Consider the following 144,179-nt stretch of genomic DNA (forward strand, 5'->3'; position numbering starts at 1 on the left):
ATTTTAATTGAATTTTGTCCATTTTTCCATTAACTGCTTTTTAAAAAAATTTTTATTAGTGAAACACCATGAGGTACAGCTGTAGACTTACAATTTTTTGTGCTTGGGTTTCGATTATACAATGATCAAATACCCATCCCTCCACCAGTGCCCATTTTCCACCACCATGGATAATATCCCTCCCACCCCCATCCCCCCATCCCACCCTGCCTCTGTGGCAGGACATTCCCTTTTGTTCTCTCTCTCCTTTTGGGTGTTGTGATCTGCAAAAGAGGCATTGAGTGGCAATCATGTTTGGTTCATAGTCTACTTCAACATGCATCTCCCATCCTGGGAGGATCCTCCAAACACCCTTTATTTGGTGCTCCCTTCTCCATCTGAGCTGCTCTTTCCCCTAGAATGCCCGGCTGGCCTCTAAGCTATGGAGTAATCCTCCTGGTGCTGATCTCAGCTATTTTTGGGTATTAATCTCATAGGGACCCTGCTTTTGGGGTGCTAGAAACTAAGGGCAACTGAGTCAAGAAAGTAGATGCCCAGGAGTAAATATTATTCGAAGTCAATCAACTCCCATGTTACAAAGCATAATATTAACTGTCTTCCTGTGTCCATACAGAAAGGACATTGCTTTAAGGTAAACTATGCAAAAGACATAATTTACAATACAAGTTCACTGTCCTTAGAAGGATCTGACCTTAAAAGCTAACAGAATCTGATTAGGGAGAAAAGCTGATTAACTGGCTGGGGAGGAGAGCACAGAGAAGAGTTTACAGATAAACAGAGGAATGGGAGTCACTCGGGAGCACTGTGATGGGTGTAACCCGATAAACCTAAGCTCCCTGTGGCAATGTTATCCTACAGACACATTTACATTAGAAGAATCACCTTAGGTGCTTTTTGATTCTTAAAACCATTGATTCACCACAAATTAGAAATGAAGGAAACCATTCAATTCCAACCTAATCCAGAAGAAAAGTGACTGTTTTCCCACCCTCTGAGTTATCCATCCCCATGGCTCTTCTCTGTTCTGGACCAGGGGTTCAAAGATAGACAAAAGCTCTCATTTAAACAGAATAAAACAAATAGATGTAAGAGAGTTACTTCTTATCAGCTCAATCTGCAAATAAATATTGGGGAGAGGCAGAGAGAGAGTAGAGCAGGTAGGGTGCTTGCCTCACACACAGCTTCAACACACCCTATGGTCCCCCAAACACTACCAGGAGTGATCCCTGAGCTCCATCAAGCATTACACCCCCCACCCCCAGGAACAAATAGAATGTGGGGACAGAGAGCACCCTAGGAGGCATTTGCCTTGCATGGTTCTCGAGCACTGTCCCTCAGGGTCCTTGAGTGACCCTCAAACACAGAGCAGGAGTAGGCCCCCACAGCACCACCAAGGGTCCGAAGGATATTTCGGGGAGAAGGGAGTGAGGAGGGGAGGAACAGGTGAAAATCACATAAATTGGCATCACAGCCCAGGGTCCAAGATTAAGAGGCCAGGAAGTGGGACCAGGATTGGGGAATGGGGCGTGATGGGGGAATGGGAATAATGGGGACGAACCCCATTGGAAAAAAAACAAGGTCAGAAGGGTGTCATGGTCAGTAAAAGGCTGAGAAACACTGGGTCTGAGAGGGGCCCCCGGAACACGGGGCACTCCACAGGACTTTGTTTTTGCTCTCCTCCTCCCTCCAAAATGCCCTCGTACTCACTGTCACTGTCACTGTCCTCCCGTTGTTCATCGATTTGCTCAAGCAGGCCCAGTAACACTGTGAGACTTGTTACTATGTTTGGCATATTGAATATGTCACAGATAGCTTGCCAGGCTTTGCCGTGCGGGCGAGATGCTCTTGGTAGCTTGCCGGGCTCTCCGAGAGGGGCGGAGGAATCGAACCCGGGTCGACACGGTCGGCCCTCATACTCACATGTCCTTATTTTCTACCTGCTCTGAGGTTACCGTTACTCCTCGGCCAGGCTAATGGCAACCAGTCCCTTGATCTGAAGACACAGTCCACATTTAAATTCAGATCTTGGCCTCCCAGAAGGGTAAAGCAATCTTTCCCTTCCCCGGCCACGACAGGGGCTGTGTCCGCTGTTGGAGTTTTCCCATCTTCAGTTCACTGTATCACTGTCATGCGGTTTTTCATCCATTTACTCGAGCGGGCACCAGTAACCTCTCCATTCGTACCAGCCCTGAGATTTTAGCAGCCTCTCCTTACTCGTGTTTCCCAACGACTGCCGTATTGGAGGCTCTTTCAGGGCCAGGGGAATGAGACCCATTATTGTTACTGTTTTTGGCATATGGAATATGCCACGGCTAGCTTGCCAGGCTCTGCTGTGTGAGCAGGATACTCTCAGTAGCTTGGCGGGCTATCCGAAATATATATATGTATATATATATATATATATATATATGTGTGTGTGTGTGTGTGTGTGTGTGTGTATATATTTATATATATATATTTCCCTCTATGATTTGTTGCCTACTGTCTGAACCCATCAAATAAGGTGTGGTAACTATGTAAACTGGGTAGGAAGTGTCGTGGCCTCATGGTCCAGGAATATATTCACTCATGCGTGAGGCTCAGCCCGAGCATGTGGAAAGTGGTCTGGAATGTGGGGGCGGTTGGGTTGTGGAAGTCGGCTGCCAGGGCTGGGTCCCTTGAGGCAGGGAGGGCTCTCACCCGCCCCTTCTCTGGGGTGCCCCGATTGGAAACAGCCTGGTGCAGAGCCCAGTGACATGGTTATTGGGGCCTCATTTTACGCTCCCTTCTGGGAGAAGCAGCTGTGAGTTCTGGAGGGTGGCTGATGAGATTATCTGGTGCCAGCAGGGTGTGGCTTTGGGTGTGAACCCTGGGTTGCAGGAGACTGGAGGAAGCAGGCAGAGGATCTCTGCTCCCACATCCCAGTGAGCCCAGAGTCCAAAGTCACAAAATTCCGCATTACCTGGGTTCTGTGGGACTTCACTCATGTGAGAGGCTTGGCCCAAGCATGTGGAAAGCGGCCTGGAGTGTGGTGGCAGTTGGGTAGCGAAGGTCGGCTGCCGGGGCTGGGTCCCTTGGGGTGGGGAGGGCTCTCACCTGCCCCCCTCTGGGGTGCCCCAAGTGAAAACAGCCTGGCGCGGAGTTCTGTCTTCTGTTAAGACCTCAAAATTCAGAAGCCGCTCTCTAGGACCCACCAGGAGCAACTTCCACCTGGGCTGGCAGGGGAGCTGGGGCTGAGGGAATCCAAAAGACACCACGGAGCCCAGGCCAAGGACAGGACACTTTCTCCCTCTCTGGAGAAAGAGAAGGGCGGCAAGGGATTTCCTTCCAGATGTCTATCTGTGGTTCTGCGAGGAACCAAGAGCCAGCTGCTTTTCATCATCAAGTGAATACTTATCTTGTTAGGAACAAGGGAGGAAAAAAAGAACCGTCAGGGAGGTTTGTAAACCCATAAATCGTGCGGGGACCAGCAGTCATTTTGGACTTTATGTGAAGAGAAAATGCATCAGATGGATGTCAGTCCGTTAAAGAGCCGGGGCAGCACAGGGCCCCAGGAAGCTGGTGGTTCTCAGGGCCCCACTCTGCTCCACGGTACTTGCTAATTGCCCGGGTATTTCTGGCAGAGACAGAGTATCCTGAGGCGGCCTGTGAAAGGAGCTGAGGAGGCGCTCTCTTCTCCGGGGGTTTGCTCCAGCTCCGGAGACAAGACGTTATTTAAATGGCCGAGGCGTTATTTAAATCCAGCCCTTGAAAGGTGGCAGAAGGCAGCATCCAGGTTTCCTCGGTGAGTCAGGTCCTCACTGCAGCCCTATGCTAAGCTGCTTTTCACTTTAGGGAATTCTTCACATTGTAAAGCCAAAGAGGTGCCTAGGGGAGCAGCCCGGAGGTACTGAGAGCTTCCGGATACTAGGGATGATTAGGGTCGGTGCGTTTGCAGATTTTCTGCCCTGGGAAGCAACTCAAAGCAGGGGAAGGTGACAGGTGCTCCAGGGTCCAAGGATGACAGGGAAAAGGGGAATGAAATTAGGGGGTGGAGGAAAAATTCAACAAACACCTTACCTGAAAATGTTCTCCTCTCCTTCTCTCTCTCTCCTCTCTCTCCCTTCCTCTCTTTCTCTCTCCTTCTCTCTCCTCTCTTCTCTCTCTCCCTTCCTCTCTCTCTCACTTTCTCTCTCTCACTCTCTCTCTCTCTCTCTCTCTCTCTCTCTCTCTCTCTCTCTCTCTCTCCCACATACACACACACTCCCCCTCACCTATCTCTCATTTTTTCTTTTTTTTTTTGAGGGGGGGGCCCACACCTAGCGATGCTCAGAGCTTACTCCTGGTTACTCCTGGCTCTACACTCAAGAATCACTCCTAGTAGTGCTCAAGACCATATGGGATGTCCGTGGATCAAATCCTCTTAAGCAGCGTGCCAAGCAAGTAAGTGCTTTACTGGCTGTCCTATCTCTCCAGTCCCTTTACCTGAAAACTTTCATGGGCACTGTTTGCATTGTGATTCTGACTACCAAAATGACATCAGAGATTTTCTTAGTTTAGCAGAGGTTCCCAAACTTTTATGACTTACCACCTCTTTATCATTAAAGAAGAAAAAAAATTAGTGCCACCGAGTGTACATTTCTTAATGGAACAGAGAGATAGCACCCCCTAATTTCACCAAAGGCCATTACTACTCCCCTCTATCATTCCAGTGCCCCTTCCTCACCACCCCCCAGTTGGATGGGAAGGGGTGCTTGGTATCTTCCACTTTGGGTAACAGGCTTAACAGCTAATATATATATATATATATATATATATATATATATATATATATATATACATATATATTTATCTCCACAAATATCTCTAGAATGAGGCCTGTCTCTAGGTGATCATGAATATGAGTGCCTCTTCCTTGCTACCATAAACTGTCTCACCTGCAAGGGATGGTCCAGTTCTGATGTGAAAATAGGGTAATTTATGGGGGAAATGAAATCTAGGGACCAGAGAGATAGTACAGCAGGTAAGGCAGTTGCTTTGCATGTGCCAGCCCTGGTTCAATCTTTGGTTCCACCTCTGCTTTGAGCCTGTCCAGGGATGATCCCTGAGCATAGAGCCATGAGTATGCCCTGAGCACAGTCTTCTGTGACTCCCCATTACCCCCCTCCACACACACACACACACACACACACACACACACACACACACACAGAATTCATGAAGTCTAGCACCATACATCCAAGAACTGGAGCATGTGCTTAGCATGCAGGAGGCCTGGGTTAGATCATCAGTACCACACTGTGTTATCCTCGTACAGTAAATTAAGATGCTGACATAAATCCCAACTGCCTGCAGAACACATGGCCAAGCACAGAGAAGATGCTGATGGATAGCACGAACAGCCACTCATCTATACTGAGGCAGAGAGCAGAGGCAACTCACAGCCCTCTCTCCTCCCTCCCTCTCTCCTCCCTCTCTCCCTCCCTTTTTCTCTGCTCCCTCTCTCTCCTTCTCTTATCCCTCTCTCTCCTCCCCCTCTCTCTCCTCCCTCTCTCCTCTCCCTCTCTCTCCCTCTTTCCTCTCTTCCTTCCTCTCTCTACTCCTCTCTCTCTCTCTCTTTCTTTCTCGCTCTCGCTCTCTCTGTCTTTCTCATTTATTTTTCCTTAAGACTTAAGCTTTGGGGAGCCCAAAGTGAAAGGTGAAACTCTAGGCACAGGATCAACAGAGAAATTGTCTTCCCAACTGACATCTTATTGCTTCGTGGCATTCAGGAAAACACTCAAAAGATACATTTAGCTGCTGCCTGAGGCCTTATTTCGAGCCAGATCTTCTCATGAGGCAGCACTGGAGGAAAGCCCTGCCTCCGTGAGGCTAATCTTCTCCTTTGGTCCCTGAATTGCTGGCCATGGCAGACGAGGACCAGGTTACCTTGGCCCAGGGAAGGGGCAGACCCCCCTCCCCGTGCCCTCCTGGGGGGCTTCTGTGCCAGGCAGGCACCTCATGACAGGGCTGCGCTGAGACTGTGCTTATGTCAGAGGCTAAATCTGGTCTGGAGGATTTCAAAGTCTGCCAGGGATTTATTTCAGGCCTTCAGATGAAAGCATTCTAAAATACCCATCAGAGGGTGGCCCAAAGCCAAGGACAGAGACCGGGGGGAGGGAGGCAGATGCTGGAGGTGAGCCCGCCAGGGTGGGGCCTGCCACCGAGCAAGGATGACCCAAATGCAGAGCACGGTTACCAAGGAAGAGAGATCTGGGCGACACCTCAGGCTCCTCTCCTCCCATTCTAGGTCTTGCTGCTCCATCCCAGGCCTTTGCCAGTTCGTTCTGTCTGAGCCTCTCCTGGCCAGGAATCACTTCACTACTGGCAGAGACCTTTAAACGAGGGAACGAGCAGACCAAGGGCACCAAAGAGAAAATGTGACAGGGCCAGAGCTATCGCCCAGCATAGAAAGTGCCTACCTTGCGTGAGCTAACCTGCCCCCTGCACCACACATGGTTCCCTGAGCACTGCTGGGAGTGACCCTTGGGCACTGAACAGGAATAAGCCCCTCAACACCCCCTCCCCCCAAAAAAGAGGTGGGGGACTGGAGAGATGATACAGTGGGTATCACACAGCTGACCCAGTTTGGATCCCTGGCATCCTCTATGGACCTGTGAGCCCTGCGCACCACCAGGTAGGGGGCAAAACAAAGGAGACAGGTGGGCGGGCAGTGATAAAGGCCTGAAGTCTTTGATATTGGCTGTATTGTTGTCGAACAGATGCCATTGGGCTACACTAGCACGCGACAGGGACAAATGGAGACGTTACTGGCGCCCGCTCGGGCAAATCGACGACTAACGGGAAGTTAAGTGATTAAGTATTGTTGTTGTTTTGTTTTGTTCTGTTTTGCTTTTTGTTTTTTTGTTCTGTTTTATTTGGGGGCCACATTAGGCTGTGCTCAGGGGTCCCTGCTGGTTGTGCTGGAGGACCGTGTGGTGCAGGATCAAACCCAGGCCTCTCGCATACGAAGTCTGTGCCTCAGCTCACAGAACAAGCTTTTCAAATATCAAAATATCCTTTTGATATCTGACATATTTTAAATTATCTGAAGAATTATAATAAGAAAAGTCAGAACTTGGATTTTATTGGTTTTTTGTTTTGTTTTGTTTTGGCTTGGTTTTTGGTTTTGGGGTCATACCCAGAGGTGCTCAGGGAACTCTATGTGGTGCCAGGGCTGGAACCCAGGTCAGGAGCAGGCAAGCATCCTACCCCACTGTACTATCTCACTGACCCAAAAAAATAATTTTTGTTGTTCTTTTTGGGCCATACCCAGTGATACTCACCAATCACTTCTGGCTGTGCTCAGGGCACCAAATTCGATGCAGGGGACTGAACCCCAAGTTGGCCATGTGCAACAAACGCCCTACCTACTGTGCTATCTCTCCAACCCCTTTATTAGGCTTATTTTAAAGTTTTGTTTAAAGTTTGAATTGCGTAAGACATCAGGGAAACACCAAAACTGCCTTCTTAAAGACGTTAAATAAATAACTCTGACTTCAAAACAAATTTTTTAAATTTGTTTTTAAATTTCACGGTGGGTAGGGCGTTTGCCTTGCACATGGCCGACCCTGGTTTGATCCCCAGCATCCCATATGATCCCAAGAGCATCACCAGGAGTAATTCCTGAGTGCAGAGTCAAGAGTAACCCCTGCTCATCGCCAGGTGTGACCTTCCCCCCAAAAGTCAAATAAAATAAAATCATTTATTATAAAAAAAAACGAATTTGAACTATATGCACAGGATCCCTGTGTACCACTACAGGGAGACCCTTGGAGCACAGGGTCCCTGGTGCCCCTCTGTGGGTGGCTATCTGGGGAGTAGGGTGTGGGGGTCCGCATTGTGTTCATCTCCCTACCTGCACAGGAGGAAGGCTTGGCCTTTCACTCTGCCTCCAATCAGTGTCCAGCACATCCCAGCTACCTGTCGGTGAGCAATGAATGAATGGATATAGCAGGTTTCTCTGGCTGGCATCCACAAAAGCATTCATAGTTTGTAAGAGATTAATTTCCTTGTTTTTGAACAATTTTACTTTACTTTTTAGGTATTTTGGCCATAACTGATTGTGCTCAGAATTTACTCCTGGCTCTCTGCTCAGGGATCAATTCGTGCAAGGCAAGCGCCCAGCTGCTATACTGTCCCTCCAGCCCATCGTTCCTTTTCTTACCTCAATCATCTAATAATTGAAACTCTAATAGTCAAATTTTTATTTTGTTTTTGGGCTCTGGGATCGTCCTGGTTCTGTGCTCAAGGGACCAAATGTGGTGCCGGGGATTCGAACTGTATTAAGCTGTGTGCAAGGCAAACACCTCACCCCTATATTACCTCTCTGGTTGCAATCAAATTTTGACATCTATGTTCTTCTTTTTTTTTAAATTTTTATTAGTGAAACACCATGAGGTACAGTTGTAGACTTACAAATTTTTGTGCTTGGGTTTCAGTTATACAATGATCGAGTACCCATCCCTCCACCACCACTAATCCCAGTATCCCTCCCACCCCCCATTCCCCCCATCCCACCCTGCCTCTGTGGCAGGGCATTCCACCTTGTTCTCTCTCTCCTTTTGGGCGCTGTGGTTTGCAAAAGAGGAATTGAGTGGCAATCATGTTCGGTCTATAGTCTACTTTCAGCATGCTTCTCCCATCCTGGGCGGATCTTCCCAACACCCTTTATTTGCTGCTCCCTTCTCTATCTGAGCTGCCTTTACCCCTAGAGTGTGCAGCTGGCCTCCAAGCCAAGAGTAAACCTCCTGGTACTTATCTCAGCTATTCTTGGGTGTTATTTTCCTATTTTGTTACTTTATGTTCCCCAGATGAATGAAATCTTTCCATGTCTGTCCCTCTCTTTCTGACTCATTTCCCTTAGCATGATACTTTCCATGTAGTACCACTTGTATGTAAATTTCATTACTTCATCCTTTCTAACAGCTACATAGTACCCCATTGTGTTGACATCTATGTTCTTCTATGTTTTTTCTTTTCTCCTTTTGATACTCTAAGCAAAATTCAGTTCTTCTGGAATTTCCTCACATTCTCTTCCACATCTTCAAATCCTGTCTAGTTTTTGAGTCACATATTTTACAAATCCTCTCCTTTTTGATGTGGGTTTCTATGGAACAGGTCTTCAGTATTAAAAAAATTTAAAAATTCCCAGTCTGTTCCTTTTGTTACTGTTACTCTCATTTTGATAAATGAGGGTCACACATCCAGGCTGCTTTGAGCTGTGTCATCATAAACATTCTCAGAGCAGTGCTCACTCTGAGTCACTGTGGGGCCACCCACACACTTACCATGGGCTACACATCTTTTGTTTCATTTGTTTTTTGTTTTGGGGTCACACCTGGCTGCGCTCAGGGATTAATCCTGGCTCTGTGCTCAGGGATCACTCCTAGAGGGGCTCAGGGGACCATACGAGGTTCCAGGGATAAAACCCAGGTCAGATGCATGCAAGGTGATCACCCTACCTGCTGTACACCCTACCTATCTCTCCAGCCCCTGTTCCATTAGTGACAGTGTTCACACACACCTGGCATGTGGTTCCAGGAGACCCTGGTAGCAGTGTCACTGGGATCACACTGAATGTCGATTCGATGGTTCCATGAATCAGACTCATGGCCTTACTCTCGAAAGGTCAAGTTCTTTTGGCCATTGAGCCATTGCCCAGACTCCAGGCCTTTCCTCTCATTAATTTCAGGGTCGAGACACCCGCTACCCAAGAAAAGTCCAAAAACACTGGCTTAATTGATTTCCACAAATATTTTTAAAGGTCATTCTCAGAGATAGAAAAATGTATGTCTTGCTCATAAACATCCTCTCTGGATAGAAACAAAAAGTACAGTAGACACTACTGTTTTCTGTGGCAGAAGACAAACATTTCCATGGCAAACAAACAAAAAAGAGCTCTTTCATGTGTCCTCTCCTGAAACAGGGCAGATTTGTGCCCCGTGCCCCTGACCAGAACACCTCTGGCTGGAAACTCTGAAACGCTGTGGGTTTGACGAGCTGCCCTTAATTTCATACAGCATCATTGTGTGCTTCCAGGGAAACCCTGCTCCAATGTGGTCAATATTCCCCAGTAGTCTAATTGACTTGGAAACATCAGAATGGTCACTGGTCTATTCTTGCTCCAGCCTGAGACATAAAAAACAACCTGATTATGGGTTCCCCTTGGAAAGCTACAGAGGTGAGAAAGATCATTAGCTCTCCGAGAAGGGCGAGAGAGCGAGAGAGAGAGAGCGAGAGAGAGAGAGAGAGAGAGAGAGAGAGAGAGAGAGAGAGAGAGAGTACAAGGGTTAAGGCACTCTCTTGCCTTGCATCTGCAGACCTGGGTTCAATCCCCAGCCCTGCAAGTAACCCCTGAGTACAGAGCCAGGAGTAGCACCACTTCCCCACCAGCAATAATAATAAAATAATCATGGTAAAAGTGAAGGCAAAGCTCCATTCTACTATCTTTATTTTCAGGGTGTGCTATGTTAGCCACGGCAAAGCCTGGCAAGATCCCTATGACATATTCGATATGCCAAAAACAGCAACAGCAAGTCTCACAATTTGTTGTGAGATGTTACTGGTGCCCGCTCGAGCAAATCGATGAACAATGGGAGAATAGTGCTACAGTGCTACAGTGCTCTGTTAGCCTCTGGCAGAACTGGGTAAGGAGGATATTAGCAGGCACTGGAGACTGAACCGTGTATATGTGTGTGTGTGTGTGTGTGTGTGTGTGTGTGTGTGTTTGTGTGTGTGTTACTGAGACACTAGGGAATCATGCAATGCTAAGGATTGAACCCAGACCTCCTGCATGAAAAATCTGGACATTGACTCATTGAGCTATCGCCTCAATCCAAATTTTCTGTTTTAAAGCATGAAAAGCTACCCTTGCTTGTCTTTTGAAGACCTTCCCAGCAATTTTCAATTTCCTCAAAACAGTGCTGCAAACACACATGCAGGCGCTTGCTCTGCCCTTCTCCGTAGCCCTTGCTCCCTTGATGTTTGCACTTCCCCAGGGGAGTCAAAGCAGGAATGAGCCAAGATCCCATCCCCCTCTAGGACACAGGACCTCGGGTATTACTCAGAATTCCAAGGCATCCCTAGGCCCTTGACCCCAGCACCAAGATTCAGACTCAAATACCCAGCCCTGCAGGGAACTTCGGAGATCTGAATCAAGCATGCAATTTATTCCAAAAGTTTTACCTGCCCTGTAAGAAACAGGCTTTCATGCCCAGGGACCCTCATGATGGGATTAGTGACCTGAGAGAACTCTCCGCCATGTGACACAGCAAAGTGCCCATCTAGAGCTGGGAAGAGAGGCCTCCAGCCCTGTCACAATCGACTTGTACTGACATGCAGCCTCCAGAACTGTAAGAAAATTAATTTCTGTTATTTTAGCCAGTCTGTCTCTGATATTCTGCTCTGGCATCAGAACTGACTTCGTATCAGAGAATAGCTTCTTTTGTTCCAACCGTGAATATTCATATTTTCCTGTAATCCTTACAACGAACAACCCAGAAAGGCTCCTGCAATTATCCTTACTTTTTAGACAAAGAAAGGAGACTTCAGAAGGACTTAGTAACTTGTCCACAGTCGTACGGGCAATAGAAATTGGGGTTTGGTTTCCAGCCTGGATCTGTCTGACCCCAGAATCTGTGTTTCCTCTGCAGTAGATGCAATCACTTCACCAGGGCTCATCAGCTGTGGGGCGATGGGCAACCCCACCAAACATTTGCTGTCAGGAAGGAGGAGGAGGAGAAAGACATCCTCTCTGTTATCTTCTGTTTCACTCTCACCCCTTTCCTAAACCATGTGAAGTGCAAGCTTCCTCCTCCACTGTGGAAAACTCCAACCACAGCAGGATATAGCCAGCAAACATTTTTTTTTTTTAACAGGCAGGGCACCCAATGGCAGGAGAAGCCACAAAAAGAAGTAACTGAATAAGGACTCTGCTAGGGTTAGGAAAGACCTAACCCTAAGTCCTGGCCTGAGGTCGTAGTCTGAAATATAGAGCGAGATGTCCCCAGGAAGAGCCAACCTTTAAGCTTAATATATCTCTTACTGTGTTCATGCAAAATGACTAGGAATATTAGTAAGAAGTAAATTTACTAGAATTGTTTAAATGAATTACTAGCTAAGGGAAGGAGAAAACAATACGCCCTTGCATGGAATCTCGCCCTTAAGCAGATGTCCTACTAATCTAGAGTGCTGAACCCTCAATTGAGATTTTTCTCCTAGAGTTAATCTAGAAGAACTTCTCCTGAAGGAGAAGGGCCTTTACCTCTGTTGTTGTTATGATAATGTTCAACCACACCTATGTGTACCCCACCCCTCACAATTTCTACAAAAATATGTTGTGAGACTATAGGAAACGCCACTGCCATTGATCACCAACCAGCCTGCCAGCCCTGTTCCCTCCTTTCTCCATTGTGTCAGCCTGTCACCGAACGCATGCATCGTGCACCCACACTTTCAACTTACAGACGTTGCTTGTTCAGTTTTTCTCATCAATCACTGACTTTGGGGCATTGAAAGAGGTTGTGCTTGTAGTTTTTACAGGAGCTAGAAGAGCTGGTGCTGGTGATTATGTATGAGAGCTAGTTGTCTAAGCTAAGTTCAGAAAAAGTAATTTTGCATGTTTTTTTTTCCTTTATGATGAAACATGACCATAGTGTGTTTTATTAGCCAAGAATGTAACTAATAGCATTGGTGGAATAATGGTGAGCATAGCTGCCTTCCAAGAATGGAACTAATATTCTGTATTTGAAACTTTTATTTGGGGGTGCTGGGGTGGGGAACTCGACTCCCAGACCTCTGCTCTGGGAGAGAGAATTCTGTGTCTGTGCCTCATCCCCTGACACCTGCTGAGTTTGTCGCTCACACAGTAGCCTCCCCACACAGGCTGCACCAGGCCTGAGTCCCAACACTGAAAAATTAATTGGTCATTTCCAAGCACATGTGTCCCAGGGAGGAGGCAGGGGTGAACAGGCTGGTGATGGTCATGGACTTGGGAAAGCTCAATTTAACCAGACTTCTCAGGAGGTAAGACTGAGGGTATCAAAGCAAGTCCCATCCCACCCCTTTTTAGGAAGTCTCAACTGACACAGATACCTTCTCTCTGGCATCCCAGCCTCCCCTTTTCACTGGGATTCCCAACCCCATTCCACTGGGACTTCCTGTGTGCTGAGAGATCCATCCTGCTGAGTTTGGCAGGCCCACTGAGTCCGTACTCTCCCTACCTCTTCCCACAAGCAGTTCCCCCATGCCACACTTCTCAGGAATGGTTTTTGGGGTGCTTTTATTGTACAAAGAAGATAGGACCTGTCTGAGATATGTGTGGGTGTGTTTGGGGGTGGGGAGGTGTCTCAAATTCTAAAATTATATAAACCATGCCAAGCCAAATGGCCACCAAACGAAGAGTTGATTTCCTCATTCATAAAAACTTTTTTAGAATCAGTACAATATCCCATACAGAAGAATAAGGATGTCAATGTGTTCAATGGCCGGGAGTTGGCTCTGTGGGAGAGCATTTTCCTCACATGAGTGAGTCCCTGGATCTGATCCCCAGCACTGCAAAGTGGGAAAGGCAGCAACTAAAACTGTGTGACAATAACCCAAATTTTAGGCTTCTGTTTAACTATGAAAATATAACCCTGTGCGATTTAATCAGGTTCTGTATTTGCCATTAGATGGAACTAAAGCCACAATTAAAAACAATTACTTCTTCCACATTCATTTCTGTCTTTTTATTTTTTTAGTAATGATAGTAATGTGGTATTTACTGCATGCCAGGTACTAGTCAAAGTGCTTTACACAGAACCCTATCATTTAATTTCCATAACAAATCTAGAAGGTGCCATTCATTCATAAAAGCTGAAGTACAAAGAGGTCAAAATACACACACTCAAGGGTCAGAAGCCAGGATTCAAAGGAAGCAAACAAAAGCCAGAATCAAGACAACCAAACACTACTTCTTGCCATCTCTGGAGTGGGAATTGTTTTATAACATACATTCTGCATTTGTTAGGAAGGAGGATGGTGAAAGAATGTGTGTGCAAAGCATTGGAGCACACAGCACACAATGTGTGGCTTCTGGGTTTCTTTCCTGGCACCACTGGTATGGCCAGGTATAGCCGCCACCCCGACCAGCACTTGCACCAGAACAAAATGGGGGTGGGGAGGTGTCTCAAATTCTAAAATTATATAAACCATGCCAAGCCAAATGGCCACCAAATGAAGAGTTGATTTCCTCATTCATAAAAACTTTGTTAGAATCAGTACAATATCCCATACATGGAAAAGCGATCCCACATTAAACAACTCCAGATTTTCCTCAACTGTAAAATGAGAGGGGAATAAGTCTATGTTCTAGAGAAAAATACTATTCAACTGATTGCCAAGAGTTGAACAGTTGACATGAAAAGTCAATAAAGTATAGTATTATTTTTTCCAGTGGTGGTGGAGGGAAGGGTGGGGGCTGCACACAGGGGTTACTCCTGGCTCACGCCCATTGGGCTCGAGGTACCATATAGGATTCAGGAGATCAAACCCAGGTCAGCCACATGCAAGGGAAGCACCTTACCCACAATACTATTTCTCTGCCCCAGCATGATCATTTTAGACTAGGCCATCACCACTGACTAGTTTACACCATCTTAAAACTAGCATGTTCAATAAAGCAAATGTACTAATACTGTCTAGACAAATAAGAATAGAGATCCTTTAGTAAAAGACAAAAAAAGAGAATGAAGCTGCAGAGTTCATCCAGCAGATAATTGTCCAGGCAGCTCCCAACCTGAGTTTGGTTCCCAGCACTCCATATGGTCCCCTAAGTACTATCAGGAATGGTCTCTGAGTGTAGAGCCATGAATAAGCCTGAACACAGCCAAGGGTGGCCCAAATAAACAAAAAGCAATGAGGAAACAGTCATGGAATGCAAAAGGATCTGGATACATGCTTGATTCCCAAGAGCAGAAACCAAGTTATCCAAAGCTAAAATACTAATTGGATGCAATCCTGAATAATCAATACATGACAAAGAGAAGTAATCAATTAAATAGAAATTGTTCCCAAGCATGCCTACATCATGAGTGCAGGCTATGGGACTCCTGGGCCCCATTTAGCAGATGATCATAATCCGAAGGAACTAAATTCATATTTGGTGGCATTTCACAAAACAAAACAATACTTTAAGGTTTCAAAGAGGAAAAGAAAAAACAGATTCCACACCAAGAACTTTCTACTGCATGCAAGTTCCCTGCAAACTTTCATCCTCCTGATCTACTAGAAGACTTTAGCCCTTAATTCTTCCTCCCCATTTCTCTCTCTCTATAAAATTCAAATAACTTCTGAAATGAACTGATAACCTACAAGGATGGATTCCTACATCTGTCAAGAGCTATTTCTGAAACTAGTTCAAGCTTGGCTCTTTCAGCTCCAGTTGGAGAAAACACTTAACTCACTCCCCCAATCCCCAGCGTGCCAGACACTCTTAGGAACTTCCCAAGCCTGGCCTATTCAAACAAAGGCTACGATAATGTTCCTCTGGATGATTCCCCCCACAATCTATGCTGCAAAGACACAGAAATAGAAATTGAAGGAAAGCATAGAGGAGAGTAAGAAAGTAATATCCTAAGATAAAAGAAAATAAACCCATTGTGCCTAAAATTGATTAAAAATTTTCCAATAATTATATTGGAAAATAGGTAAAAAATCAAATAGCAGCAGAAAGTGATTTCATCCAAAGAGTAAGACTTTAGATTTTCGGCATCTTTTAAACATTACAGTTTGGAACATTGGAGAAATGCATTGAAACACCTCTTAAAGTGAAAACTTTAAAACCACAGTAACATCTACATCAGTGATTCCATAAATGATCCCAACTAATGGAGCTGTCCAAGGATTTCCTGGTTGTGGCTGAAAGATTGGGAAGAAGATAAATGAGAGGTCAGGATGGCAAACAGGGAGGTGAAGAAGGGAATCCTGCCTTAGTCAGCTCCACAGGGACAGGAGGCAGTGTCCAAGAGGACCTTTCTCCAAAGATATACTCATGAGAGCAAGTCAAGAGATCTATGCTAGAGAGGCTACCTGGGGTCTCGAGACCAGAATCAAGTACAGATTTGCATCTCAAATTGGAATTATCTACGAGTAAATCCATTATAAATTAATAATAATTATAAATCCATTATAAATCCATTATAAATTTTATATATAAATATAATTTATATATATTAAAAATATATAATATATATAAATATATATATAAATAAATATAAATATATAAATAAAAATTATAAATCCATTATAAATCCATTATAAATTAAAAATACCTTATCAAAAATGTTTTTCCACCTGCCCATCCAAAGCACCAAACATCTAGATTCTAACACAAAGCCTGTTGCAAAAGAAAGTAATCCAGGCCTCCTGGAATTTTCCTACTGAACTGAGAGTAAAAAGCAGAATGGCTGTATGGGTTCTCTCCACTACCACACACTGCAGAAAGCACCCTGTGCCTGAAGAATGAAGCACTGAAGTAAAATGAATTGCTAGCTGATGGGGATGCTATAGCAACATAACCATCAATTTCTCTTCTGATGAGCTAGAGAATAGATGGTAGGAGGCCCTAGGGCACTGGCCAAAAACAAAACAAAACAAAACAAGAATAAACTCAAAAGGACTACTTAGTGTTTCACACTAAGTTGAATGCTCATGAATTGGGAATCATAGAGACTTTGATCTTCATGGAACATGAAATACAGGATTCTTTCTTGCTTCCTATTCTCTAGACTTGGTGTTCTTTGTTTTTCGTTTGTTTTTCTATGTAACTCTCTTTATACTTGACTTCTTCTTTATGCCCTTTTCCTTAGTATGTGAGGTGTTTTCCTCGTTTAAGATTCTTTTTCCCTTTCATTTTTCTCTCAATCTTGAATTCCTAACACCACATCTGTGTCTCTTATTTCTTTTCAATTTTTTTTTTTTTTTTTTGCTTTGGGGCCATACCCAGGATCACTCCCATCAGGCATAGGGGACCGTATAGGGTACCAGGAATCAAATTTGGGTCAGCCACGTGCAAGGCATCCTGCCACTTTACTATCTCTCCAGCCTCAACTACTATTTTATCCAAGTCAGGTCTGGCTGATATTCATATTCAAAGACATCCCAGGTGACTGGAGTTTGTTGTCTTTCCACCACATCCTATGCAGCTTGGTCCTCAGGAACTATGTGTGCTGGGATCCAACTAGTATTGGCCATGCGCAAGGCAAGCTCCTTAACCCCTACACTATCTCTCTGGGCAACTTGGTTTTTCTCTGTTTTCCAAATGGTTAGCCAAAATAACTTGGCTATTGACATGCCCATGGGCATACACCATGCTCATCTGTAAAACTGGTTAATATTCCTCAGCATGTTGTACAACACCGGCTAAGCTACCTTTGAAGTTCTTGATAAAAAATAAGAATTCTTATGTTTTAATTCATATTGTAGACTGTTGTCTTCATAATTAATTTTGAGTACTTAGTTCTCGTAAAGTTTCTAGCTTCACTTCTACAGAACTTTTTCTAGAATAATAATAGGAAATGACAACCATAAAATGAGACTAATTGAATACACAGTTAACAAACTGTTCAAACTGTTCAAACTTTGAACAGCTGAAAGAAAATGAGCCAAAATTTAAGACTCTTTAATCCTGTGAGAAAGACTGTAATCAGATTCAAAGAATGAGTTAACATTATATATATATATAATATTTTTCCCCAATGGAGCTATGTATTTTATTGAAAATAACAAACTACAAAGAAAAATCTTTTCTTCTTTTACAAAAGTAATTTTTAAGAGGATGGTGAGGAATAGTACAGAGGTTAAGGTGTTTTCTTTGCATGCATCCAATTCCTTGTACCACATGGTCCCCTGAGCCAGGATTGGGTGTGTTAAAATGTTAAGTCTTGAAATAGGGCACTTCCCCATCAAAATGTAGGGTGAAGAAATTATCAGAAACACCCCCAAAGAAGACATCCAGATGGCCAATAGACATGTGGAAAAAATGCTCTGTATTTAATGCAAATAAAACAACAATAAGGTATGACCAGTAAGTCTGACACACATCACAAAGAATATAAAACAAGCAGTGCTGGAGGAAATGTGGCAAAAAAAGAACCCTCATCCACTGCTGGTGAGAATATCAACTGAGTCAGCCTCTTGAGAAAATAATATGACACTTCTCAAAAAACTAAGTGCATTTCCATATGACCTAGCAATTCTGCTTCTTGGTATCTACTCCAAGGGTCTCCCCAAACATTCAGAGATTACAGCACTATTCACTTCAGCACTATTCATAAGAGCCAAAAATCTAGAACAGCCCAAGTGACCAAGAACAGAAGATTTAATAAAGAAATGATGATATAGATATACAATGGAACACTCCTTGGCTATAAGAAAAGACAAAATTCTGTAATCTGTTGCCACATGAACAGAACTGGACAGTACGCCAAGTGAGGTTAGCAAGGAGTATCACAGATCTAGAATGACCTCTCTCATATGTGGGATACAGAGACATAGTAATGAAATAACAAAATGCCAAAAGGCAACAGAACCTAAAAACTGGTCTGTACAACTGAGCTTGGGGAAAACAGTAGGATGGGGAAGGGAACTGGGATCAGAGTGGGGGTAGGAAGTGCGCACTGGGGGAGGAAGTGGTGTATGAACATTGTACCTACAAAACCCTACCAGAAGCAATATTGTATATCATTGCATAAAATAAAAATTAACAAATAAAATAAGGGTTCTTGAACATTTGAATTAGACGTCACCAATACGTAAACTCAAAGCTCAGGAATTACGGAAGTGTAAAGAATTATCGTTCGTTAAAGAAACAAACTTTGTTAATGAGAGCTTTTGAATGGCAGTTTTGCTACCTGCAAACTAAATCTTTACTACAAAACTACCAACCTAAAACGCAACCAGAAGTCTAAAGAATTCTCTGGCTTATATGTAGCTATTACCAGGAAATTTTGATTTCATACAAACCTGCCTTTATTCTAAGTGCGGCTCAGTCATTAGTAAAAAGCACACACCTCAAACCAAGCAGCGAGCCCATATTTTTCCCCTAACACAGAAGGAGGCCTCTCTGAAGGCTTTTCCAAGCTGACCACTTAACAGTGGTCAAGCCAAAAATAACCTCTCGGGCTTTACTAGGCAAATTCAGCAGCACACAAAACCCCAGTCCTCAGAGGGCTGAACTGAGCTTCTTAGCCTCTTTCTGGAACCCCTTACCCACACTTGGCCCTCCCCCACCTCCTAATGAGAATGCTAATTAGGAGTCCAAATTTAAATGCCAAATAGGGAGGGCGATCTGGTCCTAGGCCAGGAACCCCATGACATCAACACTCGCCTCCTTCCTAGGGCCTCCGGAGAGCTGGGCCAGCAGGACAGATTGGCCCAAAGGGCAGTGTTTATTCGCAGCTGTCCCAGGGAAGATCTGTTTCACAAATCACAAACTCTGAAAAGGGAAAAGTAAAACAAAAACATGCCTTGGGCTCTTAGCGATGGAAGGAAGGAAAAGAAACCAGTATCTTACATACGTAATGGTGATTACCAGGGTGACTGGAAAGGCCAGGAGATTCCTCTCAAGATCAGTGTCTGGGTCCAGCCCAGAACGTTTCTTCCTGGTGCAAGGCGACTTCTTCAGTTACTAAGGCAACCCAAATTCCAAGTGCTTTTGCAACCCTAACAGAAACCATCTTTTGAAGCGCTTCTGTGAATCACATTGAATACTGATGATGCAAGCTCGAGAGATAGGTATTTTACAAACATTACCCCCTCCTCCCAAATAGGGGGCGGGCGGTGGCCACCGCTCTACCATAAAAACAAATGACTCGTTTTAGATTCTTCGGAATTCTGAGCTCACTTGGAATTCAGTTTTGGGGTGAGCTGGGGGGGGGGGGATCCTGGTTTTGTTTGTTTCCCCTCTGGATTCTCACGGCCTCGAGTCAGAACACGATTTACTTCTCAGACAGACCGATTTGCACGCGGAAGAGCTGGGGAAAGCGGTTTATTTGGTCTCGTTCTGCCCCCGAGAAGGGTGGGGGACCGGGATGCTTAGGGTTCGCCAAACTCCTAGCAAAACAGGGGGGTGGGGGATGGGAAACTGGACGAAGAGGAGAGAGACACGGACACGCAGACGCGGGAAGAGAAGGAAAAGTGCAGACGGCCTTCCTTATTAGGGCTCGGCGCACCTTGCTGGCCTGGCCCGCGTGGCGTGTCCGGCACACAGAAGCGGATCCAAAATGACATTTTAAATGCTCCGTCCGTCGCGAGCTTTTCTTGGCCGTCTCCCCGAGTCCTCGACCTCCTCCAGTCCCCGGAGGGTCGTTAGCAAGCTGAGAAGACCCCGCTCCCAAAGCAGCGCCTTCCAGTTGCTGGATGTGGGTTGCGGGATGCGGGGTGCGGGGCAAGGGGAGGGTGGGGGAGGAAGGATCACTCCCCTGGGCCCTGCCGATCGCAGTGACAGTCCCCTCCGGCGCCGGCCCGGGGTTGCACACACACTCCGGGAGCGGAGCGGGCTCACGTTGGGGCGCTCGTGCAGACACGCGCGGGGACCGACGCGCGCGCCCCCGACCCTAACGTTCGCCCAAGCACGGGGCCGAGCGGGGGGCACCCCCGGGGAGCGCACCCTTTCTCCTGACCCCCAGCGCCGCCATCTCCGGGCCGCCTTGCTCCCTCGGGTCACCAGGACGGGAGCCACTAGTCCGCCACGCGCGACCCGTGGGGGTGCGGGTTTCGAGTCCCCCCGGGGCTTCCTTACCTTCGTCTGGGAACAGCGGAGGCCCCCTATCAGCCCCCGGCCGGCCGACCTGACCCGCGGCCGCGGCCGCTGGCCCCCGACACGTCCCGCAGCGTTTCCCGAAGGACCAATCGGGAGCGGGGGGCTGGCCCGGGGGAGGGGGGCCCGAGGGCCCAGCGGGCACCCGGCCTAGACCTCGTAGAGTGGTTTCTATGGCAGCCAGGAGGGAGGGACGCGCGGGGACACCCCTGGCGGAGCCCGGCGCCGGGGAGGTCTGGCCCGAGCCCGAGCGAGAAGGGGACCCCGCAGCTCCTGGCGTCTCTCGCTCCTCTCCGAGCAGCTCCAGGCCGCGCTGATCCGAGGTTTTTCCCAGTCTAAGAAGACCGTCCCCACAGTAATCCTCCCTTCTCGGCGGCGTTTCCAAGCGTACCGTCCCGACAGCCGCCGGCACTGAGCCGGGAGGTCAGACTCTGCCAACACTGCCCTGGCCATTCGTGCCACCCGTGGTTCCTTGGGGGCGACCGGGCAGCGGACTCTTTGGTCCGCTGTCTGCGCTGCAGCTACCACCCTCGGGCTCATTTAGTAGGTGCCAAGTAGTCTCTCAGTTCATACTCTGGGAAACCGAGTCTCGGAACAGAGTGTGGAGCGGGAATGCGACTCCGAATCCTAAAGCACACGGGGTCACTGGGTGGAAGAGGAGGTCGAGATCAGAAGAGTCAGTTAACTGCATGAGAGACACATAGGCCATCCTGGACACAGCCACGCCCCGGGTCCTGCGTTGGATGCCCTGGAACTACTCTCTCCATCGCCTCATGCTTCTGGAGCCTGTATCAGAGACTGCCAGGGCAATGCTTGTGAAAACAAAGGTGCCACAGAGAAAAAATAACCCAAGATTTAAATCTTTTTATGACATAAAAGAGAAGCCCAGAGAGAATTCTCCCGACCCCTATTTGCCAGGCTTTTACAGAAGAACTTGATAAATATTTGATCAATACATCAAATATGATCAAAATATAATAGCCTTTTGTTACGTATTCTTGTGACCACTCTTTTTGTTAGAAAATAGGTTCTAACTGGTTCTGATAGGTTCTAATAGGTTCTGACTGGTTCAAGGTCAGTCACACAGCTGCCCTGGGTTGGTGCTGGGGCTGAATCCTGGACTCACTGCTTTGCTGCTTTTTCTTTTTGGGGGGAGGCACACTCAGGACTTAGTCCTGGTTCTGTGCTCAAGAATCACTCCTGGTGGTGTCAGGGGATTAGTTGCTGTGCCAAGAGGAACCAGGCCACTGCACGCAAGGCAAGCATCTTACCTGCTGTCCTATCTCTGCCAGATGATTCAAAGCGTAAAGAAACAAAAATTAAGAAACCTTGGACAGCTCCACTGACTGGCCATAAAAATTGGCAAGAAAGTATATAAATGTACCTGCAATGACTGCTTCTGTGGTTTGTTATCACCTTCCTATGTTGCATAAAGGTTCTCTGGGAGGAAAGTTGATCTTTAAAGGAAAGCCCTTCCCTTTGGCGGAGGTGGGGTGCAGTAACTATATACATCAATATCATAAGCTACTGTAGCCATGTTACCTAAACTATATAAAAAAAAAGGAAGCTCTCCTCAAAAGCAAGAAAATTTGTTTGGGTGAGTCACATCTACCAATGCTCAGGGATACTCTTGGCTCTACCCAGGAATTACATCTGGCGATGCGCAGGGGACCATAAGAGTTGCTGGGTATTGAACCCAGGTTGGTCACAAGCAAGGCAAACATCCTACCCACTGTACAATTGCTCTGACCCAGCAAGAGGATTTTACTATTGTATACTGTGGTGCCTTAAACAGAATTGTAGCACTGTAGCACTGCAGCACTGTCTTCCCGTTGTTCATCGATTTGCTCAAGCGGGCACCAGTAACGTCTCCATTGTGAGACTTGCTGTTACTGTTCTTGGCATATGGAATACACCATGGGGAGCTTGCCAGGCTCTGCTGTGCGGGCGGGATACTCTCCGTAGCTTGCCAGTCTCTCCAAGAGGGACAGAAGAATCGAACCCTTGTTGGATGTGTGCAAGGCAAATGCCCAACCCGCTGTGCTATCACTCTAAGCCCTAAACAGAATTAAAAAGGAAAAATAAAAAAGGCAATGAGGCAGGTTTAGGAGCAGAGTAGTGTGAGGGGAACTGGGGACATTGATGGTGGGGAAGGTACAGGGGTTGAAACATTGTATAACTGAAACCCAATCATAAACAACTTTGTAACTAACTCACTAGTTGATTAAAATAGAGGGAGTCTGGGGCTGTGAGATAGCACAGCGGGTAGGGCGTTTGCCTTGCACGCTGCCGACCCAGGTTCGATTCCCAGCATCCCATATGGTCCCCTGAGCACCGCCAAGAGTAACCCCTGTGCATCGCCGGGTGTGACCCAAAAAGCAAAAAAAAAAAAAAAAAAAAAAAAAAAAAAAAATGGAGTCTGGGCAATAGTACAGTGTGCAGGGCACTTGCTTTGCACGCGGCCCACCAGGGTTCAATCCCTTAACACCCCATATTGTATTCAGAGCTGCCAGGAGTGATCTCTGAGTGCAGAACCAGGAGTAAGGCCTGATAACTGAGTGTGGCCCCTTAACCAAAAATAAAGGCTAAAGCTATAGTGAAGGGAGTGGGGCTCTTGCCTTGCACGCACACAACTTGGATTCTATGCCCAATACAACATATGGGTCCCCAAGCCCTTACAGGGGTGATCTCTCTAAATAGTCTCAGAAATCCCTGCACACTAGCTGGAGTGACACCCCCCCAAATTTCATTTTTAAAATAGTGCATGGGGGTCAAAGAGGTAGTACAGAAGGTAGGGCACTTGCCTTGTATGTGACCAACCCAGGTTTGATTCCCCAAATGTCTATGGTCCCCTGTGCCATTCAGGAGTAACTCCTGACTGCAGAGAAAGGAGTACCCCCTAAACATTGTCAGGTGTAGCTCAAAAACTAAAATAATGTATGCCATCATCTCTTTTTCTCTAAAGCAATAAATACAGGAAATCAGAAAGAGTACAGGATCATACTATTTCTTGTGCTCTCGCCTTGTACCAGTCAACCCTGGTTCAATGTTCAGCATTGCATACAGTCCCCTGAGCACTGACAAGAGTGATCCCTGAGCAGAGAAGTAGCAGGAAGTCCTGAGCACTACCAGCTGTGGCTCCCCAAAATATACTTTATGTTCTTGGTTATTAGAATCCTTAGGATTCCCTGAGTAATCCTGGGCTGTATCCTTACATTAGCGCTTTTCTGAGTTGTTCTAATGTATCATGAAACCTAAGTGGGGTGTGAATCCCTAATTTGTAGCTCGCTAGGGTGATCATATGTGCCATATATGCCGAGGACCTATTTTGGAGCTGGCATTTGTCATAGGGCAGTCTTACGATACTGACAACTTGTGGAAACCAGGCAGTAACCGAGTGGTAATACTTAGCACTTCTGCTAGTGTTGGGAGAAAAAAAAAAAAATGCTGTTCTATTCTATTATGACCTAGTACACTTGGGATTCTGGTGAGAGTATCAACACTCCACCCAGTTGTCACTTTATAGACCTAGCTAAAAATTCTAGAAGGGACAAAATACCTTGTTGACTAATTGAAACATGTTTCAATTTTTTTTTTTTGGAGTAGTTCTGTATCATTACCTGCAACACTGAATACAACAGCAGCGCTTACCACCATACTATTTCTCCCACACCCTCAATAGCTGTTTTGTCACATGCAAATTGCTTCGCAAACCACCAAGTGTCAGTCAATATAAGGGTTGTCACAGTGGGTTCCTATGCTACAAATTTGCTTGCATTCAAAACACTAGCCTGCATACCATTTCAGGAAAGTGAAATGAACTACATTTACCCTTCAATCCTGTCTTGACAGACCATGTTAAAAAAAAAAATCAAATAATTTAACCCTCTTATATAAAGTGCCATTTGCTCCTGATCCTTACTTTCCTTTAAGTTATTTAGAACTTGGAAGATTGCAATAAAAAATAAACCTTGTTTCATTCTTTGGCTTAAGAATGAACAGCCTGAGCAATTTCAGCAAAGTTCATTTTAAACTTAAAAACACTGTCATGGCAGATCAATGCAGGACTTACAACTTACTACAACAAACTTACAACTCAGCAATGACAGTCAAAGGTAAACCAAAAATCCAGATGGCCTTCTCCTGACTTCAATTAAAAAAAAAAATTAGGCTACAAAGCCTAAATATATTCAAGAGCTAAACAGATTTGGAAATGCACATTTACTTTTTGGTCCCAAAAACACACTCTCGAGCCGGAGCAATAGCACAGCGGGTAAGGGCATTTGCCTTGCACGCGGCCGACCCAGGTTCGATTCCCAGCATCCCATATGGTCCCCCGAGCACCGCCAGGAGTAATTCCTGAGTGCAGAGCCAGGAGGGACCCCTGTGCATCGCCGGGTGTGACCCAAAAAGAAAAAAAAAAAAACACTCTCCTGGTAACCAGAGAGATAATATGGGGGTCAAGGTGACTGCTTTGCATCCTCAGCACAACAATCTCCAGAAGTGACTCCTAAGCAGAGAGCCAGGAGAATAGGACCTGAGCACTGCCAGGAGAGGCCTTCCCCGCCCCTTGTTCTGAAAAATCTGTCTTCTCCAATTGTGGTAAGCAATTTTTCTTCAGTTGTATTTCATAACTGTGGTACCTTTTATCATCAGGATTACCCAAGAGAGGGTTCATATAACCTTTGGCAGGACACACAGGGAATGCCTCCACCACTGAGTGGCATCTTGGACCTGAGTTTTTTTTTACCTTTACATTTAACACATTAATATGTAGACAACCCTTTAAAAGAGGCTGTAATAAAACAATTCCCAATGGATAATGTACCTCAACATGTAAGAACTACAAATTATCAGCCACCTTTCTCCTTTATCTTGAACTCACTTCTGAATATGGTAGACACATACTGAGTTTTCCTGACTCAACTCTTATCAGTCACGTTAATCACCACAGATTCATAAAGACCCATGAGAAAAAACTTTCACATTAAAAATTAAAAAAAGAGTCGAGAACACATAATTTTAAAGTTTACTTTAAAAATGTAAATATCTCCCAATATTTAACAGGTAAAGAAAATAGCATATTGGATCATTTTGTGGTTATATTTTATTTTCCAAGTAATACTGATTAAAAATATTTACACACCTACTTTTAAGTCCACAGTTTAGCACTCTTATTTGTATGGCTTTAAAAGTTATAGCACAAGATCTTTACATTAAGGACTGGAGGGAGGGGGATTCATTCAAAACAAAGCCTGATATATTACATACATTTTTCTGTACTTTTAAATACATTAATTTTTAAATGACGCTTATTTTTTTTCATCTGGTGGTAAAAATACTAGTGCAACTTTTCATCAAAATAAAGTTTACCACAGATATAAATGAATTTTTCCAATTGAAACTGGCCTTTCAGCTGCCCTTAAATGAAATTCTCAACCTAACAAGTGAAAAAAGGACTGGTAATTGTCATTATAAGCAAAAATATAAAGTACTATAGTATCATCTACATTACTCCTTAGAAGTACTATAGCATCATCTACACTGCTTCTTAGAACACAAACTTTGAAAGAACCAGAGATGCTTTATAGTAGTTTAGTTTTGAAAGGCACATGGGTGTGGTTTTTTTTCTTTTCTGACATTCTAGAAATTTGCCACTACCACCGCTCTGTTTCAGTTGCAGAGATGACATCTGTGACTATTAAGGTAGACAAGAATGTAGTTCAAACTAAAGAAAGCCAAAGCCAAAATTTAACTGCACAGGAACAATGTACTTTTCTTCATGCAACCTCGTGTTTCCTATATATTCAATTTTCCTAACATGCATTAGAATACATCTTTGTATTCTAATGATTTTGTTTGATTTTACAATATGGAAAAAAAAAAAAAACTAGAGGAAGGGCATGACCTGGAGGGGAAGAGAAGGGAGAACCCTTACCACAATGAAAACAGATGTTCGTACCCAACTATCTAATAAGAATATAATCCACTTACGTTTCCAGAAATAAACATCTCAAAGCTTTCCCCTTCAATTATGGGGGTAAAATCCCTCCTCTGTGGCATTAATGAGGGTGGGGTAAGAATCAGTTTGTTTCAATAGAAACAGTTCAGTACAACAGGAAAAGAATTAACTTTGGTCCACTTGTCAGCATAAAGACAGTCACACTGCCTAACAGTTCAAAAACCCAACATACATGTAAAAATATAGTCATGTGTCATTTCAGTCTAAAACTGGTATAGGTGTTCTGTTTTCATTCCCTGCCTTTTCAGCTTCGGAATCCACTGGTGATCTGGTCACTACACGATCAGCATCCTCGTGATCTTCCCTGACAATTTCAGCAGCATCTACTTGGCTAGCTTCTCTCTCCTCTTCCTGGTTCATGATTTCCGGGGCCACCTGATCCAAGTCTGCTTCCAGAAGCTCAGTTTGTATTTCCATTGGCATCTGATTTACCCGTTCAACATGGAGCTCCTCCACATGTACTTCAGTACCTTCTTCAGTCTGAATTCGACCTACTTCCAAATAACTCACCTGTACCTGCTCTGGAAGCTCGCTCATGTGTGAATCATGCACTTGGCCGTCCTGCAGCAGATCTGGATGGACCTGTTCTACAGTCACTTGCGCCGAGTCCACCTGCACCTGAAGCAACGGCAACACATGGACCTTCCCGACTTGTTCTATAATAGTCATTGACGTCACAGGCTCAGTCTGCACACGGGTTTCTACTGAAAGAACTTCTTCTGTTACTAGCCGCTCTGAAATATTGTGAGTATCACTGAGATGCCTACTTAATTCATTTCCTTGCATAAACCACAAGTCACATAAAGTACAATGGTTGGGTTTATCTCCAGTGTGTATCACCAAGTGATCTTTGAACTGGTCCCAGCTGTTGAACACACTGTTACAGACCTGAAACAATCAAACATAAAATGTGACACATTCTCGGGGAAGACATTTTTCTAAAAAAAACAAAACAAAACAAAACAAAAAAACTACAAGTTCACAATATTTTCAGAAAATCTGGTTCAAGTCACTTCATGATTTTGTTTTTGGGCCACAAACAGCAGTGCTCAAGGGTCACTCCTGGCAGGACAGGAGGGAACCAGATCTGGAGCCAGGGATCAAACCTGGGTCAGTGATGGCAACACCTTGGTCGTCTGTATTATTTCTTCTTTTAGCTGATGAGCTAATAAGTACATTTTGGGAAACATTTTAGCACTTTAGCAATTTCAATGAAGAAACACACATTCAAGGCTTGAATAACAGTATAGTAGGTAGGGCACCACATATGGTCCTCAGAGCCCAGTCAGTAACGATCCCTGAGCACAAAGTCAAGAGTAAGCCCTCGGCACCACCAGGTGTGGGCCAAAACTGGGGGAAAAAAGAAAAATATTCTACAAATATTAGTATTATCAACATTTAGAACCAACCATATTTTGCAGGAGAAAGACACACTAATTACAGAAGTCGACTACAGCTGACCTGCTAGTCTCTGCAAAATGAAGTGAGCCTGAATTTTTATAATCTATGGTAAAGAATAATCATAGTATCAGGTCAGCTATGTAGCTCATAATATCTCATAAGATATTGTCATCTTCTTGATTAGGCTAAAAAGGTATAATCTCCCTTATAAAATTAAGATGGTGCTGTTCTTTACTCACATTTCTTTCAAAGCAGTGTGCTCTGTACCTCTGCTCTTGACTGTTACCCTTCACTTCTGATGATCTGGGGACACAGACTCCTTTGCTAAGAACAAAACACACCTGGCAATACATACCTGACATTCATAAAGCTTCTTTCTTCCCTTTTTAGCCCCCACTCCAGTTTGGCATGCCGTCAGGTGACATTTGAGAGTGCTATTTCTAGCAAACCGTTCATGACAATTTGGACATTCAAATGGTTTTTCACCTATTAAAATAGGAAAAAGAAAAATTATTGAAAGTAGTAAAACCCCACAGTTTTTTTCTAGTTGCACCTTTTCTAGGGGTGGGGTTGAACCACTCCACTCCTGGTGATGTTCAGGGGCTATTCCTCTTAGTTTTATTTCAAGGGTTAATCCTGGCAGTAGTGCCAGGAAAGATGTAACCCCAGTACCACCTCTTGATCAGCATTTATATTTCAAGTGATTTCAGCACATTAAAAAAAAAAAAGCCTTTTGAGCTTTCAGTGATTTTACCTGTGCTTTCACTAATAAAATTTAGATCCAGAGTTCAGTTTCTTGCTTTAACATTTTGTGAAAGAAATTATCCATCTTCCCTTTAAGAATTAAGATGAATTTATATCACTCTACTCATTTCACAATTTTTGAGTACTTATTATGTGTCAGACCATGTACCAGATTAAGACATGTCCTAGACTGTTTCTGAAGATTTTTTTTTTAATCAGAGATTAAAGTATTTCATAAAGGGGGAATAATGAGAATAAGACCTGTTGGAGATGAGGGCAATGGGAAATGTACTGCAGCAGTACAAATGGGAAAAACGGTTAATTCCACCATGAACTCAATGAGCGGTTAACAGCTTATTCTAGGCAAAGGCAGAAAGGTATAAAACAGCTTGGTGAGATGGAAGGAGAGAGGAATTAGTAATGACTCCCAGATTACAGACTTAGAATATCAGCCAGAGTAAAGAACACAGAAATCTACTAAGTTTGACTTGGGGTGTGCTGGAAAAATTTATTGATTGCATTTCACGTCTGTTAAGTTTGCAGTTTCCGAGCCAAGTGGGAAGAGAGGGTAGACAGATGTATAAATAAATCCAGAGACCTATGGTCAAAGTGATATAGAGATTCAAGTTACTTTTGGGTAGTAAAACATTTGATGTGAATGAAATCTCTCAGGATGCTATGTAAGTTAGCAGAAACAATGGAAACACAGGAGTTAAAACAACAGGTACGTGAACCATCAAAGGGACTGAAATAGAACTATCAGAAGCAGAAGGAAAAATCCTGAGGAAAATCAAAGAAGAAAATTCAGGAACATGAGGGTAGTAAAGAGTGCAAACTGAACATAGATGTCAGGTCAGGTAGGACAAGAGGGAGTACCTGGCAATAACTCTAGCAATAACAGTGGGAGTGGTGTGGTGGGATCAGAAGTCAGAGCATAGTGGAAAAGGGAGAGTGAGAGGAAGTCAGTGAAATGTAAATTCTTTCCAAATGTGCGTAAGGAAAGATAGGTGGGGGACACACAATGGACTGTGTCAGATGTTTCTTTAGAGGAATTGCTCTTGAGAAGAAACGAAGATCTCTTTGGAGAAGACACAACGGTTGCTCCCCCAAGACAGCAGGAAGACAAATCCATTATCTGCAAATGTGGACTGGGCACTAGGGACTTAAGCACAATGTTGAAGATACAAAAGGACATAAATAAGACACAAAAAAGGCCCTGCACATTAGATCTGAGAAATAATTTTTTCCTCAACCAGGGAGCAAGAGTACAACCTTTTCCTCACTGCAAAAATGTGAGAAAGGAGATTTGTTTTTGTTTTGTTTTTTAAAAGAACAAGTGGGCTCGAGAGGCAAGAATACGTGTATAGAAAAGAAAAAATGAGGGGACAAGGTGATAGTGCAGCAGGTAGGGTTCTTACCTTGCAGGTCAACTGAATTCAATCCTCGGCACGCCATATGGTCCTCTGAGCTCATGGGGAGTGATCTGAGCCCAGAGCCAGTAATAAACCCTAAGCAGTACTAGATGTGGACTGCTCTCCCACCCCCAGAAAAAAGAGAAGGGAAAAAAAAATGATTAAGTTGAACAGATGCCATTGGGCTACACTAGCACGCGACAGGGACAAATGGAGACGTTACTGGCGCCCGCTCGAGCAAATCGACGACTAACGGGAAGTTAAGTGATTAAGTGATTAAGTTGTACAGGGACATGAAAAGGCAGAAAGGGGGCAATAAACCACATGAGAAGGAATATGAAAGGATTGGGAAACTAAATGAGATAAAACCCAATTGAGTAAGAGATAATTCAAGGAACAGGGTAGTATTTTAGACACAAGTGGAGGCGCAGCAATAAAGGGTCCTAGATGGGATCCAAGTGGAACAGACAATCACGTAACTCTGAGCAGTGTTTTCCCCTGGGTCAAATGAGTATTATTCACATTGTATAACTGGTATATGTACGTACAATTGAGAAAATGAGAAAGATCTAACTGCTCAGAATTAGTGTTGGTATGGGGCCAGAGCGACAGACAGTACAGCAGGACAGCATTTGCCTTGCACAAGGCTGAACTGGGTTCAACCCCTCAGCTTCCCTGAAGCCCTGAGCATACTGGGTATGGTCCAAAAACAACAACAACAAAAAAAAAAAAAGAAAGAAAGAAAAAGAATTAGTGTTGGTATAGAAACCTCTTTACAACTCCAAAAATGTGAGATATTACTTAATAAAAGTTCGTGTGTGTGTGTGTGTGTGTGTGTGTGTGTGTGTGTGTTGGGGAGGAGGGTGTTTAGAGACTGGGAAAGATAGCTCAAAGGGGGGAAAAAGTGCATGCCCTGATGTACAAGGTTATAGTTGGACAACCCACCTTCAGCACTGCTGGGAGATACCAAAAAAGTTTTACCATTCTGACTTAGAACAGAACGCTTTAAAAGGAAACTAGATAACAACTCTCAAGAAGATTTAAAATACACATATTGTTTGCCTTGGCAATCCTGCTCAAATACATACGAAGGATACGTATTCAAGCTGGCTTACTGCAGCACATTTGCAGTAATAAAAGACTAGCAACAACCTGAATGTATTTAATAGTTGGTATATAAACTAATACTCATACATTGAGTACCATGCAATCACAGTGGGGGGAAAAATCAGATTTATAAATGTCATATATTTTAAAGCTTTCAAAACTGGGGCCAGAGTGGTAGTATAAGGCATTTGCCTTGACGACGGCAGACCCAGGTTCACTCCCCAGCACTACATATGGTTGTCCTGCACCCCACCAGTTAGGATCCCTAAGTGTAGACCCAGGAGTGAGAGAGCACTGCTGGTGTGGCACCCTCTCCCCCAAAAAAGCCCCCAAAAGAGTTTAAGGTATTTAAGTGTCAAAAAACTGATATTACATGCTCCCATTATTTCAAAAGCCTTGTGTGTCTGTGGGTACTTTAAATAGCAAAGAAAGTGGTTACAGCAATATTACAGGGGGTAGGGCACTTGCCGTGCATGCAGACAACCCAGGTTCCATCCCTGACACCCCACCATATGGCCCCCAAGCTCACCAGAAGAGATCCCTGAGCACAAAGCCAGCAGTAAGCCTTGAGCATAGCTCACCCGCACCCCCTAGAAGCAAGGAATATATCTGAATGATAAACTATAGCTGTTTCTAGGAAGGTCTACGGAAACAGGAAAGGGATTCACATCACACTGTCATTTGAACTCTTAAGTAAAGGCTCACGGATAAAGTGACTAGGATCACCAGACTGGTCAAGTGCCAGACCGGAATCAAAATCTAATTCTGCACGTGGGGCCTCATGGAATGGGGGTGGAGCCGGTCCCTTCCTCCCAGTTCCAACGAGACCCCGAGTCGCTGCCCACCAGCCATGATCCCAGAAACTCAGAAACAAATCTCGAAACCCAGCGGCTTTTGGCAGAAATGTGTCTGGACCCCGTGGTATGTTACCGTCGCTGGGCCACCCCAGGGGGGAAAGAGTGCTGTCCCTCCGCCTGCTCCCCCTTGGCGGCTTGGTGGTCGACATCCTCCAGAGGCCACTAGACAGTCAGGTTTGGGCCCTCAGTGACAAGACACGTGGGGCCTCACGGGATGGGGGTGGAGCTGGCCCTTTCCTCCCCATCCCAACGAGACCCCGAGTTACCGCCCACTAACGGCCTCTCTGGCTCCTGATCAAGCCGCTTAATGGCATGATCCTAGAAACTCAGGAACAAATCTCGGAACCCAGCAGGTTTTGGCAGAAATCCTTCCAGATTTAATTGTTAAAATTTTGGAATTTCAAAATTGCGTGGCTACTACTGCAAACACACAACATCATATGTTTTTCATAACCAGCAATAGAAAACAAATTGTCTACTGCTGCCTTTTTGGCAGATCCGAGTGTTTTGGTAAAATCTCAAATAATAATGGTGGGTCAGGTGTCAAAATACTGAATGTAATCAAAGTAGAGAGAGAGTAGTGTGGAAATCATCTGCCCCACATATAGGAGGAGGATGTGGGATGGAGGTATATTGGGGTTTTTGGTGGTGGAGAATAGGCACTGGTAAAGGTACGGGTGTTTCACTGTATGACCAAGACTTAAACCCAAAAGCTTTGTAACTGCTCTCACAGTGATTCAATAAATGAAATTATAAAAATTGGGAAAAAAAAGGTGGACTTCATGTCCAATTCAATCAGCCTAATCAGTGGCTGAATAAATAGCAGTACTCCGACATTAAAAAAAATAATAAAATAAAAATCTGATTTCAGATTAGAATATTCTGAAATTCTGAATCCACACTATTCTGGGTAACTGTGGTTTGAAAAATATGGTGAAAGATCACCATTAGAGTTCTCTTTCATACTCAAGTATTCCCATCCTCACAGCCCTTTCTATAATTTTCTAGGCAATCATAACCACCCAAATCAGAGAGCTGTGTTCCTTCCTTAACCCCCATCTCATAAATTACTAAATCCTTTGGATTCCACCTACTTGATATTTCATCTCCAACTCCTTCCTCATTCTTGTTTCTATTGCCCCAACAGTTTTCTAATTAGCAGAACTAGTAAAATACCCAAATTGTATTTTGCCAGCCATATGTCAAGATAAAATCGGAGCACATAGCACTTATCAAAATCATACTTCTTTTTACTCAAACAACTCTCACTTTCATACACTCTCCCATCCTTAAAACACTCTCAGATTGTCATATCAAAGAGTACACCACATGGTCTGCCTTTCCTACCTGTGTTTTGTTCTATCTGGACCCAAGGCACTAGCCAAAACAAACTACCAACAGTGCTCCAGGAGCCATTTCTCATTCTCAATTCTTACAAGTTTCTGCATTTTTTTTTTTTTTTTGCTCAAATCGCTCCTGACTGACAGTCCTCCTAAGAGGCATTTAAAGGAAACCCGTGACATTTCAAACCCTCTGCTCACCCAATCTTCCAGGAAAACTTAACATTCCAACTGACAGCCCTGGGGCCTTTCTAGAACAGGAAACAGTTGGGTCCTAGCAACTTCCCACCTGACCTCCACTCTCTCAGAAGGCCCAGCACCACATCTCCTGAACCACATGTCGAGTATGATAACTCAACTTGTAACAACTCACACACTTACTCCTCCAGTCATGGGCAGGCAAGGAAAAAAGCAATATCCAACCTAATTCCTCAGAGACTCCCTGCCCTCTAGGGCTAACGATATAGATTCACCCTCAGCCTAGGGTACACTGCAAACACAAAGAGGACAATGCACAGAAGCCCATCAAGCTCAATGAGTGAAAACAATACCATGGAAGCCCCTCCTGGTGCTAACCAGCTCTGTAAATCCTCAGAAAATTATTTTAGTGATACCATGTTGAGAACACTTAATGAGTTCAAAGAATCTATGGCACAAAACACAAGAAAGCAGTCAAGAAAGCACAAGAAAAATGAGAGCCAAAATGAGAAAACTAAAATCAGAAGTGACTAGAAAATGAAGAGTATGGTAGGTGATAGAAAAAAAACTTGGTGGAAGTTCTGAGCAACAGTTACTGCAGCTGAAGAAAAGATTGAGGATCTCCAGGATGAGATGCAGGAAAGTGCTAGAATATATAAGATAATGGAAAAACAGTCTGAAAAGAAGTGAGTAGCAAAGCAAAGAAGTATGGAATGAGTTAAAGAGGAACAGTGTAAGAATCACTGGAGTCTCTGAAGCACAGGAAGTTAAATTTGATGAAGAACCGCCAAAGAAATCACAGCTAAGAATTTCCCTGAGTTAAGGGGTGCAGGCACTAAGATCCAAGGGGCCAGAAGGGTCCTGATGTATAGACTCAAATAGAAAAACTCAAAGACATTAAAATCTGAATAAAATCCAAAGACAAAACTGAAAGCAACAAAATCAAAAAAGGAAAGTCCATATGTCACAGCAGAGCTAAGTGAGCTGCTATGAGCCAGAAGAGACTGATGAAATTTAGTAAAAACACTCAGTGAAATGAACAGCTCACCAAGAATACTCTCATACTAGATTATCATTCAGATTTGAAAGAATGATGCAAAGCTTCATGAAGAGGTAGCAGCTTAGGAAATTCTTAACTTTGAAACCAGTTTTACAAGAAGCATTTAAAAGAGCTTCTTCAAAGACAAAACATACTTCACAGCATTTTGTCGATGAGTAGGGCATTCACTCACAATGCTTATGGATGCCCTTATAAATTGAAGTCTGTTTACTCCTTTCTTACCAAGAGATTTTTTTATATATTTTCAATAATGAATTAACATTTAATTTATACTGAATGTTTTAAGCCTATTTAGGTAATTTACATTCACAAAGGTTTTATTACAATCCTTTATACTTATTAATGCCGATATTTAAGCATTATCTATAAAAATAAATAAAGTACAAAATACACATTGCAGAGCCTGGAAAACACATCTTTAAAAACAAATGTTTTGGGGTCCTATTCAGCAATGCTCAGGGTTTACTACCGGTTCTGCACTCAAGGATCACTCCTGGTGGGATTAGGGGCCAAACTAGATTGAAGCTGGGTTTACCCTGTGCATCCAAGTAAGTCAAGCATCTTACCTACTATCTCTCTGGCCCCCAAACTAATATACTTAAAAACAATATGTATTCTTCACATTTGAAAATATGAGGAAGGGCATTAATAGTTTTTCTGTCAATAATTTTAAGAAAAGGATTTAGAAACTTAAAACTTATAGTAATTTTGGGGGGTGGGAGGGAAGCTTTAACAAATGATTTGCTAATTACCTGTATGTTTCCGAAGATGCTCTTTAAAATGTCCAAAATGATCAAACTGTTTATCACAGTACTGACATATGTGAATTTTTTTCCCAGTTCTTTGCTTCTTACTTACTCCACCTTCTTCAAGGTGGTAACAATTGAGGTGCTGTTTCCATGCACTCTCCCGAAGATACCTTTTATTGCATATTTCACACTTGAAACTCTCAGTGGAGTGTGATTTCATGTGTTCCTTAAAATGGTAAAACAATTTAAATGAACGGTTACATTTCTCACAATGGAACAAGTCCTTCACATGTGACAGCTGAAGTTCCACAATTTCAATACCTTCTACCTGTTTGCTTGCTGGGTCAGCTGCACAGCCGTCTTCTTCGCTTATCTGTCCTTTCCTATCACCCTGGCGATACTTGCTGGTAATATCCGCCAACAGTGCTAGAGCGGAATCATCGGAGGAGCCTGTGCTCTGAATGTACTTTATGGACTGCTTGGCAGCAGCCATCTCCTCCAATGTTTCAATGCCTTCATCTTCCACTTCAATTGTACCCTCAGCAATCTCCACTTCTATTTCAACAGGTTCTGATTCTGCAGATGGCAACGACTCAGTGATTACATTGGAAGTTTCTGCAATCTTTCTTTTTTTTGCTTCACTTTTACCTGTGGTATTTTCCTCTAGCGGAGTTGAGTTTTCTTTGTTCCTGAAATTCAAAAGGCATGGATTTAAAAATCTGTAGAAATCCTAGCATGATTTCTAGATAACCTGGCAATAAAATTTATATAGCAGGACAGAAAACAAGATTGAAAGACTTAACCCAATTTTAGACTTAACCCAACCCAAGACTAAAACCCAATTTTAAGACTTAATTTAGCGGAGAAAGACATTACTATTAGTCATTATTTTGCGGAGGGGTGAAGAATGCCAAGGACCCAGGACCTCCTACAGCAAGGCAAGTGCTCTACTACAAAATCACACCCCAAGGGAAAAGAAGTTGCTTTAATAGTGCTGCTGAACGTGTGGTATTCATATAGGAAACAAGAACTGACCCTTGCCCTTGAGAAATTCAAATGGATCATGCATTTAAACATGAACTAAAATAACTAAAACTCTAGAAGAAAATCTGTGATCTATTGGGCCGGTGAAAGGTTTTTGCTTTTTGTTGTTTTGGGCCATACCCTAGCGGTACTTGGAGGTCACTCCCTGAGCTAGTGCTCGGTGCACCAGGTGATGCCAGGGATCAAGCTCAGGCCTCCTGTATGCCAAGTCTGCATTTAGTCTGTTAAGCTCCCTTCAGCTCCTAAAAGTCAAAAGATCTGTAGAAATCTTAACAAAACCTGGTTACAAGGATTTTATTAAAATTAAAAACCTTTTCACAAACAGGTGGGATGGCTAAGGGGTATGCGCCTTGTCCTGAATTTGTTCCCCATCACTACGTGCACCCTGATAGCTCCCAAGCATAGTGGGGCTGCAGCACTGAGCCATTCAGCCCGGCTGGCTCAGTGTCACCAAGAGACTCCCGGGCCCCCAGACTACTGTAGGCCCCCAAAAAGAAAAAACATTTTCTTTAAAAAAGTTTTTAGGGAATATAAAAAGAATTCTCATCAGTCAGTAAACTCAGTTACATAAAACTTAGAAGACAATATCCACAAGTTTCTGGGCATCATGTAAATTGAGTGTGGTTTTGTACCCAAGTTTTATTCATCAACTACATTTCCAAAACTGTCCTAAATGACGAGCTCAAGCCAGACCCTGATAACCTATACTTAGCATAAATAAGTTTTCATAGACAGAATCGTTTAGATAAGGTTAGAATAGGCCCTGACTTAATACAAATGTGCTCTTATAAAAATAGGAACATTTGAAGATGGCTATGAAGAAGAAAGCTGGGAACTACCAAAAGAAGGGCAAGGAAGAATTCTCTACCAGAAAGGAGACTTTTAGAGGAACAGGCTGAGCTATCAGTTCAGAACTTATTGTTTTACAAAGTTATTTATGACTGGGCTTCAGTCATAGAATGTTCCAACACCCAGCCCTTCACCAGTGTTCATTTTCCACCATCTATGTCCGCAGTTTCCCTTCCAGCCCTCCCCACTGACCTCAATGGGGATGACCTCTCTCTCTCTCTCCTCCTTCCCTCTCTCTCCTCCCTACACACACACACACACACACACACACACACACCCTTTAGGCATTATGGTTTGCAATATAGATACTGAAAGGTTATCATGTATATCTTCAAATACTTTCAGCACTCAGTTCTTGTCCAGAGTGATCATTTCCAACTACTACTGTCCATAGCTGGTCCCTTCCCTGTCCTAACTGCCTTGTGCCCACTGCTCACCCACTACACACTTGTGGCAAGTTCCTAACCATGGACCAGTTCTTCAGTTCAGGACTTCTAATCTCAAAAACAGTGAGAAGATAAAAATTTCTTAGGTTTTTAAGTTCCCTCATTGGTAGAACTTCAAGGTAACCCTGAGAAAACTGAAATACCTCAGAGTAGAAAAACAGGAATGATGATTAGTACCGAGCGGTTAAGTTCAAGCCCAGATGCTACAAGGGTGCCCTGGTCAACCATTTTCCAGACATGGGGTGAAAAGACTCCCTGTCAAAATCCTACCAATCCAAACAACTAATATTCCAAACTCAAAGGGAGTGAAAAGATGGGGGGTGAGCTACTTCACTTTTAGTAAGTAAAGATAAGCATGATTTAGAAAACTTAAGAAGGGAAATCTGCAAATGCTACTGAAAGAAACTACAGTGAGCAGAACTTCGGCTGCGGATTCGAAGAAACGAGGCCAAATTGCTTGTCAAGAACTGCTATGCCAGAGGTGTCAGGGTGACCCCTTCTACAATCCACAGCATCTGCTGCAGATCCATTTGAGGATGGCCATCAATGCCCTCACTTCTCTGCAGTAACACTGAGTGAGACAAACTCAACTCCTCCATTAAGGAGTGAGCAAGAGTTTTTCTGCGGAAATAGGTTTACAATATTGATGAAGATATGTGACAAGGGATAAGAAAATGTCAAAAATATATCAATTACTGAGGTGAGACAGCACAGTGGCTAAGGACCTTGCCTTACATGAGGCAGACCCAGGTTCAAACCCCGGCATCCCATATGGTCCCCCAAACACTATCAGGAGTAATTCCTGAGTACAGGGTCAGGAATCGGCCCCACACTGTTGACCTCTACTAATCTTTGTTTGTTAAACAGGGCAAAAATAAAGGTGAGATTATCGTGAAAACAGGGAAACCATTATCATTAAGTTGGGGGTAGGGGTACTGTGGGGTGAGAATACCCCTGAAGTCCAAGGATGGTTAGGGGCAGTCGTAACTCTGCAAGTGTGAGGCACAAAGTTCCATTCCCCATGGCACTGTCAGGGAGCCACTTACGGATCTCCAATGCCAAAATCAAAGGTGTGATCTCTGGTGTACTTCAGAGCCTCAAACAGACAAAGTGGACAGGGCTGCGAAGTCAAAGGATTCTCTACAGTGAAAGAGCCGGGCCCCAGGACATAGCCCAGTGTCAAACACCACTACATACCTTACAAGCAGGAATCTCTAAGTCTGACCCTGGCGCTACGTTACCCACACATGTGCACCAAGCATGATTCTGGTGGCTCTGCTAGAGTTACCCTGGCACGTCAATAGTGTGAGCCATATCTGGCCCACAGCCAGGGGTGTGCAAACACAACCAAAGTGCACGATTCTAGGAGAGCACGATTTAACAGACAAGAGATGTATGAGCACTGTGGTCAGGAGATCGCCAGCAAGCACCATAACCCACGCCAGAGCATCTCGCAGTCACCACAGCAATAGCAAAGGGAAGGGAGCAATTTTGAAATGAACAGAAGGCATGGTGGTAGTAGAAAAATAGTACAGTTATTAAGGCACTTGCCTTGTTATGTGGTCAACGCCCAATCAATTCCTAGGGTCACATAGGGTCCCCTGAGAACAGAGCCAGGAGTAAGTCCTGGGTGCTAACTTTTGGATGTGGCCCCAAAATCAACCCAACCAAACTTCAATAGAAGGTGTCAGTAATGATGACCTTGTTGCCTGACACCATCTTTGGAAGGGCTGTTAGTATGATGAAACTACACAGCCCCCATGATGCTTGAGAATAAAACGCACCTCTTTATTAGCACAGAACTTTTTTGCTGAAATCCTCCTCTTCCTCCTTTCCTCTCCCTTACCTTGACTTCAGCAGTTTTCAGAATTACAGGTGAAGTCAAGGTCTCTCTGTTCTTAAGGATCTACTGAAGCCAATATACACCCACCTAAGAATATGAAAGGAAACCCAGTAATGAGAGAAACTCCAACTTTCATAGCTAATTCTGCCCATCTCATCATCCCACTTGATTTTACAGGAGAGAAAGCACTTGCAGTCAGGTGATATATATATGGATTAGGCATTATTCCTGGCAGAAAAGGACATGGTTCAGATCTTTCAAGTGGTGATGATTTTATGTCCTGTTGTTGCTTTATCTAAAAATCACAGCTAGAACTGCTATGTCACGCACTGACATTTCCCAAATTGTTAAGTGGGAGGAGTCAGCTACAGAGAAGAGCTACTAGAACAATCCCTAGCCTGACCATTATTAAGAGTTAAGATTTGGCACAAGTTGGGGTTGGAGCAATAGTAAAGCAGGTACGGCGTTTGCCTTACATGCAGCTGACCTGGGTTCAACTCCCAGCATCCCATATGGTTCCCCAAGCACTTCCAAGAATACCCCTGAACATCGTCGGGTGTAACCCCAAAAGCCACCCCCCCCACCCCTCCAAAAAAGGTTGGGCACAAGTTTCACATGATGACAAGTTTACACTATATTGAAGATACCCTGTAAGTCTGTCTCTGAGGTCCTGACTGTGATGTTATCACATCTCTACTTGCAACTATTACAGATATAAATCCCAACAAGATTCTGGTACTTTCTTATCAAGTAAAGTTTCCTGGGTCTAAGCAGGTATGTAAGTTAACACTTAATCCCTCTAGCAGTGAGAGAGAGAAGGAAAAAAAAAACACTTTCTGTTCCTTCCTGAGGCCCAGCACCTTACCCCTTCAGTACTAGAGATTGTATGTGTATTACTTGGGCCTTTGACTATTTCTTTATAAGAGATAATCTGCACATCAATATTTTGCAGTGAAGCTCCAAATGACAAAATGCACTAGAAATGGCCCATCAAGCTGAGGTACATTTTCTAACACTGGGGCCAAAACATGCTTCCATTGCGCTATGAATTCCACAACAGATGCTTCTGGATATACACTAAGGATATATCCACTGTCACTGTCCTCCCGTTGTTCATTGATTTGCTCGAGCGGGTCCAGTAATGTCTCCATTTTGAGACTTGTTGTTACTGTGTTTGGCATATTGAATACATCATGGGTAGCTTGCCAGGCTCTCCGAGAGGGGCGGAGGAATCGAACTATTTCTATTGCTCCAACCCAAGGAGATGTACAGTGGTCTGTAAACCTGAGAAACACAACAGATCTGTTTTATAAAGATATCCTATTACCATGTTTGAAATTTTAACAGCACAGGGGGAAAAAAGTGTGTGTGTGTGTGTGTGTGTGTAAAGAAAGAGAAGGAAAGGGGCTAAAGAGATAGCACAGAGGGAGGGTACTTGCCTTGTATGTGGCTGATCAGGGTTCAGTCCCTAGCATCCTGTATAGTCCCCCCAAGCCCTACTGGATTCCTGAGTGTGGAGCCAAGAATAACCCAAGTATAGCTGGGTGTATCCCCCTACCACTCCCCTAACAAACAAAAATATGCAAATTTGGCAAATATATTAAAATATGGGCTGAAGCGATAGCACAGCAGTAGGGTGTTTGCCTTGCACGCAGCCAGTCTGGCCGAGCCGGGTTCAATTCCTCCGCCCCACTCGGAGAGCCCGGCAAGCTACCAAGAGTATTTCGCCCTCACGGCAAAGCCTGGCAAGCTACGTGTGACGAATTCAATATGCCAAACACAGTAACAGCAAGTCTCAAATAAATGGAGACGTTACTGGGTCCGCTCGAGCAAATCGATGAACAACGGGAGGACAGTGACAGTGATTAAAATATAAGACTCAAAGAAAAGTACTTGGCAATTTTTCTCACAAATTTTCTGTTAATTTTGAATGAAGCCTCTGGTGCCTCTACCCCACCTCCGCCAAAGCAAAGATGGTAAAAAGCTATAAGGTTAGTATGAATAAATCACATTTAATTCAAAATCACAGAACAAACTATAAACCCCTGGTTCAATACTTGAAGTAAGTGTAGGAACTTAGTAACGACTGTACATATTAATCTGAAACTATAACTTAAATCTTAATGTGAGAAACAATCGCATGTTTGCTATTTGCTATATACTTACTAGTTGAAGGAAGCAAAAAAATTATGGTCTCTACATTAAACAGCAAACTGCTTTTTCTAGCATGACTTATAGTAACCACTTTTAAGTGATTAACATTAAAAATACCCTGTCCCTCTTATCCTAACAGTTCTTGTAGAAGTCTAGATAAGACTGAAAAAATAAGTCAAATTACAAGTACTAGAAATGGGACATAGAAGAGAGAATATAGAAATTAAGGTACTTGTCTTACACATAACTAACTCCAGTCCAATCCCTGGCACAACATATAATACCCTGAGCACAGAGTCAGGAGTAAACCCTGAGCACTGCTGGGTGTAGTCCTAAATCCCCAACCCCCTAAAAAAAGAAAGATAGCAGAAATGGGAAGCACTATCTTGTGCAAGAACAAAGAGCAAGAACACTGGTACTAGAGAACGTCCTAGTCCTTCCCAGACTCCAGGATACAGGGAGGAAAAGACATTAAATGACCTCTGTCCTTCAGAACTGCTCAAAGGGTCTTACCTCAGGAAAATGCTCTGCAGCTCTCCACAGCTGTTACAAACATTATTAAATTCACAGCTGAATCTGTAATCCCCTTGCAGAAGACTCTGATCATGATTTGGCAGTCATGATTTGACATGTTTTGTCATGTTTTGACATGTTTGGTAGGTCATGATTTGGACATGTTCCTGCATGTCCTGGATCACAAGCTTAACCCACTACTATACCAAATGCTGAGACTTCGTTTATGAAGTGTTACCTAGCTGACATTTAGGTGTCTTTATTACAAACAAAATGGACGGGGGCGGGGAGGCATAAGCACAGTGAGTACAGCGTTTGCCTTGCACGCGGCTGACCTGGGTTCGATCCCCAGCAGCTCCAGCCCCGACAATGAAATTTTTATTCCTAAATTGTTTAAGTTGTTACACTGCATCACCTGAGGCCTTATAAGTCACTCCTTGATTACCGCTTTCTATGAAAACATACTTTCTCTATAAAATACCCCCACCCCACTTTGAAAGCTTCAATTCCATAGAAACATGCTGACAATCACCCCGAGTCCAACATTCTGAGAGAGCAGTCTTTTCATGCAGGAGGCCTTAGTTCAATCACTGGCATCATAAAGTCTCTTGAGCACTACTGGAAGAGATCCCTGAGCAAAAAGTCATGAGTAGCCTGAGGACCACAGATGAGATTCCCTCCCATCCTTACCCCACCCCACAAAAACAGGAAGAAAAAAAATCAGCTGTACCTGTTATGGTTGCAGTTACAGAGGTGGCATAACAAGTTGGGGCTAGTTACAAAGGAGCAGAACAAAACTTAAAAAGAGGCTGGAGTGGGGGAAGGCAATGTGGTTTAATCCCCAGCACCACATACAGTCCCGAGGCCTGCCATGAGTGATCCTGAGTGAAACCAAGAATAAGCCCTGAGCACTGCCCCGTGTGGCTGAAAAACTAGAAGGAAAAAAGAGCTTAAAAAGGGAAATGTGGAGAATTAGATGTCTACAAGGGAGTTTGACATTAATGACATTACTCAAGAAATTTAGAAAAGTCAAGTTCATGGCTTGGCTTAGGAAGAAGACCTGAGTCAAAAGGCCCTAAGCTCTTAACTCAGCCTCATTTTGAGGTTCTGTGTACACAGGGATGTATTCAATAAGCCACATATTGAACACTGGCAGTCATGCTCCAATATAAAGAACTCCAACAAAGGCTTGGAGATATACTAGTTTAAGAAAATCTGCTTAATTACTAGTTGATCAATAAACTTTATTGACCACACACAAAGAATAAAGACTTAACAAATGTAACACTGATCTCTCTCTCTCCCTCTCTCCCTCCCTCCCTCCTTCCCTCCCTCCCTCCCTCCCTCTCTTCCTCCCTCTCCCTCTCTCACACACACACATAACCCCAACAATAAGACAAGAATACCAGGAGTTTACATATTTAAACTTCCAGTTTTCAAAATATAATCTAAGAACTGTAACAAAATAGCAAAGCATAGGTCTTCCCATGAGGAGAAAAGGCTAGGAACTGTCCGCATGGCAGTCCAGATACAGTACTATAAACTGCTATCGTGGGCCAAAGTGATAATACAGTGGGTAGGGCATTTGCCTTGCATATGGCCAACCCGGGTTTGATCCTCAACATCCCATACAGTCCAAGCACTGCCAAGAGTAATTCCTGAGTGCAAAGCCAGGAGTAACCCCTGAGCATCTCCAGGTGTGAACCAAAAAGCCAAAAGAAACTAAAAAAAAAAAAAAACAAACAAAAAAAAAAAAACAACAACAACAAAAAAAACCCCTGCTATCTTCATGTTTTCAGAGACCCTCCTGCAGAGCATAAAGTCTGCTCTACTGTTCAAGAAAAGGGCAGCACTGTATCAGTGATAAAAAAGTATGGTCGGGGCTGATAGCACAGCGGGTAGGGCGTTTGCCTTGCACGCGGCCGACCCAGATTCGATTCCCAGCATCCCATATGGTCCCCCGGGCACCGCCAGGAGTCATTTCTGAGTGCAGAGCCAGGAGTAACCCCTGAGCATCACCAGGTGTGACCCGAAAAGAAAAAAAAAAAGGCATGGTCATAAAGATTTAAATAGGCATGGGAAAAATAGTACGACTACTGTTTTTATCTTCAACTCTCAATGACTATACATTATGTGAATTTAAAACACCTCTCCCATGGTTCTGGAGGGATCAAAGAGGCATGAGTAACCCCTAACCACCACCAGATGTGGTCCAAAACCCTAACCCTCCCTCCATACACACACCCCCAGCAAAATTGAAATAAACTGTGTCCCAAACCAAACTTATGCCATAGACTTGAGTGATGGTACCACAAATCTAGTATTTTTACACACACACACACACACACACACACACACACACACACCGACCTATCTCCATTTTGAGAAGAACAGCCTAATCCACAGACTTTGGAGTGATGGTACCACAAATCTGGTATTTTTACACACACACACACACACACACACACACACACAATCTATCTCCATTTTGAGAAGGATGGCCTAATCAGGTATATACCTCAATACATCTTTATTTTCCTACCTGTCTCTCTCTCCTGTGGAATACTTATTTGTTCTGAAAGGCAAGCACTGTAATACTTACAGCACACCTCTTTGAGTTAGGTACTAGACATCAGAGAACATATACACATAAAACTTGTCAGAGCAATAGTTTAGCGGGTAGAGTGTTTGCCTTGCATGCTCAGCTGACCTGGGTTCAATTATCAGCACCCAATATGCTCCCTGGACCTGTCTGAAAGTGATCCCTACACACAGAACCAAACAGGAGTAAGCCCAAGTACTGCAAGGTGCAGTCCATAGCCAAAAAAACAAAAACAAACAAAAAAATCTTGTAAGAAATGTTTGATCTAGGAGACCAGGCCTATAGGTCGATAGAAAAGTTCATGTCTTGTATGCATGAGACCAAGGTTCAATCCCTGGCACCACAAACAAGAAATGAATCTGGAACGTGGTCATTAAACTAAAAACTCATTTAGAAAATAGAATTCATGGAATGGACAATTATAGGTAAATGAATTGTGCTTTCCTACACTATCTTTTAACTAAACCCCACCAGTGAGTCCCACTAATCATTCTGATCCATATGTAATTGATTTTACCAAGCCACACTTTAGTGTTGTGCCAATAATCTATATTCTGATCCAAAGAAAAAAAAAACAGAAAAAAGGGAGAAGGAGTTCAATTTACTTACTTAAATCTCAAAATTTTTTTTTGTTTCATTTTTTGTTTTGGGGCCACACACAGTGGTGCTCAGGGGTCACTACTGGCTATGTACTCAGGAATTACTCCTGGACGATGCACGGGACCAAACAGGGTGCCGGGATCAAACCCAGGTCAGCCGCAAGCAACACATACAAACTATCTGCTGTACTACTGCTCGAAGAGAACAGTCCAATTTAGAGCATTATGTACCAGATACCACACCAAGTACTTCACAAAAATTTAACCATCAATAAATAATCCTAAGTAGAAAGCTCCCCATGGCGCATTCGATAATGCCAAAAACAGTAACAAGTCTCACAATGGAGACATTACTGGTGCCCATTTGAGCAAATTGATGAACAAAGGGAGGACAGTGCTACAGTACTACAGAAAGTATGATCATGTCTATGTGATAAACAAGGAAACTTGTGGAGAAAACACATTAAGATGTAAAGCTAGGAGGATACCCAGGCAGTCTAAGTCTACATTTTGATTTTTTTAGTCACTTTACTGACACTATTTTTATTTATTTATTAATTTTTAGTTTCAGGGTCATAACCAGCAGTGTTCAGGGCTTAATCCTGGCTCTGCACTCAGAGATCCTTCCTGGTGGTGCTGGGGGTGGGGAGGTGGAGGGTCATATGGGATGACAAGACTGAACCTGGGTTGGTTGCATGGAAGGCAGGTGCCCTCCCTGCTGTGCTATCAACTGCACTAACAGCATTCTTAAGCATGTTATTTAATTCTTCAAGATATTTTAATATAAGAAATAGCTCTGAAGCAACTGTTCTCAAAACCAAAACAGAAAAAAATTTTCCTTTATTAGGTGCTTCAAAATTCAGCTAGATTTAGCCAATTTGAAGTTTAGACACTTAAAAGACATACTGGCCACACTGTATTTCTAAACTGATTATCACCCCAAATTGCCAATTTTATCTTAATGTTATCAGTTATTTTAAAGTAGCACCGTAGCACTGTTCTCCCATTGTTCATCAATTTGCTCAAGCGGGCCCAGTAATGTCTCCATTGTGAGACTTGTTGCTACTGTGTTTGGCATATCGAATACGTCACTGGTAGCTTGCCAGGCTTTGCTGTGCAGGCGAGATACTCTCGGTAGCTTGCCGGTCTCTCCAAGAGGGGAAGAGGAATCGAACTCAGGTTGGCCGTGTGCAAGGCAAATGCCCTACCACTGTGCTATCGCTCCAATGTAAACCATACATACATTAAAAGCTTTATACAACAAAATTAAAACAGAAACACCTTAAAATCTGCCTGCCTTATTAGATATGAAAGATGCTACCTTAATTTTACCACAATTTTCACATAAGGACAAGAAATTCAGTATAAGGGAAAGATTAGTACCAGAAGAATTTGATTGTCTTAAAAATTAACTTCAAAATGCCATTTAAGGCATCAAGTAGGGTTACCAGAATTGACTACACCCCTCTGCACTTCATTAAAAAAAATAGGCAGGGGCCACAGGGGTAGGCCTTTGTCTTGCACATGGCTGAACCAGGTTCGATCTCAGCACTGCATATGGTTCTCCAAGCACTGAGCAAAGGCAGGAAGAAGCTCTGATCACTGCCTTTCACCCCCAAAAAAGGTAATTACCTGACTTCAAGGGCTTTAATAGCTTCGAGCATTTGTAGAAACTCTGCTGCTTTCCATACATCATTGGCTTCTTCTTCGCCTTGTATCATTAACTTTGCTGTATACGTGAACTCAATTAAATGACGAAATGCCATTTTACTAACACCTGTAATTGGAAAAAGGAAAAATTCCTTAGTATTCACATTGATTAGACCTTGTAACATTTAGTCAAAAAAGAAAAAAATGACAAAACACTGGTGCTTGATTTGAGGTCACAGTCCATGGTGTTTGGGTCATTCTAGTAGTGCTCCAGGAACCATGCAACGCGAGGTCAAACCTGATACCCTCAAAATCAGAATCCTCTGAGCTCTCTGGCATATGACTCCTGTTATTTTAAACAATTACCTCCTGGTGCACCTCATTTTCATGTCATCCGCATCCAGTTCTGGGTGCATGAAGTCCCTTATGGAAATCTTTCCCACTTCTCTCTCGTAATTTCTAAAAAAACAATTTAGTGTACACACAGACACACACATGGTAATTTCCAAATTTAAAATTTAAAATTTTACTGCACTGAAAGTGCAGTAGTTTTTTAGTCAAGTTCTAACATTACCTAATAAGCTATTTTTAGACCTTCCCTTCAATATCCCCGAATCTCTAACAAAACAGTAAAATGTATCATTCAAAGTAACATGAGTTGACTAATCATTACATGTTAGATGCACACAAGTTGCCGGACAGGGAGCACTGCATCAACTCAACTATTAAATCTTCAATAGTTTTCCAAAGCATAGTAAATCAAGTTCAGTTCCACTCAGCCTACTCTGCTTCAAGACCCTCACATTATTCTTCACCATTCATTTCCCTTCCAAATTTAAAATTTTATCAATAGACACTATAATCCTCAAACCAACACTTCACTTTTTCTGGGAAGGTGGGGAGAAAAATTCACAATCAGTAATACTTTGGGGATCATGTGGCTCTGGGAGCCCTTTGAACCACCTCCCCACAAGAGCGTCCCTGCTTCATTTACACTCACCCTCCTGAAATGTTTAATGAATTTTATCTGATGATACAGGTCCTACCACCCACCACCCTCCAAGGTTCAATTCTTATGGCTCACATGTTCAAGAAAATGATCTTGAATACTTCCCCTAGGCTGAACTCTATATTTGTTCTGGCCATTATAATTCAAGGGCATCCCTTGACTGTAAAATACTTCCAAGAAAATGATTGTGTCTTTGTGCAGTTATTTCACAGTACCTAATACAATGCTTCCTAAAATAAAGGTATGTATGGTAGGAATAAAATATTAGTCATGTTAAGATTAAACAAACCCCAAGTTTACTATTTGTATGGTTTTTGTTTAAATTGTAGCCCAAAATGAAACAGTGCCCCTCAAAGCCCCATGATTATTTCAATCTACTAATAATTACAAAAAGCTATTGAAAAGAATAAAAAAGAAAATGCCTTTTGTTTTTTTGAGAAAAATATTTTCCGCTTATATTTTTATGTTTGCTCGAGCGGGCCCAGTAACGTCTCTATCGGAGATTTTGTTGTTACTGTGTTTGGCATATCGAATAAAATAAGCCTAAGTAGGGTCCTGAGTGATACTACAGTAAGTAGGGTATTTGCACTGCATGCAGCCAACCCAGGTTTGATCCTTGGCATTCCACATGATCTTTCCAGCACTGCCAGTAGTAACTTCTGAGCACGACTCAGGAGTAACAACTGAGCATTGCCGGGTGTGGCCCAAGCACATACACACAGGGTTCAGGAATATGTCTTAGTAGTAGCATAAACTCCTTGTATGTGTGAGGACCTTGTTTCAATCCTAAAAAAACACTAAATCAAAATCCTAAAATATGTGGAAGAATACTCTTAGGTTCTTTTCACTAACTTTACAGAGCAGAATGTGTTTTCAGGACAATAGTAAAAACACTGGTGGAATATCCAGCATCCTTTATTTGTATAAAGCAGGATATTTTCAAAGAGTCAGAATCTCCATGTTTCTGTACTAGCTTTCTAGGACCTCTGACAGTTGGGACAAATCAGAATTTCCAAGTCTTAGCAGCTCATTTTCAGTATGAATAAAGTTTGGACACAGACAAGTGCTATAAAATACATCTTATGTTACCAAGTAAGCAAACTAAGAAAAACTAAATTCACTGGGGCTTATTTGTGTCCCTGGGTGTTTCTCCCTGTCTTTTCACCATGTAACTTACACTTTAACAGGAGATTAGTCTGAGGGTCCAGATTTTGCAGCATTTTTAGAACTAACGATCAAGAGAGTTTAAAAGTACAAAACTTATTCCTAAAACCAATTATTTTTTTCCTGACATCCAATTTATTTTTTCCTGACATGGAGTAACACTGCATTGTAACACTGTCCTCCCGTTGTTCATTGATTTGCTCAAGCGGGCACCAGTAACGTCTCCATTGTGAGATTTGTTACTGTTTTTGCATATCAAAAACGGCACAGGGAGCTTGCCAGGCTCTGCTGTGCAGGCGGGATACTCTCAGTAGCTTGCCAGGCTCTCAAGAGGGACAGAGGAATCGAACTTGGGTTGGTCGCGTGCAAGGCAAACACCCTATCCACTGTGCTATTGCTCCAGCCCAATGTGGAGTATTTTAATTTTTTTTTTTTGCTTTTTGGGTTACACCCGGAGATGCACAGGGGTTACTCCTGGCTCTGAACTCAGGAGTTACCCCTGGCGGTGTTCAGGGGACCATATGGGATGCTGGGAATCGAACCCGGGTCGGCCGCGTGCAAGGCAAACGCCCTACCTGCTGTGCTATCTCTCCAGCCCCGGAGTATTTTAATTTTTAATCAAAAACATATATAACAACATGCATGGAATAACTACACTTTATACTATACTCAATATTACTACACCTATTAAGCATTATTATAATACCCATTTTACAGATGAGAAAATGGAAACATAGAAGTTAACCTGTCAAAGTCACATAGTTACTAAGTGACAAAACTAGGATCAGACCCAGAATGCCAAAGTCCAGGCCAAAGATTTTTAAATACATGAGAGTCTCAATGCCCATCGACCTATTCACTGTGAATTCACAATCTCTTATTTACAATTCCAAAGTCCTGCAAAATTTTACCATTAATTTAACAGTAAAACTTGATCTGAATGAGGACAGGTCTATTGAGTCTTTATTTCACATGAAGTAAATATTGGACTAGAGTGATAGCACAGTGGGTAAAGCGTTTGCCTTGCATGTGGGTGACATGACCGACCCGGGTTTGATTCCTCTCAGAGAGCCCGGCAAGCTACCGAAAGTATCTCCCCCCGCACGGCAAAGCCTAGTAAGCTCCCTGTGACATATTCAATATGCCAAAAACAGTAACAACAACTCTCACAATTTGCTGTAAGACGTTACTCGTGCCCACTCGAGCAAATTGATGAACAATAGGAGGACAGCGCTACAGTGGTATGGAAGTAAGTATTAGTATTCTAAGGCTTCTGAAATACCTGGTTATGAGGTTTCCCTAGACCCCAGTGGGAGTATTATTTAACTGAATTATTTTTAGAGTAATAGAAAAATGCTACAAATCTTTTTTTTTTTTTTGGCCTTTTGGGTCACATCCAGCAATTCTCAGGGGTTACTTCTAGTCTCCACTCCTGGGAGCTCTGGGGACCATATGGGATGCCGTAGATAGAATGCTGGGTCAGCTGCATGCAAGGCAAATTCCCTACTTGCTGTACGACCACTCCAGCCCCCAAATTTATAATCTTAAAGAACACATCTGGCATCTAAGGATTTAAAAAGAACTATGGGTTTAGTCCTTAATCTTGGGTAATCAAAATCATCTGACGTCTTAAAATCATGAGCCCCTAATCTCCAGAGTTAAAGCAGGTACAGAAAGCGTTTTGCTAAGAACCCCAGGTGCTTCTTCTGTAACCAATCCAACACTGGTACTAGGAATTAACCAGTGAGCTAATTAGCTAACAGCACCCAACTCAAACTCAAAACATCTCTCCAGAAAAGTAAAGTTCCAGTAGATAGGTTACTGATAATATTTTATTCCCTACCACACTAGCTTAGTGACTTTCTAATTTCAGGCCATTTCATACTAGAAATATTATGGAGAATAGTATTTACCTAACCAATGTATCTAAAAAAGTTAATATATCTTATGCCTAGTCTTTGTTATATAAATACAAAATTTTCTCTGGTGCAAAACTACTGAAAATATATTTGTCCTTAGATGTTTTATTGTTTACAACAGAGACTAAACTTTTGAATGCAAATGTAGAATTGCTATCAGCTTCTATCAGGTGCTTTTGGATCTGTGGTATCAGAATAGAAGGATAGACTTAGAAAATTGGAGACTCAGGTTGGAAGACTCTTCTAAACACAGGAATAAATGTCTACTAAAATCTTTTTTCTTCTAGAGCATAAAAGGAACCATGAGGGGAAAGGGGGATTAAATTTAGGGCTTCCAAGCTGAACATATGTCCCACCCCTAAATCTCATCTCTAGTTCCTATTAAAGGGACCTTCCTTGTAGGAGGTCATTGACCCAGTTCAATCCCTGGTACTACATATGGTCCCCTGAGCAAGGATAGGGATCACGAATAAAATCAGGAATAGCCCTCAACACCACATCGGTTTGGCTCATCCACACACACACACAAAGAAAGTAAATTTTTTATATGGTGGTAATCCAAGAGACAGAGCTAAAGCTGAATGCAAATGACTTTGAGGACAATTCTGATTTGAAGCCTATGGGAATCTAAGGTTCTAATCAATGGTATTAACTCCAGGAACCAAGAAAACAGGCAGAGAATGAGCTCAGTTTATAGCTAATGACAGTTTATACTTGTGAGCATAGTTACAGCTTGAGTTTCCTTTACATGTTGTTTGCAAACCCAATAAAGGCAGTGATTCTCAGAGATAAGTTTAGCAGGTAGGGCCCTTGCCTTGCAGGATTCAACCATACCCCATATGGTTCCATTGTCATGACTGGAGTGTGGCCCCAAAAGAAAAAAAAAAAGGTTATTTTCAAATGCTGGCCATGCACTGTTTGCCATCCTATAGCATTGCTGTTCTGTGCTGCACACAAAAAATCACCTGGAATTGATCTTGATCCAGGAGGCCTGGGGTAGAGCCTGAGCATCTACATTTCTAGCAAGCTCCCATATTTTTTGTGCAAGTACCACTGGAGCTATGACAACACGTTTAAATAATAAGGACCTACAGAACTTTAAAATACAGAGATATTTGGATCCCAGCCCTCAAAACTGAGCTAATTTATCTGAAGTAGAGTAAGGGCATGGTACAAGTGATTGCCAAGACTTGGCTGATATGTTCAAAGTGCAGTTAAGGACAAGAACCACTATTATTATTACTCACATTTTATAGATGAAAATTCAGTTCTAGCTACTACAACTATGTGCTTGCTCACTGATTTTTAAAAAAATAACAAAAACCTGGACTTAATATACAAATAAAACTGAATTTTAAAATACAACGAGAAACTCTGGTTTAAAAAAAAAAAGGAAAGGGGAAAAGGAGGGGATTATGTGGGCGGATCAGAATCTTGGCTTTTCTTCTTTCTGGACAGCCCTGCCTCCAGGCAAGTGCCAGTTCAGATACTACACACCAGTGACCATAAAGGCAAAGGCACCTAAACGCTAGAGACTAAAGTTCTTAACACTGAACTAGGAAATGTCAGTAATTTTCAAAGTTAACAGACTTCAAAATACTGAAGGCTGGGCCCCACCCTGATTGATGACTCTACTATCATTGCCATGGTTAGGATCTCAACCATGTCATCAGGGCTATTAAAAAGATATCACACATTTTAGAAGATCTCCACGAGATTCAAACAAGAACCTCTGAAACAGACTATGATAGGGGCTAGAGCAATAGCACAGCAGGTAGAGCATTTTGCCTTGCATGCGGCCGACCCAGGTTCGATTCCCAGCATGCCATATGGTCCCCTGAGCACCACACCAGGGGTAATTCCTGAGTGCAGAGCCAGGAGTAACCCCAGCGCATCGCTGGGCATGACCCAAAAAGCAAAAAATAAATAAAAATGAAACAGACTATGATCTGAAAAATATGGAGAGAATTCACTTTTTTGGAGGGCCACGTAGTGTTTCTTAGGGCTTACTCCTGGAGGTACTCAGAGCAGATCCTCAAAGATCGAACTCTGGTCAGTCACACACAAGGCAAATAATGCCCTATCTACTGTATTATCACTCCGGAGCCTGAGAACTCACATCTCTCCCATTCCTTCCTCCAGAAAATAGATCCTTTTGCAGGAAGAATATACAGCACAGACAGACTAAAAATGGCCATTTTCTAGTCATGAAGAAAAGCTCCTCGTCCAGAGAAAATCAGAAGAGCAAATTAGAGAAAAGTTCTCCTGATCTGTATGCAGTCCCATCTTCACACCAAGTCTGTCACAAGCTGCAGTGAGCTGAGGTGATAGCAAAGGCTTTGGAAACAGCACCCTGAGATACCACCAACCCAGGGCAGCACATACAGCACCAAAGCAGCACAATAAAGATCGAAAACCTAGTTTAATACTAGCTAGCTAAAATAAAACCCACTACTAGCAAAAGCATTCCCCAGAGACTTTCTGCAGTGTCAAAATTCATGATACAATCTGAAAATGACATTTTTTACTCATTTTAAAAGGGGCTGTGGGTGAGGCAAGATGTCTAAAGTTATACAGCTAGCAAGCAGGTAAGCCTGTGCCACAATTCAGGTTTTCTAAATGGGACTCAAGGTTTCCTCTACAGCCAGGTGACCTCACTTAATAGTAGAGCAGTCTCCAACTTAAGGACTTAAGGTTACATTGGGCCAAAGAAAACGTGACAGCTGGAGCAAGTAGTTTTGCTTGTTCTTTTTCCTCTTCACCATTTAAGCCACATGCTTACAATAGCGTTAATGTTTTATAGTTTTGATCTACACTTACCACACCTCACCACCACCAAAGCGCCCAATACCCTGCACCACTCTCATGTTATTTCTAGTTTGAGTCTTTGGAGAGGCTGCCCATGTAGTGGCTGAGCAATGCCAGGTGTGGCTGCAAGATTTAAAAAAAAAAAAACTAAAGCCAAACTGATTTCTTTGAATTGGAAAATAAGAATATAAGAGCTCCTCCATCTTTTATTTTCTTATCTTTCCAGTTCAACTCTGTGAGCTGTGTGCTTAACTTTAAGACTTACCAGGGTCAAAAGTACTGAGAGGTGGGCTGGAGTGATAGTACGGTGGGAAGGATGCTTGCCCTGCATGTTGCCACCCCGTTTGACCCTTGGTCCCCCCAAGCACTGCAGGCCCATGAACCGAGAAAGGGGGCGGGGGGGGGGGGGGAGTACTAAGAGGAACAAAAGATACTCACAAAATACTTATCCTTCAGAAAAAAAGAACCATCCTACCTACTGACAGGTTATACTCCTCAATCCACCAGCAAGCAGTCATTTAATTTTTGACTTTTTCAGAGTGTGAAATCTTTCCTTCTGAGGTAAACCAAACTACTCATTCTCCCACCCCAGTAATACCAATTAGCAGGAAGTCACCAGTGCTTGCTGCATGTCTTAATCAGCCACTTTTTGGAGATGACAAGAAAGCAATTGCAGTAAACTGCCTGGATCCCACAGTAACTCCCTCAATGGGGAAAAAAAAATACAGTGAAATCTTATAATTGAACCCAAAAGACACTGGATTTCTTCTTTAGGTAAGCTTTATAGACTTCATCACACCTGTGTTCTGTCACAGATAGATAAATCAGTATGTGCCAAAACAGATTATACTTTTGTTGTTCTTGTTTTGGGGCCACACCCGGCAGTGCTCAATCAAGGCTTACTCCTGGCTCTACGCTTAGGGCACACTCTTGGCAGGGTTCAGGGGACCATATGGGGTGCCAGGGATGGATTAATACCAGGTCAGCCACAAACATGGCAAGCACCCTGCTCACTGTATTGTATCGTGCTAGTCCCCAGAATATTCTTTATAACTCTACATTTTCTTTACTTCCCTAGGCACCAAATTACCCCAAGGGAATAGTGTTTCTTGGCAACGCGTTCAAAACAAAGAACATATGCAGAGAAATACAAAACTAAAGCTCAAAAACCTAAAGAAAGTTCAAACTATTTAGACAGAAAAGCTTTCTCATGGGGAAAGGAGGGGGTTTAATAAAAAGGCAAAAAGCATAGTAATTCGTAACATAAATGGAAGTATCGCAAGCTCCACTTTAGACAAGTAACTAAGAGTTTGTTGCCTAATGTATGTTGGACATATTCACTTCAAAAAAGTACTAAGAACCTCAAAAACTGACATACATCACATAGCATAATACCTGGCAGTTGGCAGACTCTTACAGAAAAGTGAAAACTACTAAGGCATTATTTTAAGGCAATCAGTAGATGCTCCTTTCCACCCATACCTTTCACATTCATTAAACACACTAGAACTTCCTCTGATAATCCCATCAGTTCCTCTTTCCTTGCCTTTTCTTTATTGTGGCAACCCACAGCACACTGTTCCCCTCATCTCATTTTTATTATCACAGGGTAGCACATGAAACCTACATGATACCACCAAAGACAGGAATTGAATTTTAATGTGTTCAAAAAGACAGAGACCATCAGTTTCAGCAACAGAAAAAAAAAATCCTTTAAAAGACCAATATCTACAACCAACTTAAAAAGAGTTTTCCCTGGCAGATCATTTTACCAACCACTTCACTGAAAGTAAGAATTCTCAGGTGTCAAAAGAACAATGTATCCTGTCACCTAACAGGAAACATTGATGCCAGTTTCTAGGGTGTCTTGCTAAATTAACTTTCTAAAACTTCCATTATGTTTGCTATGTATTGTATTTAAACAAGCATTTACCTTCTATCTCCACCAAAGGTTCCTGAGTAAATTCCTGAAAGAATTTGTAGAAGAACTTGCTGCAAGCAGCCAAAACAGCTTTATGGGCCTTAAAATGGTGTCCTAGATAAAAAAATAAAAAGAAAAGAAAAGAAAACCATACATAAACCACACCAAAAAAAAAACCTGTAAAGCTATAAAATAAACCCAAAGCCCAAAGATTAAATGAAAACATCTCATCTTCATAATACAATAAAACTAAAGATTACTGGTCAGCATAGTCTTGGCAACTATCTTGATAAATTTCCATCTCAATTAGCCAAGAAGCCAAATCATCACCTCGGACAAAAAAAAAAAATAAACTAAAAAAAGCTTTTAGTCAGTTTTGCATAGGCCACTTTACCTCCTGCTACTTAAGAAATGCAAGGGTACATACTAATCCATTGAAAGTGCTCCAGATTAACACAACAGGAAAAAAAAAAAGGTCTGCACCTAATTTTGGGCGAGGGGGGAACCACCACAGAATAAGCACCAAACTGGATGCGTCTGCTCCTAGAAAGCATCAACAGGCTTAATAGTTACAAGCTCGATCTGCAGCAGAGGTCCTAATAAAGCACAGCTTGCCTTGAGTAGCTTGTTTTCTGCGGGGAGAGGGGGTTAAGCCTGCCCCCAGCTGGGATTGCCTTCATTAACGCTCTATTTCACTGCTGGGGGGTTGAAGACTTGGGGTGGGGGGTCCCAAAATACTGTGTGCCGGGTTCTGCAAAGGATTCCGCACCTTCCCTTCCCTCGCCCCTCATCCCCCCCCCCCGCACCGCGGGACCACTGGGGTAAACGCACAATCTACATTTCCCAAGTGAGGGATGCCGCAGGAGCCTCCGCCGAGGGGACCGTCGGCTCCCCCGCCGGGGGGACCCCGCTGCCCCGCCAACACGCTTCACACCCGCGTCTGCACCGAGGAAAACTTTCCCGAGCGGCGGCAGGAAGGGAAAAGGCGGCGAGGGGCACGTGGGCAGCGGCGCGGAGGGCCGGGCCGCCCCCCGCGGCCGGCGGCGGCGCGGTTCCAAGAGAGCGGGCGGGAGGACACTGACAAGCAAGCGCCCCGGGGACTCCCCGGAAAAGCCTCCGACCGGGCGCGGGGGAAAGACGGGGCGGGGGGGAGTAGGGGGTGACGGAGGGGACGAGGGGGACGGGGGGGGGCGGCGACTTGGCGCTTCGACCCACCGTCCACGATCAGGGTGATGTCCGTGAAGCGGTCTTGCTCCCGCTGCTCATTCAATCGGTCCAGGATCATCTTGTGGTGCTCGGGGAACTCCTGGAGGCATTCCATCGTCTCTTCGGCCTCCATGGCCGTCGGGGGTGCTCTAAGAAAAAGAGGGAGCGGGAGAAGGTACACCCGTGAGCTCGGGCCGGGGCACCACACCCCGGAAAGGCAGCAGGCTACCACCACCACCCGAAAGAAACAAACAAGCCAGCTCCCCCAGTGCCAGCAGTGTGGCGAGAAGCGGGGGAGGGGGAAGCCAGAAGAGAGGGAAGACCAGGGAAGAAAAGAAAGGCGAGCCCGGGGTGTAAGCGGGGCGGGGGGCAGAAAGCCGCGCTTTGGAGGGGGCCGGAGCCGCGGCTGCGGGACTCCAAGCCTGACCTAATTGGAGCCGGGAAGAGACTCGAGCTGGAGCCGGGTGGGCACCGCGCCGGAGGCTCCGGGCGCGCAAGTCCGGCAGGGGGGGGAACCCGACGGCCGGCCGCGGCGGCCCGCCAACGGCCCGCCCAGCCCTTCCCGCCGGGGCCCGGGCTCCCGCCGCCCCGGGGACCCGGTCCGGCCCGCGGCCCACAACGACTCCCCGGGTCGCCTCTCCCTTCCCCCGCCCTCCCTCTGCTCCCCCGCCCCGACCCGGCCGGCACTCACTCCGGGGAAAGGAGGAGCGGCCCGGGCCGGCGCGTCACTTACGTCGACGTCCTGCGTCAGCACGTCAGGCTCCGGCTGACGCCTCCTCAGCGCGGCCCGTGAGCGAACGTGCCACGCCCCCTCCCCGGCCGGGGGGCGGAGCCACGCGGGGGAGCCCGAGCGGGAGGGGGACGTGGCGCAGCCGAGGGCGAGGCCGCGCGCGCCGAGGAGGAAATGGGCGGGCGCGGAGGGCGGCCCCTTTAAGGGCCGGACGGTGCGGCCCGAGGTAGCCTGAGCTGCAGCCTCGCCGCCTGGCCGCCTCCCGCACCCTCGCTCGGCTCGGTCGGCCTGCAAGGACGCTCCCGCTCTCCGAACTCGGCTCGCCTTGGCTTCCCCCGCGCCCCGCCCCTCCCTCGGGCACGGCAGCCGCCTTACCTAGCTCGCCGTCCTCCCGCTCTCCTCTCCGGCCCTCCGAACCTTTCCGGACCTGCTCGGCCTTCCCCCCCGGGCGGAGTTCGCCCCCCGCCGGGTCCCGCGCCGGAGGAGCGCCCTCCCCTCCATGGTCCCGCCGGGACTCCAGCGCGCTCTCCGCTCGGGTCGGGCCGGCGCACGTGCGCCCTGGCTCCGGGACCCGGCCGGCCGCGGCGGCCACGGGCGCGAGCACGTCCCAGCCGCCTGGGCTCGGCCTCCCGGGTGCCCGCCCTACCGGTGCGCGGCCGGCGGGCACGTGTCCACCCGCCTGGGCACCCGGCGCGCCGCGCGGGGATTGCCACCTGACACTCTGGACTGCAGCTTGCCGTGTCCGAACTGGGGCCGGCGGTGGCCTATAGAATCAGCCTCGGGCGGGTCGGTCACTCGTCGCCTCTATGTATACTTGAGGACCACACCTGCCGGTGCTCAGGGCTCACTCCCAGGCTTTGGAACCAGATGAAGTGCTCAAGGATCGAACCCAGGTCGGCCCTGTGCCAGTGCCCTACCTGGTGTACCATTGCCCCAATGTCCAAAGCTATAATAATAATTATGGGGGCCGGAGGATAGAACAGAAGGTAGGGCCTTTGCCTTGCACGCGGCCGACCGGGGTTCAATCCCCAGCATCCCATATGGTCTCTCAAGCACTGACAGAAGTAACCCCTGAGCATAGCTGGGTGTGTCCTAAAACGCAAAGAATTATATTATTATTACATTGTTATATAATTCCTTTAAAAAACCAACATCTACAATAACATTATTATTGTAAAGTCATGAGATTGTACTTAACTTTTTCCTCCCCAGGAAGACCATGGAGTGGCCGGAGTGATAGTACAGCGGGTAGGGCGCAGACCTTGCGCATGCCCGACCCGGGTTTCATCCCTGAGCACAGAACCAGAATACCCTGAACACAGCAGGGTAACGGCCCCCAAACACAACAACCAAAGAACACAGAGAATAAAGAATTTACATAGATCAGTGAATGTAGTATTTCACCATGTATTTGAGAGTCAACACGGCCCATCGAAGGGATGAGGAGATTGAACGGTGGACAAGCTGTATGTGATCTCTCTCCAAATCAGTCAAATGGAGTAGATATGTATTTTGAACAGTTAATTATGTGGGTACTGACGACCAAGTGTTATGAGATGAGAAGAACAAGGTAATCTGGGCATCAAAAAAACGCAGGTGACCTATGTAAAAAGCGACATGAAATCTCTGTTCTTGGTTTACGGTGAGTACATGCAGAAATACCAAGATTATAGCATTCTGGATATAAAAGTGTCTAGGACAGACCCACCCAAAGGCACCTCCTCAATAAGGTTAAATTAGATTTTCATATAATCAGAGCTACATCCCTGGTCCCTCTTCAGATAGGTTTATTTTCTTAAGGGAGGAGGCCACACCCAGCAGTGCTCAAGGCTATTCCTGCCTCTGAGCTCAGGATTTACTCTGGCACTGCTCAGGGGACCACATCAGGGGCCTCAACTTCTTACCCGGTTTGCCACATGCAAGGCAAGCACCTTTCCTGTACCAGCTCTCTGGCCAATGTGGTTTTATTTTCTCATTTGCCTAATGTTTTTTGAATGGCTATTTGACATTATGTGGTAAATCCCTCCCCACCCCCCAGGGGTCAACCCACTAGTGCTCAGGGCTTACTCATGACTCCTCATTCTTAGCAGTGCTCAGGGAGTCATATGTGATGCAGTGGATCAAACCGAGATCAACTGCATGTACTGCAAGCGCCTGTACTGTCTCTGTGGCCCCAGTTTGGGGGGAAACCTAAAATCATTCTCTCTCTCTCTCTCTCTCTCTCTCACACACACACACACACACACACGTATACCAGGTTTTTGTGTCAGCCATGTGCAAGACAAGCACCCTTCCTACTGTACTATCTCCCTGGTCCTATATAATTTTGTCTTTCTCCATATAGGATTTATTCTTACTTTTGGTGGGATTGGCAATTGGGATTATCCAATTTTAGAAAAATTAAAGATGACCTTTTTTTCCTTTTAGGACCAACCTATTTCCAATTCCCCTTTATTTCTAGATGTAGTTTCTTTGCTTTGCCTTGCACGCGGCTGACCTAGTCAACCCGCGTTCGATTACTCTGCCCCGCGGAGAGATCAGCAAGCTACTGAGTGTATCTCGCCCGCACAGCAAAGCCTGGCAAGCTCCTCGTGACATAATCAATATGCCAAACATAGTAACAACACAATGGAGCCGTTACTGGGCCCGCTTGAGCAAATCGAGGAACAACGGGAGGATAGTGCTACGGTGCTACTTAGGAGAGCTAGAGATAAGAAGAAAGCAGAGTCCATGCCCAGACTAGATTCTTGTTATAGCAGTAAATGCAATTTCTCAAGCCTAGGTGAAAGCATGGAGACTGAGAGCACAGGGCTTTGGTGTCAGGCTCTCCTCTCACCACTAGGAGCTACTGCCTTTGTGTACATTTTTCATTGGCATTTTCATTAGATGTTTCTTGTAGATTATTCTGAGTTTTTTAGCTCCTAGTCCTTTTTCCATGGACCAGGAAAACACTTGGTATGAGTCAAAAAAAATAACATTATATGATAGGTGGACAGATGCAGTAGGCACTATGTTGTATGAAAAGTGTGTTTATGATCTTGACAGCATTCAGCCGAAGAGAAGGACTACATGGAGGGCGGGATCCACAGATCCCGAAGGAATTTCATCATTTCATTTCATCATCCTGTTAATCGTCGATTGCCTCGAGCAGGCCCCAGTAACGTCTCTTTCATCCTAGCCCTGAGATTATATTCACGGCTCTTTAGGAGAATGAGACCCAATCCCGAAGGAAAAAAAAAAAAACAGTTTCCAAAAAGAGCCGAGATCATCGGGAAGTCCGAGATGGGGTAGGTACCGCATCCCGCCTCCCCCAGATGGAACCCCGGTGACCAGAAACCTCTACAAGCACAGCTCGAGTATGCGGGAACTAGGACTTTTCCTCAAAAATGCCGGGACTACACCTCCCAGGTAACCTCAGATTCCGGAAGTCACGCCCACAGCCCGCCCCCCAGCGCCATCTTGACAGCATTCAGCCAAAGAGAAGGACTACATGGAGGGCGGGATCCACAGATCCCGAAGGAAAAAAAAATAAACAGTTTCCAAAAAGAGCCAAGATCATCGGGAAGTCCGAGATGGGGTAGGTACCGCATCCCGCCTCCCCCAGATGGAACCCCGGTGACCAGAAACCTCTACAAGCACAGCTTGAGTATGCGGGAACTAGGACTTTTCCTCAAAACCGCGCGGCCGCAGAAGCGGCCGCGCAACTTCTCTCTATATACAAAGTGATCCATGGGAAGTAAACCACCTAACGTTTCTCTCTGAAAATCATAGTTAAGCTTGGAGCACAGCCACAGCCACAGAAACACAAGGACTTAATGCATAACCCAGCAGCTTGGAGCAGAAAAGTGAACGGGCTATGTGTTAACCCAGGCCATCAAGTCTGCCAGAGGGGAAAGGGTGTTGGTCCCTTCCGCCCTCCTCCCTCTGGAAAGAAAGGTGGCGGCCACATGGGAGCCTTGTGGACAGCAGGTATGAGCCGGGGGTGTGGGGGCGACTGAAACCTCATGGGAAAGGGGGCGTTCCGGTCCGTCCTTCACGCCCTACTGAGGTCATCAGTTGCCCCCCACGAGCGGCTCTCCAGCATGGCCACAGCCCCAGAAACACAAGGATTTAATGCAGAACCCAACAGCTTGGAGCAGAGAAGTGAACAGACTGTGCGTTAATCCAGGCCATCAAATCTGCTGGAGGGGAAAGGGTGTTGCCCCATTCGCCCTCTCCTCTTTGGAAAGAAAGATGGCGGCCACATGGGAGCCTTGTGGACAGCAGGCATGAGCCGGGGGAGCGAGGGCGACTAAAACCTCATGGGAAGGGGGCCGTTCCGGTCCGTCCTTCACGCCCTACCGAGGTCACCAGTTGCCCCCCACGAGCGGCTCTCCAGCACGGCCACAGCCCCAGAAGCACAAGGACTTAATGCAGAACCCAGCAGCTTGGAGCAGAAAAGTGAAAGGACTATGCGTTAATCCAGGCCATCATGTCTGTCCGGAGGGGAGAGGGTGTTGCCCCAGTCGCCTTCTCCTCTCTGGAAAGAAAGATGGCGGCCGCATGGGAGCCTTGTGGACAGCAGGTATGAGCCGGGGGTGTGGGGGCGACTAAAACCTCATGGGAAGGGGGGCGTTCCAGTCCGTCCTTCACGTCCTACCGAGGTCACCAGTTGCCCCCCACGAGCGGCTCTCCAGCACGGCCACAGCCCCAGAAGCACAAGGACTTAATGCAGAACCCAGCAGCTTGGAGCAGAAAAGTGAAAGGACTATGCGTTAATCCAGGCCATCAGGTCTGTCCGGAGGGGAAAGGGTGTTGCCCCAGTCGCCTTCTCCTCTCTGGAAAGAAAGATGGCGGCCGCATGGGAGCCTTGTGGACAGCAGGTATGAGCCGGGGGTGTGGGGGCGACTAAAACCTCATGGGAAGGGGGGCGTTTCGGTCTGCCCTTCACACCCTACCGAGGCCACCAGTTGCCCCCCACTAGCGGCTCTCCAGCACGGTCACGACTCCAGAGCACAGAAACCAATTTCTTAACTATCTGACTTTCAGTAGAAATACTTCCAGGGTCAATAAGTAAAATAGCAGAAATCCAAAACCAACATTTAATTCTTGAACCCAGCTGTAGAAAGCAAATCACGTCACAATGCTTTTTCAGCATGTCTGATTTGGGGGGGGGGTAAACTCTAAATAATAGTGGTGAATCTTTTATTGAAACAATGAATCTAATCAAAGCAGATAGAGTGTTAACTAGAATTCATCTGCCCCACAGGGACTGGGAGGGGTGGGGGGTGGGGTTTTATTGGGGTTCTTCATGGTAAAAAAAAAGTATTGGTAAAGGGAAATGTGTTTGATATTTGCATGACTGAGACCTAAACCTGAAAGCTTTGTAACCTTTCCCACGGTGATTCAATAAATAAATAAATAAATATTTTAAATAAAAAAAAAAAAGAAAAGTGTGTTTATACTTCCGGGACTATATCCCGGGGATGCAACAAAACACAATAGAAATGATATCTGCACTTGTATGTTTATTAAAGCATTATTCACAATAGCCAGAATCTGGAAAAAACCCAAGTGCCCAAGCACAGATGACTGGTTAAAGAAATTTTGTTATATCTACACAGTGGAATGCTATGTAGCTGTTAGAAAAAAAAGTCATGAAACTTGCTTGTAAGTGGATGGACATGGAGAGTATCATGCTAAGTGAAATGAGTCAGAAAGACAGGGACAGACATAGAATGACTGCACTCATTTGTGGGATATAAAATAACATAACATGAGATTAACACCTAAGGACAGTAGAGATATGGGCCAGAAGGATTGCTCCTCGATTTGGAAGCCGGCCTCATATGCTGGGGGATAAGGCAGTTGGGGTGGAGAAGGGAACACTAAGTAATCTATGGTTGGAGGAATCGCTCGGGATGGGGGATGCGTGCTGAAAGTAAACTAAGGACAAACATGATGGCCTCTTAGTATCTGTATTCCAAACCATAATGCCCCAAAGTAGAGAGGAAGAAGGAAGGTGCCTGCCACAAAGGCAGGGTGTGGGATGGGGAGGGAGTGGTGGGAGGTATACTGGGAACATTGGTGGTGGAAAATGTGCACTGGTGGAGGGATGGGTGCTCTATCATTGTATGACTGAAACTTAATCTTGAAAGTTTGTAACTGTATCTCACAGTGATTCAATAGAAAGAAAGAAAGAAAGAAAGAAAGAAGTGTTTATAGTGTGTAGACAAGAGACTAGGGATGGTGCTAGTGCATGTCCTTAATGTGGATATAATTGCAACCAACTAATTTGTCTTTCCCTGAAACACAGCGGGTTCATACTCTTAATTCATAAGATGACCTTAGAAGAAGTAAAGTGACTGTTTTGATATATGTTGAGCTTTTATTGAAATGCTAGGAACAACAATGTTCATGGAATTTAGGAAAATAAAGAGTAAATGGGATTGATAAAGTTCAGCATTCCCCCATGCTCCCAATTCAACACTAAGCACTAGAATTTAAGATCTATTTGATCAAATTGTTTGGTTTGTCTTGAAAGGTACATAGATAGGGTTTAAGAAAGCTTCAGGATCATAGTGTTGAAATGGATGGTTAGTACTTATCTCCTCACTAGATTAGAAATTTCTTCCTCTTTCCTTTTTTGTTTAGGGACTATAACCAGAGATCCTTGGTGTACCATGTGGTGCTGGGAATGAAACCAGGGAGTTCTTATGTGCAAACTATATAGTCCAGCCCGTTAATTCATCTCACCAGTCCCTAGATTGGAAACATCTTGAAGATTGCTATTATGAGTTATTATTAATCTCTCTAAGATCAGCAGGGCATGCCCAATTTTAGTTTTCTAGATTCCTCACATAATTTTTTAAAAATCAATAAACCCCAAACAAGCTTCCAAAATTAAACCTTATTTTAAATATATGAATTAAAATTGTTGGTTTTTTATATGTAAAATATAGTGTAAAATATTTGTGCTTTTCAACAAATAACTGAAAGGAATTTTTTTTTTTTGCTTTTTGGGTCACAGTGATGTTCAGGGCTTACTCCTGCTCTCCACTCAGAAATCACTTCTGGCGGTGCTTGGGGGACCATATGGGATGCCAGGGATTGAACCTGGCTTAGTCACATGCAAGGCAACCTGCTGTACTATCGCTCCGGCCCACTGAAAGGAATTTTTAAATAAAAATTCAATATAGTGCCAAACAGGGATAAAAAAAGTAAAATTGTAGAATTGCCATCTTTTATTTCTGCCATTGTAGCTCAGTAGTTAACGTCATTCAAGTAGATGAAACTTTGATTCAAGTGGACCTCTCCTTGCCCAACTCTTGTAGCTCTATTTTTTTTTATCATAAGTCCATAGCATTCCATGTGGGCAAAATACTCTTGGTAGCTTGCCAGGCTCTCTAAGAGGGGCAGAGGAATTGAACTCGGGTTTGCTGGGTTGACTGCGTGCAAGGCAAATGCCCTACCCACTGTGCTATCGCTCCAGTCCACATCAAACGTATGCCTCTTATTTAAGTCATACTCTTGGTTACTGATGCCTGTATTCTATAAGATAAAATCAGAACAATAAAATCAGGGGTCTTTTTCTTTTTTTCTCTTACACACACATACGCACACATTTCTAATTAATGTATTACAAAGTGTTAATTTATTTACTGAGAGGGGAGTTGGGCCATATCTAGCAATGCTCAGAGATTATTACTGGCTCTATGCTTAGAGAGTCAATGCGTAGGGGACCAAATGTAGTGCTGAGGATCAAGCTGGAGCTGGCCCCAAGAAAGGCACTTAACTCCTACACTATCTCTTCAACTCCAATGACCGAAGATTTTAAGCACCTAAAAGCTCTCAGCTCATTGCCTAACAATATTTCTGGAAAGCTGTTTGACAATTTATCAGGCAGATCTGACAGTTTTTTAGCCTTTCACAAGTCAAGTGACATCAGATAAATCAGGGTCACAAAAAAATCCCAGATTTTGAGCCTATATAGATGTGTGAGTACAGACATAGTAAATAGTGGAAGGGACCGTGGTCAGAGAAATAGTATAACGAGTAGGGCATTTGCCTTGCACTTGGCCAACCTGGGTTTGATGCCTTGCATCCCATATCGTCCCCCAAGAACTCCCAGGAGTAATTCCTGAGTGTAAAGCAAGGAGTAACTTCTGAGCATCACCAGATGTGGCCTCCAAGCAGAGCAAAGTGGAAGGAACCAGAGAGATAATTTAAATGTTCAGGTCCTTGCATTGCATTCAATCAACCCTGCTTCACAATCTAGCACCAGATATGGTCCTCTGAATACCACCAGAAGAGATCCCTGAGCACAGAGTCAGGAGTAAAACCCGAACACCATTGGGTGTTCAGAAAAAAATTGGGAAAGTGCAGTAAATGATAGGCTGTTTTCTTTCCTTCCCTAGAAGTTCATACTTTCTAATTTTTTTTCCTTGTATTTTGGGTCACACCTGGCAGTGCTTGGGGCTTTCTCTGGCTCTGTGCTCAGGGGTCACTCCTAGCGGTACTCAGGGGACCATATACAATACTAAGAATCTAAACAGGATCAACCACATCCACACCACATATCTTAACTCCCGTCCTATATTTCCAGCCCCCAATATTTTCTAAATATTTTAAACCAAGTGTGTAATATCATTGTGATCTTCATTACAATGGGTTTTTGTTTTTCGCTTATGCATTTGAGTGCCCAGATAGTGCCTTTCCGAAGGTACGTGGTCAATAAATACATGTTTAAGAGCTGAATCTTTTTTTAAAGGTAAATATAAATATAAAAATATATTAAAATGCCTTTTGGTCATTTGGAAGCAAGTCTGGGTGGTAGAGCACATGCCTAGCAAGCCCCTGAGTTGGCCACCCCCAGCACCACTAATTAAAACAAATAAGGAAGCACATAATAAAATGAAGTTTTTCCTCTTCCTGCATTTAATTTTATTTCCTAAAATTTTATTCTGTGATATTTGGGAGAAGGGAGCTGGACTACAGTTAGTAGTGCTTAGGATCTATTCCTGGCTGTGTACTCAGGAGTGACCCCTGGTGGTGCTCAGGAGACATACACAATGCCAGGGATCAAACCCCCAGGTTATGCAAGACATGCAAGACAAAGGCCTTACCTCCTATTTTATCTCTCTGGCCTCTATTTTATTCTAAGTTGTGATACATATAACACATATTAATTTTATATATGCAATAGTATAATTATTGTTTTATTATGATTTAGTATCTGTATATATGGTAAAATAATCTCCAAAAGAAACTTAGCTAACATCCCTCAACATACAGAATTACAAATTTTAGGGGGGCAGCACCATGGAGTGCAAAGCAAGGCAGGATTTTACTGTGACCTTGATTTATCTGATGCCTACAGATCAATGTTACTTGCCCTATAAAAGACAAAACTCTCTCTCTCTCTCTCTCTCTCTAACTGTGATGTATTCAAAAATTAGCTACTATACAAGCGTCACAGAAAGTGGAGCTTCCAGGATTACTCTTAGCAAAAGTTAGAGTGGGTATTTCAACGTGTGACAATACACTTGCAAGGCAGGTGTTTTTCTATGCCCCTGCATCATTCCTTCAGACTTCCCCTTCCATTTTTTTCTTTTCTGGGAACTGTTAGCCTCTATTCTCCTACTTCTCCATGGCTATTTATTTTATATATAAAATATAAAAAGTTTTCACCTTTTGACCCCCTTTATATATTCTGTTCATTACTCCAGCCCCAACCCACACCTGCCTTTGGCAACCAACAACTTCCACTGTACCTGTGAGGGTTTTTTTTTTTAAACAAAGCCTTTTGCTTTTTGGGTCACACCTGGCAAAGCACAGGGGTTACTCCTGTCTCATGCACTCAGGAATTACTCCTGGCGGTGCTCAGGGGACCATATGGGATGCTGGGAATCGAACCTCGGTTAGCCACGTGCAAAGCAAACACCCTACCGGCTGTACTATTTCTCCAGCCCCCAAAGCCTCATTTTTTATCCTGAGTGGTGGTGGGGGGCGGTGGCTTATCAAGTGATTCAATGAAAACGTACAACTTTGTCAGTGAAGAGTTAAGATCAAAGTACAAGGCAGAAAACTAGTTGCAAAAATATTTCACCTCCCCTTTAGTTTTTGTACCACACCCTGCAGTGGCCCTGACCCTGAACTAAAGGATCACTCCTGGTGAGCTTGAGAGACCATATGAGATTGAACTTGGAGTCAGCTGTGTGCAAAGCAAGTGCCCTACTCACTTTACTATCACTCTGACCCCTTGCAAATAGATCTTGAAGGAAAGTTAGTTCAGAATGTTTCTGCAAGACCAGTGTGCCTGGTGAGTTTTGAGCAAATGAAGAATGGAGTTAGATGTTGGGCCAGGATGATAGCACACAGGGTAAGGCCATGAACACAGCGAACCCAACTTCAACCCCCAGCACCCCAGAGTCCCCTGAGTCCTGCCAGGAGTGATCACTGAACACAGGGCCAGGAGTAAGTCCTGAGTGTTGCTGGGTGTAGCCTCCAAACAAAGAGTCCTCATTACTTTTTCTTCTTTCCCACATTTAGTAATTTTTAGGTATCTTGCTACATCCAAGATGGTGGGGCCTGTGATTCTTTCTGAGGTCTTGCTTGTTTACCTGTTTTCTTCTTTGCATTGCTGAGGATCATACCTAGGACCTCACCTATGCAAGGCAAACGCTCTGCCACTGATCTACCTCCCCACCCCTCCACTCCAGGCTCCATTCCTATTTATACTCTATAATGTCTTACCTCTCATCCCAGTGTTGTAAATATAGGATTGTTGAGATTGGGGGTGCCGGGTATTTGGTGCTACCTATTCCTGCTTTTAGCAATCTCTTCCCAATTTGTTTGTTGTACCAAAGTATGCTATCTTCATGAGAGTGTCTTTGTGTCTTCAGTCTGTCTCATGTTGTCTTTTTATCCACTGCTGTACAAGCTTATTTGTCAGGGTTTTCAAGTTAGTTTCTAGGAAGACTAACCCAAGTTTCCTTTTAGCTTAGCTTTGACCATGGGAGCAGGTAAATGCAAGTTCTCTCTTTGAGATCATCTTTGTCTCTTTTTGTTTTGTTTTTGGGATCACACCTGGCAGTGCTGGGGCTATTCCATGGAGGTGCTTGAGATAGCTCCTGGTGGTGTTTGGGCATCACGTGGTGCTAGGACTCAAGACTCAAACCCAGAACTCCAACCATGTGAAACACATGCTCCACTCCTCTGAGCCTTCTACTTGACCCCCTTTATATCTTACTTTAATGTAACATCCAGAACTTCTGATAGTCCATCTGTAGCTCAAATGGTCAGTGGTAACCATGCCTGGAGAACTCATCCCTGACTCTTGACTTTTTCTTGCTTATCTATTCTTTTTTTTTTTCTTTTTGGGTTATACCTGGAAATGCACAGGGGTTAGTCCTGGCTCATGCACTCAGAAATTACTCCTGGCAGTGCTCAGGGGACCATATGGCATGCTGGGAATCATACCCGGGTCCACCGCATGCAATCACTCCAGCCCCTGCTTATCTATTCTTTACTTTCACTTTCCCTAATAATCAGAGCAGTGATGTCAGCACTGTGATAAATAAGGTGACCTTCACTTTTTTCTTAGACATTTCACCAACATACATGAAGAGCCTTTGGAGAAGCCTAGATTTCCAGAGGCTGAGCACAATGTTGGGGACATGGGAAGGATATGGATTGGATACATTAGTGAGGGTAAGAAAACAGCTAAACTTAGGAGTAGAAGATAGTACAGGAGTTAAAGAACTTGTCTTGCATGAGGTTAAATCAGCTGCAACCCTGGTTCAAATCCCCAGCACTGCATATAGTCCTCTGAGCACAGAGCCAGGAGTAGCTCCTCAGTATCACTGGGTGTGAACCCTAACCAAACAGCTAGACTTGACTTCATTTGTTTTTTCCTGAAAATGGCACATATTTAGGTCAAAAGAGATCTTTTTCTCCTGTCATTTCTCTGAAAATCATTTCTCTGAAAACCATGATCATTTCTCCGAATGATCAACTGTGAGTGAGCACCTTCTGGCTTCCTCAGCATGGGGGGACACTGACAGAGAAAGCACTAAGTGGGGGTAGCACAGCAAAAGCAAACTTGGGCACATGGGTAGTGAGCAAATTCCAGAAGCTGCCCAGGATCTCAGAGCTGTGAGATGACAGACCCGAACTTGAACTTTAGCACCACCTTGGGGAAAACGAAAGAAGCTGTTAGTCAGAGCTGGGTCCTTGTGGAATCCAGAGAAGGCCAACAAACTTGAGAATTCTGCCACAAGAGGGAGCAAGACCTATAGCGCTTCAAGGATCTGCCCTAGTGAGGCATTTGCCTGCCCAAGGTAGTAAAGGCTGGAGGAGGTGATAACTGTTTCAAATGCAAAGACCACAACATTGAACTTCAAGGAATAAGGAAATTAAGGAAACAAGAAATCCAGATGAGATAGTTATCTGCTATCCAAGGCCAAACACTAATCTCTGAGTTACCTGATTAAAAATATTTAAAATAGCTATTTTTGTTTGTTAGGTGGGGAGCACACTCCAATGGGGATCAAGAGCTGCTCCCAGCTGATTTCTCCTCTGTTGGCTACTTCCTTTTGGAGGGGTAGTTGTTGGAGGGCAGGTGTCACACCAGAGATGCTCAGGGCTTACTCCTGGCTCTGCAATCAGGAAGCACTCCTGGCAGTGCTCGGGGAACCTGACAGTGTCTGGAACTGAACCTGAGGCCCCCCATGCAGAGCCCTCACTGCAGCCCTGTGACTCCCAAAGAGCTTTTTTTTTTTTTTTTTGAGCACCTGACCCTGCAGTTCTTAGGGCTTAATTTTGGTTCTGTTCTCAAGGATTGCTTTTTGCGGATTAGGCTGGTGAGGGGGCAGGGGGGGAGGGTAGGGGCAGGGGCAAGGCAGGGATGCGAATCATATGAGGTGTCAGAGATCAAACTAGGGTCAACCACGTTCAAACCAAGCACTTTACCCCTGAATAGCTTTCCAGCCCCCCAAATAGCTATTTTTAAAAAATTCACAGAGCACAAGAAGACACAGATAGTTCAAGGAAATTGGGAAACAAGATCTGACACAATGGTATAGAGTTCGGAATAAGTGACAGGAGGAACCTGGAAAGTGTACTAATATGTGAAAGTAAAACAAAATCAAAGAAGACCACACCTTCTACAAGATCAATGTTGGTGATTTTAATGCCAAGATAGGACCGAGAAGATCAGAAGAACTCCACATCGGGACCCATGGCCTAGAATCAAACAAACAGGGTGAGAGACTGTCTGAGTTCATCATGTCGACCAAGACCATCCATGGTAACTCACAGTTCCAGAGGGCTGAATCTAAACACTGGACATGGGAGTCTCCTGGTGGACAGTTCCACAACAAAATTGACCACATCATATTCAATTTGCCTGGCTGATGTTGCTGTTGTCCAAAATTCCAAATGAAATCGGACCACCATCTTCTTCATGCAAAATTTCTACTTCACGGAGCAGGGAGAAAGGGCTGCAAAGTTTAAGAAGACTCCCAGAATGACCACCAACTGGGAGCTCTTTGGCACTATTGTGGCAACATGGGAAGACGCCATCATTGACAACATTGATAAGGAATATGATTGACTGGTTCAGCACCTCCATGATTGTGCTAAGAATGCCGAGAGAGAGATAGCCACAAAAAGACACCTGTCTTTGAAAACTCTTGAGCTCATTCGCCGATGTGACTTGGCTCAGGTCTCAGGCAACCACAAGTGAACATCAGGCTCGCAAAGCAGTGCAGAGAAGCGATAAAGGAAGACCTCAAAGAGAAAAGAGCAGCAGTGCTGGCAGATGTGGCAGAAGCTGGGAAAAGCATTTGCAACGCCCGCCTGTCCTTCTCCAACTATAAGACCAAAATGACTGCCCTCCGACATCCTGATGGTTCTATCACATCTTCCAGAAAGGAAATGGAGAAGATTATCCATGACTTCTACTCGTATCTCTTCGATAGCCATGTCCATCTGCCCACATACCAAATTCCAAAGGATGGATATGTCATTCCCAACGTTCTCCCTTCCGAAGTCTGACATGCCATTTCATTGGTAAAGAACCAAACAGCACCCGGCCCAGACAAGGTCAGACCCGAACACCTGAAGAACCTGCCGTCAGTACTCATCAATACACTGGCTTGGCTCTTCACATGCTGTTGCCTACTGACCAAGTAAAAGAATGCTTGATTTTTCATTCCCCTTTGTCCTGCTCAAAGCTGGGCAACTTCCCAGTATAGGAGGTTTCAGTTTGGGGGACAAAGCTGGGCAGCTTCCCAGTACAGGACATTTCAGTTTGGGGAAAATGCACCCTCGTAAGTGATTTGTAAATGATGTACGAGGAACAGCACAGTCTCTATGGATATGTCAAAACCGTAACAAAGCAGGCCGCTCCGAACAGTAGCATTAGGTCGAAAGGGTCACCAGGTGGCTGACCAACGGTGCATGGCTCTGTTCATCGTCCCATCCACTTTCCCACGTCCCATCCCCTTCTCCTTTCTTTTGGGTGGGTTGTGGAAACATACTTAAGTCTGTACCTGTGCTCTGAATAAACGCACGCACGCATTCATGCCATCTCCTGAATGACGGAACCCTGTGAGACTCGAGTGCTGATTTCACCCTGACGGCCCTCCCCTGGCTCGGCCCCGCGGCACCGGACGCGGCACATGCTACCTGTCTGAATGCAAGGTTCCATCCCAATGGAAAACCAGCAGGACTGTACTGTACAAGAAGGGAGACTTGTACATTGGTAACTATCGCCCAATCTTCCTGTTATCTGTCATCTACAAGCTGTTCACTCGAGTCATCCAGAATAGGATTGGCATAACACTAGATGAAGGACAACCATGCGAGCAAGCCAGTTTCCTAAAAGGATTCAGCACAATCAACCATATCCGCACCATAACCAAGCTCATTGAGGTTTCTCAGGAGTTCAAGATGCCTCTTTGTCTAGCGTTCATTGATTTAAAGAAGGCCTTTGATTCTGTTGAGACTGAAGTGATCATCGAAGCCCTAGCCAAACAGGGCATTCAAACTCAATACATTAGGCTCCTCCGTGAGCTGTATTGCAGATTCACTACCAGGATCTCACCATTCTACAGGGAGGTGATCATTGACGTCGAGAGAGGGGTTCAGCAGGATGATACCATTTCACCGAAACTCTTCAGCGCCATCTCGAGAACATCATGCGATGGGATGGGAAGGAATGGGAGTGAAGATAGATGGTCGGCAACTACACTACCTCTGCTTCACTGATGACATGGTTCAAATAACACCAAACATCAGCCAAGCGTCACAAATGCTGGCCGGCTTCAATCGTGAGTGTGGAAAGGTCAGACTACAGCTGAATCTCATGAAGACAATGTTTTTGAGAAACAGTCTCATTCCTGACATTCCGTTTGCTCTCAACGGGACGAACATCTCCAAATGCAAGAGTTATGTGTACCTATGTCGAGAAGTCAACATGACAAATGACCTGGCACCTGAGTTGCGCAGAAGGAAGAGAGCGGCTTGGAATGCCTTCAAGAACATGGAAGAAATAGCTAAGAGGACGAAGATCCTCCAGCTCCTGGTACATCTCTTTGATTCCACTGTTCTTCCTGCATTAGCATATCCCTCAGAGACCTGGGCCCTACGGAAATAGGATGAGAACGCTATTTGGGTCTCCCAAAGAGGAATTGAAAGAGCTACACTTGGAGTATCACTCTTCACTCAAATGAGAGAAAGAATCCGGAGTTCCAACCTCCGTAGACAATCAATAATCAGAGACGCTGTCTCGTTTGCCAAGGTGTCGAAAATCAGACGGGCTGGACATGTAATCAGATTTGGAGACGACCGCTGGATTAGAGCAGTTACCGACTGGATTCTACAGGACATGAAAAGATTGCATGGCCACCCACCTATGAGATGGTCAGATTTCTTTGTCAAGACCCTGAATGATTGGTTTGAGGCTGTTCGTGTTCCTAGAATGAGCAGACACTGGTGGGCTACACTAGCACAAGATAAGGACGAATGAAGACGTTGCTGGGGCCACTTGAGCAAATCAATGAGTAATGGGATGTCAAGTGATCAAGTGATCAAGTGATTAGCACACAAAGGCTCAACCTGTAACAATATGTTACTAATCTCTTATACAAGGGCTTAATGACTCCAGTGAGAGATACAACAATCTTCACACACTATCCTCTAAGGAAACTTTTTGGGATCATTTTTAGTGGATTATTCATAACAAGCAATACAAAAACAAATTATTTAGGGCCTGCTTTTGGGGCAGTCTTGATGATGGTGGGAAAATTCAAAATAAAGGTAGTGGGAAGGTATAAATGTGCTGGACTGGTGTTCGAGTATTGAAAGTAATAAAATATTGTGAACAACTTCTTAAAAAGATAAACAAAATTGACAAACTTTTATCTGACTTAACCAAGAAGACTCAACTAAATACAGTGAGAAATGAAGGAGATATTTCAATTCATACCAGAGAAATGCAGAAAGAAAGTACTATATATTTTTATCTTATTTTTTTTGCTTTTTGGGTTATACCTGGTGATGCACAAGGGTTACTCCAGGTGGTGCTCAAGGGACCATACAGAATGCTGTGAATAGAACCTGGGTTGGCTATGTGCAAAGTAAATGCCCTACCTGCTGTGCTATTGCTCCAGCTCCAAGAAAGTACTTTAAACAGATATAAGCCAATAGATTGTATAACCTACAAAAAATGGATGAATTCCCAAGAGTATGCAACTTACTAAAACAAACTCATGAAGAAACAGAAAATTTGAAAAATTAGTATGAGAGTAGAGGAGAAGCATCAAGGGGCTGGAGTGTTTTTCATGTGAGAGTCTCATGAGTATTCCTGGGAGCCACCTCAAGCACCCCACGTTGGTCTTGCCAATAGTTTTTCTTGAAGGAGATATGATACCAAAATCACAAGAAACATAAGTGAAAGTTGCTAAATGCAATGTATCAAATTAAGAAGCTTCTGAACAGAAAAAAATAAAAACACAACTAGAGGTTGGAGAGGTAGTATAGGCAGGTAGGTGTAGAATAACGTTGGTTTGTCCTTTCTCCCTTGCTACAGGGAGCTTAGATTTATCAGATTACACCCATTACAGTGCTCCCGAATCACTCCCATACCTCTATGCTTATCTGTAACTTCACTGTGCTCTCTTTCCCAACCAGTTAATCACCTTTCCCCCCCAATCAACTCTGTTAACTTGTAAGGTCAGATCCTTCTAAGGGCACTGAACTTGTATTGTAGGTTAATATTACCTTTCTCCTCTCCTTATATCTTTTGAATAGTTTACTTTAAAGCAATGTCCTTTTTTGCATGGATAAAGTAATACAGTTAATACTATGCTTTTGTAACTTAGGAGTTCATTGATTCCATATAATATTCACTTCCAGGTATCTGCTTTCTTGACTTAAGCCTTGATTTACCTGAGTTCCTAGAACCCCAAAAGCAGGGTCCCAACAAGGCACTGAATGGACCCAGGGCAAGCTGTGAGCTACCCTGGCATCAAAATGGGCCAGGCCAAACACCACAGTACTTAACTAGAAGTTAAGAGCATGGTCATGGACAAATGCTGTCATGATCCAAAAAGTAACGACGAGATTAGAACCCTGTGCGGGTTAGGAAAGACTAATCTAGCCTGAACACTGTAGTCTGAGATCTATAGCGAAATGGCCCCAGGAGAGCAATCCTATAAGCTTAATGTATCTCTTACTGTGTCCATACAAAATGATTAATATTATGAATGTTTATATGTTTGTTGGATAAGGAGAGGAGAAAGTAGGTGGCAAGAGTGGACTGGGGGAGCCAGAAGGAGAATGAAATGGGTTCCGGAAGGAGAATCAAGTAGAATGGGGAGGCAGAAGCAGGAGGGAGAAGTATGAAGGAGCAGGATCCAAGAAGAGGAAGAGGGGGATCAGGAAAGGGGTTGAGGAAGAGGAATGGAGACGAAATTGAAATAAACTGCAACTGACACCAACCAACCTGGCCCTCATTCCTTCCTTTGCCTTCCCATTGCCATTGGCCTCCCTGGGGTGAGGGAAGCAGCAGAGACCATTGAACATGGGCCATGCAAAAGATAAGAGTGCCTCATCCCTTTAGTAAATACACAGGTAGGATTTTGCCTTGCACGGGTATGACCAGGATTCAATCCCTGTTACTGCATATGGTCCCCCAAGCACTGCTGGGAATAATCTCTGAGTTCAGAGCCACAAGTAATCACTGAGCACAGCCTAGTGTGGCTCCAAACCACAGTTAATTAATTAAATTGGGGTGGGGGGGTATGGTGCTGCCAGCAGGTCAATCTGTACCTGTGAGGCGAGTGCATCAGCAGCCTGATGGCGCCTTTGGACTTCCAGATACCCCAAAATTGCTGCTGTGCCTCAACAACTTGGGGCAAAGTTTACCAAGAAAGTAAACAGCCAAAAGTTAGGTATGTGGGAGACACACCCACAAACCACCTCCAGCTCAGCTATATAATTGAAGGCAAGGCCTCTCTGGTTCCTGATCGAACTGCTTAACAGCCATGATCCCAGAGACTCAGAGACAAATCTCAGAACCCAGCAGCTTTTGGCAGAGATGCATCGGGTCCCCGCAATGGGTTACAAGCGCCGGACCATCCCAGGGGGGAAAGGGTGCTTTTCTTCTGCCTGCTTCCCCTTGGCAGCTCGGTGGCTGCCATCTTCCAGAGACCACTGGACAGTCAGGTTTGGGCCCACAGTGACAAGATACGCAGGGCCTCACGGGATGGGGGTGGAGCCGGCCCTTTCCTCCCCACCCCAATGAGACTTCGAGTTGCCGCCCATGAATTGCCTCTCTGGTTCCTGATCATGCTGCTCTGGTCCATGATCCCAGAGACACAGACAAACCTAGAAACCCAGAGGCTTTTGGCAGAAATGCCTCTGGACCTCTCAGTAGGTTACTGTCGCCAGGCCACCCCAGCAGGGAAAGAGTGCTGTCCCTCTGCCTGCTCCCCCTTGGTGGTTTGGTGGCTGCCATCCTCCAGAGGCCATTGGACAGTCAGGTTTGGGCCTGCAGTGATTAGACATGGGGCCTCACGGCATTGGGGTGGAGCCGGTCCTTTCCTCCCCATCCCAACAAGACCCTGAGTCGCTGCCCACGAATGGCCTCTCTGGCTCCTGATCAAGCTGCTTAATGGCCATGATCCCAGAGACTGAGAAACAAATCTCAAAACCCAGCAGGTTTTGACAGAAATCCCTCCAGATTTAATTGTTAAAATTTCAGAATTCCAAAATCACGCTCCACTACCGTGGCCACACGACATCATATGTTATTCATAACCAGCAATAGAAAACAAATTGTCCACTGTTGCCTTTTCGGCAGATCTGAGTGTTGGGGTAAAATTCCAAATAATAATGGTGGGTCTGGTGTCGAAATATTAAATGTATTTAAAGTAGAGAGAGAGTAATGTGGAAATCATCTGCTCAACAGGTAGGGGGAGGGTGTGGGATGGGGGGTATACTGGGTTTTTTGGTGGTGGAAAATGGGCACTGGTGAAGGGATGGGTGTTTCATTGTATGACCGAGACTTAAACACGAAAGCTCTGTAACTGCTCTCACGGTGATTCAATAAATAAAATTATTAAAAAGGGGAAAAAAGTAAGGTGGAGTTCATGCCCAATTCAATCAGCCTAATCAATGGCTGAATAAATAGAATACTCCTACAAAAAAAGATAGGAAGATGAAAGGTAGCTTGCAAAATCTCAGGTAATACTCACAAAACACATGAGGCAAATAGCCAAAGAAATAAAGAACACGCACAATGCGTTAGAAAAATAAAACACAAAAAACCCACGTGGTATAATTAAATATTGGGAGATCAGATTGAATAGATGTTTTTCAGAAAAAAAACATATAAATGATCAACAGATCTATGAAAGGACACTCAGCATGACTAATCATTATGGGATGCATATCAAAACTACAGTAATATATACCACACATCTGTTAAAATGGCCATTATAAAAAGACAAAAGATAAAAAGCATTGATGAGGATATGCACGTGTGCTGTTGATGGGAATGTAAATTGCTAGAGCCACTGTGGGAAAATATTACTTCTGGTATAGATGCAAAGGAAATGAAATCAGAGAGATCTGTACTTCTGAGTGTGAACAATTGGATATAAAAGTCATTGACATAGGCATGTGTATGGTATATGTATATATACATGCAAATCTATAAATATAAATGTAGTTGTAATAGTGGACTTAAAGATATATAATAGAAATGTGTGCATATTTAATAAATTTACTAAAGCAATATTGTAACGGGAAAGAAGAAAATTTGCAATTTGGGATTACGTGAAAGAATCTTGAGGGCATTAAGTTCAGTGAAATACATCCAATAGATAAAAAAAATGAAAAATATGGTGAGGTGTCACTTTCATGTAGAACCTAAAAAAACTTAACTCCAAAATACAGTAAAATGAGGTTGACCGAGCCAGAAGGTGGGGTGTGATGTGGGGGGGTGAGGAAGGACCAGCAGTCTAAAGGTCAGAATTTCCACTTAGAAGGTGAAAAGGGGGCCAGAGGGATAGTACCATGAGGAGGGTGCTTGCTTGCACACCGCTGACATGGATTCTATCTCCAGCTCCCAGTATGAGCACCGAACATCTCGAGATGTGATTCCTGAGCACAGAACGAGGAGTAAGCCCTAAGATAGCTGGGTGTGCCCTACCCCCTTAAAACAGATAATGAAAAAGTTCTGAGGATCAAATATATAGCACACTGACTCTAGATAAGAATATTGCATTACGTAATTAAAATTTATTTTTAAGGGGCTGGAGCAATAGCACAGCGGGTAGGGCATTTGCAGTCGACCAGGGTTCAATTCCCAGCATCCCATATGGTACCCCTGAGCACCGCCAGGAGTAATTTCTGAGTGCATGAGCCAGGAGTAAATCTGTGCATTGCCAGGTGTGACCAAAACAGAAAAAAAAAGAAAAAAAGTTTTTAAAAACGTACATCTTACATGTTCTAACCACAAAGAAGAAATTGCGATTATATGAGATGATTAGGTAGGTACTTGACATCCCTATATTGGTAAGCATCTTTCAATATAAATTACATGAATGTGTCAAATTAACACATTAATATATGAAACTGGGAGCTGGAAAGGGCTATTTCGCATGAATCAGTCTGAAGGGGGTTGGGGTTTGGGTGGTGTATTAGATCCTTGACACTACATGATCCCCTGAGCTCGGCAGGAATGAGCTCAAGCACAAAGCCAGGAGTAACAGCCCCCTCACTACTGCCATAACACCCGTCCCCAGCCCCCTTGCCCCAACGCAACCTCAAAGTATTATCACTATCTCAACACAATGGAAAGATCAAAGTTTCCACTTCCACTTTTAGGGGGCAGAGCAACATTCCTCCACCTAGTGACTGAAGCCAGAATGGCAGCATTTTTCGGTCCCAGATAACTGCAGGCAACCTTTGGACGGTGCTTGCTCAAGGTTCGCCCTGAACTACTGCAATTTACAGTCCCCCCCCCTCCCGCTGCTGCCTCCTGGTGGTGAGATGATAGCGCGCCAACTTGCAGCTTCTCTACTACCCTGAACCTGCAGAAAACTTCCAGGGCACTGTCCTCCTATTGTTCATCGTTCATCAATTTGCTCCAGCGGACCCAGTAACGTCTCCATTGTGAGACTTGTTGTTACTGTGTTTGGCATATCGAATAGTCACGGGTAGCTTGCCAGGCTTTGCCCTGTGGGCGAAATACTCTCGGTAGCTTGCCGCGCTCTCTGAGAGGGGCCGAAGAATCGAACCCCAGTCAACTGGGCAAGGCAAACGCCCTACCACTGTGCTATCGCTCCAGGTTATCAAACGCTGGAATTAGCTACTTTCATGAAAACAGTCAGTCCATCATCCCCTCCACTAAACAGCCCCAAAAAACTCACTTTGGAGGAAGGATCTTTCTGCCCAACAGGGGGAGGATTGGCTGAGATATGTTACCTTACATTCCTCTCCTTCCTTCATTACAAAGAAGAGGGATGTGGGCGATAGTACAGAGGGTAGGTGTTAGCCCAAAGAAGAAAAAAAAAGCAATAATAAAAATAGTTAAAATTAAACGGAGGACAGGTGAGTAGAATACTTGCCTTGGACTTGGCTAACCCAGGTTTGATTTCCGGCATCCCATATGGTCCCCCAAGCACTGCCAAAAGAGCAGACAAGGATCTACCTCACATAAGTAGAGCTTGGGTTCCACTCCTACTACCAAAAATAAAATAATAAATATATGATATTGTCTTTTTGTTTGTTTTGTGAGGGTGTCAGTGTTTAGGGGATTCTATGCTCAGGGTTCAGTGCTGGTGGTTCTCAGGGGACCATTTGTGGTGCCAGAGATTGTATCCGGACTGGCTGCATGCAAGCCAAGTGCCTTACCCCTGTATTATCTCTCTGGTCCCTAACGTCTGTTTTTTTCACAAACAAACCACTACAGCTTTGGGCTGAAATGTATCTCATTGTTAGAGCACGTGTATCTGGAGCCATAGTACAGTGGAAAGGGCACTTCCCTTGTTTTATACAGCACAATAAATATCGTTTTATTTTTTGTTTGTTTTTCTTTTTTCCATTTATTTATTTATTTATTTATTATTAGTGAATCACTGTGAGGTACAGTTGCAGATTTACATATTTTTGTGCTTGTGTTTCAGATACAATGCTTGAGTACCCATCCCTCCACCAGTGCCCACCCTCTCCCACTGACGATTCCAACATCCCTCCCACCCCCCCACTTCATACCCCCCCCACCCTGCCTTTGTGGTAGGGCATTCCCTTTTATTCTCTCTCTCCCGTTGGTACACCACAGTTTAAAGAGAAGCACAGATACAAAATGATCTCTCTCATATGTGGGATATAAAGAGATATAATAACAGACTAACAAACACCCAAAGCAACAGAACCTGAGAATTGGTCTACAGAACTGAGCTTAACAAAAATGGGAGGCAGGAGGAAATGTGGGGGTGGGGGGTGGGGAGGGGGCTTTGAGACAATGCTCTAGGGGCAGGGATATGCTGGTGTTGAGATCATGGTGATTCACTTCAAGTAAAGATAAGGAGAGAGAGAGAGAGAGAGAGAGAGAGAGAGAGAGAGAGAGAGAGAGAGAGAGACGGAGGGAGAGAACATTCGGAAACAGCATTATGAAAACACCCAACTAGAAAATCCTGGTTGGCTGCCTTTAGGCAAAGCAGCAACCAGGTAAGCAGTTCATGCAGGGAAGTTACTCTTGAAATACTCTTGGTTGACTTCACTGACCACACTGAAGCCCTCTTGATAAATGCTCCGTTCAAGGCCCCATTTGAAGGCCTGACAGACTGAGACCTTCCCCTCTACCAGTCAGCTGTGCTGTCCCTGCTGTGCCCCAGACTCTGGCGGCCACCTCCAGAATGAACTCCTCTGCAGAAAGCAGACATGCCCATATAAGCAGCCCAGACACACACACAATGCCAGGCTGCCCCGAACTGTGTAAGTGGCTCTCTCTCTGGAGGCCTCCGCTGTGTCAGTCTGACCAGTGGACCCTCTTTCAGCAAACTCACTTGGCTCTGCTTAACCCATCTCTCTCTCCTGGGAATTGCTGTTTTGATTGTTTTTGAGCCACACCGGGACTGTGCTCAAGGCTTACTCTGCCTCTGTGCACAGAGATCACTCCTGGCAGGGCATAGAGGACCAGATGTGGTGCTGATGTTCGAACCTCGGTGCACTGAGTGCAAGGCAAGTGCCCTCCCCTCTGTATTATCTCTTGGGCCCCTCTCCTGCTAAATTCTTTTGCACCCCACAGTTTGGACCCAGCAGGGCCTGCTTCCAGCACCTTCTCCTCTACCTTCAGTTTAATAACCAAACAGCAGTTTTCATCACTATAGGTAAGTCCCACCTGCAGCCTACAGAACTTGCTGGTTGGAAAGGGCCTATTTGGCCTCTGTCACCAGCCCTCTGAGCACCAGCCCTCTGGTCAAAGGATTCAAAGTTATTTCTGCCTATCCAGCTGGAAGGGTCCCTTTGGCTACCCTAGCTTGATTGTAGCACCCAGTGGCCAGGGCTGGGCAGTGTTGATAACCTGTCAGATCCGGGGTCTTGTGGCTGAATCTTTCCTTTGAGGCCCCCTGGGGAGAAAGGTGGTGCTGCATCCTGTTCCTGAAACCACATTCACATGGACACCACTGGAGGAGGTCAGTGCGGGAGTCCACGTGTTAAACAAGGCAGAAACAGGTGGGGCAAGTTTACTAGCAAAAGGAAAAGTTATTGGGTCAGGCATATGGCCCAGAGATAAAGTACACGCCTTACACTTACACTGTTTGGATTGGATCACACGTACTTTCAAGGAAAGGGGGAAATAAGGGACTTCAGGTGAGGCCAGCTTCCCTCAGGGAAGACAGGTCATGTTCTCATAGGGTTAACTTTACTGTTGCAGTTCAGGGAACTCCAGTGACTGGCTTAGGATCGCAAAGGTCTGGAGTGTGTGTCCTGCTTACAGAGGATTGGAGGCAGCTCCCCAGCACCACCCGGTCCCAATCACCACCACTTCCAGGACCTCTGGCCATGGCCCTGGTGCCCCTGAGTACCTTTAGGATTACCTGGTGTTCTCCTGCATAGTCAGGACAAGCCCCACCTCAGATCACAGGCCCCTGCCTTTAGCCCTCCACCCAGAGTTGGCTGGAGTCTAGGAGCCTCTTGGACCCTCAGGACACTGCTTGGGCATCACCAAACACAAAGGATCGTGGAGGTGGGATGGGGTGGGGAGACACTGAAAAATCACTTTTAGGTTAGATATGCAGTGGTCGGATGAACACGCATGGACCAGAGAGAGTACAGCAAGTAGGATGCCTGACATACATGTAGACATCCTGGGTGCAATCCCAGACACCATATCTATTTCTTGATCAGCTATATTAGAACTGTTCTATTTTGAAGTTATCCATTTATCAGTCCTTTCCAATTTCTATTTAATGATTACATCATTAATTGCAATCCTTTGTTTGCTTAGGAGCCACAAACAGCAGTGCTCAGAGTTTACTCCTGGTTCTCTGTTCAGTGATCACTCCTGCTGAGGCTCGGGGCATTATCCTTGAACTAGGACTCAACCCAGATTGGCTTATGTAAGGCGAGCATCCTGCCCACAGTCCCTCTGGCCTTAATATTTGTTCTTATAACTATTTACTTTATTTTAAAAATATTCTTTGGCCTCAACTTTAATTATTTTTCTACTCTCTTTAAGTTGTTTGCTACCTCAAGCATCCTTTTTCTAATTCAGAAATTCAAAGATAAAAATTTGGGACCACACTACAGAGATGAGAAAAAAAATTGTGCTTATTTTCTGTCTAAATTGGGTACTGCAGGGAGATTGGGAAATTGTATGTATGATGCCTGCAACTCAGAGTCTGTTTTCCTCCAGAGAAGAGACTAAAATAATTGCATTTATAAGGGTGGTGCACTTATAAGAACATTGTCCTGGTTCCATTTAACAAAAGCTAGAGTAAAGGCTAATTAAAAGCCAAGGATTGGATGATTCATTTGCCCCATGACTTGTGACTCCAGACACCTTTTGGTCCTGATTAAGGAAGAAATTAATAATATTTTAGGACCAGGAATCAAGATGAGATTGGAGAGATAGTAGGGGAAAAGATGCTTGCTCTCCTTTCACTCTCTCTCCACTCCCTTACACCTCTCTATAAACATAAAACTTATTTTTGTTTATACTTGGCCTTCCTAGAGCTTGTTTCATCTGTCCCCTACTGAAACTGTGCACGGAATGCTTCAATCCCCCAAAAATGCTTCAATCCCCAAAAAATGCTTCAATCCCCAAAAAATCCACTTTGCATTTTAATTGTCTAACCCCGCCCTTTTTTGCCACACCCAGCTTGTTCAGGGCTTACTCCTGGCTCTGTGCTCAGGAATAACTCTGTGAGGGCAGATACGAACTGTGATGCTGGAATTGAACCTTGTGTGCTGCTTGCAAGAAAACTCGTTTTCAGTGAAGCTACAGAGTTTCTTCGTTGAACTGAAATGATTTAGAAAGATGTGTAGGGTAAAAAGAGAGAGAAATTCTTGTTCTAGAGCGACTTGGGTTTCTCCAGGTAGAAAAAGCAGACAGAGAGAGGGTGTGGCTCAATAAGAACACAGATTCAATGAACAAGGAAACTTTTAATCTTCCCAACTCACCATCTTTTATTGGGGACAACTGACTTGGAGGTGGAGGTAGAATCTCTCAGTTCTCAAGTAATTCGCTCCCCATAAGGTCCCCACCCACCCAGTCCCCTGTGGTTGGGCGCCTTAAATCCCAAGGGCTTTTAATTCCCCTGGGAAGAGCTCCCTGCACACACTCAGGCTCTAGCCTCTGAGGATGGAGCAACGCTTTCCCTGCCTGCGCCAGGCCTGGGAAGGGGCCCAGGAACCCCCTAGGCCCCAGGAAACACCCCTAAAATTGAGCTCAGCGGACACCGGGCCCTGGCCACTGCCTCTGTATCCAGTGCTGGGTGCGCTCTCTTTGGACGACCACCATTTCAACCTGCAACTGCACTGCGGCCCCTGCGGACTTCTGCACAGATACTGCAGGCGACACAGACCCAAGTCCCGGAAGGCAGCAAGTGGAGCACAGAGTGTCCAGCGCCGGGCTGCACCCGCGGGCCCCTCATCCTCCTCAGGGGCAACAGGGGATCCCCCAGCCCAGGTAGGCTCCGCCCAGGGCCCCTGCCCGAAGCTTCCCGCGGCCTCATGTGGACCTTCTGCAGCCCCCAAATTGAAGCAGCCGGCCCCCATGAGTGCGATGCCAGGGCAAGTCCCAGCCAGCACCTCCAGCCTGACGCCTTCACTGGGTACCAGCGGGTGATGGTCACCACGGACTCGCACCCCTTAGGGACGCCACGGCGATCTACCCCGCGCCAGCCCATGATGATGAACCTCCAGGATCCTGTACATGGCTGCGTCCCCTGAACTTAGCATCCGGAACAAGCGTGCTCGCTGTGAGATGAACTTTTTCCAATTCCTCTGTAAATAGTAGACTTCTGTTTATTTATTTACAGTAAATAAAGCAAACTTCTTGGGGTGTCCTGATCTGGTTGTTGAGGAGTGACCAGTGCAGAGATTGGGAGAATAGGCACTCTTGGGTCTTCTGCCTTTGTGGGGGCTCTGCGTGAATAGTGGGGACCCTGGTGCAGTGCCACATTCAGAGGAGGGGAGGGGGCTGGGGGATGGCCTCAATGTCTTGAGCATGGTTAGATCTCTGAGACACAGCACACAGGAGCCACAGTACTGGGGTCTGAACCAGGCATAGCCTCACATGTGTATGTCCATGTGGACTTGGACCTTGCAGATAGTGGAAGGTTCATGGGTAGCTGGGCTTGAAGAAACTCAGAGAGATTCTCTGCTAGGTGATTATGGGGGTGAGCTCCTCCTGAGACCACAGCCCTTTTCTGCATCACTGAGGGGTTATTGCTGCTTGGTCATGTCCCTTAGTTCTAGCATAAATACATGATGGAATACTATGCAGCACTGAGGAAGAATCATGTAAAAATCATGATTTTTACAGCCTCATGGATGGAAAAAGAAAGATCCAGAGAGATCTCCCTCCCATGTGTGCTTAGAGATACACAGAAAGGTAACAACAAAAGGTCAAAGGTAATAAAAGGAAAAACTCAACAAAGGCCAAGGATAAAACCAGAAAACTGATGACCAGGTGGGGAGAGGTGGGGAAGCAGCGAGTTTGAAGGGCAGGGGAAATTTGCACAAGAGACTTGGGGACACTGGTCAAAGGTGTAGTCTTAGAATCATGTTCACAGGAACCATCATTAGCATTCTCTTCAATCATAGAACTTCAATCAACCATAAAAGAAGTTTTTTAAAAAGAGCTCATGGGGCTGGAGTGATAGCTCAGAGGGTAGGGCGTTTGCCTTGCAGGCGGACCGACCCGGGTTCAATTCCCAGCATCCCATATGGTCCCCCAAGCATGACCAAGAGTAATTTCTGAGTGCATGAACCAGGAGTAACCTCTGTGCATCGCTGGGTGTGACCCAAAAAGCAAACAAACAAATAAATCTCAGTATCACGGTTCTTCATCGATTTGCTTGAGCGGGCCCAGTAACATCTCCATTGTGAGACTTGTTGTTACTGTGTTTGGCATATTGAGTAGTCACGGGTAGCTTGCCAGGCTCTGCTGTGTGGGCGAGATACTCTCAGTAGCTTGCCGGGCTCTCCGAGCTCTCTGAGAGGGGTGGAGGAATCGAACTCGGGTAGGCCATGTTGGCTGCGTGCAAGGCAAACACCCTACCCGCTGTGCTATCGCTCCAGCCCAAATAAATAAATAAATAAAATATTTTAAAAAAAAGAGCTCAATTCTTTAAGTCTTGGTTTCATACAGCTGCAGTGTATCCCCAGGTGTGGGGACCCGAGACAAGGAAAGCAACTGGTCCAGGGTCATGAAACTGCCCTGGGGACCCCTGCACAGCTTCAGAGCCTCTGGATGCTCTGTCCCCTGTGATGCTTTTGGGTTGATATGGCTCCTTGGTAACAGTCTCTGGCTCCTGGCCTTGCAGGGCTAGAGAGTGTGGGCTCCCCCAGCAGCAGGAGTCCCCTCCCACAGTTCTGGGCCAGGACAGGGAAGGGCTCCAGGGAGAAAGGAATGGGGTCAGACAGGGCACCGCTCACCCTTGACTGGCTGCCCCCAGACCCAGCCTGGAAGCACTCTAGGAAGCTTGCCCCTCCCTAAGACCCTCCCTAAGACCCTCCCTAAGACCCTCCCTAAGACCCTCCCTAAGACCCTCCCTGAGACCCTCCCATAGGCCCTCCAGCCAAGCTATCAATCACACCTGCAGGCAGGAGATTGTGCAACCAGATTAGCCCCAGGTAGGGTGTGTACAAGGTGTGTCTGTGACAACACAGGGGACAGGCACTATATAAAGGCAGGGAAGGGTGGCTTCATTCTCTCCTTTGCTGCCCCCGAGACCCTCTCTTCCTGGGAGGTTGCAGCCGAGGCCATGGGGCACTGCACAGCCAGCTGGTAGGAGAAGCCCTGGAAGCCCAGAGGTCCAGAAGCCCAGATGCCAGCGGGCCTGACTTGAGAGCAGGCCTGGGCCTGGGCCATGGACAAATTCCCTGGGCTTTGCTGCAGCTCCTGTGAGCACCAAGATGAGAGCCCCAGGGCCCCTTCTCCTGAGCAAGAGGCAGTGAATAGGAAATTCTTCTGGAATATCTGGGAGGCAAAGCCCTGGAAGCCAAAGGGTCCAGAGCCCCGGATGCCAGTGAACTGAGAGCAGGCCTGGACCTGGGCCATGGACAACTTCCCTGGGCTGTGCCACAGCTCCTGCCTGAGTTCCCAGGACTGAGCCAGGGGGATGCCAGGTACTCCTTTCACTGGCCAATGGGATCAGCTGAGATGTGCTTTCCTACTCTGGACAGCCACATGACCAGGAGCCAAAGTCTGTACCCTCTGTGGGGCCGCAGTCTCTTCTGAGAAAACCAAGCACCCACAAACTGCCCTGAGGATCCCAAACAGAAGGAGAGGCCTAGGGAGACAGACTCACTGTCCCGTCCTCCCGCTTCCTGCATAGCCTAAGCCCAGAGGAGTGAGAGCCAGGAGAGGAAAAGGGTCCCTGAATGCCCGACCCCCTTCAGCCTTGCCTCTGAGGGAGCCTGAGACCAGCACCTAGAGTCTGACGTCCCCTACCGGGCACAGTTCTGCCTGCCCAGAGCCCAGCATCTGCATCCTTCCCTCCCTGTCTCGGAGTCTGCTGACCATTTCAGTCTGTCATGATCAGTGGCTTTAGAGACTGGCCATGTGCACGCCAATGTGGGGAACCTTGTCTTATTGCAGCTGCCCATTGAAGAAAGTGTGTTTCCTCTTTGTGCTCATCCTTTCCCCGGACTGGGCTGTGGTTATGGGTGGCAGGGTTGGGTAGAAATGGGTGGGAAGCTGTAGGTGGCCCTGGGATTCAGCAGAGTGACTCACAGGAGAAGGCAGCGACCCCAAGCAGGGAACCCATGTTTGCTCTGCACCACCGCAGCCTTCAAGTTCTCTTTTACTCCTGCCCTTCTTGCCCACACAGCTGCATCTCCTGAGACCCTTTAGAGTTGTACTTGCAAGATCTATGGAAGGTGCAATGGTCCACAGGAGAACTAAGGGTCTCATAACTGCATGAGTGAAAATTCATTTCAAAAGCGGAGATTAGAAGAGGCGGGCAGGGTGGAGGGGACGGTGTGGGGGTGGTGGGAGGGATGCTGGGACCATTGGTGGTGGGAAATGGGCACTGGTGGAGGGATCGGTACTCAATCATTGTATGACTGAAATACAAGCACAAAAGTTTGTAAGTCTGTAATTGTAACTCACAGTGATCACTTGATCACTGTGACTTGACTTCCCGTTAATCGTCGATTTGCTCCAGCGGGCACCAGTAACATCTCCAGTTGTCCCTGTCACGTGCTAGTGTGTCACCTCCAGAACCAGCCACCACCATGTTGAGACCACTCTCCACATGCATGAAGGTACCGGCCGAGGAACAAAGGCATGCGGGTCCCGGTGCTGAGCTCTCCAAGCCTGCTCAGATCAGGGCTGAGCATCCTCCACCCAGATCCTCCAAATTCCAGTAGGCAGGGGTCACACCCACCAACTGGCCCCCTGGCGCCGTGTAATCCCATCAACGGCCAAGACTCAGAGACTATAAAATCCAGCTCCTGGAAGCGAATGCGGCCGCGCGACATCTTATTGTGACATCTTATTATCTCATTCCTACTTTGGATAAACTGGCAGGCTACCGAATGTAACCTGCCCACACAGCAGAGTCTGGCAAACTCCCCGTGGCGTACCCAATATGCCAAATACCAGTAACAATGATGGGTCTCATTCTCCTAACCCTGAAAAAGCCTTGAATATGGCACTTTTTAAAAAATCTCAGGGCTAGGACGAAGGAGACGTTACTGGGGCCTGCTCGAGGCAATCGACGAACAACAGGATGACCATGATCATCGTGACGTGCTAGTGTAGCCCAATGACGTCTGTTCGTTCTAGGAACACGAAGAGCCTCAAACCAATCATTCAGGATCTTGATGAAGAAGTCTGACCATCTGGTAGGTGGGCAGCCACGCGGTCTTATGACGTCCCGTGGAATCCAGTCAGTAACGGCTCTAGTCCAGCGGTTGTCTCCAAATCTCATTATGTGTCCACCTCACGGTGATTCACTAATAAAAATTTTTATAAAAAATTTAAAAAAATAAAGTAACTCCAATGCTTGCCTGCTTACAAGTCCATATTGCTAGTTAACAAGTTAAGTGTATCTATCTATCTATGTGTATATGCATATATAAATAAATTTGCAATAAATGTACGTATGTGTATAAAAAAAGTGGAGATTAGAGCAATAGGTCAGCAGATAGGGCATTTGCTTTCCAAATATATCCCATCCTGGGTCAATCTCCAGCACCCCATATGGTCCTCTGAGCACTTCAGCTCTGAACCCAGCTAGGTATGGCAGGACTCAGGCAAAGTCCCCGGTTTCTTTTAGGTTTTTCTTTACAAATGGAGGTGAAGTTGTTAAGGGCGCTGAAAGATTCCGCAAGGACTGCAGGTGTGGTGCGTGCTGGAGCCCCTGGTTTGGCTGGATCACAGCCAGCAGCCGTCTCAGGTTAGAGCGCACCCACAGCTCCCGGCTGGGCACACACACACACACACACACACACACACACACACACACACACCCCAGCAGAAAAGCTTGATCCCGTAAAAGAAACTGGGAAAAAGTATCGCCCATGAACCTTCCACTATCTGCAAGGTTTAAGTTCACGTGGACACACATGTGAAGTAATGCCAACCCCACTTTCTAGTCCCCTAATTTTCTTTTCTTTTCCTTTCTTTTCTTTTCTCACTGGGAACTGAACTCAGACACTCACACCAGAAGCATGATTTTTCTCTCTCCTCTCCCCACACTGCCTCGCTTCCTTGCTTTTTGCTTTCTTTCCTTCTTGGGATTGGACCACTTCTCTGAGTGCTTAGGGGCTACTCCTAAATCTGTGCTCAGGATAATTCCTGAGGTACTCAGAGGACTGTGTGATAGTGGTGATTGAACCAAGGTCAGCAAAACACAAGGAGGGCACCTTAATCTCTGCACTATCACTTTGGACGCTAGATTACATTATTTAAATTTTCTATGATGTACGTTCTCGGACCATTCCTGGCACTGTTCAGCCCCGTGGTGTTGGTCTGACAATTCAGTGTTCATAGACAGCAGGATTTGGGGAACACTCTGACTATACATTCCCAGAGATACTTAGAGAGGCATATGGCACTGGTGGCACACAGGGCCCAGAATATGCTGGACAGATGCTCACATTCTGACTCCTCCCTGACCCCGGATTCAGGGAGGGGACTGTAAGGCCATATACACAGTGCTCCAGCTCTGCTTCTGACACTGTGCTCAGCAATTGCTCTCATGGTGCTGCTAGGTAGATTTTGCTGTGTTGGGATCACACCAATGTGAGGTTCCCACAGGGAAAGCTCCTACCCCTGGGAGTTTCTGTGGACCATTGAAACTTCAATAGATCATGTAAAATGAAGCCCTGCAGGATCTTCAGGAGATGCAGATGTGTGGGCTTTGACAGCAGGGGTGACAGAGAACTTGAAGGTTGGGGTGGTGCAGAGCAAACATGGGTCCCCTGCTTAGGTCGCTGTCATGTTCTGTGTGTCACTCTGCTGACCACAGGCCCACCTACAGTTTCCTCACCACCCACTCCTGCCTAGTCCCACAGACAAATCCCTAATTACAGACCAGCCCAGGAAAAAGGATGAGCACAAAGAAGAAACAGAAACACTTTATTAAATGGGCAGCTGCAATAAGACAAGGGTCCCCACATCAGCGTGCACAGTGGCCAGTCTCTAAAACCACTGATCATGAGAGACTGAAATGGTCAGCGGACCCCGAGACAAGGGGGGGTGAAGGACAAAGATGCACCAGCTCTGGTCAGGAAGGACTGTACCCAGTGGGGGGCTGGCAGACTCCCAGGCTCTGGTCCCAGGCTCCCTCAGAGGCAAGGCTGAAGGGGGCAGGACATTCAGGAACCCCTTTCCTCTCCTTGCTCCCTGCTCCTCTGGGCTTGGGTTGTGTAGGAAGCAAGAGGAATGGACTGTGAGTCTGTCTCTCAGGGCCTCTCCTGCTGTTCAGGAGCCTCTGGGAAGTTTGGAGGTGCTTGGTCTTCTCAGAGGTGACTGCAGCCCCACTGAGGGTGCAGACTCTGACTCCTGGTCACGTTCAGAGTAGGGAAGTACCTCTCTAGTTGGTCCCGTCAGTCAGTGCAAGGAGCATCCGGCATGCCCCGGGCTCAGTCCTGGGGACTCAGGCAGGAGCTGCGGCACAGCCGGGGAAGTTGTCCATGACCCAGACCCAGGCCTGCTCTCAGTTCAGGCCTGCTGGTATCCGGTGCTCTGGACCCGTTGGCTTCCAGGGCTTTGCCCCCCAGGTATTCCAGAAGAATTTCCTAGTCGCAGTCTCTTGCTCAGGTTAATGAGCCCCGGGATTCTCATCTGGTGCTCAAGCAGCTGCTGCAAGGCCCAGGGAAGTTGTCCATGGCCCAGGTCCAGGTCTGCTCTTGGTTCAGGCCTGCTGGCATCTGGGCTTCTGGACTCCTGGGCCTCCAGGAATTCTCCTCCCAGCTGGCTGTGCAGTGCCCCATGGCCTTGGCTGCAACCTCCCTGGAGGAGAGGGTCTCAGGGGCAGCAAAGGAGAGAATGAAGCCACCCTGCCCTGCCCTGCCCTGCCTTTATATAGTGTCTGTCCCCTGTGATGTCACAAATACAGCTTATCCACACCCTACCTGGGGCCTGGAGCGATAGCACAATGGGTAAGGCGTTTGCCTTGCATGCGGCAGACATGGTTGACCTAGGTTTGATTCCTTCGCCCCTCTCAGAGAGCCCGGCAAGCTACTGAGAGTATCTCGCCCACATGGCAAATCCTGGCAAGCTACCGTTGTCGTATTCAATATGCCAAAAACAGTAATAACAAGTTACTGGTGCCCGCTCGAGCAAATTGATGAACAATGGGGAGACAATGCTACAGTGCTACCTGGAACCAATGAGGCTGCACAAGCTCCTGGCTGCAGGTGTGACTGACAGCTTGCCTTGCCCTAGGGAGGGTCTTAGGGAAGGGCAAGCTTCCTAAAGTGCTTTCAGGCTGGGCCCTTGTAAGCAGGGCCCTGGCTGACCCCATTCCTCTCTCCCTAGAGCTCATCTCACACCCTGTCCTGACCCAGAGCTGTGGGAGGGGACCCCTGCTGCTGAGGGAGCCCACACTCTGCAGCCCTGCGAGGGCAGGAGCCAGAGGCTGAGAACAAGACACAGCATCATCCCAAAGGCACCACCGGGGACAGTGTCCAGAGATGTCTTTCGATGAGGCCATGGGGTACTTCACAGTCAGCTGGGAGGAGAAGCCCTGGAAGCCCAGGGATCCAGAACCCCAGAGGCCAGTGGGCCTGAACTGAGAGCAGGCCTGGACCTGGGTTGTGCCCCGGGCTGTGCCGCAGCTCCTGCCTGAGGAGAGAGAGAGTGAGTGAGTGAGCATTGAGTCTAGGTTGCCTTAAAATATGTCAATACTTTGCAATGCTATGAGGCTCAGGGGTAAAGAACGAGTTCCAGGTGGTAGTTTCTGAGTTTAGTTCCCAACACAACCTACAGAAAAGAGTACATCACCAAAATAAACTAAAATAAAATAAAATTGGGGGACGAAAGAGTGGGGTACTGAGTGGGATACTGCTTTAACATGTAGCTGGCATAAGCAGCTTATTGTGCTCCTCAAGCACTACCCACATACCTCCATATGTGGTCTCCTCTCCCATAAAGACCCAACATCAACATCAAAATGGTACAGGGGCTAATTTAGAACCAAACCCACATGGCACCCCACAACATTGCCAGGCTGGTGCTAAGGGTTCTTGGCACCACAGGGTGGAAGCAGCATCATTTCCTGGGGGCCTTCCCACTGAAGCAAAGGCCAGGTTGGTCAGTAACCCCTGAGTGTCTCTGGTTCTTCCTTCCCTGAACCCTGTGCTTTCTTTACCTGCCTCCTGAAGGGGCACTAGATCCAAGGAACAGGAGCACATTACACATTTTAAAGTTTATGTATTTATTTATTTATTTGCTTCACCACAGTTTTTATTCTTGCACTTGAATTGACAAAACTGTTGATAATAGAGTTTCAGGCATGCAATGTCCCAACACCAAATGTGCCACCAGTGTCAGCGTCCTTCCCCCAATGTCTCAAGATCCCAGGTCACGCAAGGCCCTCCCAACCCCCATGGTAAACTCAGTTCTGTGGGCAAACTCTCAGGGTCTGTTCCCATTGGTCACTGGCCATTTGTTATTCCATATATGTATATAGATTTATATGTCTGTCACTGTCACTGTCCTCCCATTGTTCATCGATTTGCTTGAATGGGCCAGTAACGTCTCCATTGTGATAATTGTTACTGTGTTTGGCATATCGCATATGTCGCAGGTAGTTTGCCAGGCCTTGCTGTGCGGGCGAGAGGGGCGGAGGAATCGAACTTGGGTCGGCCACGTTGGCTACTTGTAAGGCAAACGCCCTACCCTTTGTGTTATCGCTCCAGCTCATATATATATATATATATATATGATATATATATAATATTCCCTCTATTCTGACTTGGCTTAGCATGATATTCTCTCGTTCCCTCCACAGAGTGCAAATTTCATGATTTCATCTTTTCTTATAACTGAGGAATATTCCATTGTACCTAGAGCACAGTTTCTTTAACCAGTCACCTGTGCTGGCACACTAGGATTATTTCCAAATCTTGCCAAGTATGACTGACATTGCAATGAACACAGAAGACCAAATACCTTGTTAAAACATCCTTTTTTAGGAACCAGAACAATAGTTCAGCAAGTAGGGAATTTGCCTTGCAAACAGCCAACCTACATTGGATACTGATCAAATATCAAATATTTAATTGGTTACACTTGGGGACCACACTGCCACAGCTCTGGGCTTAATCATGGTTCTGTGCTCAGAGACCAATGCTGGGTGGGCTTGCAGGACCATCTGGGATGCAGGAAATCAAACCAGCCCAGGCCACTTGGGAAGCCAAGCACCTACATGCTGTGCTATCACTTCAGCCCTAACATCAAAACATTTAAACCAAGCAGTATTTTGTGGATGGTGTGAGATAGGGATCCAATTTCTTTAATTCTTTTTTGTTTTTTTGGCATGTGTCTAAGGTGTTTCCCAATGCCATCTGTGGCTCAGACTGTCCTTGCTCATTTCACACATGTAGCTACTGGGGGGGCAGAGCAATAGTCCAGTGGGTAGCAGGTAAAGCGTTTGCCTTTAAAAAACAAAAAAAGTTAAAGTTTAAAAGTTGTACAAGAAGAAATAAAAATATACTCCATTTTGATGTATGGAAAGAATAATACATCTATAAAAATTGCAATATATATATAATATATTGAATTTTGGCTAAAATAATACATAGATTTAATGTGACTCATAAGAAACTTCCAATATTACTAATAAGAAAGAATAGTACATTTAGTAAGGCCTGTATGGAATCACACACACAAAAAAATGAAGCTAAGGAAATGCTGACAAAAAAAGAAAGAAAAATGAAGGAATTATTTTATCAGACTTCAAATAATACTCCAAGTGACAGCAATTAAAACTATATGATAGTGAAATAAAAACAGACAATAGAATCAGCAGAATGGAATTGAAAATATAGAAAGACAACCCATGTATTTATTTGAATCTATGACAAAACAGTTGGAGGTCAGAGCAATAGTATAATGGGTAGGGCACAACTTTGCACACAGCCAACCAGGTTCAATCTCCAGCACCACATACGGTCTCCCAGGTCTTCCAGAAGTGGTTTCTGAGAACAGAGCTAGGAGTGATTCCTGGGGTTTTGTTTGATTTTTTGTTTGTTTGTTTGGTTTATTTTTTTGTTTGGGGGCCACATCAAAAGATGCTCAGGGCTTTGTCCTGGCCTGCAACAATGATCACTCCTGGTGGTGCTCAGAGAACCTTTTGGGGTGCAAGCATAGAAACTGGTTGGCCCTGAGCAGGACATAAGCCCTACTCTGTGTGCTATCTCTGCAGCACAAGGAATGATTCCTAAGCACAGGAGTCAGCCCTGAGCATATCTGGTGAGACACAGATACAAAATCAAACCCCCCAAAAAGTACTTACAATGGCACCATATATTGTATATAGCACCCTATATGTATATAGCATCTTCATGTATCTGGCAGGATACATGTAGATGCTATATACATATAGGGTGCTATATCGTGATTGTGATCTACATGTATATAGCAAATATATATATATAGCACCATATATATATATATATATATATATATATATAGCACCCTATTGTTCCCTCAACCACCCTCCCCCAATGAGATTTATATAAATATTATATAAGTGTTGGGAGCTGGATGGGAAATCACGTGCCTTGTATACAGTAGATCTGTGTTAGACACTGGACAACACACACACACAAACACACACACACACACACACACACACACACACACACACATGCACACTTCCTGGCAGGGAAAGGAGGAAACTGCTTTGTCCCAGACTCACTGTATAAGAAACTCCAGTCTACCCTGCTACATAGCACAGCGGGTAGGGCGTTCGCCTTACACGCGGCCAACATGGCCGACCCGAGTTCGATTCCTCCGCCCCTCTCTGAGAGCCTGGCAAGCTACCGAGAGTATGCCAGACACAGTAACAACAAAGTCTCCCATGGAGACGTTACTGGGCCCGCTCGAGCAAATCGACGATCAACGGGAGGGCCTTTACCTTTACCTTTTACCCTGCTACATGCAAAAGAGCTTGTGTCCACCTTGAGCTTCACTTAGAAACTCTGTGCACGACGCAGTGTCCGCAATAGAAACTGCGTCTACAGTTTCCTGGGAACTCTAGAAACTCTGTCTGCACTGCTGTTTGGGCGCTGCATGACTTTCTGGTTTCACTAGCTTGAAAATCAAGAATGCCCAGTGCACTGTCTGTGCTTTCAGCTCTCAGACCTGCCTCTCCACCGCTCTTTGCCCAATTTCTCAGGCTCGTCCTGCATTTTATCACCTGTGAAAAACAAGTGGGTGTAGACGGGTAGGTGCTGTGTATGTAGTGTACTACGGGGAAGCTCCCATGTGGACTTCACAGCAGATTCCTGAGGCCCAAACCCTGACTAGCCCGTTGCGTCTGACTCCTTCCTTGGACTGTGCGGCGCCCCCTGCCCAGTGACTTCTCCCTGTCGCTGACCCTGTCTCCTCCATATCCGTGCCCTAACTGCATCGCTGTGCGGAGCCCCCAGACTCAGCTGTGCCTCCCCGCTCCTCGCTTTCCCGCCGCCTGCCCTGACTTGGGGACAAGCAAGGAAGGTGCAGAAACACGGAAAACGATCTGAGAGAGCGCCAGGAGAGTCACCGCGCAGAGAAGGAGCAAAAGCAAGTCCCGAGCATCTCTAAGCATCTCTGGAGCCCACCTGGGAGGGATTTTAACTTTCCCTGCAAACTTTCCCAGCAGCCAGTCCGCGCTGGCGTCTCTGAGTGTCGGGTCCTCAGTGCGGACCGCAGAAGGGCGGCGCCCACAGGGCGTCCAGGACCCTCTGACCCGGCGGCGCCCATGGGCCGGGAAACCCGGTCGGGGCGTGTCCGTGCGGAGAGGAGGAAGCGCCGAGGTAGTTTACCGGGTGTCCCGCCTTAGGTGGTCGTGGCCGTCCTCGCCGTAGTGGCCGGGGCTTGGTGGAGAGGCTAAGGACCGCGGCTGCAGAGAGGGCTGTGGACTCTGGGCTGCGCGCTCAGGTGCCGCTGGAGCCCGGGTTCCCTGCGCTGGGCGGGTGGACGCCGCGATGGGGCGGGCAGGGACCAAGGGCCCGGGGCTGGCGGCTTCCGCAGAGACTGGGCGCTGTTCCGACCCCCGGCACAGCCGCCCGGCAGGGCTGGACAGCAAACCCCTGGTGACCAGCGCCAGTCTCCGAGCCGAGCCGATTTCAGCACAGGTAGGAGGGGAGCGGCCAGGCCCAGCGTTACTGGAGGCGGGGCGGGACGGAGCCGGGGACCCGCTGGTCGCCAGCTCCTGACCCCCCTCACTCCCGGGCCTCTGCCTCCGCGCTCGCAGCCACCGCCGCCTCCTCCGCTGGACACTCCATCCGCTCTCAGGGGCTTCGTGCCAGGTGACGCCCCATAGGCCACGGTGTCAGGTCTCTTCCTGAAGCCCGGTGCAATCCCACCACCGCCAGTGTGACGGGGTGATCTGACCCGTGCTCCGGTTTGCGGAGCCCCTTGGCGCTCAGGCTCACTGGCACTACCCTCGCTGCTGCCCTCACGTCCCAAAACGTCCAACAGGGCCACTGGCCAGAGGAATGGCCCTGAGTGACTGGGAAGCTCAGGGAAGCATGTTGGTGCTGAAATCTGAATGGGTTCAGGCTTCCTAATCAAGATTGATTTTTTTTTTTTTGGCTTTTTGGGTCACACCCAGCGATGCACAGGTGCACAGGGGTTGCTCCTGGCTCATGCACTCAGGAATTACTCCTGATGGTGCTCAGGGACCATATAAGATGCTGGGAATCGAACCCTGGTTGGCCTCGTGCAAGGTAAACATCTTATCCTCTGTGCTATCACACCAGTCCTATGCTAGAGCTTTATCCCCTGGACTATCTCCCTGCCCAGTACCTTACTCTTTGGGGACATTCTCTCTTGGCTCTTCCTTGACACTTACTTGGCTTTGGCACTCCCCACTCCTGACCCTTTCAGTTCAGGCTGACTCCACCGCCTGGAACAGTGTCCACACCAGGCAGCACTTCTGCTGGAGCAGGGCCTGTGTCTGACTCTCTGCGGATTTCCCCTGGAGGGTCCTCTCCCCCACTGGAATTTCCTGTTACCCTGTTAACTTGCAGCTGCCCAGCCTGCCCTGGTGGCCTGGGAGCCTCTTGCTTGCTGTACCCAGCCGCTTGGGCGCTTCCTGTTCATTTTTACTGCACTGTCCATCTCTCTCCCGTGGCTTAGGGACAGTGGGCTGGCGGGCACTGTAATTTCAGAGCCCCAGGGGCCTGGCTTTGTGGCAGCAGCAGTCCTGGGTTGAGGAGTGACAGGAATCATCTTAGACAGACACTTCAGGTATGTTTTCTCTTGCTGTCAGCCTAGGTCCTGGAAAAGGGCTGCCTTTCTGGGTTTCTCCAGTTGTGTTCTGGTTGGTGATATGTTCTCAGGCACTTTTGATTAGGGTCTGGCCTGCATATTAGAACTGGTTATCTCTGTGGTCACTTTCATTTCAAGTGAATGTTGCTGCACCCAGAGCAACCTCAGATGCCAGTGGCCCTGGCCAGCAGCCCCAGATGCCCAAGCAGACAGACGCAGCCTCCCAGAGCTGCTCTCCTGCCCTGAGAGCAGAGCCCAGCCTGCAGGGGCCATCAGGCACAAGGGGATCTCCACAGTGTCTCACTGGCTGTTGCACTGCGTGAGCCCTAGGAGCACTTTCCCTGGCACTCTGGCTCATATGGTGGGCACCAGGGTTCTCCATTTCCCGCCCCAGACACTTCCACACCTACGTGATTGTGGATAACCCCATAGATCAGAGGTTTCACAAGACACAAATGTGTGTTTACCCTGTCCTTGGAAAAAGCTGAGACACCAATTGAGTGAGTGAGTGTGCTGGATGGAAAATCAGGAGTTCTCCCCTGACACAGAAAGGGCCAACCCTGCTGCTTTCCTAGTCAGGGGTTGGGGGTCCCAGGTGGGTTTGCACACGTAATCAAAAAGCCTCTTAGAATTTTGGTTCTTTGCTCATCACTGAACTACTGTTTCAGATATTGATCTTTGTGATAGTGCTCCCCCTCTTATCCCTTTCGATCTGTTAGGCTGACCTTGTCTTCTGCCACTCTCTCCTTCCTTTTTCCATTGCTCATCATCCCAACCTGAAAATCGAGATACAGTGGGTGCTGAAGAGTGGGTGCCAATCCAGCAGTGTACTAAGTGGGAGGGCACAAGTCCTCTGAGCACTGCCAGGAACTATTTCTGAGTGTAGAGCCCTGAGCACTGCAGTGTGTGGCCCCAAAACCAAAAAGAAAATATACATTTTAAAATTAACTAATTTGTATATGGTTGTTCACAATTTATTGCATTCAGTATTCCAACACAAATTCCTTTTAATCAGCCCACCACCATTATTAAATATGAATTTTTGTAAAAAGGAACATTGTTTTCCTTTGAAATATTTGCTTATTACAGGGGAGTTTCCAAAGAGCAGGTGATGAGCAGTTCACCTTTATCATTTTAGAAAGATGACTTGTGTTTCAAATTTGAGTTATCAAGGCAATTACCAAAAATTTAGTTCCACTTTTTTGGGGGGGAGTGGAGATTCCAGCAAAAACTAATTAATTCTAGCAAAAACTAGCATTAGTTTTTGCTAGAATTAAGCCAGCAAATTTGACTTAATTAAACTAAAGATACAAATAAATTCTAAAATTCACGTAAAAGTAATGAAAACAAACCCAAACTGACCACCATCTAGCACAGAGCACCCTATTGTCCAGCACTGACCACCCACTGTTCAGTCATTCAGAAAGCTTAACTGTGTATACACACAAAAAATAAAAAGGCCGGTGGTCAGGCCAGGCCATTTCCCCACTCCAGGGAGGTCGATGGCGATGGTCAGGTCAAGGAAGGAAACGTGGCCAAGCTGGTTGGTCTTAGCAGCAGTTTATTACATGGAAGAAGTGTATGTCATAGAGGCTTCAGGAATCCTCAAGCACATGCACCTTGTTCTCTCAGCTTCTGTCCTCAGCCCTATCTTCCCAGGTTCTCTGACGCACTTGTCCCCCAGAGAGCCCTGAAATCTCCCTTATATAGATCATAGTACCTCTAAAGGGCACAATATAGTGATGTCATCAAAAGGAGTTACAGAAAGAACATTGAGGCGGAGCATACATTGTTTCTTCACATCCAGAAGCCAGTAATCCTGGCCTCACCTTTTACAAGCCACAAGCACTTGGATTTGCATCCCAAAGACCAGCTTGGCTAGAGCTGGAAATCTACATCCCAAAGATCAGTCCTGGCTAGCACCTGAGATCTGCATATCTAAGACCAGCTAGGTTTCTGTGAGAAAAGGGAAACTGTCTCAATATACTGAAATCATTTACTGAAGGCAGTTTGAAGGGGAGAAAGTTCAGTCTTACCCAAGTGGTCAGGACACACAGGAAAACTGCTTCTAGGACAGATTCTCATTTAGCAGATCAACCCACACTAGAACAGATTTCCCTGGATGTGTTTCTCCTCTCCTTGTCCAACCAATATATAAGCATATATCACAAATCACAAATCATCCTGTTAATCGTCGATTGCCTCGAGCAGGCCCCAGTAACATCTCCTTCATCCTAGCCCTGAGATTATATTCAAGGCTCTTTAGGAGAATGAGACCCATCATTGTTACTGGTATTTGGCATATTGGGTACGCCACAGGGAGTTTGCCAGACTCTGCCGTGTGGGCAGGCTACATTCGGTGAGGGCAACTGAGGCTTAAGTTGAGAAAGCAGATGCCCAGGAGTGAATAATATTCAAAGCCAATCAACTCCTAAGTTACAAAGCATAATATTAATTAATTGTCTTTCTGTATCTATACAAAAAGGACATTGCATTAAACTATCCAAAAGACATAAGGAGAGAATAAATGCAATATTAACTTACAGTACAGCTTCAGTGTCTAAGAAGGATGAGACCTTACAAATTGGTTGGGGAAAAGAGCACAGAGTAGTTACAGACAAAGTAATGGGAATGACTCAGGAGCACTGTGATGGGTGCAACCTGATAAACCTAAGCTCCGTGTACTCCAACACTTAACCCAGAGCCCCACACATAAAAGATTAAGTATTTTCCCTCAGAGCCACATCGCAGGCTCAAAGTGATAAAAGTGACCCCAAGGTTAAAAAAAAAAGGCTAGGCTAGGAGATAAGAGCCTGGCCAGAGAGTAGGGAGTGCCCCTTGGCATCCCTGAGGTCTTCTGGAAAATTCCTCAAGCTCCTCAAGCAGGTGTCCCCCACCACACACAATCATGATAAAAGAAAGGAATCCTTTACCCCTATTGGGGGTGTGGCCATTCCAGAGGGAACTGTGCCCTGCAGTGTGAACACAGTCCCCTTGCACCAGCAGTCCTAACTTCACCTGCTCCATCTCAAAGAGATACTTCCTTCCTGGCCAGAGAAACTCACTAGTTTGCTGGGAACAGACCTATTAGGGGCGGGGAGATAGAGAGTGGGCAGGTGCAGTGATTGCTCTACCCCTGCTGGACCCCCAGTTCATGACCCTGGGTTCCTCATGACTCCCACCACCATCACCCAGGCACTGCTTCGTGTGACCCCAGAAGAGGACACTATTTTCTATTTAAAATGTTGTTTTTCACAGGAGTTTCCAAAAAGAAAAAAGTTTTTTTTAAGGAGAAAAAAATATTTTCTTTTAAAATAAATGCTTGTAAGAGGAATTTTCCAGGAGCAGCAGATGAATGATTTCCTTTTTACCATTTTTGGAAGGTCTTAAGTTTTCATTCTGAGAGGCAAAGGCATTTACAAGAAATCATATGGTTCCACATTTTCAGGTGGGGGAAGTTTTTGATGTTTTTATATCAGCAAACTAGTCTTAATTAAATCACTGTCACTGTCACTGTCCTCCCGTTGTTCATAGATTTGCTTGAGCGGTCCCAGTAACGTCTCCATTTTGAGACTTGTTGTTACTGTGTTTGGCATATTGAATACATCACGGGTAGCTTGCCAGGCTTTGCTGTGCGGGTGAGATACTCTTCGTAGCTTGCCAGGCTCTCTGAGAGGGGCGGAGGAATCGAACCCCTCTGGGCTGGGCTGGCTGCACGCAAGGCAAACGCCCTACCACTATGCTATCGCTCCAGCCCCTTAATTAAATGAAGGAAATAAATTCTAAAATGGAGACAAAAGAAATGAAATCAAACCTCAAACACGGTTCTCTGAGAAAACCACTGAACGGGACATTTAAGTTGTTTATTTCATGAGGGACTCAGGCATGGTGGCATTCAGAGAGCTGAACCCAGAGCCCCACTGGTTAAGTGTTCTTGCCCTGAGCCACATCCCAGATTAAAAGAAATAAAAGTGCCCTCCAGGTGCGAGGACCAGGAGTCAACCCAACTCTCCTGGGGCAAGGAAAGTTCTTAAACTCCCCTCCCCCAAAAAAGAGGACTGGCCAGGAGATAACTGAAGGGACCTAGAGCAGTCAGTGCCCCTTGGAACCCCTGAGGTCTTCTCAAACAACCCCCAAACTCTGCCTGGTGTGCCCCCCAATAATAATAATAATATAAAGAAAAGAATCCTGCCCCACTAGTCGGGATGCTGCAATGCCAGAGGGGAGTGTGCCCATAAGGCGAAGAGAGTCCATGCACAGTACTTAGCACCAGCCACCCTACCTTCCCAAGCTCCATCTCAAAGTTGCAACTTCCTCCTTGGCCAGGGAAACTCACCAATTTGCTGCAGACAGACTGAAAGTTGGAAAACACAGAGTAGTCAGGCAGATCCCACCAACAACAGGACCCAGACACTGCATGCGAGGAGTGACCTTGGTGATCCTGGGCACCTTAAGAATGGCCTGACCAGAAATGCTATCTTGGCCTTGCCAAGTATAGCTGATAACACCCTGGGACCAATCAACTCTAATTGGGAGATTCCCCTGCCCCGCCCCCAAGACTTTCATCAAAACCATCTCTGCTGAAAATCACATCTAACAGAAATCCCTGTTGGATAGCCAACTCAGAAGCCCAGCGAAAGGGAAAGTTGGTAAACTGACTCTCTCCTGGGCATGCTGAGGGAAGGAAGGGTGCTGGACTACAATTCAGGAACCAAACCAGTGATGTTTGTGGAGGTGGGTGGGGGAGAAGCCGTGCTCCTAAGGCTAAGGGCAGGAGCTGTGGAACAATGTAAGCCTGGAAAAGGATCAGAGGTGAAAGTGTTAAAATGCCATGTGTAGATGAAAATGCCTGCAAGCATGAACATCCTCTTGGGGTGGGGGCAGTGTGGAGGGGAGTCTCTATCCATCCAGAAAAGTAAGTTTGCTTATTGTGAAACCTAGATCATTTCTTGTAAATAACTGGGCAAGAAGAATCAAAACTTGGATCTTCTTCCTACCATGTTTGTCAAAGGATTATATTTTAAACCGAAACTTTGCTCTTTCTGGAAAATCCTGGGACATACTCACGTCACAGACCCACCCCTTCATTTTTAAGGGGTTGCATGTCTTCAGCATGATGTGAGTCTGGGGGGGGAGAGAGCGAGGGTGAGAGTTCCTAGAGGAGGTGAGGCACTTACCCTGAATGGCCCTGCAGGGTACTGGCTGCACTTTTGGCTCCCAGACCACCTCAACTCCTCCTAACTCTCTGCCTTTTGCTTCACAACCCTATTTAGGAGGAACTGACAGAGGAGGAACTTCTTTCAGAGGAACCCTGTGGGTGTAGAATAAATGCCTAACCACCCACGGGTCCCTAACCACCCCAGGCTGAAGTACCCTCACCTTCTTTCATCTCCACAGAAGAGTATGCCGCCCTAGAAATCCATGCATTTTGCACAGATCCTTTTCTTCTTTCCCAGACTCCAAAATCACAGAGGCACAGTGCAATGAATGATTCCTCTGGGATTGTTCGGCCAGCCCTTGTCTTCCACTCTCTCCTCTCTTTTTCCATTGCCCGTCCTCCCAACCAGAAAATCCAGGTAGAGCAGGTGCTGAAGAGTGGGTGCCTATCCAGCAGTGCACTAAGTGGGAGTGCACAAGCCTGTCCCCACCCCCGCCCGCTCCCTCCCACCCAGCAGAAGCACCTCTCCTGGTGCTGACTAACTGTTTCAGTGAGTTTCCTCAGTACTTGGATCTGTCTCATCAACTGCAGTCCTCTGCTTGTGGTTAGCAATGCTGCATGAGAACTGCTCAGTCCTAAAGCCTCCAGAAAGGTTGAGACAGGTTTTTTTGTTTCCCTCAGGAGATGCTGTGCTTACAGGGTCCCCATGACTGCACTCCCAGCAAAGTTCCGGTTGACGGGGGAGGCGATTTTCTAATGCTCCCTAGGAGAGGATTTGGTCAGCAGTATGAAAGCTCCATAGTGTCACAGCCTACACTGCACTTGGGGACTCTATCTGGGCCTGGCATATAGCAGGGCCCTAAGTGCCCACAAGGTGTAGTGTCCCAGGAGGCAGTGGGGTTTGTGAATGCTTTCAGCCATCCTCTGAAACCCTGGGTTAGGCTTGAGATCTGGAACATTAGACTAGTCAAAATCCCTAGGTGCTAGGACGAGCCGCCTGAGACCCAGCTGGGCACAAGGGTCCTCACCCTCCTGGGAGCAGAAAATCAATAGGAGAATGAACAGTGCTTAAAGGGCCAGAGTGAGACTTTGGTGTGTGGAAATTCGGATTTTGAGCCCTGAGGAGTCAGGATCATTGTTCCCCAAGCAGCACCCAGTAGAGACTGGACTTCTGAACATCACTGGTTGGGCACCGCCCCCTCTCCAAATAACTCCAAGAACTTTGGACATTAAGAATGAAATAGTGCCAACACACTTTGGATTAGGGGGAGGATGAGTTGAGTAGAACAAAATAAAATAAAGATTAATATATTCCAATGATGAGGAGCTGTAGAATTAGAAAACAGAATAAGGGGAATCCGAACCCAGGTTTGATCCCCAGCACTATATATGGTTCCCTGAACCCTACCTAATTGCACAACCAGAAATAAGTCTGAGCTCTGTGGGTGGAGATTGAAAAATAATTTTCAATAATATTGGTGGGGGGCGGGGAGCAGAGAGATACCACAGCAGGTAAGACCTTTTGCCTGCATGTGGCCAAACCAGGTTCAATCCCAGGCATTCAAAATGGTCCCCTGAGCACCTCCAGGAGTGATTTCTTTCTTTCTTCCCTTCCTTCCTTCCTTCCTTCCTTCCTTCCTTCTTTCTTTCTTTCTTTTTCTTTTTCTTTTTCTTTTTGGGTGACACCCAGTGATGCACAGGGGATTTTCCTGGCTCTGCACTCAAGAATTACTCCTGGTGCTGCTCGGTGGACCATATGGGATGCTGGCGATCAAACCTGGGTCAGCCTTAGTGCAAAGCAAACGCCCTACCCCCTACCCTCTGTGCTATCTCTCCTGCCCCCAGGAGTGATTTCTGAGTGTAGAGTCAGGAGGAACCCCTGAGCACTGCAGTGTGTAGCCCAAAAACCAAAAAGAAAATATACATTTTTAAAATCAATTAATTTTTATATAGTTGTTCACAATATATCGCATTCAACATTCCAACGCTAATCCCAACACCATTGCATCAGCCCACCACCATTATTTAATATGAATATTTGTAAAAAGGAAAATGTTTTGCTTTGAAATTTTTGCTTATTACAGGGGAGTTTCCAAATAGCAGGCGATGAGTGGTTCCCCTTTATCATTTTAGAAAGATGGCTCATGTTTTCACTATGGTAATAAAGGCATTAAAGAAAAAATCTAGGGGCTGGAGCAATAGTACAGTGGGTAGGACGTTTGCCTTGCATGTAGCCGGCCCAGGTTCAATTCCTAGCATTCCATATGGTCCCCTGAGCACCACCAGGGATAATTCCTGAGCGCAGAGCCAGAAGTAACCCCTGTGCATTGCTGGGTGTGAACCAAAAAGCAAAAAAAAAAAAAAAATCATCTAGTTACCCTTTTGGGAGGGGAATCTAGCATTAGTTATGCTAGTATCAAACCAGAAAATTTGACATAATTAAATAATTCTAAAATTCACATAAAAGACATTAAAACTAACAACACCCGAAGCTGATAAAACCACTGAACAAAAGATATAATTTGTTTACATTTCTAATGGGCATGGTGGCCACTCAGAAAGCTTAACCCAGAGCCCCACACATAAAAGGTTAAGTGTTACACTGTTAGGGTCTAGAGCTCGCTGCCTGAGAAGGAAGACTCCAAGAGACTTTCTCATGCAACATGCACGGGGTTTATTGTCCAAGCATGCTGGGGCTCACTACATGTCCCCAAAACAGGACAGAGGCAGAGAGCCCCGAACCAGAGTACAGTGGGTTTTTATAAACAAGAACAAACAAAGGAATCTTACAGTACAGCAGTCTGCGTTTTTTCCAACGACAGCGTGCACAAGATTAACCCTTCAGGACATCTGAGTACATGTCCCTATATCTGGCCTAACCACAAGGTCATAGCAGGGTGCAGGTGGGGGTTACATTATCTCTTCTGAGCCAGATTTTGCAACTCTAGCTTTCACAGCTTTTACAGTTTTCTGGTTAACTCTTTCCTACCACTTAACTCTTTCATGACTATTAAACCTGGGCGGCCCTTACAACACCTCAGACTCAAAGAGATTAAAGTGTCCCCAGGTTAAAAAAAAGGGGGGGGGAGAAAAGATGCACTAGGAAATAAGGAGGCAGTGCCCCCTTGGCACCCCAGAAGTCTTCTTAAACAGTCCTCAAGCTTTGTCTCCCATCACACACAATCATAATGAAAGAAAGGAATCCTCTACCCCAATTGGGGTGCAACTGACTCAGAGGGCATTGTACCTGCACTGGGAACACAGTCCCTGTTCAGTTATTTGCACCTGCAGTCATAACTTCACCTGCTCCATCTCATAGAGAAACTTACTTCCTGGCCAGAGAAACTCACCAACTTGCCGGGAACAGACCTATTGGGGAGATAGAGTGGTCAGATGCAGTGATTGCTCTACCCCTGCTGGACCCCCAGTTCATGACCCTGGGTTTCTCATGACTCCCACCACCATGGGAAAAGTGACCTTGGTGGTCCCAAGCACCTGAGGGATGGCCTGTCCAGAACTGCCACCTTGACCTGGCCAAGCATAGCTGATAACACCCTGGGGATCACTCAGCTCTAATTGGGAGACACCCCTGCCCCATTCCAAGACATCCGTCAGGACCATCTCTGCTGAAAATCACATGTAACACAGTGATTACACATGTAATCACAGCCAACTAGAAGCCCAGCTAAAGGGAAAGTTGGTAAACTGATCCTGTCTACTGACAGTCTCTCCTGGGCATGCTGAGGGAAGGAAGGCAGCTGGGCTTCAATTTAGGAACTGAAGCAGTGAAGCTAGCACAGAGGGTAGAGGGGAGAAGCCCAGCTCCCAAGGCTCTGGGGCACGAGCTATGGAACAATGTGAGCCTGGAAAAGGATCAGAGATTAAATTGTTAAAATGCCACCTCTAAGTGAAAATGCCTGCAAGCATGAACATCCTCTTGGGGGGGGGGGCGGCAGGGACAAAACTTTTCATCCATCCAGAAAAAAATATTTTTGCTTATTGCAAAACCTAGATCATTTCTTATAAATAATTGGGCAAGAGGAATCGAAACTTAATACTTAATCTTCTACCTAAAATGTTTGTCAAATGATTAATGATTATATTTGTACCAAAACTCTGCCCCTTCTGGAAAATCCTGTGACATCTTCATGTCACAGTCTCGCCCACCCCGACATTTTATAAAGGACTGCATGAGATCAGCTGATGATAATCTGAAGAGAGAAAGAGAGAGACGGAAACAGAGAGACAGAGACAGAGAGACAGAGAGGAAGATGGAGACAGAGATGGAGACACAGACAGAATGAGTTCCTAGAGGAGGAAGACTGGATAGAGAGAATTCCCAGAAGAGGTAAGGCATTTACCCTGCAAGCCCCCACGGGGTACAAAGCCTGTGCTATGTATGGTTATCTTGAGAAAACATCTGTCATGGCTGTCAGTAAAAACAAGAAGTAACTGACAGTGATTAGCCTGGTATGTGAAACGTATAAACTTTGTAAATCATATATGGACATGACCCTTTGTGTAAGTAACTACCTCATGCCTGGTATGTGAAACGTATAGACTTTGTAAACCAGATATGGACATGACCCTTTTGTGCGGATAGGTATATAAAGCCCCTGCTGCCCTGAATGAAGTCTGTCCTGTCCTATCCTGTCTGCTGTCCTGCCTGCTCTGTCCTGTCCCTTTTTGTCTCTGTTTCTAAACTGCACTCTGTCTCTTGTGTCTTGTGTTCATTCGGTCGGTCCCTCCTTGCACCTATGGACCCTAGGTCCACTTCCGCGGGCTGGAGGATTGGTCTGGCGGCCCCCCCCCACACCTAAGGAACCTGTGCTGAAGTGACCGCACAGTTTTTCATCTGTACAGAATGGTGTGTGCTGCCCTAGAAACCTGTGTCCTTTCGTGGTTTTCTGTTTCCTAGTTTCCCAAGCTTGAAAATCAAAAACGCACTGTTCAATGGCGCTTCTGTTATTGATCAGTCTGCCAGATCTTGTCTTAAGACTGCTCTCTCCCCTTTTTCCACAGCTTGTCCTCCCGAAGATTATCATGATGAGGGAGATGGATCCAGTGCTGAAGGGTGGGTGCCAATGCAGTGGTTTCCTATGTGGAAGCACACAACCCCCTTCCTTCTCTTCTGGCACTGGTTGTTTTCAGGGCCTCAGTTCTTGGATCTGTCTCACCAACTGCAGTCATTTGCATAAGGAAGAGCAAGAGAATGGCTCCAAGAGAATGGCTCAGTCCTAAAGCCAATAGAATGGATGAGACAGGCTCTTTCACTTCCTTCAGGAGTTTGCTGTGTATGTTGGTTGAGAATCTAAGGGTGTGTGCGAATGAGCATTTTTTTTTTCTGGAAGGCAGCAGGGTTCACTGGCTGGAGTCTGAGCAGGGTCCCAGAGGCTGCTTTGGGAACAAAGTCCAGGTTGATGGGGAGAAATCCTTATGCCCCACTGAGTGGGGTATCATGCCAATGCAGTGAGAAAGCTCCATGGTGACACTGCCTGCATTACACTTGAGAATTCTGCAGTGGCCCTAGAAATTCCATCCTAGAAACTCCATCTGCACTCTGTCTGCACTGTCGTTTTGGGTTTTTTGGGCCCACGTTTCGCTCTCCTTTCACTAGCTTGAAAATTGAAAGCTCTCAGTGCACTGTCTGGGCATTTGGCTTGTGGAGGAGCCTTTTCAGCGCTCTTTTATTTTATTTTATTTTGGGGTCACACCTGGCGATGCACAGGATTACACCTGACTCTGCACTCAGGAATTACTCTGGCGGTGCTCAGGGGACCATATAGGATGCTGGGAATCGAACTCAGTCAGCAGCATGAGAAGTAAACGGCCTGTGCTATCGCTCCAGTCCCTTTCCACCTCTCTTTGTCCACTTATTCAGGTCCGTCCTTCTGACCATCGATGATGGTTCAGGAAGGAAAGAAGTGGATTTGGCAAGCGGGTGGGAACAATCCATGCAAGAGGAAGTTCCTTGCCTGACTCGATGGAAGAGGCATTCTTCTAGAACTGCGTCTAGCCTGCTGCGGTTGACTCCTTCCTTACACAGGTCCTTGACGAGTCGCTTTCTACGTCGACGACCCTGTCTCTTCCCACTCTGTCGCCCTTGCCCCTTGCCTTGCAGAGCCAACAGAGACCCAGCTCTGCCTCCGTGACCCTCGCTTCCAAGTCTGCTGCCTGGACTCAGGGACTAGAAAAGACGGTGCAATGTCACGGAAAAACAACCATAGACAGCGCAAGGAGGAATTAGTGCGTAGATAAAAGCATAGCTTTATTCCAGTAGGGGAGGGGTTCAGAAAAGGAGAGAAGAGGGGTTCCAAGAAGGAGAATCTTACCAGGGGAAAGTCTGCAGCGGGGGTCTCTCTGAGCCCCTGAGAGCTCGGCCCAGAAGGAAAGGCAGCAGGTACTGGGCATAGAGGACACTGCAGACTGAATCCATTCCAAAGGGCGCAAAGAATCCTGGTCCTGGCAACTGACTGCAGTGACAAGGGTTCCAGGCGATGCGGAGGAAGCACCGCGGTAGTGGCCTGGTGTCTGGCCGCGCGTCGTCCTCGCCTTCGCCTGCGTCTTGGCCTGGGCTGGGTGGCCAGGCTAAGCGTCGCGTCTGCAGGAAGTGCTGGTGGTTGTGGCCCGTGGGCTGTGTGTCCAAGTGCGACCCGGGCCGGGGTTCCTGGCGCTGGGCGGGCGGGGGACCGCGAAGGGGCTGGCTGGGGCGTGGTGCCCGCTGGCTGGCGGCTCCCTCACGGACTGGGCGGGGCCGGGACCCCGCATGGCGGCCAGGGGGCGCTGTGGAGCAACTCCCGAAGGCGGTCGGCGCTTGGGCGCGGAGCCCCGCGGAGCACCCAGACAGAAGGGGAACGGGCCGGCCCCGCCCCGTCAGAAGAGGCGAGTTCCTTTCTCTGCCGAAGGAAAGGGAGACAGGTCTTACATCTCCGCCGCCACTACGAGGGAGGGGGTTTCTGGGCCCAGGGAGAGGGAGGGAGACGCGTTGTTCGTTTTTTCAGCCGGCCTAGGGAGAGGAAGAGTGGCACGTCGTTCATTTCTCTGCGGAGGGAGGGGGAAACAGGTCCTTCGTTTCTAGGCCGAGAGAGAAGGAGGCACACCACTCCTTTCTTGGCTAGGGAGAGGGAGACATGGCCTTCGTTTCTCGGCCAAGGGAGAGGGAGGAAGACACATCTTTCGTTTCTTGGCCGAGGGAGAGGAAGACACGTCCATCTGTCCTTCCTTTCTCGGCGGAGGCAGAGGGAGAGAGACACAGCCTTCGTTTCTTGGCTGAGGGAGAAACACATCCTCTGTCTTTCTTTTCTTGGCCAAGGGAGAGGGAGGGAGACACGATGTTCGTTTCTCGGCCAAGGGAGAGGGAGACTCGACCTTCCTTTCTCCTCTGAGGCCAAAGGAGGGAGACACATCCTTCGTGTTTCGGCTCAGGGAGAGGGAGACACGCCATTCGTTTTTCAGCAGAGGGCTACCGACAGAGACATGTCGTTCCTTTCTCAGCCCAGGGAGACATGTCCTTCTGTCCTTCCTTTCTCGGCCAAGTGAGAGGGAGAGAAACACAACCTTCGCTTCCCGGCGGGGGGAGTGGGGGGGGATGGAAAGTGAGACGTCATTCATTTCTTAGCCGAGGGAGTGGGAAACCCATCCTTCTTTTTTATACGGATGGCGAGAGACATGTTCTTCGTTTCTTGGCAGAGGGAGAGGGAGTTATGTCTTTCGTCTTTCCGCAAAGGGATAGGGACAGAGACACGTTGTTCGTTTCTCGACTGAGGGAGAGGGAGACATGTCCTTCTGTCCTTTTCTCAGTCAAAGGAGAGGAAAAGAGACATATCCTTCGTTTCTCGGCCGAGGGAAAGGGAGATATGTCATTCGTTTTTCGGCCGAGGGAGAGGGAAAGTGACACATCCTTCGTTTCTCTGTCGAGGGAGAGGGAAACAGGTCCTTCATTTCTAGGATGAAGGGAGGCACATCGTTCCTTTCTTGACGGAGGGAGAGGGAGATTTGCCCTTTGTTTCTCCGCTGAGGAAGAGGGAGGGAGCCACATCCTCTTGGCCCAGGGAGAGGGAGATACGTCATTCGTTTTTCGGTTTTTTGGCGGAAGGATAGAGACAGAGATAAGTGGTTTGTTGGGAGACATGTCCTTCTGTCTTTCATCTCTCTGTCAAGGGAGAGGGAGACACTTCGTTTTTTGACTGAGAAAAAGGGAAACAGATCCTTCATTTCTAGGCCGAGGGAGAGGGAGGCATATCATTCCTTTCTTGGCCTAGGGAGAGGGAGACATGTCTTTTCTTCTTGGCTGGCCGATGGAGAGGGAGAGACGTCCTTCTATCCTTCCTTTCTCGGCCAAGTGAGAGGGAGGAAAACACATCGTTCATTTCTTGGCCGAGTGAGAGGGAGACACATCCTTCATTTTTCGACTCAGGTAGAGGGAGACAAATTCTTCTGTCCTTCTTTTCTCGGCCAAGGGAGAGGAATAGAGACATATCCTTCACTTCTCAGCCTAGGGAGATGGATACACGTCGTTTGATTCTCCGTCATGGGAGTGAGAGACACGTTGTTCGGTTTTTCCACCAAGGGAGAGGGAAACAGGTCCTTCATTTCTAGGCCAAGGGAGAGGGAGGCACATCATTCCTTTCTTGGCCTAGGGAGACATGTCCTTTGTTTCTCTTCCGAGGGAGAGTGAGACACGTCCTTCTGTCCTTCCTTTCTAGGTCAAGGGAGAGGGAGAGAGACACATTCTTCCGATTCTCCACTGGCCGAGGAGAGACACGTCTTTCATTTTTCGCTGGCCTAGGGAGAGCGAAAGTGACACGTCTTTCAATTCTCTGCGGAGGGTGATGGAAATAGGTCCTTCATTTCTAGGCCTAGTGAGAGGGAGGCACATCATTCCTTTCTTGGAAGGGTCAGGGAGATATTTCCTTTTTTCTTGCCCGAGGGAGAGTTAGAGACACACACCGTTTCACATCTCCCTAGGGGAGAGGGAGACATGTCCTTCTGTCCTTCCTTTCTCAGTCAAGAGAGAGGGAGAGAGACACATCTTTCATTTTTCCTCCAAGGGAGAGGGAAACTGATACATCATTCGTCTCTAGGTTGAAGGAGTGGGAAACCCGCCTTTCTTTTTTCTACAGAGGGCGAGTGAGACATGTCCTTCATTTCTTGGCTGAGGGAGAGGGAGGGAGACCTATCTTTCGTTTCTGAGCTGCCAAGACAAGGGAGAGGGAGACACCTGGTTGGTTTCTTGGCCCAGGGAAAGGGAGACAGGTTCCTCCTTTCTCTCCTGATGATGAGGGAGGGAGACAGTCGTTCAGTTCTGGAGCTAGGGAGAGGGAGACATGTCCTTTGTTTTCCAGTCTGGGAAGAGGGAGGGAGACTTGTTTGTTTCTCCGCTAAGGGAAAGGGAGGCACATAGTTCGTTTCTTGGCGGAATAAAATGGAGACACATCCTTCATTTCTCGCAGGAAGGAGAGGGAGAGAGACACATGGTTCATTTCTTGGCCAAGGGAGAGGGAGACACGTAGTCCTTCATTTCTCGGCTGAGGGAAAGGGAAGCACTTCATTGAGAGCGTGGGAAGCGCCCCGCCTGAAGCCGCAGGACGGAGAGAGCACTGGTCCTGGCCGAAGGCAGTGCTGGCCCTGGCCGGGCGCGGAGAAGACTGCAGGCCACTGGAAGGGACGGACCGAGAGATCACAGCCCTGGCCGGGCTTGGTGACAAAGGCCAGCCCCCCACCCCCCCCACCCCCCGCCCGAATGCAGAGCTGGCCCTGGCCTGGCGGGGCGACGACGGCCGGCCCCCCACCCGAACGCCGCGGGACCTAGAGAGCGCTGGCCCTGGCCAGGCACGGAGAAGACTGCCGGCCACTGGGAGGGAGAGGCAGAAATGCCCTTTCTCCGAAGGATCCATAGAAACGCTGATTCTCCGAGGGAGAGGAAGAAACACCATTTCTTTGAGTGATCTGTAGAAACCCCTGATTCTCAGAGAGAGGTGCAGAAACGCTGTTTGTCCCACAGAGGGAGAGGTAGAACTGCAGTTTCTCGGTTGCCAGGAGGAGGGAGAGGCAAAAACGCCATTTATCGGTCTCTGCGAGGCAGAAATGCCATTTCTCCAAGGAAGAGGCAGAAAAGCCATTTCTCGGTTGCCTCGACGTGAGTCAGAACCGCCGCGTCTGGCCAGGGCCAGTGTGCTCTCAGCGCCGAGGCCATCATCGCTGTGTCCGGCCAGGGCCAGCGCTGTGTCGGCTCTAGTCCAGTGGTCGTCTCCAAACCCTGCCCAGTCCATCTGATTTACGACGCCTTGGCAAATGAGACAGCGTTCTTGATTCGGAGGTCAGGACCTCCTTAGAAGGATGTCTGAACTCCGGATTATTTCTCTCATTTGAGTGAACCGTGATACTCCAAGCATAACTCTTTCAATTCCTCTTTGGGCGACCAGGTTTCTGAGGCCTATGTTAATGCAGAAAGAATGGTGGGGGCTGGAGTTGAAGAGATGTGCCCAGAGCCAGAGGTTCTTTGTCTTTTGTTCAGGTCTGACCTTGTCTGGGCCAGGTGCTGTTCGGTTTTTTACCAACGAAATAGTGTGTTGAATTTCCCCGCAACGCCTAAAGAGCACTGGCCCTGGCTGGAGGCGACAGCCGTGGCGCCACACCGTGCTGGCCCTGGACAGACGGGGCTAAGACAGCCGCAGCGCTGGCCCTGGCCAGCAGCAGCTACAAGGGCCTGGGCAACGAGAGAGCGCTGCCCCTGGCTGGACACTCAGGCGACTATGGCAAAGAAGCACACAGAGGAGGAGGTGGGGAATGAGGAAACGCCGGGTGCGGTGCAGCCCTGAGACCCCTGTCTTCTCTTTCAGGAACCCTCCGTCGGGGCGGGGCCTGGGTGACTCCCCTTCTATCAGATGCTCCGGGTGGCTCCGCGCCCAGGCACTGACCACACCCCGGAGTTGCCGACAGATATATATTCGCTCAGGCTGCGGCCCTGCTCTTTCTGACAGACATTTGCCTGTCACTCAGCACTGCGAGATCGCAGCGTCTTGGTGGAAAGGATGAAGCAGCGTTTTCCGCGTGGTCGCTTGGGCCTTTTTGGCCGCAGAGTCGGCTACGGCAGGGGACCTGTCGACGACCGCAACCATAGTTCCGAAGACCGAGGGAGAGCGCTGCCCAGACGGGGCGACGACACCGGCCTCCGTTCGGAGGGACGCGGGAGAGCGCTGGCCGGACGCGGCAACAACGGCGGCCTCCGTTCCGAGGGCCGCGGGAGAGCGCTGCCCAGACGCGGCGACGACGCCTGTCTCCGTTCGGAGGGACGCGGGAGAGCGGTGGCCAGACGCGGCAACGACGGCGGCCTCCGTTCCGAGGGCCGCGGGAGAGCGGTGGCCAGACGCGGTGACGTCGCCGGCCTCCGTTCCGATGGCCGCGGGGACTGGAGAGCGCTGGCCGGACGCGGCAACGACGGCGGCCTTCGTTCCGAGGGCCGCGGGAGAGCGCTGGCCAGACGCGGCAACGACGCCGGCCTCCGTTCCGAGGACCGCGGGAGAACGCTGGCCAGACGCAGCGACGACGCTGGCCTCCGTCCCGACGGCCGCGGGGACTGGAGAGCGCTGGCCGGACGCGGCAACAACGGCGGCCTCCGTTCCGAGGGACGCGGGAGAGCGCTGGCCAGACGCGGCGACGACGGCGGCCTCTGTTCCGAGGGCCGCGGGAGAGCGCTGGCCAGACGCGGCAACGACGCTGGCCTCCGTTCCGAGGACCGCGGGAGAGCGGTGACCAGACGCGGTGACGTCGCCGGCCTCCGTTCCGATGGCCGCGGGGACTGGAGAGCGCTGGCCGGACGCGGCAACAACGGCGGCCTCCGTTCCGAGGGACGTGGGAGAGCGCTGGCCAGACGCAGTAACGACGGCGGCCTCCGTTCCGAGGGCCGCGGGAGAGCGGTGGCCAGACGCGGTGACGTCGCCGGCCTCCGTTCCGATGGCCGCGGGGATTGGAGAGCGCTGGCCGGACGCGGCAACAACGGCGGCCTCCGTTCCGAGGGACGCGGGAGAGCGCTGGCCAGACGCGGCGACGACGCTGGCCTCCGTCCCGACGACCGCGGGAGAGCGGTGGCTGGACGCGGCGACGACAACGCCGGCCTCCGTTCCGAAGGCCGCGGGAGAGCAGTGCTCGAAGGAGGCGACTGCGGCAAAGAAGCGCACAGAGGCGGAGGCGCGGGAACGAGGAAACCCCGGGAGCTTGTGGGGCAGCCTGGAGACTCAAGTCTTTTCTACTCCGACCCCTCCGCCGGGGCGGGGCCCGGGCCGCTCCCCTTCTAGCCAGTGCTCCGCGAGACTCCGACCACACCCGGGAGTTGCCCTGCAGCGCCCCCTGGCGGCTGTACTGGATACCCCGGCCCCGCCCAATCTTCGCCTGAGTCGCCAGCCTGCGGGCACCACGCCCAGGCCCCGGCCCTTCGTGGCCTCCCGCCTGCCTCGCGCCGGGAACCCAGGGCCCGGGTGGCACTTGAACGCACTGCCCACGAACCACAACCACTAGCACTTCCTGCAAATGCGATGCTTAGCCAGCCCAGGCCAAGACGCAGGCGAAGGCGAGGACGACGACCAGACACCCAGGCCACTACCGCGGTGCTTCCTCCTAATCGTCCTGGAACCCTTGTCACTGCAGGCAGTTGCCAGGACCAGGTTTCCCTGGGCCCTTTGGAATGGAGTCAGCCTTCAGTGTCCCCTATGCCCCGTGCCTGCTGCCCTCCCTTATGCGCTGAGCACTCCAGGGCTCAGAGAGACCGCCCCCTGCGGATTTTCCCCTGGGAAGATTCTCCTTTTCCCAGCCCCACCTCTCCTCCCTTTTTCTGAACCACTCCCCTACTGGAATAAAGCTATGCTTACAGGTCCATTGGATGTGGGTTTTTCTTTTCTCTGCGCCGTAACTCCCCCTTGCACTGTCTAGGGTTGTTTTTTCATGTAAAGTGGACAGACTGAAGAATTTGTTGCATCCTTCCTCTACCTGGTGCAAAGCACAGCAGCAGGTTGTCAGGGTTAGTCGCGGCTGGTAGATGAAGTTTCTAACGCGATTCTTCACTGTCACGAACCAAGTTAGATGTACTTGGTTCCTTATGAAGGCTGCAGGATCCTCTATAGTTCAGGTGCTATTTGATCCTGCAACGAAGACCCCAGTTTCTAAGTAATGTGGTAGGATCAACACCGTTTCCTGCGGACGTGCAGGGTAAATGGACTTCTAACACCGTGCAGTCCATGCAGTTTCTTGTTGACCCGACTAGGGGACTGCCTCTCCCTCTGAGAATGGGCGTTTCTGCCGCTCCCTTGGAGAATTGGCGGTTCTGTCTCTCCCTTCTCCCGCAACCGAGAAATGCCCTTTCTGCCTCTACCTCCGAGAAATGGCTTTTCTTCCTCTCCCTCCTCGCGGCTTCTGAGAAATGCTGTTTTGTTTCTCCCTCGTCCCGGCGTCCAAGAAATGACGTTTAGGTCTCTCCATCGAGAAACGCCATTTCTGCTTCTCCCTCGTCATGGAGACCAAGAAACGGCTCTTCTGCCACTCCCTCCGAGAAACGCCATTTCTGCCGGTCCCTAATCGGGGCGACCGAGAAACGCTGCTTCTACCTCTACCGCCTAGAAACGGCGTTTCTGCCTCTCCCTATTCGCGGCGACCGAGAAACGGCGTCTCTGTCCCTCCCTCCGAGAAACGGTGGGAAAGTGGTCGCCAGACTTGTCGACTGCGGAGACGGAGCTCACAGCTGGCGGAGGCGCGGGAGTGAGGAAACCCCGGGAGCTCGAGTGGCAGCCACGAGACTCAGATCTTCTCTACCGCGCTCCTCCGTCCGGGCGGGCCGGGCCGCTCCGCTTCTATCAGGTGCTCGGCGAGGTTCCGCGCCCAGGCGCCTACCACACCCGGGAGTTGCTCTGCAGCGCCCCCTGGCGGCTGTGCTGAATCCCCCGGTCCCGCCCAGTCTCTGTGGGAGCCGCCAGCCCGCGTGCACCACGCCCAGCCCGGCCCCTCGGGGCCTCCCGCCCGCCTCGCGCCGGGAACGTGGGGCCCGTATGGCACTTGAACGCACAGCCCACGGGCCACAACCACCAGCACTTCTGCAGACGCGGCGCTTAGCCAGGCCACCCAGCCCAGGCCAAGACGCAGGCGAAGTTGAGGACGATGCGCGGCCAGGCACCCGGGTCACTAACGCGGTGCTTCCTCCGCATCGTTCTGGAACCCTTGTCACTGCAGGCGGTTGCCAGGACCAGGTTTCCCTGGTCCCTTTCGAATAGATTAATTTCTCCCCTTCCCTCCGCGAGAAATGAGAAACGAACAGTCTCCTCTCCCTTGGCGAGAAACTAAGGACGTGCCTCCCTCACCCTCGGCCGAGAAACGAAGGACTGGGTGTGTCTCGCTCTCCTTTGGCCAAGAAATGAACGACGTGCCTTTCTCTCCCTCTGCCGGCCTAGAAACGAAGGACCTGTCTCCTCTCCCTGGGTCAAGAAACGAACCATGTGTCTCTCTCCATCTCCCTCCTGTGAGAAATGAAGGATGTGTCTCCGTTTCATTCCGCCAAGAAACGAACTATGTGCCTCCCTTTCCCTTGACAGAGAAACAAACGTGTCTCCCTCCCTCTTCCCCTACGGAGAAACGAAGGACGTGTATCCCTCTGCTTAGCTCCAGAAATGAATGACTGTCTCCTTCCCTTATCCTCACCCGAGGAAGGAGGTGCCTGTCTCCCTCTCCGTGGTCCGAGAAATCAACCAGGTGTCTCCCTTTCCCTTGTCTTGGCAGCCAAGAAACGAAAAGATGTGTCTCCCTCCTTCTCCCTAGGCCAAGAAATAAAGGATATGTCTCACTCGCCCTCTGTAGAAAAAAGAAAGACGGGTTTCCCACTCCCTCAGCCGAGAGAGGACCGCTGTATCACTCTCCCTCTCCTTTGGAGGAGAAACAAAAGATGTGCCTCTCTCCCTCTCCCTTGGGTGAGAAAGGAAGGACAGAAGGACACGTCTCCCTCTCCCACAATAAGAAACGAACCATGTGTCTCTCTACCTCTCCCTCGGGCAAGAAAAAAAGGACATGTCTCCCTGTCCCTTGTCCAAGAAAGGAATGATGTGCCTCCTTCTCACTTGGCCTAGAAATGAAGGACCTATTTCCCTCTCCCTCGGCCGAAAAATGAAAGAGGAGTCTTCCACTCCCACTGCGGAGAAATGAACAAGGTGTCTCCATCTCCCTCCGTCGAGAAATGAAGGATGTGTCTCTCCCCCTCACCCTTGGCCAAGAAAAGAAGGACAGAAGGACATGTCTCCCTCTCATTCGGTCAAGAAATGAACGATGTGTCTTCCTCCCTCTCACTTGGCCTAGAAAGGAAGGACGTGTCTTCTCCCTAGCCCAAGAAAGGAATGATGTGCCTCCCTCTCCCTCAGCCTAGAAATGAAGGACCTGTTGAAGGACGTGTCTCCTTCTCCCTTGGCCAAGAAACGAAGACTGTGTCTCTTTCCCTCCCCCTTGGTCAACAAAAGGACAGAAAGACTTGTCTCAGTCCCTATCCCTCCACCAAAAAAAACGAACGATATATATCCCTCTCCCTAGAAACAAAGGACAAGTCTCCCTCTCCCTCGGTCAAGAAAGGAACGATGTGCCTCCCTCTCCTTCAGCCTAGAAATGAAGGATCTGTTTCCCTCTCCCTCAGCGGAGAAACGAAGGATGTGTCACTTTTCCTCTCCCTCTGCCGAAAAATGAACGACATATCTCCCTCTCCCTCAGCTGAGAAATGAAGGGTATGTCTCTCTCCCTCTCCTTTGGCTGAGAAAAGGACAGAAGGACGTATCTCCCTCTCCCTAGGCCAAGAAACGGAGGATGTGTCTCTCTCCTTCTCCCTTGGCCGAGAAATGAACGACGTGTCGCTATCCCTCAGCCAAAAAACGAATGACTAATGACTAGTCTCCCTCTCCCTCAGCTGAAGAACCAAGTATGTGTCTCCCTCCCTTGGCCTCAGCGGAGAAACAAAGAACGAGTCTCTCTCTCCCTAGGCCGAGAGAGAACCTAGGGATTCGTCTCCCTCCCTCCCTCCCTCCCTCCCTCCCTCTCCCTCAGCCAAGAAACGAAGGACTTAAGGACCTGTCTCCCTCTCCCTCAGCCAAGAGGAACAATGTGCCTCCCTCTCTCCCCTCCCCCCCCCAGAAATGAAATGAAGGACCCGTTTCTCTCTCCTTCAGCGGAGAAACGAACGATGTGTCACTTTCCTCCCCCCTTGCCGAAAAACAAATGACAGATCTCCTTCTCCCTCCCCGAGAAACGAAGGATGTGTCTCTTCTGCCCCGACCCGCAGGACTAGTCAGAAGCAGAAACGCCGATTTCTCGGAGGGAAAGGCAGAAAAACTATTTCTCCGAAGGATCCGTAGAAACCCCGATTCTCAGAGGGAGAGGCAGAAACTCAATTTCATGGCCGGCGTGACGAAGGAGAGGCAGAAACTCCATTTCTTCGCGGGAGAGGCAGAACCGCCCTTTCTCCAGAGGGAGGCAGAAACTCCATTTCTCCGAGGGATCCGTAGAAACGCTGATTCTCTGAGAGGAAGAGACGCCATTTCTCCGAGTGATCTGTAGAAACCCCTGATTCTCAGAGGGAAGTGCAGAAACGCTGTTTCTCCCACATAAGGAGAGGCAGAAATGCAGTTTCTCCGTTGCCTGGAGGAGGGAGAGGCAGAAACGCCATTTCTCGGTTGCTTCGACTCGAGAGAGTCAGAACCGCCGTTTTTCCGAGGGAGAGACAGAAACGCCTTTTCTCCGAGGGATTGGTAGAAACGCTGATTCTCAGAGGTAGAGGCCTTGCTCTGAGGGACCTGATTCTCAGAGGGAGAGGCAGAAACGTTCTTTCTTTGAGGGAGAGGCAGAAACGCCGGTTGCCTCCATGAGAGTCAGAACCGCCATTTCTCGAAGGGAGAGGCAGAAAGGCGGATACTCAGAGGGAGAGGCAGAAACGCCTTTTCTCCTAGGGATCAGTAGAGTATCGCCCGCACGACACAGCCTGGTAAGATACCCATGATGTATTCATGTATTCAATATGCCAAAAACAGTAACAACAAGTCTCACAGTGGAGACATTACTGGTGCCTGCTTGAGCAAATCAATGAACAATGGGAGGACAGTGCTACAGTGCTATGTATGAGATTTGGATTTTGTTATTATTTTGTTATTCTTTTTTTTGGGTCACACCCAGTGATGCACAGGGGTTGCTCCTGGCTCTGCACTCAGGAATTACTCCTGGGGTGCTCCAGGGAACATATGAAGTGTTGGAAATCGAAGCCGGGTTGGCGGTGTGCAAGGCAAACTCCCTATCCGCTGTACTATCACTCCAGCCCCAGATTTTGTTATCGAAATTTGGTTTTGGTATTTCTGATTTAACAATGTTGCCTGACTTGTTAGAATTTGAGAAAAAGTGGCACTTAAAATAGATCTATAAGTGTCTATATTACTATAATTGCTATCAAATATCTAGCAAATGGAATAGCGGCCTGTGTCCAGATTTTGTTGTTGTTGTTGTTCTTTGGGCCACACCTGCAATGCTCAGAGATTACACTGCTCTGTGTTCAGGGATCACTCCTGACTGTGCATGCTGCGATATAGGATGTCTGAGATTCAACCCTGGTTGACTGCTTGCAAGGCGAGTGCCCTCCATGCTGTACTATTGCTCAGGCCCTGTGTCCAGACTTAGGTTACCATACAACATCCTGACATGGGATCTTCACAGAAGAGGCAAAATTTAATGAAAGGATAAAAGGTTGTGTATGTCATGCTCCAAGACGCTTTCCAGACACTCAGGCCGAGACTCACGCACAAGTGAAGCCCCACAGAGCTAGAGAAGCAGAACTCTGTGACCTCGGACTCCTGGCTCAATGGACCCGGGAACAAAGATCCTCTGCCTGCTCCCAGCAGCCCAGCAGACCTCCATTACCTCCACTAGCTCCACTACCCAGCAGCTGACACGCTCCAGGATGCTTTCCAACACATCATAAAACACTTAATACAAGATTACCACACCATATTTGATTGCGTTGAAATATGGTTTGAACCATGGGAACACCTGCAAGGATGGTTCGAGGTTGCCCTAAAATCCTCTATCCCTCTCGGAGAGCCTTGCAAGCTACCAAGAGTGTTCTGCCCACACGGCAGAGCCTGGCAAGCTGTCCGTGGTGTATTCGATATGCCAAAACCAGTAAATACAATGGGGCTCATTACCCTGACCCTAAAGAGCCACCAATATGGCAGCGTTAAGAAGGAGGAGGAAGGAGAGGATGATAAAATCTCAGGGCCAATCTAGGCTTCCATAACGGAGAAAGACAAAAATGACTGTCTGTACTTTCAATGCACATATGCTGGATTCGGATGCATCCATTGAGGACCTGATGGTGCAAGCACGAAAGATCAAAGTTTAAGAAGAGAATTCACAGAACGACCACCGACTGGGAGCTGTTTGTCACTATTGCAGCAACATGGGAAGATGTTGTTGACCTCCATGATTGTGTGAAGAATGCTGAGAGAGAGAGATAGCCACAAAAAGACACCTGTCTTTGAAAACTCTAGAGCTCATTCACCAACGTGGTTTGGCGCAAGCCTCAGGCAACTGCAAGCAAACATCTGAGCTCACAAAGCAGTGCAGAGAAGCGATAAAGGAAGACCTCAAAGAGAGAAGAGCAGGAGTGCGGGCAGATGTGGCAGAAGCTGGAAAAAGCATTCACAACGCCTGCCCGCCTGTCCTTCACCAACTACAAGACCAAAATAACTGCCCTCCGACGTCCTAATGGATCTATCACATCTTCCAGAAGGGCAATGGAGATTATCTATGACTTCTATTTGGATCTCTTTGATAGTCACGTCCACCTGCCCACATATCAAATTCCGCAGGATGGATATGTCGTTCCCAATGTTCTCCCATGCGAAATTTGACACACCATTTCGTTGGTAAAGAAACGAACAGCACCTGGCCCAGACAAGGTCAGACCTGAACACCTAAAAGCCCTGCGATCAGTACTCATAAATACACTGACTCGGCTCTTCACAGGCTACCTGTCTGAATACAAGGTTCCGTCCCAATGGTAAACCAGCAGGACTGTACTACTGTACAAGAAAGGAGATATCCACGACATTGGCAACTATCGCCCTATCTGTCTGTTTTCTGTCGTCTACAAGCTGTTCACTTGAGTCATCCTGAATAGGATTGGCAGAACACTAGATGAAGCAAGCCAGTTTCCTAAAAAGATTTAGCACAATCAACTGTATCCACATGATAATCAAGCTCACTGAGGTTTCTTGGGAGTCCAAGATGCCGCACTATCTAACGTTCATTGATTTAAAGAAGGCCTTTGATTCTGTCAAGACTGAAGCGGTCATCGAGGCTCTGGCCAAACGGGGCATTCAAAGTCAATACATCAGGATCATCCGTGAGTTGCATTGCAGATTCACTACCAGGATCTCACCATTCTACAGGGAGGTGATCTTGGATGTCAAAAGTGGGGTTCGGCAGGATGATACCATTTCACCGAAACTCTTCAGTGCCACCCTCAAGAACGTCATGCAACAAATGGAATGGGAAGGGATGGGAGTAAAGATAGACGGTCAGCAACTACACCACGTCCGCTTCGCTGATGACATCGTTCTTATAACACCAAACATCAGCCAAGCGGCACAAATGCTGGCCGATTTCGACTGTGAGTGTGGAAAGGTCGGACTCCAGCTGAATCTCACAAAGGCAATGTTTATGAGAAATGCTCTCGTTCCTGACATTCCATTCACTCTCAATGGGATGAACATCTCCGAATGCAGCACTTATGTGTACCTATGTTGAGAAGTCAACATGATGAATGACCTGGCACCTGAGTTGCGCAGGAGGAAGAGAGTGGCTTGGAACACCTTCAAGAACATCGAAGAAATAGGTAAGAGGACAAAGAACCTCTGGCTCCGGGCACATCTCTTCAACTCCACTGTTCTTCCTGCATTAACATACTCCTCAGAGACCTGGGCCCTAGGAAAACAGGATGAGAATGCTCCCAAAGAGGAATTGAAAGAGCTATGCTTGGAGTATCACCTTTCACTCAAATGAGAGAAAGAACCCGGAGTTCAGACCTCTGTCTAAGGAGGTCCTGACCTCCGAATCAGGAATGCTGTATCATTTGCCAAGGCGTCGAAAATCAGATCGACTGGACACGATTTGGAGATGAGCACTGAACTAGAGCCACTACTGACTGGATTCCACAGGACGTCAAAAGATCGCGTGGCTGCCCGCCTATGAGATGGTCAGACTTCTTCGTCAAGACCCTGAACGATTGGTTTGAGGCTGTCCATGTTCCTAGAACCAGCAGATGCCATTGTGCTACATTAGCATGCGACAGGTACGAACGGAGACGTTACTGGCACCCGCTCAAGCAAATTGATGAGCAATGGGATGTCAAGCGATTAAGTTATCAAGTGATGTCTGTAAATAGCAACACTGCTGTCTTCAGGAGCAAAATGAAACGAAAGTTTGAAGTTGTTTCTCCTTCCTGCATATGCCTTTGTGCCCTTGCTAGCTGCACAACCATCTCAGCAACTGCTGTTCCCAGGGCAAATGAGAGCTGAGAATGGTGAAATATCACTGCCTTTATGCTGATTGGAGTGTTCAAGCTAGAAAGCACTCAATGCTTCATAAATAGAGGATATCAAGAAAAGAAAATATGTATTTCTATTGAAAAGGAAATTAAGATTTAAAACACTTTAGTAGAATCGTAGGGTTTTGACCTTTAATAAAAGAAGAATATTTGACCTTCCAGCTAAGGTGCACATAAGTAATTTTAAAACTTTTCCCCCTTTTCTTTAGACTATGTTATGTTTATTTATTTTTATTGAATCACCATGAGATACAAAGTTACAAAGTTGTCATGGTTGAGTTTCAGCCATAAAATGTTCCAGCACCCATCCCCAGTCAAATGTAGTTATATGTCTCCTATTTCCTGCCACCAATGTCTCTGATTTCACCTCTGCCACTCCTCTCCATGGCATACACTTTTTCTCTCTCACTTTTATGCTCTCTCTCACTTCTCTTTCTCTCTCTCTCTCTCTCTCTCTCTCTCTCTCTCTCTCTTTCCTATTAGGCATTGTGGTTTGCAATACAGGTACTGAAAGGGTTATTGTGTATATCACTTTACCTCCTTTCAGCACTTGGTTCTTCTCCAGAGCCATGCTTTCCAACTCACTGTTATAGTGATCCTTTCTCTGTTCCAACTCCCTTCTCCAGTCCTCCACTTCTGGCACTTCTTGTTTATACGGTTTTTGGGTGTTAGTCTTATACTATGAAATGGAGCAAGGAAAGCCCCTTAAACAAGTAGTGCTGGGAAAACTGGACAGCTACATGCAAAAAAGTTGAACTCAGACCTCTTTCTAATGCCATGCACAAAAGTTAGATCAAAATGAATAAAAGGCCTCAATATCATACCTGAATCCATAAGGTACATAGAGGAAACATAGGCAGAACTCTCCATGACAATAAGGCTCAAGGTATCTTCAAGAATGAAACACCACTGACCAAAAAAGTGGAAGCGAAGATAAATAATTGGAACTACAGGAAACCAAGAAACTTCTGCACCTCAAAGGAAGTGGTGACCAGGATACAGAGAGAGCCCATGAAATGGGAAAAATGTATTTACTCAACACCCGTGTGATAAGAGGTTATATCTAAGACAGATAAGGCACTAGTAGAACTACAAAAGAACAAAAATCCAAACCCTCAAACCCTCAAAAAATGGGAGGAAGTCATGAAAAGAAAATTCCTCAAAGAAGTACAAATTGCCAAAAGGCACATGAGAAATGCTCTACATCACTAATTATCAGGGAGATGCAAAATCAAAACAACAATGGCATATCATCTCATGCCACAGAGACTGGTACACATTAAAAAGAACAGGAACAGCCAGTGTAAGACAGATGCCAGGAGAAAAGGACTCTCATTAATTGCTGGTGGGAATGTCAACCGGTTCAATCTTTTTGGAAAACAAGGCAAGCATGCATCAAAAAACTAGAAATCAAGCTTCTATGTGTCCCAGCAATACTGCTTCTGCAAATATACCCTAGGGGCCCTAAAACACATGAAGAAAAGCCACTTGCATTCCTGTGTTCATTGCATCAGTATTTACAATAGCCAGAATTTGGAACTCAAGTTCCTGAGAACAGATGACTGAGTAAAGAAACTACACAATAGAATACTATATAGCCACTAGCAAAAATGAAGTCATAGAGAATACCATGCTGAGTGAAATAAACCAAAGGGTGAGAGACAGATATAGAATAATTGCACTCATTTGTGTAGTATTAAAAAGTCAAATAACAGACTTATTTTTATTTATTTATTTATTTATTTATTTTGCTTTTTGGGTCACTTGGGGCGATGCACAGGGATTACTCCTGGCTCTGCACTCAGGAATTACCTCTGGCGGTGCTCAGGGGACCACATGGGATGCTGGGAATCGAATCTGGGTCAGCAGCATGTAAGGCAAACACCCTACCTGCTGTGCTATTGCTCCAGCGCCGGACTTATTTTTAGACTGTTTTAAAGATAAGAACATGTGTAACATAGTCATTTTTTAAAAAATTTTGTACTTTTTTTAATTGAACCACTGTGAGCTGCATTTACAAAGCTGTCATGTTTGAGTTTCAGTCATACAATGATCGAACCCATCCCTCCACCAGTGTACATTTTCTACCACCAATGTCCCCAGTATCCCTAACCCCCCACCTGTCACACCCTTCCCCTTGCCTCTATGGCAGACAGTTTCCCTCTTACTCTCTCTGCTTCTGGGCATTATGGTTTGCAATACAGACAATGAGAGGCCATCATGTTCAGTGCTTTATCTACTTTCAGCAAACATCTCCCATCCCCACCCAGATATTCCTCCAACCATCATTGACTTAGTGATCCCTTCTCTATCCCAGCTGCCTTCTCCCCCAGCTCATAAGTCAGGCTTCCAACCCTGGAGCAATCCTCCTGGCTCTTTACATAGTCCTAAACTGTGTTTACAATTGTCTGAGTTGTGTATAGGAGATCCTAGATCACACCAAATGGACTGTTATCATTTTTTTCTTTTTTTATAATTTTATTTATTGAATCACCGTGAGAGCAGTTACAAAGCTTTCGGGTTTAAGTCTTGGTCATACAATGAAACACCCGTCCCTTCACCAGTGTCCATTTTCCACCACGAGAAACCCCAGTATACCCCCCCATCCCACACCCTCCCCCTACCTGTGGTGCAGAGACTTTCAACATTACTCTCTCTCTACTCTGATTACATTCAATACTTCAATATCAGACACACCATTATTATTTGAGATTTTACCCCAATAGTTGGATCTGCTGAAATGGCAACAGCAGAAAATTTGTTTTCTATTCCTGGTTATGAATAACATATAATGTCGTGCGGCCGCAGTAGTGGCCTTACGATTTTGGAATTCTGAAATTTTAACAATTAAATCTGGAGGAATTTCTGCCAAAACCTGCTGGGTTCGAGATTTGTTCCTGAGTCTCTTAGATCATGACCATTAAGCAGCTTGATCAGAAGCCAGAGAAGCTGTTCATGGGCAGTGACTCCAGGTTTCCTTTGGGCGGGCAGGAAAGGGCCAGCTCCACCCCCATCCCACCGCATGTCTCCGCACTGAGGGCCCAAACCAGGCTGTCCAATGGCCTCTGGAGGACGGTAGTCACTAAGCCACCTAGGGCGAGTAGACGGAGGGAAAACACCCTTTCCTCCCTGGGGTTACCTGATAACAGTAACCTACTGCGGGGTCCGGACGCATTTCTGCCAAAAGCCGTTGGGTTTCAAGATCTGTTTCTGAGTCTCTGGGATCATGGCCATTAAGCAGCTTGATCAGGAGAGGCTGTGGGTTGCAACTCAGGGTCTCATTGGGGTGGGGAGGAAAGGGTCGACTCCAAGCCCATTCCATGAGGCCCTGCGTGTCTCCTCATTGTGGGACCAACCTGGCCATCAAATGGCCTCTGGAGGATGGCGGCCACCAAGCCGCCATGGGAACAGGCCAAGGCATGAAACCTACTGCAGGGACTGGATGTATTTCTGTCAAAAGCCACTGGGTTCCGAGATTTGTCTCTGAGTTGCTGGAATCCTGGCTGTTAAGCAGTTCGATCAGGACCCCGAGAGGCCATGCCTCCAATTATACAGCTGAGTTGTGGGTGGTTTGTGCGTGTGTCTCCCACATACCTAACTTTTGGCCATTTACTTTCTTGGTAAACTTTGCCCCAAGTTTTTGGGGTCTGGCCAAAGGCACAGCAGCAATTTTGGGGTATCTGAAAGTCTGAAGGCGCCATCAGGCTGCTGATGTACTCACCTCACAGGTACAGATTGACCTGCTGGCGGCACCATACCCCCTGTTATAAAATTTACAGTTAAAGATTAGAGTTAGGACATTACCTGTGTTAGAATAGCCTCATGTGTCAAAATGGTCCTGATTTTAAATAAGCACAATCTTCCTCGCCATCTTGAATGATTTCGAAAATGTGTCACTTTGATTAAACATGCAGTTAAATAATGTATTGTAATCATTGTATGAAAGTTGTGTAAAATTTAGAAGGTTATAAGAATTTCATGTTTATCCGGTCCGTCCTTCACGCCCTACCGAGGTCACCAGTCACCCCCCACGAGCGGCTCTCCAGCACAGCCATGGCCCCAGAAGCACAAGGACTTAATGCAGAACCCAGCAGCTTGGAGCAGAAAAGTGAACGGACTATGCATTGATCCAGGCCATCAAGTCTGCCGGAGGGGAAAGGGTGTTGCCCCATTCGCCCTCTCCTCTCTGGAAAGAAAGATGGCGGCCACATGGGAGCCTTGTGGACAGCAGGTATGAGCCGGGGGAGTGGGGGCGACTAAAACCTCATGGGTCGGGGGGCGTTCCGGTCCGTCCTTCACGCCCTACCGAGGTCACCAGTTGCCCCCCACGAGCGGCTCTCCAGCACGGCCATGGCCCCAGAAGCACAAGGACTTAATGCAGAACCCAGCAGCTTGGAGCAGAAAAGTGAATGGACTATGCATTGATCCAGCCCATCAAGTCTGCCGGAGGGGAAAGGGTGTTGCCCCATTCGCCCTCTCCTCTCTGGAAAGAAAGATGGCGGCCACATGGGAGCCTTGTGGACAGCAGGTATGAGCCGGGAGTGTGGGGGCGACTAAAACCTCATGGGAAGGGGGGCGTTTCGCTCCGCCCTTCATGCCCTACCGAGGCCACCAGTTGCCCCCCACGAGCGGCTCTCCAGCACGGCCACGACTCCAGAACACAGAAACCAATTTCTTAACTATCTGACTTTCAGTAGAAATACTTCCAGGGTCAATAAGTAAAATAGCAGAAATCCAAAACCAACATTTAATTCTTGAACCCAGCTGGAGAAAGCAAATCACTTCACAATGCTTTTTCAGCATGTCTGATTTGGGGGGGGGGGTAAACTCTAAATAATAGTGGTGAATCTTTTATTGAAACAATCTAATCAAAGCGGATAGAGTGTTAACTAGAATTCATCTGCCTCACAGGGACGGGGAGGGGTGGGGGGTGGGGTTTTATTGGGGTTCTTCATGGGAAAAAATAAGTATTGGTAAAGGGAAATGTGTTTGATATTTGCATGACTGAGACATAAACCTGAAAGCTTTGTAACCTTTCCCACAGTGATTCAATAAATAAAAAAAAAAAAAAAAAAAAAAAAAAATTTCATGTTTAGCAATTATTAATAAGTGATTGTTTCATGAGAGTGAGAAAACTGTAATTAATGAGTATAAATTGAAGCAATTTGATTTGAGATCAAATTGTATGCTTGTTTTAGTGATCTTAGAAGCTTTTTGAGGAAGACTGCATTGGGATGTAATGAGATATGCTTTTCTCTCTCTTTTATGCCTTTTGTATGCTTTTATTTTAGGACAATGTCTTTTTTGCATAGACACAGGAAGACAGATAATGTTATGCTTCTGTAATGTGGGATTTAATTGACTTCGAAAAACACTAGTATGCAGGTGAATCCTGATAAAATCTTGGGCATCCCTCATTGCTTTGACTTAAACCTCAGTTGCCTTAAGATTTGTCTTAATTCCTAAATCCACAAAAAGTGGTCCCACCAAAGGCCTTGGGTTCACCTGGAGCAAGAATTAAACTATCCAAGCTTGTACACAGTACAAGCTAAGGGCCTACAAGAAGTATAACTGGTTAATATCATGGTTTTGTTACAGGCTCTGACCTGAAGGAAGCAACTGGAAAGGACCCTGTGGGGTTGGGAAAAGCTAACCTGGCTTGAGAACTATAGTCTGGAAATGTGGTTAGATGTCCCTAGGAAAAGCCACCCCTCTCTAACCTTTCACCCTGAGCCCAGTGAAAGCATTTAAGTTTAATCAAAAGTGTGTAGATAAAAGAAATCTACATCTCGGGGCTGGAGCGATAGCACAGCGGGTAAGGCATTTGCCTTGCACGTGACCAACCCGGGTTCGATTCCCAGCATCCCATATGGTCCCCCGAGCACCGCCAGGAGTAATTCCTGAGTGTATGAACCAGGAGTAACCCCTGTGCATTGCCGGGTGTGACCCAAAAAGAAAAAAAAAAAGAAATCTGCATCTCTTACTCTTTTTATGCAAAATGACTATAAATATATGTTAGAAGTAAATTTAATCTGTTATTGTGACCGTTTATTGGATTACCAGTAGAGAAAGAGAGAAAGCAATGAATGCTTCAGTAATTTGTCCTTTAGTATAAATAGACTTTGTGGGAATAATTAAGCAAGTGTGTCCTAGTAGGTTAATTTAAAGGCCACCTAGTAGATTAGAATACCACTCTGGAGTTGCCATTCATGAGGATCAACTGGAGTGAATGGAGTGAATCACAACACCAAATCCACAGCATCTTCTCTGCCTGCCCATGTTGAGATGCCAGAGAGGCTCCAGCACTACTCAACCAAGACCTGGAAGCTGACTGGCCAGCAAAGCACAAGCTTGAGGAATAGATCACGGACCCTGAATTGGGGCATGATGTCTCTCCATCTTCTCAGGGTGCTATCACATTAGCCCTGCTGCTGGTACATCAAACAAATGGCAGTGCCACCAAGGATTGGGTCTGGATAAAAAAGTGTCACAAGTGACCTTCATTTCTTTGGCCCTCTAATTTCATTTCTATTGACTGGATTAACAAGACCATTATTTCTTTTGCTATTTGGCTTTCTGATTAGACCCAATGTTTTTTGTTAAATTGATGTTTATGTGCACACATGATAGTTCTGTTTTGCTGATTAAAGATGTTGAGGAATCAATGATTCCACCTGAAAATAGGGGATGAGGATGTTAATGATGGAAATTTATGATACATATTTTTGATTTTACAATTGATTTATAGCACATACTTTAAAGAGATGATTTTGCTAGTCAGAGGAAAGTTTCAAAAATGCCCACCTTGTCTGTGAGATGGACTTCCCTGACCTAAACAAAGACAATGCTGATTTCTGGAAACCATACTGATAAAATGCCACCATGTGTGTGTACCTCTACTTTGCCTGAACATGAAGCAAAGCAATGACTTTGCAGTACTGTGCTATAAAAACAGGCTCCTGGACCCTTGAGCTTGGTCTAAGGCTTCAGATGCTTGCCTGGCCTAGACCCAACCATGTTCTGAACCAGTGTGATAATGGTCTCCTTGTGCTTAATGAAGCAAACTCCTGTTGGAACACTCTGGCACTTTCCTTAGAACTAAGTCTGGGTCTCAGCTGTACTGGCTTCACCCCGGAAGGCTTTATTTCCCCCTGGGAGAGGCCCAGAGGCTGGGCTCCTAGCCCTGCTGGGCTCCTAGCCCTGAGACCTGCTCTCTGTATCAAGAAAAGCCCTGGAGGGAGCTGGAGCGATAGCACAGTGGGTAAGGTGTTTGCCTTGCACGCGGCCAACCCAGGTTCGATTCCCAGCATCCCATATAGTCCCCTGAGCACTGCCAGGAGTAATGCCTGAGTGAATGAGCCAGAAGTAACCCCTGAGCATTGCCAGGTGTGACCCAAAAAAGAAAAAAAAAAAAAAAGGAAATCCTGGAATCCAGGATTTCTCCTAACTCTGGAGAGAAATGTGAGGGAATCTGCATTCAGAACAAGATGCCATGATTTTTTAAAAACTCAATATTCCCACCCGGATATTGTAGAAGTTTCTTTTTTAAAATGTGTCACTTTACATTTTTATTCTATTTTTAATTATTCAGGGTTCCAGCTGTGCTCAGGAGTACTGGAGGTCCTTCTGCTTCAGTGAATGGGGAGACAGGCTCACGGGGCTAGGTGCCTGCTCCAGCGCCCACATTACAGGAGCCCTGGGCTGCAGAACGCTTTGGTGGCGCTAGGCCCTCTGCCGTCCTGGTGAGTCGCCTCCACTGAGCTGATTTTTCTTATCAACTGCAAATCCTTGGTGCCGGCGCCCAAGGTGACTCAGTCTTGTGAGCCGGTGTAGGGGTGAGTTAAGCTGTTTTCTTTCTCTCGTGACGGGCTGGAAACCGGCGGCGTGCTTTTGGCGAAGTTCCCAACGGTGCGTGGGAAGGAGCACTTTTGGTTGGGTAACAGCGCCGTTCACCCTTAGGAGCCGGATCAGGGCCCGGGTGGCTGTTTATTAGAACGTCGGCAACGTTCGGGAGGACCGAGAAACGTGGTTTCTTCCCACTAGGGGGAGCCCTCGGCCAGCGCCAAAGTAGACGCTCGTGCAGCCTCAGTCTGCATGGAAGTTGTAGAATCTGCGCCGCATGAGCCCGCTCTAAGGCGAACGCAAGTTTCCTGGCAGAAGCTGCAACCGCTTGGATGTCCCGACCCCTGCAAGCAGAATGCGACCTTGTGCGATATCCACGCCAACCACATCAGGTAAGCGCCTCCGCCCCTAGAAACCGCGCAGCAGCGTTTTAGGCGCGCGCCCGCTTAGTAGCTTCCGGGGCTTGCGAATCAGCAGCGGGGCGGGAGGGACTGTACAGCACATAGGTCACGTGCCTTGCACACGGTAGTCCCGGGTTCGGTTCTCAGCACCCCAGTAAGTGACGGACTTTCACCAAGAGTGATCCCGGCAAGTACAGCCAGAGGAAACCTCCAGCTCCTTCGGGGTAGCCCCGCCCCCCGCATAAACACTGTGTTTAAACTCACACAGCGGAAAATCAGGGACACCGCGGAGCAGTAGCTGAGGACCGGGCAGCGTCCTCCTCCAAACAAACACACACAAGAACGTGTTTGAACGCACACAAGCTTGAATAGGAGGCAGCCCGGTGAAGAAGCTGAGCCGCCTACAGCGCTTGTTTTCTTGGTCACACCCGGCGGCACCGAGTCGAAGAAACTGGGTGAGCGGGAAGAGACTGAGACCAGGGCCTTGAGTAGGAGGAAAACGCGAAGTCTCCTTAGGGGCGGGCATTTTACGTATTTATTCTAAAAAGGAAAAAAGGAACAGAGGCCAGCCCCGGAAAAACGGGCGACGTGAAGGGGCGCGATTTGCCTCGTGAGAAGTAGAAACCCGTGGGTCTGGGCGGGAAGAGAAGGCGGGGCGCGCAGTGGGCGGGCACCCAAAGGGGCAGTAGCCCCCACCCCAATCCCGCCCCCCCTCCGTCCTGCAGCGATGCCAGGAGCTATCATTGCAATGAAACGCGAAGACCAACAGGGCGACGCTGAGCTGGGGAAGACGCGGCACCCAGCGGGCGGGCACCGGGCGGTTTGATGGGAAGATGGAAAGCCCCAGGAATCAGAGTCTCCCCAGATCCAGAGCCCATTGGCCCTGTGCGAAGGGGCGAACATCCCTTAGAAACAGAGGCCCGAGGAGGCGGGGCGTGCAGCGGGCCTGCACCAGATGGGTCAGTGTCCCCGGAGAACAGGAGTAGTGCCTGGAGTGGCAAGAGTAGAAGACCCAGAACCCGGAGCGGCAGGAGTCGGAGATCCAGAACCGGGGGGTGAGGCAGGAACCCGGGATCCAGAGCCTGGGGTGGCGGGAGACCGATCAGAACTCGGCTGCCAGAAAAGCTCATTGAGCGGGGAGAAACCGACACCGCGACCTCTGGCCGAGTGGACAGAGGAAGAGTTCCCGCGAGTTGGCCCCGCACCCCCACAATATCCCAGAGCCCTGTTTCTAACAGAAGAGGTGGGGCGGGGAGAGACAAACGCCAGAATACCAGAAGTGTTCTAAGCCTGAGCTTCTCAGGAAATGGGGATGTGTGGAGGGCAAGCACCTTGCTGGGAAAAGGAGAAGGCAAGCAGGCGGGACCGGAGGGGCTGGTCTTTTCTGAAATGAAACATGAGGCTAGGGGCTGGAGAGAGAGTAGCAGGAGCAGGACACTTGCCTTGCACAGACAACCCCACCCCCTACCCCCGCTTCAGTATCTGGTACCCTATGGTCCCCCAAGCACTGCAGGGAGTGAGCCCAGAGCCAGGCGTATACAATCTGCACCACTGAGAGTGAGCCCACACACACTAGCCTGTAGGAGCCCAAACAGAAAGAAAGCAAACTGTAAAAAGCCATAAATGTTTAGGATTCCTAAACTTGGTAATCTGGTAAAGGATGCTGTATGATAGAGTGAATCATTGAAGGTTATAGAGAGTTAACTCTTTGTTTTGTTATTATTATTTTTTAAATTAGTGAAACACCATGAGATACAGTTGTAGACTTACAAGTTTTTGTGCTTGGGTTTCAGTTATACAATGATCGAGTACCCGTGGTGGTAGGAAATGGGCACTGGTGGAGGTATGGGTATTTGATCGTTGTATAATTGAAACCCAAGCACAAAAATTTCTAAGTACACAACTGTACCTCATGATGTCTCACTAATAAAAATTAAAAAAACAAGTCCCAGGAGACAAGGACATGTATAATCTTGAACATGCATTTATTTTTTGGTAAAAGCACACTCACCAGTGCTCAGGGGACTATGTAGTGCCAGAGTTTAAATTCAGGTTCAAACTTTTTGAACCAGCTCCCCAGTCAGAACACACATATTTTAGATGGTGTTCTCTATGATATGGGATGACTGAGACCATGATCCAAAGATGTGTGACTAACAATCAGTTGCCTTGTAAATGGAACCAGAATGGGGTATGTTTAAGGTAATCATTGTAAAATCCTAAAGGCACTATTGAATCTCTGTGTAGGTTTTGTTTTTGTTTTTGTTGCCATACCTGGTGGTGCTAAGGGATTATTTCTTGTTCTACTCTCAGGGATTAGTGGCCAGGCTGGGGGACCACAATGTGGTGCCACGGGTTGACTTTGGGTTGACCGTGGGCAAGGCAAACACCCTTCCTGCTGTACTACCTTGCCAGTGTTCCTCTAGAGTTTTGATTAAATCAGGCAGAAAAAGAGGAAGAGGGTCTAGATAGTTTCCACTGATAGTTTCCATTGGATGTAGATTCTCCATGTTTCAGAGAAGGCTGACATGATTTTTATTTGTCTAATTATTGTCTTCCCTTATCAAGAGAGCATTGCCTTCTTGTAGAGATGTCATTGTAAGATTATCTCCTGATCTAAGATCACAAAGCTAATTTATTTTAGAATGGACCAATACCTAGGCCTGTAAGCATGTATTTGAGTAGAGAATGAGGAAAGAACTAATGAGGCGGTAGCAGATGTAGCTCAGTGGTAGAGCCCATGCCAGGCATGAAGAGCAACTGGGTGCAGTGTCTAGTGCCATTAAAAAGAAAATTGAAAAGGAAATTGTAGGTTGATTTGAAAACAGGCTCCCCTACTTAGAATTGTAATTTTTCTCTTTTTACCTATTATAACCTGAACCAATGGGATATGCAAAATTATTATGATTTTTATCTTAATAAGCAAATAAATGCACTCCATATTTTCAGTAGTGATCCTTTTTTTACTGAAGGTTTTTTTTTTCCTTTGGTGGCAAAGAAGGGTGTCTTGTCATACTTGGTGGTACTCAGGACTTACTCTAGACTCTGTGCTCAAGGATCACTCTTGTCAGTGTTTGGGGTACCATATGTGGGGCCAGAGATCAAACTAGGGTCAGCTGCATTTGAAAGATAGAGGAGCTGAGGCGATGTCATGACAGGCTCGGTGTGGAGGTAAGCCTGGGTTTTGATTTCCTTGATTTAAATTATGGTTACCCCAAAATGATATGTGAAGGATGTGGCCAGCCAGAACAATCAATCAGATGCAACTGGGAAAGTCCCTGACAGATGCCTTAACCCTCAACCAATCTGAGGTTACCAAGTAGCTGGAAAGTCCCCTAGACTTTTGCAGGGGAAAGCCCTTGTTATGTAAAGCTGGAACAGAAATACCTCCCAGTCCACCTTGCAGTTGTGGCAAGGGGCTGCTACCTCTAAGGAAACTGCTGTGTCAGTGAGCTGGAAGGGGGCCCAGGCTGGAGCTAGCCAATAAAGATCCTTTGCTTGTTGCATCTCCTCTTGTCTTTGTGTGGTTCCTCTGGGGAGATCTTTTAAGCTGGTTTAACTCATTCCATGCAAGTGCCTTCACCTCTGTACTGTATTTTTGTCCTCCATCCTTTTAATTTAATTGTGTATGTTTCTTGTTAATTATTCACCTTGCTTGCTTTCCTTTCTTCCACTGCAATTCTTGCAGTTAGTTTTCTTTGTTTTTTTGTTTGTTTGTTTTCAGGCCACGCCTGGTGGTGCTCGGGCTCATTTCTGGCCCTGCACTAGAGTGTCGGGATCCTGGCCAGTCTACCATGGCAAACTGGAGTAAGATCCCCCCAAATTGCAGGACTTACTCCCTAAAGGGAAGGGAGTGGGTAGGGTAGAAGCCTCTGCTGGCCCTCTGCTCACTGCAGGATTCCTGATGCACAGCTGTGGCTGAGAAAGAAACCAAGAAAAAATGTGGCAGAGAGCAGAGCATGGGGGGTGAGGGAGTCTGGTGGTCCAGCGGTTCTCCAAGTATACGTACACTGGTGTCTGTGGAGGGGGGATTTCCATACTGGGGGGGTCAATCCCATATACAGCAGCTTCTCTGGTAGGGCTCCTACAGATGTCAGTTAATGATATACATATAAGAGTAGGTGGGCACAGTCTTGTCCCTCAATCTCAACCAGAGTGCTTACATGTGGGGAGTGCTGAGCTGGCCCCCTTGGTCTTTGTAAACAGGTTCAGCTCAAGGTTCCAGGGGCAGGGGATTTGGTCAAAGTCTTAAGCTAGCTGTTGAGACCCGAATATCCCCCCCTTTTTGTTTTATATAGGAGCCAGCTGCAGAGGGCTACCCAATAACCTCATGTTGGGGTCTTAGGGGTCGGGCCTGTCTTACATTGCCTCCTCTGAGCTCTTACCCATCTCTGACTCTCCGACCCAGTATTGTCCCTCCCCCCCCCCCAAGGCGATTATCTCACACTCCTTCCATGGCCGCATGCACCCAGGCAGCATCACCTGGTCGAAGGTCCGCAAGCCTATCTACTGAATGACTGAGCATCACCACAGCCTCAAATCGGGTTCTTATCATTTGAACAGGTGGTTTACAATACGGCCCAAGTATTACAAGTAACAATAGTAAAATGACTGGCCCCACCAGGGCAGACACCAGTGTAGTAAGCCATGGTGACTTGCCAAACCATCTCTCAAACCATCCTTCTTGTGCCTCATGTTCCCTCTTTCATTTAGCTAAGCCATCTCGCAATTTAGCCATGGTATCTCATGTACAATTCCGGTGTGGTCAGCATAAAGACAACACTCTTCCCCTAACGTGGCATACAATCCCCACCCCTGTTGCAACAATAATAAGTCCAGTCCTCTCCTGTTCTGCAACACCACTTCACTTCTGACAGGGACATCAGGATTTCTCGAGATGACTGATGGAGGTTTTTGTCCTCTTCAGGTCTTCATCGATAGCTGCTCAAAGGGATGAGAATCCGCTCTGCTGGGTTGCGAGTGAGGCAATACCAGTTCCGGCTCCTGCCAGTCCAATTCCAAACAGTGTGGCTATAGTCAGAGTGGATATAACCTCCCTCTTCTAAATGTGCTGATGGGTTATCTGTGGGGGTAGAGAGTCTTCTTCATGGTAAAGGATTCAGGGAAGCACAGTGACCATCACATAAAATTCATTTAGTTCCATGTTGAAAACATTGATTTCCAATTATCTGAGAGCACTGTAAGAGGATCTGGATACTAGAACAATTCTGCAGATATACTTTAAAGAGTTTTTACAACAATGTATTTTGTTTACAGTTTCTTTTCCTCAAAACATAACCTCAAACTTCCTCTACATCCATTATGTCCTGTAACTTTTCCACTTCAAAACCAGCTACACTTTGACAGGACTGTTTTCCTACTTCTCACTGATGATATCTCCATACATTATCTTTTTAACTTAAGACTGTCATCTACTTAATCATTGTCTCTATTCCTCCCAGCCCTGAGATTTAAGCAGCTTCTTCTTACTAGTCTTTTCCCAATGATTGGAGGCTCTTTCAGGTTTAGGAGAATGAGACCTATTGTCGTTACTGTATTTGGCATATCGAGTACACCACGGGGAGCTTGCCAGGCTCTGTCTGTTCTGGTGGGATACTCTCGGTAGCTTGCCAGGCTCTCTGAGAGGCATAAATGTGTAGGAAGTGTCTTTTAATGTGTTACTGGCCACATCGAGGCCATGCAGTTTGCGGTTTGGTTTGGAAAGTGGCCTGGAGTGTGGTGGTGGTTGGGCAGTGGAGGTCGGCTGCCGAGGGCTGGGTCCTTTCGGGTGGAGAGGGCTCTCACCCGCCCCGCAGCCTGGTGCAGAGTCCCAACTTAAGACATACATCTATATTCTTTATAGTCATCCCACAAGTTTAAACTTACTGAAATTGGTAGGACATGATCTCACAAGTTTGGACACAAGTTAACAATCATCTTATTTAACATGTCAAAACTATTCTGCAATACCATTTCACAAGCATTACATCAGGCCCATAGATATACAAAAAGGTTTACAATGCTCACAATTAAAGATCTCAAAACGTAGGATTCCAAACGGTAGGAAAACACAGATAAAAGAGGGTTAATATACTCACAAGATTCATACATTTCATTGATCTACGTTTCCCTTCAATCTTTACTCACTCATTACTTACATTTTGTATTTTATTTTACTAAATGAATTTAACCTCAATTTCATTTTCTCTGAAGTATACAATTCAAATAGTAATATATGCAGGTCAAGCTTGTATTTTAACAATGCTTGAAAATCACACGATAGGGGAGCAAAGCTTTAGAAGTATCTTTTAGTTTTCTAATCTATCTCCTATTTCCTTTCATAATCCTTGAGACAAAACTCTTCTGCCAGAATAGCAGGAGCACAGTGGTAGCGTGCTTGCCTTGCACACAGCCAGCCTGGCAGAGCCAGGTTCAATTCCTCCACCCTCTCGAGTATGCCAAATATTTGAATATGCCAAACACAGTAACAACAAGTTTCAAAATGGAGACGTTACTGGGCCCGCTCGAGCAAATCGATGAACAACAGGAGGTCAGTGGTTTGTTTGTTTTTTTTTTTTAACCACAAGTACACATTTTGTTGTCTGGATATACTTAATTCAAAAAGCATTCAAAACTTTTAACAAGTAAGTGTTAACTTCCTAACTTCAAAACTGAAATCAGCACAATTGCAAGTTATCACCCTTTGAGCTCTAATTGACCCCTGCTGAGAAAAGTTGGAGGGAGAAGAGTGAGGGGGGTTAATGTAAGGACCTAGTTGTGATTGATTATTTATATAGATAAACATTTGGTAAAGGAAATTCTCTTAGGGAGATCAACTCAAGAGGATACTGTCTCCCAGGGACATCTACATTGCTTTTTATCTTTCCCTCTAGTTGTTTATCAGTACTTGCAGTTGTTTGGATAAACAAAGTAACAGACAAAGATCCCAGCACTTAGTCCTCAGAGAGCAAGCAAGGCTTTTACCATAAATCCTAGACTAAGTCCTGAGGCCAGTTCAACCTGTCCTTCCCCAAGGGAATCCTGTGTAGCTGACTCTTCCTTAGATTTCCTTGTGACTTCCAGCTGAGATCTGTTGGGGCTGAATCAGGAGGATGAATTTTACTCCAGATGAAGCTGTAGCAGGAATCAGAGTGTATTAGTAGGTCTGTCATCTGTTAAAATATAAGCGTACAGAAAGATTGCATTCATCTGGGGAACATAAAGCAACAAAACGTGAGACTAACACCCAGGAATAGCTGAGATTAGTACCAGGAATTTTGCTCCATGACTTGAAGCCACACGTGCTAGGTGAAAAGGAAGCTCAGATAGAGAAGAGAGCACCAAATAAAGGGTGTTGTGAGGACCCTCCCAGGGTGGGAGAAGCAGGCTAAAAGTAGTCTATAGACCAAACACGATTGCCACTCAATGCCTCTCTTGCAAAACACAGTACCCAAAAGAAGAGAGAGAGAACAAGGGGGAATGCCCTGCCACAGAGGCAGAGTGGGGGGGGGAGGGATGGGAGGTGGGAGGGATGCTGGGTGGGACCCGTGGTGGTGAAGGATGGGCACTGGTGGAGGGATGGGTACTTGATCATTGTATAACTGAAACCCAAGCACAAAAATTTATAAGTCTATAACTGTACCTCTTGGTGTTTCACTAATAAAAAAAATCACTTAATCACTTAATCACTTAACTTCCCGTTAGTCGTCGATTTGCTCGAGCGGGCGCCAGTAACGTCTCCATTTGTCCCTGTCGCGTGCTAGTGTAGCCCAATGGCATCTGTTCGCTCCGGGAACATGAAGGGCCTCAAACCGATCGTTCATGATCTTGACAAAGAAGTCTGACCATCTGGTAGGTGGGCGGCCACGCAGTCTTTTGACATCCCGTGGAATCCAATCAGTAACAGCTCTAGTCCAACGGTCGTCTTTAAATCTCATTACGTGACCAGCCCATCTGATTTTCGACACCTTGGCAAATGAGACAGCGTCCCTGATCCTTGATCGGCGACGGATGTCAGAACTCCGTATTCATTCTCTCATTTGAGTGAAACGTGATATTCCAAGCATAGCTCTTTCTATTCTTCTTTGGGAGACCTTAATTTTTCTCATCCTTTTTTCTCTGAGAAGGATGAGAAAAAAAAAATAAAGTAAAGTAAAGGCCCTCCCGTTGATCATCGATTTGCTCGAGCGGGCCCAGTAACGTCTCCATTGGAGACTTTGTTGTTACTGTGTCTGGCATATCGAATACGTCACGGGGAGCTTGCCAGGCTCTGCCGTGCAGGTGAGATACTCTCGGTAGCTTGCTGGGCTCTCCGAGAGGGGCGGAGGAATCGAACTCGGGTCGGCCATGTTGGCTGTGTGCAAGGCAAATGCCCTACCGCTTAAATAAAAATAAAAGAATAAAATCACTTAATCACTTAATCACTTAACTTCCCGTTAGTCGTCGATTTGCTCGAGCGGGCTCCAGTAACGTCTCCATTTGTCCCTGTCGCGTGCTAGTGTAGCCCAATGGTATCTCTTCGCTCCGGGAACATGGAGGGCCTCAAACCGATCGTTCATGATCTTGACAAAGAAGTCTGACCATCTGGTAGGTGGGCGGCCACGCAGTCTCTTGACATCCCGTGGAATCCAATCAAACAGCTCTAGTCCAACGGTCGTCTTTAAATCTCATTACGTGACCAGCCCATCTGATTTTCGACACCTTGGCATATGAGACAGCGTCCCTGATCCTTGATCGTCGACGGATGTCAGAACTCCGGATTCGTTCTCTCATTTGAGTGAAACGTGATATTCCAAGCATATCTCTTTCTATTCTTCTTTGGGAGACCTGAATGGCGTTCTCATCTTGTTTGCGTAGGGCCCAGGTCTCTGAGGCATATGTTAATGCAGGAAGAACAGTGGAATCAAAGAGATGTGCCCAGAGCCGGAGGTTCTTCGTCCTCTTAGCTATTTCTTCGACGTTCTTGAAGGCGTTCCAAGCCGCTCTCTTCCTCCTGCTCAGCTCGGGTGCCAGGTCATTTCTCATGTTGACTTCTCGACCTAGGTACACATAGCTGTTGCATTCGGAGATGGTCGTTCCATTGAGAGCGAATGGGGCGTCAGGAACAAGGCTGTTTCTCATAAACATTGTCTTCGTAAGATTCAGCTGTAGTCCTACCTTTCCACACTCACGGTCAAAGTCGGCCAGCATTTGTGCCGCTTGGCTGATGTTTGGTGTTATTAAAACAATGTCATCAGCAAAGCGGAGGTGGTGTAGTTGCCGACCATCTATCTTCACTCCCATTCCTTCTCATTCCAGTCGTCGCATGATGTTCTCGAGGGTGGCACTGAAGAGTTTCGGTGAAATGGTATCACCCTGTCGCACCCCTCTCTTGATATCAACGATCACTTCTTTGTAGAATGGTGAGATCCTGGTAGTGAATCCGCAATACAGCTCACGGAGGATCCTGATGTATTGGGCTTGAATGCCCTGATTGGCTAGGGCTTCAATGACCGCTTCCGTCTCAACAGAATCAAAGGCCTTCTTTAAATCAATGAACGTTAAGCAGAGCGGCATCTTGAACTCCCGAGAAACCTCAATGAGCTTGGTTACCGTGTGGATATGGTCGATGGTGCTGAATCCTTTGCGGAACCCTGCTTGCTCGCATGGTTGTCCTTCATCTAGTGTTCTGCCAATCCTATTCAGGATGACTCGAGTGAACAGCTTGTAGATGACAGACAATAGGCAGATCGGGCGATAGTTGCCAATGTCATGGATGTCTCCCTTCTTGAACAGTAGTACGGTCCTGCTGGTTTTCCATTGGGACGGAACCTTGCATTCAGACAGGTAGCGAGTGAAGAGCTGAGCCAGTGTATTGATGAGTACTGACGGCAGGTTCTTCAGGTGTTCAGGTCTGACCTTGTCTGGGCCGGGTGCTGTTTGCTTCTTTACCAACGAAATGGCGTGTCGGATTTCGGAAGGGAGAATGTTAGGAACGACGTACCCATCCTGTGGAATTTGGTATGTCGGCAAGTGGACATGGCTATCGAAGAGATTTGAGTAGAAGTCATGGATAATCTTCTCCATTGCCGTTCTGGAGGATGTGATGGATCCATCAGGACGTCGGAGGGCAGTCATCTTGGTCTTATAGTTGGCGAAGGACAGGCGGGCGTTACGAATACTTTTCCCGGCTTCTGCCGCATCTACCAGTACTTCTGCTCTTCTCTCTTTGAGGTCTTCCTTGATCGCATCTCTGCACTGCTTTGCAAGCTCAGACGTTAGCTTGTGGTTGCCTGAGGCATGCGCCAAACCACGCTGGCGAATTAGCTCAAGAGTTTTCGAAGATAGACGATTTTTTGTGGCTATCTCTCTCTTGGCGTTCCTCGCACATTCATGGAGGTGCTGAACCAGTCGATCGTATTCCTCGTCAATGTTGTCAACAATGGCATCTTCCCATGTTGCCGCAATAGTACCAAAGAGTTCCCAGTTGGTGGTCATTCTGGGAGTTCTCTTTTTGAACTTTGCAGCCCTTTCTCCCCGCTCTGTGAAGTAGAATTTTGCACGAAGGAGACGGTGGTCCGATCCCGTTCGAAATTTTGGGACAACAGCGACATCAGTCAGGCAAAACCGTCGATTGAATATGATGTGGTCTATTTCGTTGTGGAATCGTCCACCGGGAGACTCCCATGTCCATCGTTTAGATTCTGCCTTCTGGAACTGTGAGTTACCATGAATGGTCTTGGTCGACATGATGAACTCAGACAGTCTCTCACCCTGTTCGTTCCATTCTAGGCCATGGGTCCCGATGTGAAGTTCTTCAGCTGATCTTCTCGGTCCTATCTTGGCATTAAAATCACCCACAATGATCTTGTAGAAGGTGTGGTCTTCTTTATAGAACTTCTCCAGCTCCATGTAGAACTTCTCGATTTCTCTTTCATCATAATGAGATGTTGGTGCGTAGACAACGAAGATAGAAACTGCAGGCAGTGAGCCACATCTATTCAAATGTAAACGTCCGATTCGGGTTGTTAGGCATTCGAATGAATCAATGCTCTTGGCCAAGTTTGTGTTGACAAGGACACCGACGCCTCCAACACCTCTTTTATCGCATGTTCCGAGGAACAATTCTTCTCTGGTGTCGAAAACGGCATGGTGAGATTTGTGCCTTCTTGTCTCGGTCAGACCAATGATGTCGTACTTGATCATTCGCGCTTGTACCATCAGGTCCTCGATAGAATAAAATAAATAAATAAATAAAATATAAGCGTAGTCTTTTCCTCCTACAAGGAGGTCTCCCCTTATTTCTTTTTTTTTCTTTTAATGCAAATATAAGAAGCAATTGTTTCCCAAGCCCTCTCTCATTTCTTTTAATCCAAATATAAGAATCAATTGTTTCCCAAGTCGTCTCTCCTTTACAAAGTTGTGACAACCTGATACCTGGAAGGGTAAACCAACTGAATTAGCAAGTCTTATCTGCCGAGCAGAATTTGCAGTTCTAGAAACTCCTATTTAAGACTAAAGCATTACTCTCTGAACCTGTTTTCATGTACCACAATTATTTCAATTCACAAGATTTTCTAGGTCAAATATTCTAATCCAATGCAGATACAAACAAATATACACCTTTAGACAATAGTTCTTGTACCTTAGTTATTTCAAATACATTTACACCAGATACTTTAAGAATTCCACAAGAACACAAACATGCTTTCAGACACAGAAAAAGACTCTTGGTTCTTATCAAACTTCGGTATTAGCATAAGAAAATCCTTGAACTGCCACTGTTTATGAAAACATGAGGAAACTTTATTTTAATGGCTTCTGTGCCTCTATTGTTTGTAAAATGGCCTAATTTTTTTCATTAAAATTGATGAGGCTTGTAAGAT

General features: G+C 46.5%; 1 protein-coding gene across 7 annotated transcripts; it reads right to left on the reverse strand.

Moving 5' to 3' along the window:
• Positions 1-25,803: 25,803 nt before the first annotated feature.
• On the reverse strand, positions 25,804-102,748 carry ZNF131 (zinc finger protein 131). Of its 7 annotated transcripts, XM_056112009.1 has the most exons (8): positions 58,520-58,669; positions 57,424-57,563; positions 56,221-56,322; positions 47,370-47,514; positions 36,016-36,376; positions 35,691-35,913; positions 28,576-28,706; positions 25,804-27,707 (listed from the first exon to the last, which is right to left on the reverse strand). In XM_056112009.1, the coding sequence occupies exons 2-8, from the start codon at positions 57,545-57,547 to the stop codon at positions 27,018-27,020; spliced, it is 1,776 nt and encodes a 591-aa protein (XP_055967984.1). In that variant the 5' UTR covers positions 57,548-57,563; positions 58,520-58,669; the 3' UTR covers positions 25,804-27,017. The 7 variants fall into 7 exon arrangements, with proteins under 7 accessions (XP_055967984.1, XP_055967981.1, XP_055967979.1 ...); XM_056112006.1 differs by lacking the exon at positions 58,520-58,669 and adding an exon at positions 102,643-102,748 and having other exon boundaries at positions 35,691-36,376; XM_056112004.1 differs by having other exon boundaries at positions 35,691-36,376.
• Between the last annotated feature and the right edge of the window lie 41,431 nt (positions 102,749-144,179).

The sequence above is a fragment of the Sorex fumeus genome, unplaced genomic scaffold, assembly GCF_029834395.1.
Source record: "Sorex fumeus unplaced genomic scaffold, SorFum_2.1 ptg000015l, whole genome shotgun sequence".
NCBI classification, from domain to species: domain Eukaryota; kingdom Metazoa; phylum Chordata; class Mammalia; order Eulipotyphla; family Soricidae; genus Sorex; species Sorex fumeus.

What these genes read in the sequence shown, in the direction of transcription:
- ZNF131 (XM_056112006.1), bottom strand. Translation starts at nt 57,547, where the DNA reads ATGGAGGCCGAAGAGACGATGGAATGCCTCCAGGAGTTCCCCGAGCAC. An exon ending in CATCACCCTGATCGTGGACG is followed by an intron (nt 56,323 to 57,423) that starts GTGGGTCGAAGC and finishes TTTTTTATCTAG; the next exon opens with GACACCATTTTAAGGCCCAT. An exon ending in AGAAGCTTTATGAATGTCAG is followed by an intron (nt 27,708 to 28,575) that starts GTATGTATTGCC and finishes TGATTGTTTCAG; the next exon opens with GTCTGTAACAGTGTGTTCAA.